The sequence below is a fragment of the Sipha flava genome, unplaced genomic scaffold (genome assembly GCF_003268045.1).
Source record: "Sipha flava isolate LNK unplaced genomic scaffold, YSA_version1 48_pilon_pilon, whole genome shotgun sequence".
Lineage (NCBI taxonomy): Eukaryota > Metazoa > Arthropoda > Insecta > Hemiptera > Aphididae > Sipha > Sipha flava.
Window position 1 is genome coordinate 554501 of NW_020273306.1, and position 124674 is coordinate 679174.

The 124674-nt window shown below is 30.9% G+C and overlaps 6 protein-coding genes and 1 pseudogene across 6 annotated transcripts; 1 reads left to right on the forward strand and 6 right to left on the reverse strand.

Moving 5' to 3' along the window:
* Positions 1–3039: 3039 nt before the first annotated feature.
* On the reverse strand, positions 3040–3447 carry LOC112690118. The gene has a single exon (XM_025564043.1). It carries the CDS (start codon positions 3415–3417, stop codon positions 3043–3045), a length of 375 nt encoding a protein of 124 aa, XP_025419828.1. The 5' UTR covers positions 3418–3447; the 3' UTR covers positions 3040–3042.
* Positions 3448–3628: 181 nt separating this feature from the next.
* On the reverse strand, positions 3629–6628 carry LOC112690005. The gene is made up of 4 exons (XM_025563898.1): positions 6207–6628; positions 4653–5280; positions 4101–4355; positions 3629–3935 (listed from the first exon to the last, which is right to left on the reverse strand). Exons 1-4 carry the CDS (start codon positions 6442–6444, stop codon positions 3629–3631), a joined length of 1428 nt encoding a protein of 475 aa, XP_025419683.1. The 5' UTR covers positions 6445–6628.
* Positions 6629–10438: 3810 nt separating this feature from the next.
* On the reverse strand, positions 10439–10827 carry LOC112690006 (the record flags this gene model as incomplete). The annotated part of the gene is made up of 1 exon (XM_025563899.1): positions 10439–10827. A coding segment is annotated over exon 1 (363 nt), but the record flags the coding sequence as incomplete, so codon positions are not given.
* Positions 10828–38521: 27694 nt separating this feature from the next.
* LOC112690099 lies at positions 38522–39681 on the reverse strand (annotated as a pseudogene).
* A 6500-nt stretch (positions 39682–46181) lies between these two features.
* LOC112690042 (low-density lipoprotein receptor-related protein 2) lies at positions 46182–109209 on the forward strand. The gene is made up of 47 exons (XM_025563937.1): positions 46182–46819; positions 86538–86684; positions 87473–87604; positions 89144–89404; positions 89481–89732; positions 89817–89933; positions 90180–91115; positions 91230–91367; positions 91458–91667; positions 91764–91959; positions 92060–92313; positions 92410–92853; positions 92939–93198; positions 93279–93492; positions 94019–94295; positions 94382–94559; positions 94639–94822; positions 94914–95116; positions 95190–95374; positions 95438–95738; positions 95798–96029; positions 96105–96310; positions 96376–96635; positions 96719–96890; positions 96975–97200; positions 97265–97489; positions 97565–98085; positions 98165–98602; positions 98666–98973; positions 99112–99767; positions 99928–100109; positions 101449–101896; positions 102372–102993; positions 103207–103786; positions 103906–104197; positions 104272–104596; positions 104667–104956; positions 105053–105808; positions 105885–106145; positions 106212–106346; positions 106444–106965; positions 107028–107291; positions 107357–107509; positions 107789–107944; positions 108048–108297; positions 108377–108488; positions 108551–109209. Exons 1-47 carry the CDS (start codon positions 46690–46692, stop codon positions 108851–108853), a joined length of 13914 nt encoding a protein of 4637 aa, XP_025419722.1. The 5' UTR covers positions 46182–46689; the 3' UTR covers positions 108854–109209.
* On the reverse strand, positions 50937–51831 carry LOC112690044. The gene is made up of 2 exons (XM_025563939.1): positions 51361–51831; positions 50937–51282 (listed from the first exon to the last, which is right to left on the reverse strand). Exons 1-2 carry the CDS (start codon positions 51576–51578, stop codon positions 50994–50996), a joined length of 507 nt encoding a protein of 168 aa, XP_025419724.1. The 5' UTR covers positions 51579–51831; the 3' UTR covers positions 50937–50993.
* LOC112690043 (clavesin-1-like) lies at positions 109013–121234 on the reverse strand. Its single transcript, XM_025563938.1, has 8 exons — positions 120965–121234; positions 112609–112896; positions 112038–112197; positions 111819–111979; positions 111635–111729; positions 111438–111554; positions 111266–111359; positions 109013–109645 (listed from the first exon to the last, which is right to left on the reverse strand). Exons 2-8 carry the CDS (start codon positions 112781–112783, stop codon positions 109491–109493), a joined length of 957 nt encoding a protein of 318 aa, XP_025419723.1. The 5' UTR covers positions 112784–112896; positions 120965–121234; the 3' UTR covers positions 109013–109490.
* Positions 121235–124674: the final 3440 nt, after the last annotated feature.

A 124674-nucleotide genomic window follows, 5' to 3' on the forward strand; every position in this document is an offset into this window, starting at 1 on the left:
TGTTTTACTAAACGAAAAAAAATGACAAACTTAGATTGACGTTAAATGACTTTTTGATAAATATTTGCGTATTTAACTATACCGTTGTGATCGCACATATACTTATTGTTTTTTAATGCTAGGGACTGCATAATATAAAATTAAATTTCAAAAAAGTTATTTTATTATCATATACTAATAAGTTATTTGTCAAAATCAGTGGCGTAACCAGCTGGTGGGCCCGGGCTTACCTACTTTTTAAAATAAATTTCATGAACACGTATGTCATAAGTTTTTATTCATACTGTGAAATTTTATTTTAAAATTAAATTTGTACACGTAATACACGGGTATTCAGTGGCGTAGTTGAGAATGTTTCATGGGGGGGGGGGATGAAAATAAATCTGTATGGCAAACTTGTGGGGGCAATGCTTGTGAAATTCAGTATCACAATTTAGTCTGATATTTTTTAATACAATGATAATATCTTCAGCAAGGCTTACTGCTTCTCTTAAATCAAGTTTTTCTTTTTGTAGCAATTTACACAAAGGTAATCCAAAAAAAAAACCAATTGGAAAAATATTTTTTATAAAATAAAATAAATTATATTTATTAATTACTATTTAGTTGTATAACTTGTAAGGATACAAGAAATTCTGAATCAATAGTTTTTAATAGTATATTAACTTACGTTGCAGTGGAATCATTCCAATTTTCTGTACCTATGATTCAACTACGAATGCAAATAGTTCATTGAAATCTGTTACCGCATCATAATACTGCACCCATCGTGTAGCACACAATCTTTTTAAAGTTTTAACCTTAGGATCCTCATTACTATTTTCAATGTTGGTTAAAAGAAAATTTTGACAATTTGGTGTATTAAAGAAAACAAACTTTTACGGATAAGTATTTATAACCGGATTTTTTTTTTTTAGTTTCGTAATAATTTAAAAGTTTGTATTCGTGCTATTTGTAGGTTTAAGACAATATATAAATACAGCTCATGAAGGGGGGATCTATCTCCCATATACCCCCCGTAATTACTCCTCCCTGCGGGTATTTATATATTAAAATTATTTATATTTTTACTTATTTATTATATTTTTAACACCGATAGAAGTACATCGCGTTTTTATCTACTATTTTTATATTGCATTATTGTATGGTAATCATTAACTGACGGAAATAAGAGATGTGCATCGTCGTTGCGTACTTTATACCTTTATTACTGACTCTATTGTTCTAGTCTCGCACTGTCGCGTGCCGTTTGTACTTAGTACGTGATTTTTAATTTTGTGTTCTTATTTATCTATAATTAAATCGCGAATTTTTATGTAAAAACATATTTTAATGGATGTATGCACAATCACGGGAGAAAGAAATGTCAACGTATCATAGTACAAAGAATCTGAATACACAATTTTACTTCATATATAAGTGTATATTCAAAAGTGGCAAGTTAATGAAAATAATTAACTCGAGTTAAGTTAAGAGAACACAAGATCGATAAGTTAAAAGTTAACAGTTCACAATTCATAAATTTAACTCGATAAGTTAAAAGGAAAAAATATTAACTTAACTTAGTTTAAAAAAAGGTAATCTACTTTTTTTAATTAGTTTATAGATTACTTAAAAAGTGACTGTATTCTTTAAAAAGATCTAATTTCTTAAATTATAATGAACAATTTGAATTTTTTTATCATAACATACAACAGTGACGCCGAAGTGTTTGAAAAATACATTGACATTGTACATCAAGGGGATACTCACTACCGTATTTATTTATCTTTATAGTTAAAATTCTCTATAGATAATATTTCTACGGTCAATACCCAAAGGTGGGTCCTCAACCTACAAAATCTAATATAACATCTGATGTACAGTGTATGCGACCATTTTACTTTACACAATTATTTAATTTTTATATTAATATTTATATATAAACGAAAAATTTCAAAATTTTTTAAATTGATAGATAAGATACATCAACTGTGAAAAGTTAAGTTATTTCAATTAAACTAGTTAAGTTAATAAGTTAAACAAAAAATTAACTTTTTAACTTAACTTTAATTTTTTAACTAATTAATGCCCACCTTTTTTGTATATTCTGATGTTTAGAAAATATATGTATGTGTCAGGGTTTATTCTAAAGCGCAGTTGGGCTTATTTTGCGTATTTGGAAAAGGTAGATGCACACTTGATAATAAACTTTTGTGTAATTGATTTTTAATTCAATGTTGTTTAGTGTTATTTTATACATTACATTATGATTTATAAACAAAGTAAAAAGGAAATTCATTAAAAAATATTAAAAAAAAATACTTTGAACACGAATGTAAATTGTTTTATATCTTTTAAATACATTACATTTTAAATTACTTCACATGGAAGCTACACATTTTATCATTTTCAACTATAATTTGAGATCATAGTTCTATTTTGATAGGCTTATTTAAACAAAATGCGTACCTAGTTGATAAAAATCCTTAGAATAATTCCTGGTATGTGTTAATTATTTCCATGAATTAAAAATTATGTTCATTTCAACTGCCGCAATAAGACAGGCGTATCCGAGTTGTGTCCCAGATAATTTCTATGATAAAGATAACATTGTGAAACTAATTGGGTAGGATTATAAAAACAATAACATACAAGTTTGATTCGATTAAAAAACCATAACATACTAAATTATTAGTTATTATTATTAGTTCGGTTCGACCACTCCAACAATAAAACCTGTAACTTACAAGTACTGATACCAGTGCCGCAACTAGAATTTTTGAGCCCTAGGACAAAAGATTATTTAGGGGCCACTATCTAGCATCACTGCACCAGGGTTAAAATAGTGAACACATTTATTGGAGTCAGATAAAATTCAACAAACAAACATAATCTTTATTAAAAAGTATTTCATACATGTAAAACATACTTTTTAGTAAAGAACAACACTTTTTAATATCCATCATATTAATTTATTATAAATAAAAACACATGAACAAATAAGTTCATTATAATAGAATAAAGTTATACAATTTATAAAAATAATATGATGTTAATATTTTAAACAAATTTCATCTTTCTTGCTTTCAAATTAGAGAAATCTTTAATTAATTTGTCTGTTTTTAATTCTGAAGTCCGCTTTTGTTCTATATTGAGTATAGCAATGTTTGAAAGTCGATTTTGGCTACAAGAATTTCTTAAATAATTTTTTATAATTTTTAATTTCGAGAATGACCTTTCAGCCGTTGCTACTGTAACTGGCAGTGTTAAAAATATTGTACAAGCTACTAAGATTTCCGAGTAACTTGTTGCTATATCATTGGTAAGTATAAAATTGGCCATTTCATTTATAGTTTTTAAATTTTTATTTTTTATTAATTCTTTTAATGATAAAATCTGACCAGTAAAATTAGAACTAATGTCATCTTTATACATTTGAATAAAATCATATGACTCCTTTACAATATTATCTTCTCTTAAACATAAGAGATTATTTGGATTAAGAAAATCAAATGTAGTACATACATTGTCCATTGCTTTAAAACGAATATTAAGTTGCATTAAAACAGTATCTATAATAGGATAAAATACTTTAATTTTAAAGTTTTCTGTTGTTATAGTTAACCACCTATCTCCATCGACTTCATCAAAATGTTTTTTTTGCATATATCTGACGAGGTTCAGTATATGTAACAGGTAAGCTCCATCTCAAACACAATGACTTGGCATTATTTACTATAACTTCATAATTATTTCTCAATTCATTTATTAAATAATAAACATCTTTTAATCTGTCTCGTGCATTTTGTAGATTCATATCTCGTTGTAACATTTTTGAAACACCATGAAGTGGTCGTAATATGTTTTCCCAAACACTCAACATCAACACAAATTGAAAAGATTCCATTTTTTTTTGTAAAGATTGAGCTTCACTTCGTTCGTCAGACTTCTTACTGATTAAACTTATGTTAATCAATGACTTAAGTACATCAATATATCGTTGTTTAAGAGCTGAGACTGATTCGTGTCTGGCTTCCCACCGAGTTGGACATATTTTTTTCAATACTTTCTTTCTAATTTTGCAAGCAAAGTCTTCACTGAAAGCTAACGTGGCTCACCGAGGAGCGCTAGAACTAAAAAAGTTAAAAATAGCTTGAACAGTGGCAAAGAAATGATTTGCTACTTGAGTGCTTTTGGCTGCATCAGAAATCACCAAATTCAAATTATGTGCGCAGCAATGAACAAATGGTGCATTTGGTGCCACTGACATGATACGTTTTTGGACTCCACTATTACTGCCACTCATAACAGATGCACCATCGTATCCTTGTCCACGACAGTTTTTCACGTTTAGATCATAAGATTCCAAAATACTAAACAACAGATTTTCATAGTCAGCAGCACCATGTTTTTTTAATTCAAAAAAACCTAAAAAAGATTCTTTTATTTCAATAGATTTTTTATGGTAATCAATCACTACATAACGTAATACAACACTTAATTGATCTTTTTTTTTAATGTCTAAAGTAGAATCCATTATAATAGAAAACAATTTTGAATCTTTTATTTCTTTACATAATAAACGGCGAAGTTCAACAGCTAATAAATCTATAATTTCGTTTTGAATTTTCCAACTTAAATATTTTGTTTTTAGACTCTTATTATTTAACAATTCATATAAAATTGGATCAAATTCAGACATCAGTTTGACAGTTCTTATAAAATTACCTTCACTATAGGATTTATTTTTTCCACTACCTTCGTTTCCCCTGAGTGCTGTATTACCTTCAGTCAAGTACAAAATTATTTTGATTATTCGGGTTAGTACATTTTTCCAAAAATCTGCTTCTTTGGAAATTTGTTCTTCCGTATGTCTATTTATAGTTTTATTCTCTGACCAATGAAGTCGAACACTACTGGCATAAATATGTGTTTGGGATTTTTCATGATCATTAATTTTGTCATTCATGTGATGCCAGTCATTTATCCCTACAATCCAATTGTTTTTGAATCCTTTTTGGTTTCTGTTTGCAAACAACCAACACGTCTCACAATACACACGGTTTAATAAAATAGAATAACAAAGCCATAATCGAGGAATTTGTAAACCTGATTTTGTTGTCATATTGTAATAACTGGCTGAAAATTTTCTTAAAACTCCACTACCATCTGGTGAGTAAGGAAAGTTAATAATAGGTCTGCATGGACCATAACTCACTATACTGTATTTCATATCACTGCTTATAATATCTTCAAAATGTCCACGGTCAGTAGGATATTCAGTTGAAAAATCTAATCCTAAAAAATTATTAGTTTATTTATCATATTCTGAGGATAGTGGATTTGTATCTAAATGCATATTTTTATAAGTGTAGGGGAGGCCCGGAACAATTGTAACATTTTTCATAAAATTGCTTATATCTGCAAGAATTTTAAGTATTTTTTATTTATTTTACTTTTAATATTTAAAACAAGTTGTTACCTTTATAAATATGTAAGTATTAAACCCAAAATTTTTAAAGTTTTTACATAAATGAAGAATAAAAAAAAAAAAGTTGTTACAATTGTACCCCGAAGAGGGACAATTGTAACAGAGCTAGGGACAAATGTAACATATTTATATTTTTACTTTTTTATTATTATAAAACTATTATAATTACCTTTAAATAATATGAAATATATCTTTGGTAACATTATGGTTTAGTAACATAATTGTTGACTTTTTTTATAGCTCTTATAGCATAACTAGGTATATATAACAAACATGAAAATGACTTTTTTTAATTTAAAATTTAAATAAAAACATAACATAATATCATTAAATAAAATGAAATATAACATTATAACTTAGTTTACATAATGGTTTAAAACATAATTGTTGACTTTTTTATAGCTTTTATAACATAACTAGGTAGGTAGGCACAGACCTATACCTAAACCTAATATAAAATGTTACAATTGTATCCAGATAAACTGTTACATTTGTACTCAATCAATATTTGTCTAAATACTTAATTCTTAAAAAAATTACTGATAATTAAATACAATATAATTATTGAATATATTAAATAAAATTATAAATAAATAATATATAAATATTTTGAGAATATTAAAAATAGTATTAACTATCTCATGGTGACCATCAATAATTATGTATTTCTTACTAACCTATGATATAAATTTCTATATTAATTATAGTTTATTAAATACAGCCATACAATTACCTTGGGTTGACGTTGACTCAAGTTGGTAAGAACTATCTTCGAATTCTACAGATTTCGAGTTTGAAATAACAGTTTCAGAAACTGGAGATTGAATAAATGACAAAATACTTCTATTCCCTTTAATAGATTTTTCTTTCTGTTTCAACATTTTTCTTGCTCCACCGGACAATCTAATTTTTTTCATCGGTTGTTGAGAAGATTCCATTATTATTATTATTAATGTACAAGTGTACAACATACAATAATAGTGAAGAACAGAAGTCAAACTAGTCACTAAGTAAATAACTAATAACTAATAAGTTATATAGGTAATCGCACAGTCGCACCTCGCAATGCTCGCTGTACGCAAATGCCAAAGAAAGAACGCGATGATTTTGTTTAATACTATTCCGAGTGTTCCTACAATGCTAGCCACACTTGCAGTCGTCATATTATTCATTTATAGTATTTATACACCGTATGTCGTATGAATAGTTCTTATATAGTTATATAGGATTATCAGCGCGTGGCGTACTGGCGTGTCACAGTCAAAACAAACAAATCGCTAGATAGTCCGTCGTGGTGACGTAAATAGCGGGATTCCCGTTAAAATTCCAACAAACGATAATAATAAATCAATGCCGGACTATAATAATTTTCAGTCATCAATATTTTGATAATTACTGTAATAGTGTAATAGAACAAACATTTTTAAAATTAATTTTATCTTATACAGTATACATAGTTGTCACAAATTCTCACAATTCAGTAGGTATTGCTGGGTATATAAAAATTAAAAATTGTGAAAATTATAAATAGGGGCCACAAAATAGGAATGGAGGCCGTTCCCCGGGGCATTGCCCCGGCTGCCCGGGTGGATGTTGCGGCACTGACTGATACACTTGATAATCTTAAAAAAAATAACATTATTAACATTATTATTAGAATTAGGATTTATATGTATTTGCATGATTTTTTCCTCTAATCCAAATTGATTGGCTTTCGGTATGCCCACGATTTGGTTTATTGCCGATTACTAGAACCATTTTTTGTTCTATATTTTTGCATATTTTGAACATAATATATATAATTGTATATTTATAGATTTTTGAAAATCTTGTTAATTTTGTTAATTTTTAAACTTAAATTTTCAAATATTTATAATATTGTTAATTTTAAATGGTATTTATTTAATGAACGTTTATTTTTCGAATCGCAAATATAGTATTTATAGGTTAGGTCAAACAACCGATATAATTATCCATACATTATTTAACGACGTAATTAATAGAGGTCTGCACGAGCTAAAAATATTAAGTTTGGTCCAGTACGGATTTTCCGTTGACGTATAAGGCTTGTTTCACAGCTGCCCGTATCGTCCGATAATTACATTATTTATTATAAATTATATTTATATTATATATAATTAATATAATTATTTATATTGAAAGTCATACGCGCCGAACTGACGAGGGCGCGTATGGGTTTATGCGATCGGCGCATATGAGCTTAAAAAATGTTAGTTGAAAAACGCCACGTATGAACATTCGGTTGTGAAATGGGCTTAATGCCTTAAAAGTATTTTTCAAAACCCGACTAGGTTTTAATGAATATTTTATAACTAAAATTTAATTTGTATACAAGTTTTTTACATTCTGAAAAAAACTGGCTCGGACCGTAATAGATTTAAAAATTTAAAAACCCGGTCCGGGGTCCGTGTTTCGTTTAAAAAAAGCATAGCTCGGCCTGGATTTAAATATTTTAAGGGCCTGACCCATATATGTATCTAGTACTTATATTGTAAGACATTACAAAAGTATTTCATTTCATTAGTACTATTTATAAACTATATTAGTATAAAGTAATATGTAATATAATAATTATAAGTTATGATAAATAGTAATTCTAGAAATAATAAAAATTTGTTTTTGCATATTTTGGTAAATAAAATGCATATTATATAATTTTTTATTGCATATAAATCCTATCTCTAACTATCATATATTTATAAATATATTGTCAGTATTCTCTTATCAACATATATCCAATATATTAGATTTTTTAATCATTTATTTTATTTATTTACCATATACCAGTGTTCTAATTTTTAAATAATAATTATATACTATATAATATATATATATTTTCTGTGTTCTAATGTATAGATCACTAACAGTCCTCACTTTGTAAAAATAAGAAGGAAAATGTTTCTTTTTGTATGGACCCCTACTAGAATAGTACTTGTAAAATCGTGGTATCCAATTAGTGTACTACCTGAAAAACACTAGGACCTAACTAGTGTAATACCTGAAAAACACTGGGACCTTACTAGATGAATTAAGGGTCTTGAGGACCTCACTAGTAAATATCGGATAAGGCGTCTCCCGAATAATTAATAACATTTGGTTGCTACCTCGGACGTCTAGCACGGTCAGCTAAACTAGACTGGTGACTGTCATGTGCCATGTGGCAAATTTTCAGTAAGTCTGCTTCAACGGCATGGTTTTCATGAAAACGACTAAGGTTAGGTTAGTACTAATAAAGTATTAATCAATTATTACTCGTAGTTTCTGTACTAAAAACTATTACATTATCATTCAAAGCATAGTAATAATATCAAAGCATGAATATTATTTTATTTTAACAAAAGATTGTTACCTATTTGATTTATAATCGGGATTCAAATTAATTAAATTGATTCATTTAAATAAAAATATAGATAGACATAAATATAAATTGTAAATCCACGCTCTACTTATAATATAATATTGCAGACTTTTACAGCCAGTAGTTTTTGAAAAATTAAACGTTTTTCAGTTCCACTGGGTCTTTTAAAAACCATTGCTGAAATTATTTCCAATCATGATAAACTAACAGAAATCATAAATATCTAATTTTTGGTTCAAACACGAGTAGACCAACATCAGATAAAAATAAGTTAAACTTAAATCAACAGTTAAATATTAGCATTATTGATATTAAATCAACTTGTGACGAAACCAGTGGCGTACATAGTGATGGAGCCCCCTAGGCCCAGGCCCATAGTGAAATTTCAGATTCAATTAAAACATATAATGCATATTGCTAAATTATATAATTATATATTTATACGATACCATGGCCCGTACCTACTATTATTGTTGTTGTTCTATGAAAGTATGTTGTTTTCGAGGTATAAAATTAACGTTACTGACTGATACCATGGTTCTCCAGAAATATATTTTAAAATTAGTTTGTTTATTCCATATTTTGATGAGTTATCTATGTCATTAACTAACAGTTTAACAAACATAAAATAGTTCTTTTAAGTCTTCATCATATTGAACCATTTTATATGATTAATTCTAACTATATTGATGTATCAGATGCAATTACTTTTTACCAAATTGATTTTAAAGATAGCTATGGAGAAGTAAATGGAAACTTTTTTGTTCATTTGACAGCATTTCAAAAAAATGCTATGAAGCTTTAAAAAAATGTAACAAAGATGAATATTCAACAAAATATGTTCTGTTGAAAATATTATATACCATACCTGTTACTATTGCATTTATTGAAAGTTGTTGAAAGGAGTTTTTCAACACTAGGTCGACATAAAACATTTTTGAGATATCACTAAGGCAACGTTAGATTTTCAGGCCTTTGCGTTGATGACGATTCATCGTAACATACCCCTTAATGTTAAAGAAAAATTTAATATTTTAATTTAAAAAAATAGAAAAATGAATTTTACATAATATTAAGTCAAAAACATTTTAAGTCACACTTTCGGAGAAAAATGCTTAATTTATTATGTATCTTATTTAATAATAAATATATATTAATAAATTTAAATTTATATATTTGTATCATTTATGTCATAATTAAAACCACCCGTTCCCTAAAAAATTTCTAGTTGTAGCTATAGTGGGGGTAAATTGATGAAAATAATTCCTATATGCACCACAGGACGAAAACTATACAACCGTCATTAGTAGGGTTCGGGACTTGTTGCATATAAATTGTAGGAAATATGCATGCACATATGCACTAAAAATAACTAAAATATGCGTAAAAATATGCAACTAAAATTTTTTTTATTAACAATTAAAAAAAAGTAATTTATTAAATTTTTAATGTAGACAATTCTTTAATTTAGTTTATTTTACTGTGTATGGTTGGTTTAATTTTCTTCGTCTTCTCCTACAGCGAAAAGGAAAAACTTTAGTATTTTATATAATATTTAAATTATTTTTAAATATAAAAATAATTAATTGTTTATCTGTAAAGTTTGACTGTACAATAAGACATTTTCTGATATTATCAAATTTAAATGTACGGCGATTGTTGGTTAGCATATTTTTATAAATCGAAAACGACCGTTCCACATCCACTGATGTAATCGGGGCATATTTAAAATATACCAAGTCATTTAATGTTAAATCTTCAGGTAAACCCTCAAAACTTTCCTGGTCTCCAGATAAAATATTTGAAATTTTAACCATTAATATGTATCCCTCATTTTTCTCCAACACAGTTTCTACTTTTGTTTTAACCGTTTTTCCTTGAGCTCCACCTATTTGAGTTAATTTTATTTTTGCGTCCCTCACTATCGAAATAGAACTGGCAAGTGTCATGTTTTGTTCTTCAAGACTCTTTATTGCGTTTGGTAAAAATGAAAAGTTGGATTTTATAAATACAAGTTGAGTTTGAATATGTTTTTTTTTCGATGTATTTTTGTGCTGTCTTTATTGATATTGCATCATCTTTGTTCAATGAGTTTACCATCGACTTTATAATTTCAAAATGTTCGCAATAATAAAGAGCAGCTTGAATCCACACTCCCCCCTCCTCGTTAATACTGGTTCAGGTGGCAGTGATAATAATGGAGCAATATCTTTGAAAATTTAAACGTGAGATGGAGCTTTTATAAAGATTTTTTTTACGCTAGCAATAATTTTATCGACTTCAGGATTTAGAATACGAACGGTTTCAGCCTCTCTGTGTAATCCGTGAGCAAGACATGTGGTATGTATCATTTTCGAATACAATGTTTTTATTTATTTTGCAGACTTAATCATATATAGGGCAGCGTCAGACAAGAATAACAGAATATCGTCATGTTTAACACCGTCAGGCCATAAAATATTCATTGACTTATCGAACAATTTAAAAATTGTTGAATGATTTACTTTTTTTAGCTCTTCCACGTTTAACAAAAATATTTGACCAGGCCCATTTTCTTCGAGTGTACCGATAATAACGTTAGCTACAAATCTACCAGTTACATCTGTGGTTTCGTCGATGCTTACCCAAATTTTTTTTCCATCAACATACATTCTAATTTTATTAATTGTTTGATTGAAAACATCGTCGACGTAACCTTTTCGCAAAGTTGACTCAAATGGAATGTCTTTTCCCGTGTATTTAGACAAAAATTCTCTGAATTTAGGATTGTTTAATTTATTTAAAGGAATATTACCGGAGAGCAAGGTATTACACAAATCGTGGTTAAAAGAACTTTTTTTTAGAAGTCATAGCAATAAAAACTAGTTGTTGTGATTTATTTTTCATCTGATCTTGCTTACGTTTTACAGCTGATTTATGTTTTTCGGTCTTCAAATGTTGAGTAACCAAATATCGTCTATCTGTATTTATTTTTGTTTCACAAAATTTACAAAACAAAATTTTACCATCACTTGAAAAAACATTTTCCCCAAACTCGGATATATATTGTTTAATACGCGAATTGTTCATTATTTTCAGCATTTTTAAAATAATTACGAGAACTATAAAATAACTACAAGAGAATAACAACGTATAAAAGCCACGGAGCACGAAAACAAACTGAAATACTGAATGGTGAATACGTATTTTCCTTTACTTACTCAAAACGATTTACGATTTAACAATAGTATACACAGAAACAATTTTTTAGGTATTTCCCTAAATGCCACGTCCAGATAATGTTGTTATTATCTCATATTTATAAATAAACTGAGCTATACTCCAAAACAATATAAAGTATAGGTATATCCTTAGTTGTCGTGTTTTGTGATGCGAATTATGCGAAGATTTGTTCTATGAATAGGTATATTAACCGACGCATAACAAATAAACAAATAATATTCATCTTTAAAATAAATTTGAAACAAAACTGCGTAAATATGCTATAAAAAAAAATGTAATTGCCAAAATTTGTCAAATATGCATTTTGCCTAGAAAACAGCAAGTTTTTATACCTTTGGTCTATTTAAGTAGGTCGTTTTTTTATTTTCCCGGTAGAAATTTCTGACTCAATCCGACCCTGCAAGTATCCATGGTTATATATATATATGTATATATTCAATTCAGATGAATGCCATGTTATGTTTTTATTTTTGTCAGTTCCTTTCCATTTTACGACCCAAATGGAAAATATTTTCTAATTATTGTTGGATATTCTGATTGAAAAAATATAAGTAATATGGATAAAAAACACGAAAATAGTACACTATATAAGACCTCGCTTGCTAAATATGTTGTAGGGCATTTAATCAAAAAACAGGCTTAATTTCGAATTAAATAAATCAACAAGTTGAGGAGCAAGTTATCAAAAATAGAACTATTTAATTAAGTGAAATACGATGTGTTTTATTTTGTACACGACAGCTATCTGACTGCGTGAACTTTAAAAAATAAATTCTTCAGAATATAAAAGTGAAAATTATGATATAAATTTGTGGCCACGTTAAAACGCAAAAAATAAATACTTTATAGAACTAATAAAATTACTCTCCATTGAAAATTAAAATTTTAATGACCATTTTAAATTATAACCAAAAAACAGCTTATACACATCGCCTGATACACAAAATTATACAAAAAGCTACATCGAATTTCGTATTACAATTGATATTAAGAAGTTTATCTTGAGTCAAATGGCGGTTTTGATAAAACATCAAAGGGGGGGGGGGGCTATTTTCAACATTGAAATAAAATAGTTTTCAAAACACAAGTATATTATATTTAAAAAAAAAATATACATATTTTACTGATGTTTTAAAAGTTCTTAATACAGCTTAAAGTTATAAAAAAAACAAAAAGCTATTTAGGCAAAGGGTTTGGTCTTACAGTTCACCAAGTTTCCTAACCTAACAAATAATTATTTGTTTAAACGAAATTTTAAATATCATTATTTATTTATCACTTAACTTGCAATCAACTACTCTAGATATAAAACAATGTACATTGTTAGTTGATACAACAAAGCAACACATTTTGGAACTAAGTAATGATGAGAAGTTTTTTGATCTAAATAAACAATCAGTGGTTATTGTCCGAAATTCTATAATACCTACGCCATAAAGTGAGCATTTTCATTGTCAAATCACGGAAAAATTCAATTACTATAACGGATTATTATATAACTACAACTATCGATAAAAAAGAGTTAATTCATCTGAAGAAATAAAAACAGAATAGAAAATAATGTTTTTATATTTTAGACGTAATATTTTCCGGAATGAACGCGTTATAATAAAAATGATATATTTTATGTGTATATAAAAACAATGAACACAACTTTAGAAGCTTTAGACCAAACGTCAATAATAATATGCCTAGGTAAATATGTAAATCTTTTAAAATAATAACTCACGAGTTAAATAATCATTGTATCACATTTATTGTAATTTTTTGACCCTAGAAACGTATGCAATTCAAGAATATATTTATGGAATTATTATAATAACTATGATATAATTATAATTATTTTAAAATTTTAAAAATAAACAGTGTATATTATAGTAATTTGGCTGTGATTTTTTTTTTTTGAGATGATTTCATTTCAACGATTAACGGTAAAAAATAATCTATTCGAACGGATTTTGTTTTGTTATAAATAGTAATGCATAGTTACGTGTAATAATGCATAAATATAATGCTAATTTGTATAATTATAGAATATTCCATTAAATTCCTTCACTCAAATTTAACTATTACATTCCACAATGAGTATAAATAAACGCTGTTCGATGATTGTAACTCGATCGTAAGTATGAAAATACATTTACTTACGTGAGGCGTCCACATAATAATAATATTGAGTTTATATTGTAAAATCTGTAATGGATAATACGATTTAGAAACCACGTTTAATATAACCTATTATTTCGTATAAAAGGATCGGTGTGAACTCGTTAAAAGATTATTTATTTTCTCGACGGCGTTTAATGATCTCAAAAAGATTAAATATATAATAATCGAATACAATGTTTTAATTTAATATACACAAAACTGCGGAGGTTATGTATAGTTTTAATACCAGGGTCGGTTTTTTATTTGCATACACGGATTTTTATAATACGGACACATGTTTATGATTACGACCATTTATGTGTATTAATTCGAAAAACAAGTCGATCCAGGTCATCGTCGTAAAAACGACGAGTGCACTTCGATGGCGTTCTCTTTTTGTTAAGTTGACAACAGTATGGGTCTTTTGAAATTGGAATTAAACATTAGTTAACTGACATAGGCGTGTACTATTGTAGCAGTCTTAAAAGCATATCTATTGTTAAGTCAATATTACATTCAAGTTTTTTGCTACACGCGATTCCGGCGAAACGTTCACTCAATGAACCTGTATAGTGTGTTCACTATATACGTTTAAATAACTTGTGGGTAGAACAATTACTTGTGAACTTGACCTTAAAACATACATAATATGAATACAAGAATAAATATAACTATATATATACGTGTGTGTGTAATGTACATATTATAATGTATAGGTTTATGAACTCGGTGAAAAAGATTATTTATAGTGTTTCCGTCCAATATGTGTAGAATTTAAAAAACTATACGATTTTGCACAAAAATATAATTTAAATTATTATTATTATAGATACTCGTATTTAATTTCGCCGGACGGTTATTGTTTATTTTTACATAGACTGGAGTGTTGATTTGTTTTAAATCACTTAAAAAAAAAAAGAAAAAAATCAATAAATATAGTTGTGGAATTCATATTTGATAAATTACATTGTTACACGCTTACGCCATTAAAATGATATTAAACAATGACAACTAAAATGTAGGTATTTCATGTACGATAATTTGTTTTATTTCTTCAAGAAGAAATTCCTACTGCATTTTTGAGAACATTAATTAATATTTTGTTCAAATTCTAAATATGATTGTATCTTCTATGACAAGTAAAAGTAAAATAAGTTTTCAAATAAGTACTGTATTCGTTTGTATCCATGTTATATTATGTTACTATGATTTAAAAACATAAAATTATTAAAATCAAATCAAAATTATTATCTTTAAAAGTTCAGATTTATAGTCAGTGCTGTAAAAACCGGATGTACAGAGTGTGCATTGCATGCAGGCCCCGGGCCTCGTACCATATTACGGGGCCTCAAAATGTCAAATGTTCAAAAATGTACAATGATAAGGGGTCTCAAGTTTTTTATTTGCACACAGGCCTCGAATAATTCAGTTACAGTACTGTTGTTAGGTAGTATAATAATTTTATTTTGTCACATTGCATTGCGCGAAATATTTTAACGTTTCTAAGACAATTGAAAAATAAAATGGTCGAATTATTAATACAAAATAGTTATCACTCAACCAAAAGTATGGATAATATACATCTATGCTGAAAATCTAAAATTATTGTATAATCTAAAGTGTTCAAAATTATAATGATAATTATATTACTTCTTGTTACGATGTATCTATTCAACTAATATGGCTTTATATTTTTTGCGTATAAAAATATGTAGAAGCAATGACGCTAGGATATTTAAAAAATGATGGTTAAAATCATCTTAGTTTAGAATCTATAGGTATATATCACCCGCCCACCCAATGGACCATTAACCAATACTTAATGAATAGATAATAAGATAGAAAAAAAAGAAAGGTGTATTCAATAAATCAAATATTTATTTCGAAAATATAAGTACCTACTTACGTAGACGACTAGGTTCTCTAATCACGATTGTAAAAAAATAAATAGTTACTTATAAACCGAATTAAATACTAATGATAATAACAAAACTAACCTAACATTTTAGAAAAATAATTTTGAATAGAAACAATCGGCAATGGTGAAATATTAATTATTTTTTTATTCATCCAGGATGGTTGATTTGATGATCGAATATTCATAGTCTTTTAACAGCGCAAAATTATTTCTCAACAACGTAAATAGCGTTTAACAGTGCCTTAGAATAAACTGGTATGAATAGCAGTTAAAACTAGGTTTTACCAACTGGCTTTAGTAAAACTCGAATTTTGGACTTTTATCGATTGATCTCAGTAAACTTTAATACTTATAAACAAAATTATACGGAAAGATTTTGTGGTTACTTTGTAGTTCAGATTATCGCAAACGAGATATGAGATCTTAAGATATACAATCATTTTGGATAAAAGCACAAAAGAATAAAGTAAATTATTTATTACAGGACTATAAATATTAAACAATGACCTGCATCGATAATACATAATAACAACGAAAATGATAATAATAATGATACATTTTATAAAAAGATGTTTGTAATATTGATGATTACAAGCATTTTACAATAGATAATGATGCAGCAGTAGTCGTTTTATGATTGTTGAATCTTGTGTAATAATGGTTTGCTAATAAAATGGTTTGTAAAATTCGATTTTACAAAAAGTTTTGTGAGGTGAAAATTCCAGAATTCGATTGTAGTAAAATTTATATCCGTACATTATAAGTTGTAATATTAGAAGCAGTGGACGAACACGATTTCCTTTGTGTAGGCTGGTCTCAACTTTTTATGCGAAATAAATGTTCACTATGCGAAAAACAATTTTCGAGTTCAGTAATACCCTAGAAAATAAAATAGGCATCGGAATGCAGTTTCAAGGCTCTTCTTAAGCTAGGTCTATACACGGCGAATGTTGCCAAGATGATAATACTAAAATTATTAACAATATTTGCCACAAAATTCGTTATATCTAACTTCCTGTTTAACCACTATCGTCAAAAACAATGGAAATAAAATAGTAAATGGTTTTATAGATAGAGTGAAATAAAATAAAAAAATCATCATTCGATGACGAATTCCACGGCGGCATCGTATAGTCAGCTCAATTTGAACCGAATGATTTTCATTTTAAGCGAAATCCGTTGCGAAATTCACCCATCGATATTTGCAACGAATTTTGCCATGTATAGCCCCAGCCTTAGTGGTTAATTATTAATTAGATGTATTTGCTTAACAAAATGTATGACGAACCGATGTAAAAATCGATCAAACCAAGTATTGTGTAACTCACAGTTGTGTTAGTTACTTTAATAAAGCTATCTCTAATAACGACTGAAATAGTCTTCAAATTCCATCAATCAATTATTAAACTGTTAAAGAATGAGTATGAAGATTTTGTGTTACGGCTATTTCTATTTTTTATTTTATAAGCATTTTTCATTTGCTTAATATGTACTCAAAACACTAATAAATTGAATGAAGTAAAGACTACTAGAATTTTATTTTTAATAATTTTATGTTGATTCCGAATTCCCAAAATATTGTGTAACGAAAAATTATAAACAACTGAATTTTTGCCAAATATTTATTCTGTCATAGTATTTCCATAAAAACAATGTACATTAATATTATTATATGAATACAAATATCAAAATTATAAATAATATGCTCGATTAAATAGAAATATGTAAGCATTAATATGCCAAATAGGCAAAAAACTTCTAAATACAGCAGAAGCCGCTTATTAGGAACACGGATAATTCATGCAATCGCGTTATTGAAACAAAATGGCTAGAGATGGATCGGCTGTATATTAAAACATTGTAAATCAATTGCATTAATGAAACAACACATTGGTCTTAAAGGAAATTTTCACATTAATTGTAGTTTTGTTTAGAATTTCAACTAAATTTTGAGATATCTTATTTTAAAATGTCATACTATAATAACTTAATATGGTTTTTCGTGAGGTAGTGCTCTAATTGGAGGGGGGTGCGCAGGAGGACGGAGCTCTTCTACTATTTTATTTTTTTTTGCGTACCCCAATTATATTTTTTCACCGGAACGGGGAGACGTCACGTTCATCTTAATTGATGTCCAAAATAAAATTTATGTGAATTTCAATTTACGTCAATTTGAAAACGAATTTTACGATTTATAAAATCAAAACTATTTTTATAATTAAAGATTATATGGTGGTTATGATAAGGGAAAACGTCATTTCTGGAAAAATATAAATAGCAATGTCTGTGAATTTGGTGTATTATACTTTATACATTGTACGGTTTGTTATTAATATTGTCGATCGACAATGTAGTCATTTCGTAAAAAAAATAAATGCCCGCATCATGACCTTAGACTAATCTTCTAAAAGGCCGTGGTCTGCACTAAAGAGTAAAAATAGATAAAAACAAAAACCAAATATATGATTATATCATTCGATTCACGAAACTGCTTGATCGCCTACAATTATGTGAATTATTATTTTATTTTTTTATTCTATTGTAACATGTAGGATGTTGGTGTTGCTATAAAAATATATTATATTTGAAATTTAAATATTTGTTTAGCTGAAAAATGGTATTCAAAATATATATAAGATTGATGGAGGGTGTAAGGGACGAGCCCTCCACGGGTCTGTGTTAAATAATTGCGCACGTGGAACGCAGTTTTCAAATCGTTGGACTGAGCTCCTCTACTTAATTTTTCCCAATTCAAGCATTGCCGTAAGGTGAACAGGAATACTTTAGTCATAATACCAGGTATGTACACAAAAAATAAGTTTGGAAGGGATTTTAGGTTACACATATTCAAAATTATATAATTTATATAAGTACCACTTTTCCCATATGAAAACATATTTAATAATTTTTCTGTATATCGGGATGGGTTTGAACCTCTAAAACCTCTTTGTATACGCACCTGCACAGTACATAATATGAATAATACCGAGTTTATTAATGGACGCAATGCACGATAAGTATTTATAAATGTATTGCGTTCTGTATTGTAATTTACAATTTGGAAAACTGGAGTCCAAAGACAGTGAGTTCGGTGTTGGTGAGTTGTGGCTCGTGTTTATGAAACAGACGTACGAGTTACGGCCCGGGTTTATAAAGCAGACGTACGAGTTGCGGCCATATTTTATTTATCACTTCATATCAGCCTATCAGTGTTACTTAGAAGACACCACGAGGAGGTTGGCTGAGTCGTCTCCCAAAAATTTGTTTTTTTATTTTTTGTTATTATTTATGTAAAAATGGCAAAATGTATGGTAATTTATGGTAAAATTAATTTTTTTAGATTATTGGTTGGACAAAAACTTAAAACTTAATGATTTAACGAAATCAAACTGCTCTATTTCTTTTTATGCTAGCTTTTTCATCTGTTGTCTTATAAATGCTTCTTTTTCATATACTTTCTTCGTTTTTATTCCATTGCTTCTACATTTGATATACGTTTCTGATTGAATTTCTACTAACACATCAATAAAATTATAGATATTAGGATGACTAGAGTAGAACGATGAATTTGGAGGACACATGACGTCCGGGATATATAGTTTTCCAAAACATAGTCGGTAAATTGTACAACCAGATCATCTTTAGCGGGTAGTGTTGCTAAAAGTTCATCCATGAAACAATCAATGACGTTGTCAGAATCCAAAAATGGCAAACCAAAAAAAAATTTGAAATAAAAACTTTCATCTGTATTGTGTTATACATTTTCGTGAGTCCTAAAATTTGAATTTTCTTTCACCAACTTCGCCATAAGTGAAATCGACATCCTCTTATTTTTGCATTAGGGAAGACTTTTGGTACAGCACTGTGGATAGCTTGTTCAAAATCTATAACAACTTCAGTAGGAGAGCACGTTAAACCAATGGACATGAAATGGCGAATTAACCCCGGGCCGCAATTAACTTAGTGATAAAATATGATCGGGCTACAATTCATCGGTCCAACAATCCAACACGTTAATGACATGTCGGACCGCATCTCACCTATAGCCAATGAGTCAACCCGCACCCGACGACGACATCTGTGTACTGACGTCGTCGATTACGAAACCGGTCCGGCTTCTATCTTGGGGATTTTCCCTAGATCCCGGATGACCGAGAAAGAGGTCGTTATCGGTGATAGTGCCCATGACAGGTTAACAATATTATTTGTTGAGTTTTTTTTTAATATATTTATGGATTTTTTTAATAGTATTTAAATTAAAATTATTTCTATATACTATATCATAGATAGTATTGAGCTCGTCTTAACAATTATGTTTATTTAATGGAAGCTTTCAAGCCATTAAAATATTGAATTAAAAAATTATATTTTTTGAGAATAAGGATGATTGGAATTATTTATTTATTTTTATTGTAGAACTGGCCCAAGCACAGATAATTAAAATATAACATAACGATACATTAAAACAGTAGTATATATATATGAAAAACATTATTATAATTCAATTTAAAAATGGATCGATTACGGGAATAGTCAGAGGTGTAAATTGGAACGTAAAAAGTATAAGGTGAACGTGACTGAAAACTAGGAACTTTGAAATTAATTTGACTTAATAATTCAAAACAATTAATTGAGCCATTAATAATTTTTTTTAAAAAAGTTTTATTAGCATAATACGTAATTTAACTAAATAACAAATAAAACTAATTTGTTTAGTATTGGCTCATAATCGTATGGTAAATGGTAAATTTTGAGTATCTAGGCAGCAAAACTAAGAATTATGTGGTATTATACTATCAGTTTGTGTAAGTTTCCTGTAAATACTAAATTAAATTAATTTTATTTACTATGGAAACTGTATGATCTAAGATATTAAATATATTATTTATTTGTATTTCGAGTGTACATTTAATGTTTTTATTTGTTTTGTTTAAGTAGTAAACTAAATGTTCTGCTTGTCCATTTTGTCCAGTTTGTCTCAACTTGTATCTACTGTGCTCGTTATAAACTTTCACTTAATTACTATTTTAAATTCATTAAGAAATATTCTAATATTTCATCTGTAAATTAAAAAAACTTCTGTTTTTTCAACCTTTGTTTTTAACAACCCAATGAGATTATCTACTATTAAAATTTTTTATCAGATTGTACGTGGTTTAATGAATACATTATCTGATCTTAAAAGTGCTATCCCTATATTCCACTTCTATGACGTTATTATCTTTACTGAAACTTGATTAGCATTTGAAATTCTAAGTACGGATCTCTTTGGCTCTTTAACTAGAAATGATATAGAAATAATAAGTATGCCCACAAAAAATTTAAGCGTGCTAGGTCTACTTCAGACTGTTTAATATTTTTCGAGTTATGAGCCAAATGTAAACAACGTTCTATTTTTGATGACTATACTACATCAAGCAAACATAATATTAACTATCATTTTCTCCTTCCAGGTTCTAAAGTTATACTAAGAATCTTAAGCAATTTTCCCAAATAACTTCAGCCGTCCACTTTAAAAATGTCTCCTTCAATTATCACATTGAGTCTGCAATAGTTTTGTTGCTTATTCTGTTTGGAAAATTTGTTATGTGACGACAGTTTTCAGAGTAGGTTACCTTTCTGATGTTAGTCAATTTACATAATTTCTCAATTAGCAAAACTTTTTAAGTATTTTGTATACTTTTAAATTAAATAAAAGCTTAAATCACATAATTATAAATGAATAGCATAGTTTCAGACCTGACAAGTCTACGGTCACTAGCAGTGTTGCTTTTACATCTTACCTACGTGATATTATTGAAAAAGTCATTCATTGAAATATTTTTGGGTCAAGTTGGATTAAAGTCATTTTGGATTTAAAAAAAAAAAATCTCTGACACTGCTGACCATGGCTTTCTTATCGGTGAGTTAGACTTGCTAGGTATAGATGGTCTACTTCTCCTATGGTTGCGTTTTTACCTCTTCAATAGTCATAAATTCGAAAATTTTAATAATTTTAAATCGTTCGTAGCTAATATATCTTATGATGTCCTTTAAGGAGGTCCTATCTGTCCTCTACTTTTTGTCTGGTTCTTTAACTCAATCAGTCTATTGATCTCCAAAGCTAAATTCCTCTTTTTTATTGATTATATCAAAATTTACTTATATTTCTTACTATCAGACTCCACAACACTAGATGGCCAAATTCGTAGAGTGGGTCCAGCGTCTTAGTCTGAGCTTGAACCTAGCCAAATGTCATATTATGACATTTTCTAGATGCCATAACCCAAAACTCTATTCTTATCATATTAATACCATCTGGAGCGTGTTTTCATTATTGAAGATCTTGGTATACATTACACTTCCTCATTTGATTTTAACCACCATATTGTTACCATCTGCAAAGCACGAAAGTTCTGGGTTTCATAAAGTGTAATATTAAAATGTTTAGCTCTAAAAATTATTTACATACATTTTACTTATCTCTTATGCACCTAATTTTAGAATACGGTATGTCAATTTGGCACCTATATTTAGCAAAAGACCAGTTAAGTCATGAAAGAGTCCACAATAGATTTCTTTTATATGTCTTTTTCTTACTCAGAGTTTATCATATTCAGCATGACTAATCAAACGTACTTATATCGCTAAATATCCTCACGCTCTCTTCCCGTCGAATCGATGCTGATCTTCGTTTTATTCAAGGTCTACTTAATAGACAAATAAATGCTTCTGAACTAATTTCATCTCTTAATATTCATGTTTCAATCTATCCATCGAGGCATCACACACTTTTTCATATTCCTATTCACTGCATTTCTTATGGGCACACAGTTATCTTTTACACCGTATGCTTCGTAATGCTAATGCCATTTAGTACATTCTGAGTCTATTTATTTTACTACTATCTGTGTTATATTAATTACAACTTATGTCTATATTTCATTTTTGCATCTTGCTGGTAATAATTCTAATTTTGTAAAACTGTCAAATCATTTATTTTAAGTACTTGTACTTAACTTGTATTGTTATTACATATATTAATTTATGTACTTTCAAATTAACTCTTATGTAAATTACCATTTGACGTTGATAAAACAAAATAAAATAAAAAGCCATCTGCTAATGCTTTGATCTATATTTAAATCTAAACTTTCAATCCATACAAAACTAATTTAATATAAATCCCTATTAAGGCATCTCTGGGTTTATGGTATGCAAATCTAGGGCTGCACCAAACCATTCCAAACCCAAACTATTCAACCTTTTTAATCAATATCTTTTTAAGTTATAGCTAATAATATATAGTTTAAATAATAGCTTAAGCTAAATTATAGCTTCCGCATCATCGTATACAACAAATACAGTACTACACAAAGATTTAAAAATAGACTCAATTGGTCAAACAGCTAATAATAGTAATAATATACCAAATTTCATACAAAACTTCAATAAGTACCATAAAAAACCACTCTTTTTACACTTATTCTCATACACACTACCAGAAAAACTTCCATATCATCTCAAATGACATTGGTATCAAAACCTTCTTAACTAATAAATTAATTATCATCTGAAGGGTTCTATATATATATATATATTCTTCTTCATCAAGTCACTCTGCTACTGAAAATATTTATTTTTGTACAAAGTCTTTATAATTACTTATTGTATTTATTTTTTCAAATACAGATTGTAAGTTTTCTTGAAATAAAAAAAATAAAAATACAAAAAAATGAAAATGCTTAGTACGATCTTCCATTTCATTAGGGCCGAGCCGATCTTTGAAAAATATCTTTAAGGCTTTAGGCCCGTTTTACAGCCGAACGTTCATACGTGGTGTTTTTCAACTTACCGTGTTTAAGTTCATACACCGATAGCAAAAACCTATACACGCCCTAGCAGTGGTTAAAGTGGGGAAAATGTTGTGGGGGACGATATTAATCAAAAATTGAGGAGTGTTCCCCTTCCTAATTTTAAATCTTACCTACCTTTTTTAGGAAACCCATAAGGTCTAAGCCTCTTTTGTTACACATATATGTTCATACATTTTTATTTTCATAGGGAGTAAAAACAAATTTCCCCCCAAAGAAAAATAATTCTATACATATGCCTGCTCAAAATAAAATAAATTGAAATACATAGTAGGTAATGTTTAAAAAACTTAACTTAAACTTAACAAAACTAAAAAGAAACAATTATAAACCATGCTAGTTGTTGGTCAACGTAGACTGTAACAAATACGTACATTGCACATAAGGTGTATACCGTCTATATTATAAGATAGTGCCTATCCTCTATTATAATTTAATGTTTATACTATTTATAGTTACTCTATTCTGTTTATATTTATTCTAAATAATAGTCGATATCACTATCATTTAATTTTAGAGCTATGGGCAATAACCGCTTAGGGATCATCTATAATTAGACACAGCGTCAATTAAATTAACCCATTGTGTACATTATCTACCATTTTTTCTTATCGTTATACCTAAATACTATTTCTCCGAAATTTTTTCCACTTGTTCAAATAAACGAAGAAAATAAATTTCACGTAATATTGTAATATTATAATAAGTATTGTATAATCAATATTGTATTTTAGTGACCAATGCCGTTAAGCGTTCACCCAGAATTTTGGCGACTTAAATTAAAGAGGACGCATATACTTACCTTAAATAAGAAAGGGGACTCCGTCCCCCTCCGTACCCCCCAATTTAACCACTGCGCCCTAGTCAGTTCGGCGCGTATTAACTTAAATAATGTAATTCAAAAACGTGGCGGACGATACGCGTGACTGTGTAACAGATCTTATACGAACCGGGCCTAAAATTTTTGATCCGTGCAGACCTTTAATAAGTACGTCGTTAAATAATGTATGGATAATTATATGGGCGTTTGACCAAGATAAGATTATACATATATGTAGTTTATTTACGGCGATTCGAAGAATAAACGTTCGTTAAATAAATACCATTTAAAATTAACAATATTATAAAAACTTGAAAATTTAAGTTTAAAAATTAACTAAATTATCAAGATTCTCAAAAATCTATACTTATGCAAATAATATTCCTATAATATTTTTTAAATATTAACAAAAATTTGCAATAAAAAATAATTGTTCCATTTAATCGACAATAAGTAAAGACATACAGATAACCAATCAATTTGAACTGAGGAAAAAAACGTGCAAATGCATATAAATCCTAGTCCTAATTATACAATTCAATTAATTTTAGGTTGACTTAGTCCCCATCAAGGGCCCCTATTTGCAACAGTGGGAGCCAATCCGTTATAGACTAGATGAGTTTATTATATTAATAAAAATGTTCATAAATCTGATGAATGGCTCTTTATATAAAACTTCTTTTTTGCACAACATTGCCATGACGATGTTATCTACGACTTTTTTTTAATAATTTTTTTCTGCATCTACTTTTGCTGTTCAATTGCCTCATTTGAAATGAGTAGTAGGAAAATTAAAATGTAAATTTTAGCGTACTTGTTTATTATCAGTGAGGTTTTTATTCGTATACGGAAATATTTATACAATCTTATATACGATTGTTGCATACTAGTTAAATAAATAACTTGAAATAATGCATTGATTTTGACTATTACGAATAAAAAACAAAAAATAATTACATCCCACAGCAAGTGTTCTGACTAAAACCTAAATGAGTTCTTAAGTCATATTTAACTGTTGGGTGCATTTATTATGTAGGTACATAATATATATACCTATAAGGTTTAGTGTTTTTTTCCTCTCCTCGGTTCTAACCGGTTACGCCAAGATAAGTGTAATCAATCAAAAATTCAATTCTAGATTTGGGATCTATTCCATTTCATGTAATGATTTAAAAAATTATTATTATTATTATTTTGTAAATGTTTTACTGAACCGTATATATATAGTTGTATCAGATACATTTCATTATATTATCTTGTGTTTAATCAACTTATCATACATTTTCAGCTGGTCAGTTGTATAATTTAGCAATTTTGCAAAAGTAGGTTGCTCTGTTTTTTTTTTTTTTATAAAAGTATAAGGATGATCTTTATCATAAGCACTATGCTTATATCAAATATTAATAGTTTACAATCTATGTTTGTACACCTATGTTAGTTACCTTCGAACTTACCTTCGAATCTTGTGTTGTACATGTATACTTAATAAAAAAATTGATAACACTGGTAGATACGTTAAATTAATAAAAAATTTCCATTTAATGGAAAAAGGATAAAGAGGCATATTTTTTCAGAGGTAACATAGTATGTAATACTTACTATTTGACATTTGTAACAAATTGTTTTGAATACGACGATGTTATGTACTTTATTTTATGAAAATTATACATATCAAATGTTCTTATACGCAGTATTTCTCGAATTGAAGAAACACCGTTTGAAAATCACTGTCCTTTTATGAGTAAAAGTAAAACTTTTTATATTTTATATATTTTTCTTATTTTGTATTAAAGCTGTATAAAACAAATAATAATGTGGTATATTTTTGAAACCCTGTTTTGATTATGAAAATAAAATAATTAGAGAGTATCGAGTGACTGATAAATATTGCAGTTAAGAACCACTCGGTCAACCATCTGGGGTCTTAGCATCGAAATGATGTCCTATTATATTTCAAAAAGTAAGCATTGATGTTGCTCTTCTTGACCAAAACACGGTCAAAACTATAAGCCAATGGCCATTATAGTGGTCGAGGCTTAGATCAATAGAAAACAGAAAAAAAAAAGTTTGTAAAAGTTGCTATGTATATTGTGAGCTATATAATTTGTTAACTGAAATATTCGACAGCGGGTTTGAAAACGTATTTCCTTTTTCAGCTTTCACGTGTAATTAGTTAATGGAATGAACATTTGTCTGCCCCTTTTATAAAATCTATTGATTAAGATTCCTGTAACATAATAGTAGCATGTGACATATTATCTGTTTTTTTACAATCTGCTGCATTATTTTGTTGGCGCCAGAAGGTGTTCAAGGTATTTAGATATAATAACACCTGACTTGATCATTCATTGCGACGAATTCCGTTGTAGGTTGATCGTTGATGTTATTTCTTCAAACCGTCTGTACTAGCGGTTTCCAAACTGGGCATAATTACCCCTCAAGAGGTAACAAGATTTTTTGAGCGAAATTACGAGAGTAATTTTAATATTACTTTATGTCCTATACATAAATTATTATAATAATTATTATTATTTTATTACCTTCAAATAATATTCATAGTGTTCTCTCGATTATTCGCGCTGTTCAGCTGAACGAATTATGTGCATACAGGTATGTATAAACAAAAAATATTAATATGTTATGTTTTTTTACAAAATACATACGTATATACATCATTACGGTTTCATGAATCAGTCTAATGGGGTTGTAATAACAGATAACTCGATGATGGGAGTTTTTAACAACCATGGCACATGCGTGGGGAAGGCTATATGCTAATATTTAACCCGATTTATGGGTAATAGCATTGGCGTAACTGGGAAAAAATCTAGGGGGGCAATATAATACATTTATTCTGACCAAAACCACTCAGACATCCCTCCCCTCACCAGTTAAAACATATTTTTATTGTATGTATTTTATACATTATATCTAATTGTTTGATTTTACATGAGTCTTTTAATTCATTTTATGGTTTAGATAAACATAAATTGTAGGTAACATGTACTAGGTACCAATATTGTTAAATAATATCCATAAGAGTTCATTAATAAAAGGTGCTATTTTTACTGTTGGATTATCTGGGGGGAGGGGGGTTAAATTATAACTATCTCTCAAAAAATTGTACTTGCCCCCCCCCCCCTTGCACCCCACAATTACGCCACTGGATAATAGTCTCAAAAAGATTGGGAGCCGCTGATCTATACAGTGCTCACATATCACTGTTTACGTATTAGCACGATAGCAACGTGACAATGTTAAGAATAGTTTAGTATAAATTCATAAAACGCGTTTTCAATATTTCGGTTTTTTGTAAATTTTTATTTTTCGTCGCGAGTTAAAATTATACAAACAGTATACCCCGCAGTGTACGGAGGTAAAAGTGATGTCGTTAAAAGTGTCTGGATTCACGCACACGCGCGTGCGCGCTCCACCGCGGTCTTGGTTTTTTACTATTCTACCATCAGCTGGTCGTAGTGCTGACCTAGAAATCAAAAACGGTATACGGCGTTTTCCCGTCGAACGGGTTTACACCGGCGGCAGCGGTCATGTCGGCCTAAATGTCGTTCCCCACTACGGTCGAATTTTCGTATAATATCATTCTTGCCGCAGGTGCACGCGAACACGAAAAAACCGAAAACATAGCACTAAACAGGGAACACCGAAAACCAAAGCATATGCAACTCGTCGTATAGCGAGTACAACTCGGCGCGCATACTGGTCGTAGGTCGGCGATCGGTGAGAAATAAAAATTAGAAAAAAATTTGCTCGTAGAACAGTGGCTCATGACGTGCGCGCGAGCTAGTACTTGTGCCTATAAGGTCGTTCACCTTTCACCCTGAACGGGCACGATGTTGACCCAGTCAGATTCCCCCCCCCTTCTCCACGCGACGGTGTAGACTTCTCTTCCTTTACGCTGCGTTATAGCACACCATAGCGGCCGTACACACGTCAATCGACCGTAAATCGAAATCAAAGTAGTAGTGCATTACTATTACTATCGTATTTTCTCCTCCCCGACCCATGTTCGTCACTCGTACTTTTACTCCGTACGCCAATGTTTGACGCTCATGGGCTGTTTACTGTTCTGTATGTTCATAGTTATTTTCACATCTTCATTTTTCGAATAGTATACACTAAACTTTTATACTTGTTATTGCATCGTTAAAATACAGTAATGTTAATTAACTGTTTGTGTACGATCTATTATATATTTATTGTTCAAATAGATTTCAAATCGTATATCCAAATGTTTCTCTTGTTTCGCACGTAGAAGTTTCTAAGGTTGATGTTATATTTATTTAGTAACATTATCGCATTGCCCAACAAATCACAAAATTCAAGCCAAACACATCTTTCACGTTCAATCCTTCACGTGATTCGTCAAATAATTTTCGAATTTCCGAAACCGGAATAAAATATATATTTTGATTCCATTATATAACACGACGTACGGATACGTTGTGTGACCTTTACATTCGCATATAACGCGTGATTCGTATAGTATAATCGTTAAATACGTGCGTTGGCGTAGATAATGTTTTTCGTAGAAGGAATCCCTACTCGGGACGAGGAAATTTTTAATAAATTATGTAATATGAGTTGAAGAATGTTTTCTTTTCTATGGAATTGGGCTAAGCTCTTTTCTTCCAATACGACTACGAACGCGTACATATAGTATCACCATGAATCTACAATAACACTATAGGGCAGCCGATAGATAATACTAACGCGTAGTGGTTAGAACCTTCGGGCTGTTAAAAAAAAGAAGTGTTCAGAGCCGGATTCAGAAATGTTGAGGTTTAAGGCAAGATGTTAATATTATTTATACTGTCCCCAATAAATATCCTCCAAAAATGTTTTGTATATTTCGCAGACATACGAATTAAGTTCAAGAATTAATTGCAGTAGACAAATTTTGGAAATAGATTTATACTGCGGATCGCAGTAAAACAGTATTACATTATTATAGGGTCTCGAGAATTATGTTCATGAGCCAAGTTTTCGTAAGTGTTTTTTCGTTTATTTTTACCAATCATATAATTTTAATGTCGAATTTTCTTGATCGTAATTGATTATATGAAGCTATTATACGAAAAAATAGTATATGATAAACTCTTTCCTGATTGTTCTTTTTTTTTTAAAGTTTTAGAGGCTGTATAGATAAGTTGTATCTCACGTGGTTAATTGGAAATATGCCACTGGCTGTAATTTATGTACCGTTGTGCCTCGTTTAATGCAATCGTTATAAACAATTTCAATTTAGGATAAAGCAAAAACGAGTACATGTATTATAATAATCTTTTGTACAAGGCTGGGCTAGTTATTGATATTTTTAAACACATTGAAGTGCCTATTTTTTAAAATAAAATTTACATTTAAGATAATTCACACGTTAATCATGTGAGTTAAGTTTGAAATCGAACTCACAAATATTATTAACTTAGCTCCAATGAATAAGTAAATTTAAAAGAAGCATCATTATACAATTCTTCGTAATTATATAATATTTTTTTATATATTTTATAGATTTTTATATTCTATGACAATTGTAATTTACGAAAATACTTATCCGGCAATAAAAATTCAAAACTAACTTAGTTGGAAACATTGATGAAAATAAATTAACTTAACTTTTAACTTAATAACTCGTAATCGCCTACCCTAGCTCTTTTATAATCATGATGATAACACAGTGCTCGTGCACTTCGCCTTGCCGGTTAGGTTTAAGCAAAAGGACTGAGAGACTAGTACGTGGTTATTATCGAACGCTCAAAATCTACATAAAATTATGACCGTAGATATAAACCATGTACCTACATAATTATTATAATAATGATAATAATAATACAATTATCTATCGCGAACGATGGAGTGCGGGCATTACAGCGGCACGTCTGCGACTTGAATGCTAATATATCATTTTCCGGCGTGTTTTTGCGTGGGAATTTTACTTTTTTCGCTTATCGGACTTGTAAGTATAGTATGAACGTTTTGAACTAATTTTTGTCTATGTCGCCGCTGCGTTACTAATTTTTGATTCACGAATATAAAAACACCTACCAGTGTTTTTTCCTTGATATTTTTTTCGATCGCAATCGAAGATTACCAGTATTTCGTCGACATTTTCTCATCGGAATCTTTATTCTTGACAAATAATCACGCTTTTAAAACTTACTCCACTCTTAGGTCTTATATTATAGGACTCGTATAATATTAAATATAAATATAATATGAATGTGCGTTTTGTTTTCAGCTCACTTTTATTATATATTATTACTTTTGCAATAACTCGTTTTTTAACTAGAAAACGAGACACTTCCTAAAACGGATAGGTGCTGGGGAAAATGGAAAACATAAATTCGGCACGTTTAATTGAAAACAATTAAACCCGATTTGATCGAACGCGTGTCGTTAAAAATTACTGAAATATCAAAAGGATAATTATTTTTTTTTTTTAACGAATAATCGAGTTATATTATGATAAATTATTAGAGTTGAATGGTACCTTTACCCGCAGACAGTAAATATTATGTAGTTTCAATACACATATTGTGTTCATCGATCAAACATTATTATGCGTATTTAGAAATTATCTATAATTTAGGAGGTGGTAAATAAATAAATATTTTATTGAAATAAAAAAAGTATTAAGTGTAGAAATATTTTCTATTGGATGAATGTGAAAAATCGAAATGCTTTTTTGTCGGTTTTTAATTTCTTTTAATACCATGTATTTATACGAATTTAACTAAATTGATATAGAAATTAGGGTCTTAAACAAAGTTTTGTCGAGAAGTAAATTATATTGCTAACTGACGCGTTGAAAAAAAACAAAAATGTTATATTTTAATCATATCACAAAAGCATACCTATTCGACTTCTAATTACTAATAAAATAATCAAAGTACTCGTGTTTTTTAATAAAGATAGAAATTACAGTATTTGAATTAATATTGACAATAGTGTTGTGTACAATGTTTCTTCCGTTCCAAGACAATACCTATGAATAATATGTAATTATATGCATTTGTTTTACTTATAAATTAGTTAAACACCTACATATATGAGATGATTAGCCGTTCATTCTTTATTTCGATTTCTAACCTAATCCATCCGCCCATAAATGTACATAAATTCGAATAAACAGATAATGTTTGTGTGATAATAATAAATACTTTGAATTTAAAAATCAGGCGTTTAAAAGGTTGAAGAAAAAAATGTTTACAGTCATAACATTATTTTAAACTACTAATATGATAGAAGTTAATTTGTCAACAAAAGAAAAAAGTGGGTTTTTGCTTTTATTATCTGAATCATATAATAATTTGTATACAGTTGGAATAGTATTCGTTCAGAAGAGGTAAGTTTATTTTTCTTCAGATTATCAATGAAATATAATTAAACCATACACGTGTCTGTATAAATGAATAGGATTTTCGAATTCGCGAGTAAATAACATATAAAATACCGTATTACATACATATCGAGTATAATCGAACAATCGAGTCGATGTTATTTCAGATAGAATTATAGGGAATTTTAACGGATTTACCTTTTATTTTCCAGGTACATTATGTCTAAGGGATGGATGTCCGGGGATGGCGCCGGCTAAGGCTGAAGACGACAATGCGAACATACTGCACACAAGAACTGCACTTGGCCAAATCAAACGCCGTCGCTCCTACCACGGTATACCTAATCGCACCTTGGTTACAAGAGTGTGTGTTAACAGCAGGTACGTTGTGAGTTTCCTAATGGTATTATATGGCAGTGGCGGCGGCAGCGGTGGCAGCCATCGCCGTGGGTGTGGGTTCGATGTGCCGTTATGCTTTTATCCCGCCGTGACTGTGCACACTAACAGTGGCGGCAGAGGCATAATAATAATAATTGTCTGCCCGGTGAGTCGGAGCCATGTCTCGCCTTGTCGTCGTCGTCCATATCGACTATATCGTAACCTATATTGAACCGTTTTTAGCATTATAATTATAATAATAGTAATATTTATAATAATAATAACAATAATAATAATAATAATAATAATAATAATAATAATAATAATAATATAATGTGATGAACGTTGATGATCAGCGAACGTCGTCGTCGTGTTTATAACCAAGCTCATTACAAATATATGCGTCTCATGAGACCTACTCGTCGCGCCGGTTCTTATTCTGCGATGTTTATTATTTCCTCGGTTTTCGAGTAGGTACGTTAACGCGAAAAAGAATTCGATCCATGTTGCATTAAATTAATACTATCGCACTAGGAAATTATCAGATTAGTGTCTTGATGGTAGTTCATAACACTGCGAAAGTTGTTTCGTTTGCGAGTGTTAAAAATAAAAGAAAAGTCAAGTAAAATATTATTTAATTGAGTCTCTGATTCAGGCCCTCGACATTACTTTGTGCAGTAAAAGATTTAAAAAAGTTGTACATGGAGAGATTATTATTATATACTTATCGTCTCAATCACAACAACACTGCAGACAGCCAACGAGTATTTAATTGTTAGCAACTGCATCCTAACCATGCATGGGCTTCCTGTAATTAAAGTGAACATTAGGTACATTGTATCAATAATAAATAGATAAATAATAATTTTCCAGGTGATTATTTGAATACATTTGAAATTCAAATATATAATGTTCGGGTACATAAAACGTGACTGGAATCCACATTACACCACACTTCAGGGTATATAAATTTGAAAATCGTATCGGGGTATGACATTTTTTGGTAGACAATATTTCAGTACCTACATTGAAATACGACGAGCGTCTGTCAGTTGTAAACCGCAGTTGAGATACTATATAGGTGTCAAGATCCTAAAAGTTGTATATCGTTCGGCTATTTCTATACGGGTCGGCTGTGGTGGTTCAATTTCTCGTCATTCCCAAACTTGCGCAACAATTGCGCATTACTCGTAGTCTTTAACGAGTTTGTAAGACTGCACGTCAACTCTAAATTGTGGTTCAATTCCTTTTATTTTCTATAGTTGTTTCCTCTCTTGTTGTCTCTCACGCGTTTTACTTCACAATATTGTGTCCAGCAGCGTCATTGTGGACGGGGTTCAGGGTGTACCTTGGTTCCTCTATTTTTTTCTATGTCTTATTTGCTAGGCTTAAAATTTACAATTTAACTGACGGGTGAAAATTAAAAAGTATTATTTATTATGAACATTATTATGCATATAAAATATAATTGTATAATATATAATTATCTATGAAGAGATACACATCATAAATATTTATTATTTTTTAGATGTGTATTATTGTTGCTATAAAAACCTTGATGACTACTTAGTAAATTTTACAATAGAAAAAACTCAAAACACAATTATTACACATAATATTGACAGGTGAATAAAATATTTATTTAATGTTATATTATTATTAAAAGCTATCTCTATTTTTTAAAATATAACATGGTACATAAAATTACTGTGAATCATCAGTATTTTCAATATTTATAAAAGTATCATATACAATTAATTTTAAAATTATAAATGCAAATTATATTAAGGTGAATTGCTTAGATATTGTTATTTTTATAATATATCCACTTTGAGATTTAATTATAAAGAACTACACAGAAAATATTATAATTATTTATATAGATTTTCATTGCAAACCATCATAATAATGATGGTTATATCCATTTCATATTACCTACTTATCTGACATAGGTAAACTTACGTTTTTCTGAAGAGAACCAAGATTTGTTCAACATTTTCCAGATATTTGATTATAACAATCATAAGTTTTTAAATGTAGAATTTTATGCTTGATATTTTTTTTAAATCACTACAAATATTTTAAAGTTAATGTACTAAAACTTCCATTTGAATTTACTTCTGAATAATCCTTACTTCGATAAAAAAAATATTCTTCAACCGGATTTAAATTCAATTATTGATACATTTAAATAACTACCAGCAGTATTTTCAGATACAATCGTGATATTTTAAATTATTTCTTTGTAACTCTTCCAGTTAGTACTGCGTTTAATGAAAAGTTTTACTTGTCACATAAAAAAGTAAAATCTTATTTTAGATCCTTAATGGGTAACGAATGATTAAGTGATTTAATGGTCTTAGCAGTAGAAAAATAAGATGCTAACTAAACAGACTTAGACAAAGCAGTAGATAGATTTTCTTAACTAGAAAATAGAAAATATAAGCTAGAATAGCATAATTAATCAAAAATAAATGTACATCGTCTACAATATTGTATTATTATAATGCTTTAATTAGGAAAATACATATATTTAAATTGTATTTAGAATAAATTGCACTAGTTAAATGTAGGTACCTAATAAATATTTTTATAAATCAAAAGGCAAAAGATATTGTGAATTAACAATTTGAATTCATATAAATATTGTTTAATAACCCTTCAACAGCTCCAGCCAATATACCTAAACGTCTTACATACAAAAGATATAAGCATTTACTATTACAATGAAAAAGTGGCTTGATGATGAAAAAAATTAGCTTGCATAAATGTTGGCACCTCTATTAAAAAACTCAAATGGCGCCGCTGATTGCGTCATTTAAGTGCATATCTGAAAACATAACATGTGATGGGAAACGTGTTAAAGAAAAAAATTACGCATGTAATGCATGTATATTAAAATTCCGTGAGAAGGAATGCTCAAACAATGAAAAACGGTTTTTCAAATCTATCCATGTGATGGGTATTTCACTTTATTTTTTTTAATGTTTTAAAAATATTTTTTCACTTAGTAAATCTGTGTTTTATTTTTGCCTGTTAGATTGAAATTTATTTTTATAGAATGTCGGTATTAACTATCATCATTGACTGACGTGTATTTTATTTGGAACAATTGTAAAAATAATTTAAAGTTATTGTTTGGCCAGGTATATATTATAGTAGACAATCTTGTATTATTATACAGAGGATACCTTTCGATATTTCTAATGATAATTGTTATAATTATTTTTTATTTAATGTTATACGGAGGAAACTCAGTTTACAAAAAAAAAAAAAACCAATCATAGCAGCAAAACGTATGTATGTTACTCATCAGCATACTAAATTAAAACAGAATGTTAAATAATAAATATATAATAATAAAATACAACAAAAAACATACAAATATAATCCACATATTAGTATAATAATTTATTAAATATATTCATAACCTTATCAATAGAACATAATATAGAATTTAGAGACATTAACTAGTATATTCAAGTACTTAATAATCAAAAGTAATCTAGAATTTAATATGAATATTAAAGACAATGTTTATAAATTTAACGCTGATATTAAATCATTTATTAAACAACATAATAAAACTAAGCTAATATTATTTCCAGCCATTATTGAAATATTAGTTAGAGAAAAAATGAATAATTGGCTTTAACATTTTTAATAAAAAATGATTCTTTATTTCTTGAGTTTTTATAATTTGTTTTAAAATTTATTTTTTCTAGTAATTAATGTACCTTATTATGTAATAATTTATATGGGAATAATATATTAAAGTAATTTCTTCTAGTTTTTAGAGTTGAAATATTGAAAAAAACGTAAGAAAACGCTATCATAAGACGAATGAGGTCTCTAAACATTACATTTGTAAGAAATGAAAAGTAGAAAAGAGTTTTTTATTGTTATCAATTGTTGTGTAAGTGTAATACTATTAGGAGACCAAATAAAGGAAACATACTCTAGGTTTAAACGTACTAAAGTATTATAAAGCATGTGCGTTATTAAATTCTCAACAGCTACGGTTTAAAAAAACTAATTTTGATATTGATTTATTTCTTATTTTATCAATATGATAATTAAAATTTAATTTCACGTCGAGATAAACGCCTAAATCATTAATAATAAATACATGTTGGATGACGGAACTTAATAAAGTTTAGTTCATAGTATATTAGTTTTTTTATAAGAAAATAAAATTACAGCACATTTATTGATATTTAGTTGCATACCATTGTGAATGCACCATTCGTGAAAACAATTTAAATCAGATGCTAAAAGCGTTTTGTCTGATATATAATTAATTGTTTTGAAAATGTTTGTATCATCGGCAAACAGTAGTAAATTTGAACTTTTTATTGCTAAGAATACATCATTTATAAAAATAAAAATTATAGTTCTTGATAGATGATCGTTTTGAAGGACACCGGAACTAACTGAAATTGGATTAGAGTATGAGTTGCCAAAATTTACTATTTGAAATCTATTTTATTTTTTAAATAATTAAACCAAGATAGTAGAGGGTTATTTACACCATATTTTTTAGTTTATCAATCAGTACGGAATGGCTTATTTTTTCGAGGGGTTTTTCAAAGTCTGTATACACCACTTCGGATTGAACGTTAGTAGAAAAGGAATCAAAAATGTGTTGTTTGAAAATCCTTAAGTTAGCCACAGTTGATCAATCAGATCTGAAGTTATGTTGTTAATTAATAAGTAGAATATTTAATAAAGGAGTAAATTTATTGTAAATTATCTTACTAAATATTCTTGGAATAATAGAAATTTTACATATTAGACGGTAGTTAGAAATAGATGAATTATCACCTTTTTTTTATAAATAGAAGAAATATGAACTATTTTCCAAGGAAAAAAAATGTAGCTAATTCTAGGGATTTTTTTAACAGAATGTGTAGAAGGTAAGTTAATTTGAATCGATAGTTATGTAAAAAATTTCGGAGAAATATTATCCGGGCCACATTTTAAGTATCAAGTTCTTGAAAAATATTGGAAAGGGTAATATTAATGTTACAAAGAGAAATAGATGGATTAAATGATTTGATATTTGTAGGAGTATTAGGGAGAAGTTGAGAGTATGACCCTAAAAAATATCTTGCAAATAAATCGATCATATTGACCATATTTTGACTATTATCAATTTGAACATTATCAGGATGCATTATATTTTATATTTAGAAAGGTGTTATTTGGTTTTTTGTCATTGAACAATTTCCAAAAAAGCTTAGGATTATATTTTATAGACTTTTGAATATTAAATAAATAATGTGAATAATTATTGGCTTTTAATAATTTATATTGAGTTCTTAAAGTAGTGAATTTTAAATAATCGGTAGTTGAATGAGTTTGTTCGTAGTTAGAGTGTGCTATTTTTTTTAAGAAATATGAGATGTTTTAAATTATTACTTAACTATGATGAAAAATATTATTTATAATTAAGATGTATAGGGGTAATTTTTTTATTCAAATAAAATATTGTGCGAATAGAAAAATTCAATATTAGTATCTATCAAATAATTTCATTCACTGTATACTTCCAAGGGCATTTATTATATTTGAACAGTCTGCTTAACCCAATTGTATTTAATTTTATTATTTAATATAGTATACTCAATACAACATTTAATTGAAAAATATATTTTTATTTATTTGTATTTAGAACTTTCAGCAAATACTATTATAGTTCGACAATTACATTAAATACAGAAACAGATATAATATCAATGCAAGTAATAATAGAGTGTAGATGGTGACATAAAATAACTAATTAATATTAAAATAATAATAATAATAATAATAAACATGTATAGATAATGTATATAGAATTTAGTATAGGTATCTTAATAGCAATATACGATTAGATAGTCCCGTAAATTATAATGTTAGGGTAAAATAATAAATATAAGTTACGTTAAATGATAACAGTATTAGATAATTTATTTATGAATTTGTTTGCTTATAAGATATGGAAATAATAAAAGAGTTAATTATAGAAGTTAAATCAGAGAGAAATGTCGTTAAAATGGATTCCAAATTAGAATTATGTAGGATGATGTTGGGTTGGGTACTAGAGGTTGCAGAAGCATAGAATGAAATTTAATTGTTAGGAATATTAGGGAGGGGCTTGGAGGTTTTGTTATTGGAATAAGGGAAGTTGTTGTGAGATAATATGGGTTTAGTTTTTTGACGTTTTTTGATGATGGATCGATAAACTCGGCATCCTTTGAAGTTGGCTGTGTGTGCCTCAGAATAGAGCGCGCATTTGGCTGGAGTACTTCGGTCTTTTGAGCAATCCTCGGTTTGATGGTATTCGTTGCATTTGAGGCATTTAAATTCATGGTGACAATAATTATATGTATGTCCGTAGCCTTGACAATTATAACATTGTGGTTCACCCACGACGAAAATGATGGGGTTTCTCAATTTAGACTATAGTGTTAAGTAGCGAAGTGATATTAAAAATATCATTATTGTTATCATGACGATTTAAATCAACAAAAATTAGTAGCAGACCGCGTTTATTTTTATTTTTGACATTAATGATTTGTTTCACGGTATGTTCTTCTCTCGACAATGCGTTGGAAATTTCCATACACAATGTGAAATGGTGGAGATTTTTTATTACGACTCTGAATGAGCGATAAATGCTAGGTTGATACGTATGAAAATAAGCTCCAGTATCCCTAAGATGGTTTATAATAGTGTTGTAATTTTTTGCGCCCTTGGCGTGTACAATAAGAAATGAGGTGGTTGACTTACAGGTAAAAGCGTTTGGGCGGGTTATTCTTATTAGTTCCTTTGTGAAGGCGGAAAAATTAGTGAAGTTAAAGATGTAAATCGGTGGGGCTGACGTTTTATTTATTGAGGATTGGCGGCTCGTTGTCTTGATTTGCAGGAGCTGGTTTTTCGTTAGGAGCTGACGAACTAGTGGATGTATTGAATACACTGTCACTGGGATCATCGGAATCTAAGACGGCAAATCGATTAGGTATAACGAATATTTTTGATATTTTATTTACGTCAACTTTTGGTGAAGTTGACGACTTAGATAAATTACGTTTGTTAGAACAAGGCGTACGAGGCGGACCGCCATCGATGTTATGTATTGTGTCTACCATATTAGAGAGATAATTAAATCATATTGAACGTGAAAACGCGATAACGGAGCTCATAAGGCAAAATATGTACGTGCATGTTGAGCAGAACTGAAAATTTATTTTTAATGGTAGATGAGATTATCGATATTAACGATTGAAAAATTATTTAATGTTACAGATAATGATTTATAATTTGATATTATACTTGTAAAATCCAACAATACACCATTTTAATTTAAAATATTATGGTGTTGAACAAGATTTAAATTATATAAATAATCGAAAAAAAAAAAGAATTTACAATAGAAAAATGTAAAGTAAGTTAAAATTACCCAATAATACTATATTTTAATTGGGGCACTTGTGAAATATAATTAATAGAATCTAAGTAATTTGACGTAATTGTAACGTATTTAATCACTGTAGGTATTTATTATTTGCTGATGACTTAAAGTTATACATGCAAATTGAATCACCCAATGATTTATATAAATTGCAGTCTGATTTAAATATTTTTTTTTTTATGGTCAATATCAAACGGGTTGCAAATCAATGAAATTAAATGCCTTCAAATTACATTTACAAGATCTAAATTTCACGTTTTTTATCAGTATGTAATTAATGGTTTTAACCTCATGGCTGTTAATCACGTCAAAGATTTGGGGATTTTATTATCTAGGTGATTTAATCTTTTCCAAGCATGTTACATATACTTGTAATAAAGCTTTACGAGCACAAGGATTTTTAAAAAGTAATTTTAATGAATTTCAAAATATTGCATGTTCAAAAATTTTATATATTTCTCTCATACGATCTATTTTGGAATATGGTTCAATTGTTTGGTCTCCATATACGGCCTGTGATATTAAAAAGATTGAATCCATACAACATCGCTTTTTAAATATGGTATCTTAAAAAAAAAATAATATTTTCAAACATGAAGATTTACTCAATAGTTTAAACATACACACTCTATTATGCAGAAGAAAATGTTTAGATGTCTACTGGATGTATAATTTATTAAATAACAAAATTGACTGTCTCAAAATTTTAAGTTTAATAAATGTTCCTCAAGTTTCTCTTCGTTCTCATCTGCTGTTTTACTAAACCACATGTACACAGAACTTAAGTAGATACTCACCTGTTAATTGCATGCTTAACTTATGTAATTCAATAAAAACTTTGATTTCTTTCATGATTCTCCATTTTTATTAAGATCGATATATAGTAACATCTTTAATTATTAAAATTATATATATTTATGTTTAAAATTAAGCTTATTACTTATTTGTACTTAATCAAAATTTACTATTTACTTTTATATTAATTTCATAATGAATTATGTTAATCATGTTATATATCAACTATGTAACCCATATTTTATGTGTAAAACTTGATATTTGTTATTTGTTATTCTGTATTCTATACCGTTTGCCTTTTAGGCGTAATCGTCTTTATGATGATAATAAATAAAATAAAAAATAAAATAAAATAAAAGTATTTAGTAAATTTATCAATCGACGAATTATTGGATATGTATACAGACTTAAAATTAGATTATTTCGATTAAATTTAATTAAAATAAACAAAATTTCTAGCTTATTATTTGATATAACGATAATTTTTGACTAATAAAGTAGACTAATATTCTTATTTCGGTCACATTTTTATGTGTGGTAATTATTGAAGCTGATCCTTGGTGTTAACATTATCGGACAGCCATATTGTAGTAAACACAAAAAAATCAAAGGTTGAACAAGGTATATATTTGTTTAAATGATAAATTTTCATATTTAAGCCTCGTACGTTTTGGTAATAGAGTGAATATGTAAATTATGTGATTTTTATTCACGTTATTTGGATTAATAATAGTGGAATTATCTTTTATGTGATAATATTCTTTTCATATCGTTTTCGTCGATTTTCAAACTCTTTGCGTAAATTAGATATAAATTTGCGTTGTTTTTCAGTATGATATGATTACATTTTAATGTTTGACCATAATGATGTAGAACGTAGATTAGATTGAGCATGAAGAATATAAAAAGTATGATTTACCTCTGGAAAAGTAACTTTTAAAGGTTGATCTTTGTTAGTAGATTTTCCTAGTGAAATTTCACAGTTATATAATTTAAATTTAATTCATAAAGAATTATTTTAATTTTATTCGCATCTGAGTTTGTATTTGATATATTTGTTTGTGTTTGATACTACCACAGGCAAATGAAGTACTAAAATATTTTTTGCGCGAGATTGACGGTCGAAAAGTTCATCAATAATATTAAGTTCAGAATTCATTGATTAACATTTATTTAACGTTTTGAAATTATCTTCAAGTACTGTAATTTAATTTCAGAATATCAGTAACTTTGAAATTGAAGCAATTATAAAGAGAAAACATTTAACCATTACATAACCGAGAATCGTGGTTTATAGCACACCTGTATATAGCAATTATTGAGAGGAAGAATCATCGTTGTAATACGATATTGTAAAATCAAATTTCTCACAGTTATTCTTGCTACATTTACAAAAACCTAAATTATTTTTTTAAATTCATAACAGTTTAACATAAAAAATTAAAGTCAGTACGAAATATAAAATAGTTTCATATTATAATGATTTATTATCATAAAATTCATCATAAAATATAAAATTGTATATTTTTAAGTGTGTGATTTTTATTTCCTGTAACTTATTACTACAAAGTTTTGAATAATGATTTAATAGTATTTTTAGTACTTATTAACTATAAATGTATTGATTATTATAATTTTACGTTTATTGTTGTTAGCGAATAAAAATAAAAACGTAGAATAAAAAATTAAAATTACATTTTTAATATAATATTATGAATATAACGAACAACAATATAGTTATGGTGTGCATGAAAGTATTGTCTTAATTTTTTAACAGTAACATTTTTTATAAGTTACAAATTTTTCAAACGAAAAAAATATTAAAAACAACAATTTTGTTTTGATGATTACGGAAAAGTATTATTCATGCAATTATACGAGTACTTAAATAAATATTAAATACAGTTATAGTATAACTAATTTAATTATTGTTGTTTATAAATTACAAATTTTTTGTTGTCTATAAATATCATTTTTTTAAGAGTTGCAACGTAGGGTTTTTAAATGATAATTATTTATTACTCATCAAGAGAATTCATAACTTAATAATTGTAGTCTCTTTGAATACAAATATTATGCAGTAGTGAATATACATTTATCCATATAAAAAAATTAATTTTACATTATTAATTACTAGGGAACGGATTTATATGTAAATGCATATTTTTATTAAAACGAGATATTTAAGATTCGATAAGAAATGTTTATGATTTAAATCATTCCTATTAAAATTATGATACTTTTATTTTACATATTTTTACATATTTTGGTATAATTACATATTTTTACATATTTCACTAATTTTTAAATATTTTTAAACATATTTTCATAATTTCATCATTCATACGTCTTCTTCGTACGAAAATACAAGAAATTATTTCAAAATTAGTTCCAGAAACTTTTATCGCTATTGGAAAAGCTCAAAATACTATGCAAAATGAAACATTGAAAATAATTTAATTTTTATTAAAAATAATTTAACAAAATTATAGTAAACGATAGTATGCAGATTGTTGAATTAGCAATTAAAACTCCTAAGCGGACCAATAGATGTCGTAAAAAAGAAAATTCATGCTGTTACAGAAAAAAATTCCAGGCAATATTGATTTTAAAACAATTAATGACATAATGAATGGCAGACAACCTTTTAAAAATTTGAAATTATCGCCTTCTGATAGTATGCACTTGAAATATGCTTTTAATACATTGGTTGATATGAAACGATAATTTAGCTGTTTTAAAAATATTTTGATACCTAATAGGCGACATTTAACATTTGATAATTTACAAGATATTGTAATAATTCAATGCAACAAATCTTTTTGATAATTTAATAATAATAATCACTTTTTTTTAAATTTTTTTTCCCCACATATTTGGATGTTTTTAGCACATATTCTATAAATTATACTTACATATATTTGTACATATTTTTGTATTTTTATTACATATAAATCCGTTCCCTATTAATTACTATCGGTATGGACCATTGGAAATATCTAAAAAACTAATTTAATAATGTACTCAAACTTAATAAAATTAATAAATTTATTAATGTGTTTTATTTATACTTTATGGGCTATTTTAATAAATTAATATTTGTCTTTTGAATTTTTAACTTTATGATTGTTTAAAACAAATCTTTTGAAATACCAAGTTCCAAAAATAGTTGTTATAACCAAATTTCTTAATAAGGTATGTTAAATTTTTGAAGAACTAACTTTTGTAAAGAATAGGCACTAGGGTGGGTGAACCATTAACAAAAAACAAAACTATTGTCTTTCGTACTATCAAACTATAACCAATTAAAATATTTTGAAAAACAAACTCTAATCGCTAGGATTAATATTTATAGAACCAAATTAATATTATCGTACAATTGAAATTTGGTAAATAGGTTTTTGATATTTAAATCACATATTTTATCAAATAGTTACAAAATACAACGTGTATAAAAACATTAATTTTATGTGAAAAATAATATTCATTTTTTGTATTTAAATGTTTAATTCCAGTAAAGAGGATAATCATTTTTCTGTAGTTTTTTTTATAAATTTCAGAAAAATTATGAATATAAGACATTGTAAAGGTGTGAGTGATATGACAGTTTCAGTTTCAGTTTTCTTAATCGTATTAGAAGTGAAACACCAAATATAATTTATTATTAAATGGAAATTTTAATTTATACAGAATTGACTTTATTAATTAATAATCAAATTAAGGATGTTTCTCAATATCTGTAAAACCTATTAATAGTCTATAAAAATATTTTCTAAAACCTTTAAAATATATTATATTTCATAGCCAAAGCAGCTATTTTTTCCGATTAACGTTCCAAAATAATATATTATCATATTATATTATATATATATATATATATTATATTACATGCATTTTATATTGTAGTTATTAATGTATCTTTAAATATAAATAATTATTTTAGAAAATAATATTAAAATACTAATAATAGTTCCATACATTTGATTAAATTATTTGTAGGTTAGAAGATTAACTGTTTAATTAATACTTAATGATGTAAGACGATTTTTATATGTCTAGGTACTATAAATGTATGGAAAATTAATTGGTAAATTATTTTTTCGATTTACAATTCAGAACTTCTGATGATAATTTTATTAACTTATTAACTTAAGATTATTAATTAAACATATTTTATATGTTAGTGCTTAGAGGATTTTTGGAAAAAAATCGATTGGTAGGATAGATATTCTTTGTTTTACAAACTTAAAAATATGTTTTACTCCACACAATCAAAACTCACGCATAATGAGTCATATGATTTAATTGATACACTAGATACAACATTTAAGAGTGAAAAATTTTTAAGTGGAATCCACCGAAAATGCAAAATTTGTGTGTAGCGCATTCTACACGCATTCTGACACGACATGATGCGCAAGCAATCAGTAGCGTTTCGGTTACCCTTGCGTTGATTTATCGATCAAACGCGACATCGGTTCGACCTTCTATTAATGTTTGGTCGTCGACATTCAGATTGAATCGCTCGTGGCGCGTTTATACTGTATATTGCTTTTGTGCTCTTGTACAGGTCTACCTATTCAGTCTTCCAATACTATGGGAAGATTTATAATAACATTCGCAGAAATAGAAAAATGTACTTAATGTTCTGTTTACTATCGAAAACAGAATCTATATTATATTATTATATCATAATGAGCCCAATATTTTAAAATTATCATATTTTAAAAAATGACAAAAAATAAAACTGATGACAAACTGTAAATTTCGGAGAAATATACATTTTACATAATAATAGAAAAGTAAAACGGCAATGTGTACGCATAAACGCACACAATCGTACGGACATTAATCGCGTACCTAACCTAACCTTAGGACTCTTTAATATAATGTTGATTTAATTTACAATAAAAATATTATGTAATCGTATAGTTCTGTTGAAGTTAATTCAAAATGTCCCCGTTTTCCTAGATAACCCTGTGTAAACCAAGGCGTTCGGTTGACTCTATACGCGGTCGACGGTCGCGCGTAACCATGCAATAGGCATCTGCAGTATTATACGAGGAAACCCGTAAATCGGACGAGTAATTCGTTCAACACGAACCGTGGTCGTGTTCTACCTGACGAGATCCTACGACCGCGGTGCGAACCATTTACCGTCGGATACAATCCGGTTGGAACGTCATCGTCACTGTGGTCTCGGGCCGAAGTATAGCCCGTGCGTGCGTGCACGCGTCAGTGCTAGTGTGTGCTAGTGCGTGCCTGTTGGTGTGTACCTGTATGCGTGCATGTTCGTGTGAGCGTGCGCGCGCGAACGCGTGTGTGTGCGTGTACGGGGGAGGGAGCGGCGGCGGTGGCTCATTCCAGAGGCGGCAAACGCAGTCAACAAGTAGGTAGTGCCACGACGTGACCGGTAGTAGTGACTTGTACGCGCGCGCGCGACGTCGACGTGTTTGGTATCCGTTATAAGAATCGTTGTGCGAATCGCCCCTCGTACGGCGTTTAGTGGCGGTGTGTGTCCTGCTCGACGGACGAACAACAATATAATCGTTTTAAATAATAATCGCTGCAAGTCGCGTGTACGACCGTCAAAACGAGTCGTATTGTAGAATATTTTTAGTAAGATTCAGTCAGTTGTTCGTTTGTTTTGTTCCCCCTTCTCCTTCTCTGTTGTTAATTGTTTCTTCTTTACAACTCCGATCGTCAAGACTTCTCTCCCCGTCCCCTCCCAAAGCGGGAACTCGCTCTTTTTTTTCCGATTTTCACGCGTGTGCGCGTGTGTCTCCGACGTGCGGCGGTCGAAAGCAATTAAAACGTTTGGTGGTGCGCGCCATTATTTTGTGATGTTCTGAAGCGACCGCGCCGCAAATCGTTAACGCGCGCGCGGGCGATGATGATCCGACGAACGTCAGGTACGCCGCCGACGGCCGTGACGGCGACGTTTTTGCGCTCGTCGCACGTCCTGGCCGTCGCCGCTGTACTACTTCTACTGGCAGCCGTGGGATTCGGCCGAGATGCTGGTGAGTGCTTGCAATTATTATTATAACGTTTTTGTCTTCGTGATTTTCATCCTGGACGGCGACCGTACACTCGTATCCGTTACGTACCTTTAACCTAGTGTTTACATGATAGGTTAAGAATCAACCGAGATTCAAAAAACGATAAACATATATATATATATATATATATATAATAGCCTGTGTGTGTGTAGTGAAGAGGGAATAGAGTGAAAATCTTTTCGAAGGTTTTGATGTGAGATAGAAAACTTCCAAACGACTAGATGCCGCGCTAAGGCCAACGATAAAGTCACTTATTTTGTTCCACCTATATCCTTTATAAATATTTTTAATACACAAACGCGCTTACGCCGCAACCGTGTATTATCAACGGCTAACACCGGAGGGATTTTATCTGATACAATTACATTAATCAACCGACAGCGGGCATACTCTCGAGACTGGGTTTTTATTTTTTTATTATGTCACCGCTGTGATGATGTCAACCGTTGTTACGATTACCGGGTCGACAACAATTTGAATACATCTCGACAACAACAACAACAATAATAATAATAATAATAATAGTAATATGTTTTACTCCGGGATCTTGCCTTGATATAACTATTAGATTCGATTGCTTTTATAGTCATCCTTTGCCGGAGATTTACTTCGCGGTGATTGTATAGTTGGTCCGCGGGTAAGTAGATAGCGGTCAATTAGAATGTGATCTTACAAATAATTAGTACTTTTTAATTTCCAGTATTCGACCTGGCGAATAATTAAACATTTTTACCCTATGGGAAAATTTAAGTGAATCTCGAAATCCGTCAGGAATTTCAATTTTTAAAAATATTGAACTACTTACTCGCTATTTGCTCATGATTATTTTTTTTTGTGTTTTTGTAATAATAGTAAGAGGTAGTATTATAAAATGACAAAATACATTTTTAAAATATTATATAATGTATTATTTTTAAAAAACTTAAGCACCCTTAATGTATTTGTTTACGAAATGCCAGTTATATTTATATTAACTAGTCTAGTTTCTTCGCTATTTTAATATAATTGTGATAAGTTTTTCGTATATTGCAGTGGTTCATCCTATTTGATTATTAAAGTTCTATATTGGTACCTATCTTAAGTTCACCTATATTTCTTATTAGCCAAAAAACTCGTCGGAGGGCTTCACATAATATTTTAAAAATCTACATCACAACAATTTGGAGTTGAAAACAAATTGCTTAGTATACTCGTATCTGTACAATTTTACTATTTTAATAATGTTGCCTTAACGTTTTTATCACGATTCATTGCTTTCTTCATTATTATTACTTTGGTTTTGAATTTATTACTAAATAATTACCTCGATAGTTACCTATGTCAGTAATCTATGTCAATGTACTGATTGAACTAATTCATTGAAACTTTCGATCATGAAAGAAGGACTCTAGTTGATTGTGTGTACATTACTCGTAAAATACGGTTGAGGACCTGTCAGGAAAATCTTGGGTATCCAGTTTTTTTTTTTTATATTTTTAGCACAGTTTCAACTATGAAGTTATTAGCTTACGACAAAACAAATATTAGTTACATACAAATGGATACAATGGTTTTCTTAGATTAAGTTATGCATATCACTAAGTTTTAGATATGTGATGACTTTTTTGATGTTTTCTTTGATTAGGCTTAAGGTCTTTAAAGAGGTTGTCAGACATTTATAGGCTTTTTCTAATTGCCTTATGGTTTTGGCAGTACACAAGGAGGTGCTTGACTGTAAGAGGTTTGTCATAGGTTTGGCAAAGTGTTAGATCTTCTCCTCGCATAAGATGACCATGGGACATCAGGTTTATTCGAGTCTTTTTTGTTCATTCATATATTTTTCACCAAGGATGTTACTGAATTCGAAAATACTTTAGTTTCCTTTTTTATTTAAGAATACATCCACGTTAAGATTAACTATACTTTATATTTAAAATATTTTACTAATTGTATCTATTTATATTGTTATTTTATAAAGGAAACTATGAGTTAAAATTATGTTAATCGTGAATATGACACAGATTACTATGAAAACATTCGTCATTTAATAATAATGTTTCAATAAAAAGTACCATCAATAGATTTTTTTTCTGGCATGAAAACCAATTATGTTAATTTAAAAGCCGTAAGCATAATAAATATTAAAAAAGTTAAATATTATGATTTACGAAAACATATATTATCACGTTCACGTATCTATAGAATATTGAACGAAGTGTAACTCGCGAATAAATAACTATAAAATAACACTAGTAATTAATGTTTATGAATTAATATATTATATTTATCTAACATTTATTTTTTGCAGTTACATTTTATTGTACTTGCTGTTAAAACCTCAAACATACACATACGTGATTGTATGTCGATATGAATGATAATGGGTCAACTAATTAGCTTCCTAAATTTTATAGTAGCCTCTAGTGATAACAAGAACTAGAAAAATGCACATGATGATATTTTTTATAAAAAAAATACGTACAAACACTTTTTATATAGATTGGTTGTAAAAATAATAATAAAAGCAATTGTTTAAATGACTGAAAACAATTATTTTTACTAGTTCACTTTCTCACGTGCAAATAATATTGTACAATTATTTTTAAGTAAATAATCTCGGACTATATTATTTACTATTATAATATTATACCGTTATTAGGTTTTCTGCTGTATAACATACCATTTTGCAAATACCTAATTTAGTTATTTACTTTTTTTTATCGTTATTTTATTATTTAATATTTTACAATAGAATAAAAATTAAATAATGAATTTTGTTTTAATTGTTCACTTTTTTGCTAGTTTTTCTTTTGTTATCTTTTTTATGCTATATAATTCGCTTATTGATACAATCGACTAAAAAACGGCGCTCTATAGACAGTAAATATCTTGTATTTTATTTTCATAGTTTGTTCAGAATCTGTTTTCGTTTTAAAAAATTAAATAAATATTAAATAAAGACGACTTGGTAATTTAATGTTAAACTTAATTTACTTAATAATGATAATAATCATAACGGTATACTTACGAACAGTATATATATCGTCAAAACATCTCGTCAATATTTTTGGCGTGTGCTTTACCCTTGTATACCCACTAAAACTAAGCTACTATTAGAATTAAAAACCGAAATTTACATGCAAATTTCTGATTGATCGTAAATATTATATTTAAGTAAAAAAAGTAATTGAAATCGTGAACTACGAAATTCACACATACGAGCATAAGTCCGCTAGGATAAAGTTCAACAACGCATAAACAGTAAATACTAAATAATCGATACTGACAGATGTTTGACGAAAAATCGTTTTGGTTCAATATTGTTTTAATGTAGTGAAAAATAACTGTATAAATAAATAATAAACATGATACATCAATTGTTTTCGTGCGATCTTGTCAAAACTTTTACCCTGGCTATGTATAGTATATTTATATACTTAAGAAAGTTTTCAGTTTTGAGGGGAACTAGAAAATTTTCGAAGGGTCAAGCCCCAGAAGCATCTTCCAATCTCGACCTATACGCATAGTCCGGTATTAAACTAATCATGTAATACATATTTTTTATTGTGCTGGTCTGCCTCGAAGGACTTTTCTACTGCGGTCATCGTAGAACCGGATGAAAACTCGATTCTATAATAATAAAAGATTTACGAGTTTTTATTTGAGTGCATACTATGAAACTTATGAGGAGGTATAACTATAGGGAGAGGAGGAAAAATCGGCTGCGACACGATTGAGCATAAAACACCTTTTTTGCGACACGATTGAGCATAAATTGTCGGCGTATCAAAGGAAATTGAAATACAAAAGAAAACCAACACGATTGAGCATAAAAAACTCTGCAACGTTGCCATTTTCAATTTTGAACTGTATCGTATAAAAACATTTATTTAAATAATTATAATAAATCAAAATATAACATGACAAAAAAATATCATGTTTTCATAGTCAATATTTAATATGCATGAAAATACTTATGATAGTAGTATAAATAGCTGTCACAGTATATAGATATTTTTGTTAATAATAAAATAATAATAATAGTTATGACTTATGACTTATCAAAATAATAAAATCAAAATATTTATAAATAGTTGTCACATTCATATTATAATACAGTATAATATACCTAGCTAGATTTTTTGATAATAATAAATTAAATTGATACACCTTGGTATCTGCTTCCAATTTGACTTAAATAAATTAATAAAGATTCCGTATTCTTACGATTTAAAAACTGGCTGTAGGCTTGAATATTCAATTCATTTTTTTTTATTTCTTTTGCGGATTGTAATTTTCCAGGCTTGTGTCGAATTGAATTGATCTTAGTCGATGTTTCCGCTTGTGTTTCGATCAATACCCTAACGACTGTATGAACATGGGGGTGAGGTGAATAAAACTGTGAATTGTACGTGCGATGAAAGCTTTCAGCTGCATTGGTCGTTCTAAAAAAAATTAAATAAAACAATACAAATTAGTAAAAAAAGTTTTTATAATAAGTTTTAAAAAATATTGTTAAAAACCTTGGGTTTAGCGAAGGAGTTTCCGCCCAAATATTTGGAGGAAACTGGCAGTGATCTTCAATATAGTTGTGTATAATGTAATCAGAAAATATGAAACCGTCATCATTTGGACAAATTGATATTAACTCGTGAAATGCATCAACTACTTCTTCTGGGGAAATAAACGCCAAACCAAAAAACATTTTCAACCATTTCCCTAGTTCATTACTGTTGTCCATGTATGCTATTCTGAGTGAAGGTTCGCCAACAATCTACAAACAAATTATTATATTTTAGTAAAAAAGCACTATATTATATAACTGTTTCTTACTTTTTTCCACCATGATTGTCCTAAATGAAATCTACATCCAATTATTTTAATATTTCCAAACACGTCTGTAATTGCCTGATGAGCTCCAATTTCAAAATCAACATGAAATGTGTTAATTTGCAAACTTTTTTCGCATAATTTCAAACATAAATTATTTAAAAATTGCCACATTTTAATATAAGTAGACCTAGTTTTATTTGGTAAAAAAAAGTAAACAAGTGGTAAGTAGTATCCATTTTTATATCCATGTATTGTGTACAATTGAATAAAATATTTTGGAGCATAATTAAATGTGCCATCGCCAAAATACTCAGTACAATTATTTGTCATAAATTGTAGATTTTGTTCTGTAGTTAAACATACAAAATTATCATCAGTCGGCATGTAAATGAATTGTTGACCCTTATATTTAAAACATTCTTCATTTTTTAAGTCACTTAATTGATGAATTGTTTCATCCAAAGAAGTTGGTAATTTAGGATAGGTCTGCTTCCGTTTATCATACATTGCTTTCCGTACATTTCTTACATTTTGATTGTTTAAATTTGATGTTGGAGAAGAATTTAAAAGTTCGGTGCGAATAATTTTAAGTGGCCGTGTGTAAATTGATTCTTCAGCTTTTCTTTTGCAATTTTCTCTTAAAACTTGCGTTTCTATTTTCTCAATAGAATTTTTATCGTGATTATGTTGTCCAGCAGTTTCAATCACTTTACGTTTATCGAAACCCGAGAACATTATTGCCGAACATTTATTATTAGTACACCTCCATCTCAAAAGATTGTCTTTTTTTCGCTCTCCAATTAATTTATACTTGTATAAATTAACTAGGGCCAATTCTTTGCCTCTTTCCGATAAAATAATTGTTATATCCATATTTTAAAAAAATAGAAAAACGCACTAAGTATACACGCACTATACACTACACAGGTGATCGAACACTGATATTATTTCTATAATAATTTTGGATTTGTATCTTAATTATCTTATATTTTCCCCCGATGCTAAATGTTTAAAACGTCGTTTTGCTCCGGAACTAATTTATTAATCGATAACATTGTCGATAAAATTTATAAAGCCGATAAAGCTCACGGCTCGCGTCAGATATCATAATAATTGGTGTAATAATACGAGAAAATAATAAATTACAAAATTTTGGCAACGTGAATGTGGCAACGTCGCATAAAATATTCTATGCTCAATCGTGTTGCTAAAAAGGTCTATGCTCAATCGTTTTATGCTCAATCGTGCTTTACCGGAAAAATCATCTGGTTTCCGTGTGTGCGCACCGCGTGAAAGAGACGTGGTCGTTGCGTTCGCTGGACCTTAGTATAATGCCGCTGCACAGGTATATTGTGGCTTCTTTTCTCCTTCCGACGGTAAGATGCATTTTACTTTTTATTTATCTCTCACGTATCTCTCGTCTGTATTTCTTGATCTTTTGACGAGTATAGTGAATTTAAATGACGTTTAAAAAACCGGTCACTACCTAACCGTTACATGAGTGCCAGTGTACTGGCTAAAATTACTGGTTCAGATGCGAATAGTGCATTGGCAATAATAATAAATTAAAAAAAATCAATATAATAATTTTACGAGGAGAACGATAGAATTATTATTCCAGGTTGAACAGCACGCGGGACTCCTTATTACTCGAGTATAGATAACTTGATAGTTTTTACCTATGTTTTTATTTTTTAGCGAATTCCTATTATATAAATTAGTATGTGTGAAATCTACTATGTATGAAAAGTCGTTATGCACAATAAGTAATAATACTATGCAGGACGTAGGTCACGTAAACACCAATAGCTATAATCATCCTGTTATAAAAATACAAAAATTAACGCTTTTAATAATAATTACTCAATTCTTTAATCTCATAATGTTGTATTAAATTCCAAACAATTAAATAATTAATCAGTTAAAAGTTTTGAGATTTAGGAATTAAGTAGTTTTTATCTATTAAATATATCATGGCATCAATGTAGTAAAACTTGTAATTTATCGTTTTTATTAATTAATGTGTATTATGTACAGTTATGTTTTGAAAAACAACAACATTTTAACTGTGGATAATTTGAAACAAAAAGAACTTAAATTACTGATTTGGGTTAGTTTGGCTTAGGAATGACCCGGGTGTGGATTAATGATTTCGTTTTTTTGTGCGTTTCAGACGAATTAGTTTACAAACATTGACAAGCATAGTTGTAGAAAGTCAGTGCCGGTTTGTAAAAACGAATAAGAAACGTAATATGGTTATTTAGAAATAAAAAATAAAACACAGGGCTGTTAATAAAAACCTTTAATCAATATATCTATGGTCGATGAAATTGTATTTTGAAACGGGTTCCACTGGGAACAACCGGTTTTTTGCTTACCCATAATATACATTCGGCGTATAAGTTTGTTTAGCTAGGTTTTATTACGCACGCGCGTGTATGTTTGCCTATATATATGTGTGTGTATGTGTGTGTATGTATTATTACCAGGATTAAAGCGCATATTTCGGTATAGTATAAAACAATCGTATACGTTTTTTACTGTACAAAAATAAAATCCCTTATAAACAAAAATATATTTATAATTTAAACTAACAATAAAAAAAGGAAAAATAAATTATAAATAGACAATTGTGGTGATATTAATTTATTATTAGTAATTATCATTATCTTATCATGAATGTCACTATAGTAAATTAATTTTACTTAAGATATTTATAACACTTTTAATATTTTTGACAACATTTAAATTTTACTTTAGAATATAAATATAATAATGTATTATATTCTGTACCTGTAGCAATATTTTATTATTTTCTATTTAGATATTTATCTTTTCGAAATAATGAGAAAAGATAATTGCAAACAAAAAGATTTTTTAATTTACGTAACATCATTTTTAATTACCTAATATATTTTTACTAAGTATAAAAATTAAAAATGTAACTAAAAATCTGAACTAGGAAATATTTTTAATTTTTTTAATAATGAATTTCAAAAAGATAACATTTACATTTTAGTTATTTTGTATGTTTTATACGTTTAATATGTAGGTTAATATATGTGTTACGTATAAAAAGTCTTATACGCATTTATTACTAACCCTTATAAGGATGAGGTTCACCGGCTGTTTTTTCTTATTTTCATGTACCTAATGTTGATTTCATACAAAATTGTATTTTGTTTTATATATTTAATGCGAACAAATAACTACATCAATAGCATAACGCTCCTATATAGGGAGTAGACGATTGGTCACTTATATCTATGTATACACGTATTGACGTACACCACTACTTATTTGACAATTGTGACAAGATTTTTGGATTTTTTTAAAATTTTATTTTTTTATTTCAGTCCTTTATGGTTTCTGGTAATAATTTTATCTAAACAATGAAGGGCGTTGGTTACCTGGGATGGGCTCTTGCTCCGTTGCCACACTGATACAATGTATGTTATGTATTTATAAGGACAATTTTCCCCTTTCTGATGACTTTACGGATTACATAACATTTCTTCGAGGAAACCCACATTATATAGGTAAACATGTTTTTATTGTATCGAGTTATTATTGTGAATTAAGGAAGGGGCATGTCTAGACATTTTTTGGAGGCTCAATATTTTTACTACCTCGTATTTTAAATGTATTTATTTCATAAGATATTAATTTTGGTAATAATTAATTTTATAGTACTATATAGATAAACAATAGATTACATAAATAACTCTGGTAAATGTTTATAATATTAAACTTAAATTGAATAAAAATATTAAGCAATACTTTTTTCTATATTCATTAAAAATTCCAGGGGGGATGAACAACCAAATTCCTCCTAGGCACGCTCCTGCACTTAGGTATTGGGATGTTGATAGTTATAATTGCTCTTCGGCTATTACGTAATAAACATCGCATCATTATTATGTGCGATAAGAGAATTTATTTACTGTTTCTTGGTTCTACTCGTATAATGTACTGACTAATGGTAATTTCAAAAGTAGAACATGTGACGTTCAAACAAAAAAATAAAAAATCGTTTATTATTACCTGTCACGTTCTTTGCTCTGTGTACATTTGACGTACGGCAAAAAATAATCTTTTACTTACTGAAATCGGTTTCAAACATACTTAATATAATTATCACATTTTAAATAACGTTCTATAATTTTTGTTTTTCGTTCAATATAATATTTTTCTTAGGTTTTTTACGGTCACTATTAAAATTGAATATATTAGTACGTCTAGAAATAACGGAGTTGTGTTCATATTTTACCTAGTTTACTTACCTGGTACGTACTTATAGGTATTTATAAATTAGAACACAATACTTTGTAAGTGTTCACTCAGGTGTTCCCGTTAAAGGGTTTAACTATGAAAACAATTTCGTTATTATATGTAATTACTGTAATTCATACACGGTCATTGTTTTATTTAGTGGGAAAATAAAGAATGTAACTTATAGTTTCGTCGTGGTGCAACGATAACTGCTTCTGCAGGCTACAACCGTGGTGATGGCACATTATTATTTTGTTAAACGTGAAATATGTGTAAATCCATGACCATGAGAGATCAGTATTATATCATGTACAGCATTATTACACATACACACAACTTATGTAAGATACTAAGATTATTAATAATACATGATAGTAAAACGGAAAATCAACATTTTTCACAGCGTGTTCCGTTTTAGTATATCTCAAAAGTTTATAATATAATACATAATATTTCGCAATTTCATTATCATTATTAGTACAGTTACAAATACCAACGGGTCGGTTACACATCGTATATTATATCGGTTTCGACCGAGTAAAATGATTTACGTGTAACTATTTGCTATTGGTACATTATAAAAAATTAATTTTTATCATTATATCTTTGGTAAAAACTTAGGTGCATGCGTTTGTAAATATAATGTAAGTGTTGTACAACGGTACATGCGCGTTTCTATGTAAATCGACCGTAGGAAAGCCCCGTAGAAATCTCTTCCTCGTACTACGAAGTACGAGTAACTATTGTTTCACTCCGTGTTTAGGTGTGCGCACCTTTGTTGATAAATACGCGTTTGTTGACGTGGCGGTTTCTTAGCGACTATACTAACTACAAATTCAGCTGATCGATCCTGACATATCCTCCCTCCCCATTCTCAAATTGAACAATGCGTAAACGATGCGACGGTTATTATAAAAATAATACCTACGCTTTCTTCATCGTTGTCGCTCCGTGTACATAACACTGTACATATTTAGGTATCTATGCATAATATACTCTCGAATTACAGCAATGACAACATTAGTTAGTATAAACTATGTACGGAGATAACTGAAACGCAATTATGTGAAGTACGCTAACTTCCAATATCATAATATATATATACATATGTATCTTGTGATCAGCATAAACAATTGGATAAAAAATATTCATCGCACATCCGGGTTACGATTTTAGGAAACACGCACACACTGCATCAAGAATACATTACATGCATAAATATTATGAATTTTCGCAAATATTTTTCATTTGTGAAATCGTATAACACATATGTGTACATTTTTTCTTTTCTCACACATTTTTTTTTTTTACGTAGGGGCTTAAAATCAAGACTAAATCGATTAGCCTAATTTGATTCGATTTCTAAACAGAAAAAAAAAATTAATCCGTCATCGCTTTTCGGGATCACAATTGTTAAACCAATTCGATTGATTATTATATTTATTCCTGTTCATTTATGTGAACTCCAATAATTTGATGTAGTATTGATTAATATTTTATAATATTTTTCCTTTGGCTTTGAATTATAGTGTAGAAATCTTCTCGAGAGAACATAAATAATATCTGATAATATATTTTAGTAATTTGAATATTTCAAGGTGACTTTTCTCTGATCGTTTTGATAATAGGGTTGTCCATTTATGCGTTTTTGCGTCTTAACGATCGATTTTGATAATATTGTGAATTTGAACATTGTGCTGGAGTTGATTAAAATAACGTAAAGGATTGTTTTCTATCGACGACGTAAAACATTTTCATATCATAGAGATGAATCGTGGTCACCTTCGAGGTATCATGTTACTTGTTGTGAATACATAAATGACATGGAAAAGTGCAGTCACGGTCAATGAAAATATAGTTGGTGCGCAAGAGTAGAAAAGAAGGGAAATAAATACCTGTATAGTATATAATACATCCCATTAATTAATATCCTTATCCCAATGTGTATACTTATATAATTATATAATATGGTTATAAATATGAATGCATGTCATAAATATTTTTCAAGTATAATGCATATACGAGGAATAACGTTGTGTCAACTGGTCGACTAATTAATTATCTATTTATTACGGCGTGGAATACAAATTAAAACCGATTTAATAGTTTGTATTATTAGTGTATAAACTTAATGTATTCATATTATTTCCAATCAAATCTAAAAAAAAATATAATATTTTTTTTTAGTAAAAATGCTTTGGTACTGTTGATAAATTTCAAACGAGTGTTAAAGGCAAAAAAATAACAATGAAGTAGATATATAATTAGATATAAAAATAATGAATTAGTATTTTAAGAAGGAACTTATTCAATGTGGATGCCAAAATAATTATTTTACTTTCAAGTACGTGCTGATGATTTAGTTAATGTTTTAAATTATTCATTTAAAATTTAAGGAAGTACATAGCAATATTATGCACATGATTATAATTTTTTTTTATTGTACCTAGGAATTTAAGATTTCATAGAGGCTCAAATTATTTAAACTTATATTTTGGATAAATTATAAAGAAATGACTGCCACTATTATAGACCATAATAGTCTGCTTGCGAAAAAATAAAAATATTTTATTTGCAAGCTTAATACTGAATTTAAAATTACCAACATTTTTATGTGAATTATTTATTTTTAATGGTTTTGATAATCCGTTCTGTGGGATTATTTATTGTGTATAATTATTTTATTATAATAATATAGTGAAAAATACTTCATTCAGGTTAAATGTTCATCTTTTATATTTTATTGTCAAATTATTATTTCAATGGATATGAAATTTAACTCGCTATTCAAATTGAAACTTGCTTATTGAATATCGGTTTCATATATTAATGAGAATCACATACCGACTTAAATTTCTCGTTTTATTTATCGTTTAAAAGTGTATCTAGAAATGAGCCGAGTGTGTAGTATTGTGATAAACAGATCTCGCTCGATTCTCGGTTCAAACACGAAAAAAAAAAGATATCTAGAAATTGTCATTGGACATGAATATTAATCAAAAGCGTACGTTTCGTTAAAAAAAATATTTTTCTCGAATACATATTTAATATTTAAAGTCCACAACTGCGGTCTTACATTTAACCACTAAATGTAAGAAAATAAAATGGCGATTAGCAAAAACGAACGAGAATATCGTATTAAGATGTTTAATTTCAAATAATAATGACATCAAATTATAATTTCATCCTGTTAGCAGTCCAGTTACTGAATACAAGTAGCACCTATTATACCTATATATAAATTTTGTTTGTAGATCGTTGCAATGGTTAAAAAAAAATGTAAAAAAATAAATAAATGTTCATTTAATATTCGAGCCGAATTGTGTAAATTAATAATTATAAATCCTAGAAGCACGTGATTACTCGTTAACTTTTATTTTCCGACTATAGCAAACCATTGTAATAAAGTGATGTTAACCTGAGTGGTGCTGTTATTGAAAAATGACACTCGGACATTTATTTATTTTTTACGCCATAGACAACGTATATGTGAGAATAATCGACCAATGACATACTTACGGTGGCGTCGGGTTTACAAAACAATTCAATTTTACCATTCGAAAAGTGAAGTATACATGCGAGAAGAGAAGTCTGCAAGTGTGTCACGTGGACACTTTATAAATTATACGTATTATTGTGTACTAGGTATACCTACGTAGGATATATAGTATAGAGTATGGTCCGAAATTTGCTTGTAAAGAATATTTGTTACTTTATCAGTATAAACATAATTATAGAAGATTAGAAAAAAAAAATGGAAAAGAAAATAGTTAATGAGACTTACTTTATACACTCAGAAGATTACAATGTGAACAGCAATTAGGTTTTTTTCATAGTTTTATTCGACATCCGAGTGAATGCTGTAGTGGCCGAAAATAATTTAAAATTTATCCTAACTATACTTATTCAATTTTTTTGCTATTATAATCATCAACAGGGTGGATAGATGTATAGATAATATAGTGTTTTTACTATTTTGTTTTTGAAACCATTTTACAATCGGATATCCGGTCGTTCAGTGTATTCGTGCGTCCGATGTATGTCAGTAGCGACCGTGAAAATCGGACTTGTCCTCCAACGCGTAGGCCCTCTAAGTAGGGGTGACCCAGTTATTGACCATGAAGAGATCACCAAAGTTTGGTTCTAAAATTAATTATAAATTCAGTGTAGTAATATGATGTATATTTATAATTGATATTATTACTTTATTTATAATATACATATATATTATATATTTGTAAATATGTTCGCCCAGTAAAATGTTCAACCAATAACTTTGATTAATAATATTATATTTTCATATTTATTGATGATATAATATTTTTTAAAAGTGTCTAACCTACTTAACATATTTCAAATTTCATACTAATTATGAATTATGATCTATAACATCAAAACTGTCGGTGTTAGTTTTTTTTTAAAAAATTTCAATTTTAATGTACATTTTAAAATTGTCTTGTCTTGCTTGATTTGTCAAAAATGTTCAATACTTATTTTTATATATTAGGTATAATAATAAATACAATTTTGAAAAATTATAAAAATAGTGTTGTACACATTATAATATTGAATTAGCAGGGCCAGATCTAGGGGGGGGGGTCGGAGTAAACCGAGGCACTTGTCCTGGAAATCAAGATCGGAAGACGCTAATTTATCAAATAATAAGTGGATGTATTAACTATTTTTATTTATTATATAATGAGTATTATTATACAAATTACAATTTTTATTTGACTTTAACTATAGATATTTTCATTTTTCATATAGATTATTTTTGTGTATTAACATTAAACATTTTTTTTTTATTCCTATTTATGGGAGTAATTTTTTTTTTTTTTAGAAAACAAGAGAGCAACTGGTATATATATATATATATATATATAAAAGGGACATAATAGAGTGGAGCTGAATTATGAGAGGGTGCTAATCTTATATTTTATCCTGGGTAAAAAATATTCTATATTTGGCCTTGCTAATGAGTAATGACAGAAATATGAAGACAAACCAATTTTTCTTAGAACGTAAAAATCTGTTGTTAAATCAAATTGTACCTGTATTATACTATATGTGTACATTTAAGTATTAAAACTTATTAAAATGAGAAGACAGATTATGAAAAGAAAAAGAAAATATTGTGTATTGAAATTATATGTAATTGCAATTAAGCATTTCGATATCCAAAGATTTGTTCCTCTTTATGTTTTACTTGCTTTCGTTTAGAGGTTTTTAATACTCATATAGTAATATGCCTACTTTTGTGTTTCATCGTTTATTTTTATTTTCTCATTACTATATTTAGTTTATAATGATAGTGGGTAATTAATTTAAGTTATTAATTAAATATAATACATTTTTTTTAATTATAATATTAATTAAAAACTCATCAATAAGTTTAGGGATATAGACATTATTTTTATAATATTTTTTACTTAATTATATTTTCTAATTATTCAAGAGTAAAACTGAATATTTATGAATTATATTTAAAAAGAGTGCAGTTAAACATTTTTATTTCCGTAAAAATTATTTTATTTTGTAATAAAACAATCCAATTATCAACAAATATATATATTTTTAAATTATATTCGTTTCTGTACTTAATATTTAAATTAATATATAGATTCATTATACCTGAATAATATGAAACTTTATTATTTACCATTATTAACAAGTCTCTAACTTATATATTAATAAATTTATTTAATTAATGAATAAATAAATTTATATATATATATATATATATATATAAGTACCTATATAAAAATGATTATTTCCCTTCGTAATTTTATTCTCAGAATGTGTAAATAGCTTTGTTCTTAAAGAACAATTACTATGTTAGTTGTTTTTTTTATTCTTATGATTTTGTGAAGGTGTTCAGTGAAAAATTACTTTGAATAGTTAATAGTAATGCATATTATTTTCAAACATCAAAATGCTAAATATTTTTAAATGCTAACGTATTTTTGTAAATTCATTTATTGGGTAAGTGTACCAAAACCACAAGTATTACGAAATTCAATTTGTTTTTGGTTATTACTTGTGTGATTGGATGTGCGATATGTCGTCATAAATAATTGTATATATTTATACAAATAAAAATTACACAAAGTTTTAAGTGGTAGTTAATAAAATATATATATATATATATAAGTTTATAGGCACTCAATACCTGATAATTTGAACTTATAATGATATACTTTGTCCATAAAGTTTGTGGTGTATAATATTATATGAAATTGCTAACGAATTAAATAAAACAATAATAAAATAATAATTATCGTCTAACCTTAAACCATGGATCGTAATTAAGATATTATGTGTACTCTATGTCGGCATTACGTAGCTATTATTTTTAATACGAAAAGGGAATATTGATTAACTATTGTTATCCTTCTACATACTATCATTAATCACGTATATTGGTTAATGGCACGTAATACAAATCAGGTATAAATTACATTGTAAAATTTTGTGAACCCTATATCTACAGTACCTGGATAAGTTTAAGAAGACCTGCTGGAAAAAAATATATAAATGATTAGTAGATATGTTCTTATAGCATTATTTTGCGTGCTAACTATGATTATTGAGTTTATATTTTTTTTTAATCAAAAAACATGAAATTAAATCTCAAATAACAAAGGAATTATATTTCAAATAATCTGCAATAAACTTAAAACGTTTCTTGCGCACTGAAATATTTTTATTTGTACTTTATTATTATGACTAATTTTTTAAAAGATATATTTGCATTGTTTGCATTTTTATTAGGTGTAGTCTCTCAAGATTACTTGTACTGTGAATTTTTACAGTGATTGGACTGAAAACGAACGAGTTTAGTTTATTTTTTATTTTTTTCATTAGTGACGTAATAACTTACCATTATCAGCTCGTTTTGCGGAAAAAATAATTGTTTAAAAAAAAAAAAAAAAAAATAGGGTGTACTGACGCATTTTGAAAGTCATTATTTTGTTTAAAAATAGTTTTTTTTAACATCGTGTATTTTTTGTTACAAAATGTTTCTTTTCAATTTTAAAATAACAAACTGTGAGCATCATTGATTTGATCACACAAATTATACTTATTCCACGTAGCGTACTTGCTTTTTAAATTTACTTAAATCTAGTAAGATCTTCAATTTCAAATTAATTCTTTCTTCCCAATCACATACAGTAATCTTATCGAATATTTTTCTTTTCTACTAGGCTGGCTTTTTAATTTAACGTTTCGTTTAATTGTAACAATTATGTTCTTAGTTTAGTTGTTATACTCGTGATTATTTATTTATTATTATTATCATTATTATTTTTTTTTTTTTTTGTTATAATGATAATAACTTTTGATACTAATTTTTATTCAAAGACTAAATAAAAAAAATAAAATATTATACTATATTATGTATGTGCTAGTATGGCCGAAGACGAAAAAATCTCAGTTTAATGATTGCGGCTCGAGAAGTTAAACGCACGAGAAAGTAACAATAATTAATACGATAGTGTTAATTATTATAATGCTCCCTTGATGTACAAATGAGTTGTATACTTGTAGGTATTCGCTTGTCCCCGACTATTTGTCCCTTTTTAATTGAACTATATTATAATAATAATATATTAATATGATAAAAAAATTGAATTCCCCGCCGGGGAATCGTTTCCAATTAATCACATTCATATACACATGCACACATGCACACAAACATACACACACACACACACACACACACACACACACACACACATGATAAAATAATGACTAATTAGTCAGGTTGGTGAACCCCTTTCGGTTAGTGTGAATCGTCAAGGTCGGAACTGCGGGGTATACGCATCACATACTTTTGTATAAGGTATGTAATATGTATTCGTATTATAATGTGACACGTGTGCGTATATTATATATGCGTTGAAGATGCAATTCGATGGTTCTTTTGTGCGATTATTATTATTTTATAAAATAATATGACTATACGGTTATTATAATACGCTAAATTGTGCATATATACTAGTATGTACATTATACGTGTAGATGACGTAGAAGACACGAGCGCACTTGGCAAGACCTTGTCGTGGACAGCCGTCGTAGTTGATTATGACTAAAAAGAATGCGCCCAAGCAATATTATTTAAACACGTATAATAATAACATATAATACTTACCTATATATTAGATGTAGTGTGTGTTTGAAAAAGAAAAGATGAAAAAAAGATGAGCGTATAAAATAATATTGTACGATAAAGTATAAAAAACAGTGAAATCTTAGTAAATCAAAAAATTTTATAAACAGCGAAAAGAAAAATATTTCCTCAGAATTTTTAAAGCTGTAATTTATATAAGGTTTATTTAATATTTTACAATTATTCTCGTGAAATTATTTTTCCTCCCCTGGGACTCCCAGTTCTACGACAAATTTTGCTGTACGTGTACTCATAATATTAATTATTACGATATTTTTATACGTATTATTCGTACGTCAGCAAGTCCCAACATATATTACTATTTAGATCATTGGATGAGATCTGATTTTATAATATTGTTACCTCAACACTTTTTTCCACGTCGTTCTTACACTATTATTTTTATTTCCTCTTCCCCACAAACTTTTCGAGATTTTCTGTTACCAAGAATCGATTGTTACGGTTAGGTATGCTGTTTTCTGGTGGCCGTTTGCCAGAAAAATATGTTCGAAATGCAAAGAGATTTAACAATAAATAAATTCAAAAGCGAAAATACCATTAAAGCCCGTAATCGAATTAATCGAATGATATCCGTCATCGTACTATGTGTTTGGAAACAAATTGCTATAAAACCGGCGGCAAATTCTTTGAGGAAAATCATTGATGTATCTTTGACTTAACGAGTTGGCCACGTGCCTTGTTCTAGCCGTTTTTCAATGTAAATGGGTTTTTTATAAACGGTGAATGATGTCAAATATGTGATTCGTGCAACATGTAAATCATCGATGTATTTCACGATTTAAAACAAAGGGTCGACAGCAAGTAACCTGCGTATTCGATTCATAAACAGGCCCATTCGTACATGTTATACAAAAATGTACCCATTAATAGCCTGATGAATTTTTAGTTTCAGGCTACATTTAATATTTTCGTTAATATTTTTTTTTTAACATTTATTCGTTGTATCCATGTGCTTGTACGATTTTCATGTCTACCAATTAAAGGTTGTTATACTTTTTCCTGATTAATTAATATTCTATATAATTTTGATAAATGTACACTGCTATAGTTTTGCGTTGGCTAATAGTTCATGGGCATGAGCATTCGATTAAAATCTACACGTATATATCATCGTATATTTTTTAGTGTAAAATAATAATTTTTTTAAAATGTCACAATATCTCTTGTACACAATTCATATGTGTGTATGCGGTAATGGTAGAAAAAGCAACTAACCCATTGTAAATAAATGGAAAATAATTCGGCTGAAATTGCATTTCGCGAGTTGCTATAATGTGCGTATTTTACAAATTCGAAAAATCGAAGTCTTTAATTAGATTATACTAATCGACACGGTCGAGTAGTATTTTATACTGTCATCGTCGTCAAACGTCTCGCGTATGTAGTATTTCTCCAGTATTTTTGTCCAAATTATTCGTACCATATATTGTTATTATTATTATTATAGTATTTCGTCAATTACTGTACACTTGTGCTGTGCATATGTGTATATATAACATAATTTAACATTATAATGGACTCAGCTTTTTTTTTTGTGACAATAATAATCGTATTAATAATACAACGCTGCGACCTATAAATGTTAATAACCGCTGGACCGGTGTGTGTTTGTATGTATGTGTGTGTGTGTGTGTGTGTGTGTGTGTGTACGCTCGTGCGCGCGTTCGCGTACATGTGTATCACTTAACTCTATAAAAAGAAGTGTCTAAACTAATTCTTCCGGCCAATTTGGTGGTCATCGCTCGTGTACGCGCTCTCGCCCGACTTTACAATGTATTAATAATAATCCATTCGTACTTAATATACGACCGTTGTCGCCCTCCGGTGGCTGGATAAAAATACACCTCATTGACCACGTTCACCGCTGAGGTTGTTATTATAATATTCTTCTCAAGATAATCAGTGCCCGCGTTGGCTTTTTTCGAAACCCTTGACTTCATCTGCAATTATCTTTTATACTCGATGTATGACTCACCAATATAGCACGCTTCCAATGTGAAATGTTTCCGCAAGAAACGGTAATCGCAGTGTGAACGTCTCTCGTCTGGCGATCAAAATTCTTTTGGGCTCCTGTATCATTTTAATAATTATAATAATTGAATAACGCCATACTCTAAACGTACTCACATACTCGTATACGCGCAGGCGAAACCTACTTTTCGTTAGTACGTAAAGTTTTTCAAGGCTGCAACGGGTTTATTTTTCACCCTCATCTTTGTCGTCTTTGACTTTTAACGGCTGCTGATCTGCAACGATCGAAAAATGCGCTATGACACGCTCCGAAATATAATGTTTGCATGTCATCAAAATGAAGGATTTTCGAATCGGATTATGGGTTTTATAAGAATTCGTCTTGAAAAACGGGAAAGTATTATTATTACAACGTTTTACGTGTATATTTATATGTATTGCGTATAATGTGATAAATATATTTACATGTACATAATATACCTCTGTATATTAGATACATTAGAGGTTTTTTGTTTTAGATATTATATAATAAAAATATTTGTATAAACGTAGAGGTGTAACCTCTTGTATCACGCTGTTCATGTTAATTATCCGTTAATGCTGCGTATCGTTCGCGCTGATTTTGCTTCTCGAACTGGATGGGCGAAATCATAACTATTGTAACTATTATCACATTTTCACACATAAAACGCAATGAAAACTGATTTTATTACAGTATAGTTATGTGAAAACATTTTAAATACTAAGTATGTGTAAGTGCATGTAATTTTATCGGTACGAAGTAACAAGTAAGTCCTACATAGAGTTTCGAACGCGGAACGGAACATATACGGACTTGGCAGACTACGAAAATGTTTAGTTAACTATACACTATTAATTAAAATTGCCCACTTGATGTTTCGAGAAGTCAATTGTCAATATTCGGCCGTTGTTGTCAATTACCCAATTTGAAGATTTTGAACTCAATGATATATTAAATCAATTACAATAATGTCTGGTAATAAATAGGTACTAATTACAGATATTAACAGTTATTCAAAAAATGGACATAATTTGCTTGTACCTATTTTGAATGAATTTAAATATAGTAGTATATATATATTTAGATGTAAAAATAATATAAAAGGTTTTTTTTATATATAATTAATACCAAACGGTTTTAATTACAGTCTTGAAAAAAGTTATTTAAAAATAATTTGTATGGATGGTATAATAAATGTATGAATCACAAAATAAAAATAAATTATAAGTACAATTAAGTACGGAATTATTGGTAGTTATTTAATATTGACATTATTTTTAAGGGTGCATTTTTTGCAAAATTGTTTCGGCCAAGTAGAATGTAAATAAAAAAAAATCTTTATTTCGGATATTACCAAAGATGCGAATGTTGAGTCGTTTCAGTACATGAGAGACGATGATTTTTCCATCAACTAATGCCTGAATAAAACGGCAACTAGAAATAATGAGAAGTTTAGATAGTAGCAAATTATTTTGGTTACTGATTTTCGTGTGATTTTGTAGAATATTTATATTTATAATAATTATAATATTGCAATTTTGAACATTAGACCGAATAGTCATGAATTATAATGAAATTTTATAGCTCAACAACAAAAATATTCTTGCAATACGACTGGAATACAATGATAACTTAGACACACTAGTAAAAAATAATCGCTACTAGTAATATAATATTTCACTATAGTTATTGAAAACTAATAATATATTATTTTGTATTTGTTCGACCAAATTTAAAACTATTACAAAATAATACGTAATTATATAAAATATCATTATTATTATTAACTTTCTTTTTACCCATAGCATGCATATACGTATTTCTTTCTGAAAAATTCCATCGTATTTTCTCTCATTTTTACACCGAGTATCGTTAAATCATCCGATAACTGAAAAATATTTAAAACTTAATTAGATCAGAATATATTTTTTTAATATATATTTAAATAGTTAACATATGTAAATAAAAGCTTAGCCTAGTGGTTTGTTATAAATGTAATGTACATTATAAATATAATAATACTCCATCCTAAGTATTTAATTGTTTATTCTTTTCTATATTTACTAATTATTATTTTATTGTATTTTATATTTTTCATTAATTTCACATCTTTATAATATTATGCTATTGTCATTTATAATTTATTATTATTTGTCATTAATGTAATTTATTAATATTTTTGTAATAATTATTTTGGTTAAATTACGATCATTAGTGATATATTAATGAACGAGTTTACATTTTAATCAACAGTCGCAATATTTGAACCAAGTCAGTAATGTGCGTTTCATATTATCTGTGATCATTTTTGTGATCATTTTGCGTGTATATGTGCTTGTTTGTGTATGTAACGAACTTACAAAAATCAGTAACATGCAGATATAATGCTAAAAGGGCAATTGTCCATTAGGTCTCGTGGATTTTTGAGGGTTATATTTCGAATGACCGACTAGCCAGTTACAGGTGACTATCGGTCTAAATTGTATATGCGCTTAGTTACAAACGGTTTTTATATATATACGCGAAACTTAGTAATAATTATATAATAAATTACAACAATGAGGATAATAATAATAATAATAATAATAATAATAATAATAATAATAATAATAATAATAACTGATTGCTTACGAGGAGCGGAATGTACAATATCGATGAAAGTGGCTCTCTAACTAGGGTATTATTATTTTAGTTATAGGACAAGCTTTCTTTATTCTTACATGATACTCTCGTGTGTATGTATCAGGATAAGAAAATTATCAGTATATATGGCAAGGAACGACGTACATTTTGCCAGGACGATTGACAATTTACTGCGTCTTACTTGCAGCATGACCAATGATGGACCAAGGACGCGCTGTTATCGATCCGCGCATACAATATAATATAAAATAATATAGTTATATATCATATACACGGGTATGTAAAACAGCTGTATATAGACACACAGTAGTAAAGCCAGCACACGTGTGCGCCCACTAACTCGACGTTTTTGATTACTTTTTTATTGATTTACAAATGTTTTATTTTTTCCTACTACTCCTTATTATTACTAATTTTTTCTTCTCACCGTAAAAGTGACTTATTATGACAAAGCGCTTTTAGGACATTTCCAAGTATCATTTTGCCTCATTGTATACAACCTATATCGTGTTTATCATATCACAAAAATGTTTGTTCCCATACTCATCATTGTTGTATCTCCGTAGGTGAATACGATACTACAAGTGCAGCTGTAACACATTATTATCATTGATTTTTTAGTAAATTTATTCTATAATCAATGGTATAATACTATACGCATTTCCAGTGCAATTTTCCGAAAAATGTTATTATTATGGTGATTACGACATTCACTACAGCAACGCTTATCGGCATATCGTATTTATATTTCTGTCCGGCAAGGTCAACCACCAGAAATACGCCGCATCATACTCGTCATCTCTACACCCCCTGTCGCCACTTTATGGACTCAGTCGTTTGCATTACACAACCCCGTGGATCGGTGACGTGTGAGATTTAATTATTATGTGTGTGGTGTGTGTGTGTGTGTGTGTGTGTGTGTGTGTGTGTGTGTGTGTTGTGTATGTGTGTATGTGTGTATGTGTTTATGTGTGTATAACAATAACATATTTTTTACACTATAACGTCATGGAGTGTAATCATATTACACGTGTAAGCATGTGTGTACGTATACACCGAGATGGCTGATGGGGACGCGCGTCATGTGCATATACATGTACTATAGGTATAGCCTGCGGCGATGGTTTGTTTACTTTGCGAGCACGAGTCCTTGACTCTGTATTGAAAGACCAACTAGTGGTGGTCGCCACCGATTTCAATCGACACGAGAGATCAGCTATTGTGTCGCTGTGACGGGCGCATAGTAAAAACGTAGTTCACCGACACAATAAAAAATCACCGTTTCGGTCGCGTACTACCTATAGTATATATACAGTACACTGGTCGTAATGACTAAAAGTCACTCGCTATGATATTATCGTCTAGTGTTGTGTACGATATATAATTACAGTATATACGAGTTAATACGAACAGGATACGAAATTCATGTGTGACCATGGTTCTTTTAAGGTTTTTGGCTCACGTAAGCGTTCTTCTACAACTACGTACCGTATATTAGCTCTATGAGCTTTTAACGAGTCGTAAAAGTTCGATATGTGTCCTTAGCGGTAAACCATTTTGGCACGTACTGGATTATCGTAGGGATTACCAGACCCGAGATAGCATGTCGCTCTGCGTCCATGATCCCGTATCAAAGACCGCTGGTTTCATGCCTCCGAAGGTCGATTTGGTCAGGCCGAGGGTTTCCTCCCTTGGTCCGTTTTTGGTTACGGATAATTTCCGGTGTAACTTCAATCGATAAAGCAGATAGGTCCCTAGCAGACTCGTCACTACCTGCACCACGTTATGTTCACGAGGACTATTCAACCTCCACAATTGTGCGTCGCATCCGCGAGCAGCCATCACTGGGAATTTTCGCCTAGACAAGCATTCGTATCGTGTGTGAACAGTTTCATTCTTTACGCGTATACCGCCACCAAACGGGTCTAAACATTACATATCGACGGTGTTTTGTTAAAAGAGCGTATACCAGCAATTCTTAACCTATGATCCGCGACTCTCTTGGGGTCCGCTATACTCATGTTGGGGGTCCGCGGCAGCCTTAACACATAACATACGTCAATACATGACATGAGTCAGTTAATAAAAAAATTTTATATTATTATTTTTTCTTTTCATATATTTTTTATTATATAATAGTTAGATATTATATCTATATGATGTTCAAGAACTTGTGTCTCAAGTATAATACCAACTATTGCATTAAGTAAATACAATTTAAATTTTAAGAATATTAAAAAAAAAAAAAAAAATGAATACTAAAATAAGTAAATATAAATTAACTGAAAAATTAAGTGTTATAAAAATAAATATAAATATGTCTGCTAATGTAATTTATTACGAGTATATAAAATAATTATTAGAATTTTGGTTTGAATAACATGAGATGTTTTGTAAAAAAAAATGTATTTGAAAAAAAAATTGGTAAGGGGGTCCGCAATTTCTAAAAATCTTTTATCAGGGGTCACTGATCTATAAAAGATTAAGAACCGCTGGCGTTTACTATTATAAATAGAAAAATATGTTTTTTATATCAAAATGTCCAACAATTAGAAAATTAAAAAGTAAAGTTTAAGGAACGCCCTAATTATAAAACAACCTTGATACTTAGTACCGTAGCGACCAAATATTGCGTCTTTAAGTATTTTTAGTTTAAAAATATTTTAATTATTAGATATTATGATCAATAATTGCTTCAATTAATATAGAGAACGTTGAAGTTTTTGTAAATACAATATACATCATTGACCTTAGTAATTTTTAACATAAAATGCAAAAATTTCATTTTCAGGTTCTTCCAGAAGTTTCACTCAGGACGTAGGTACCACCTCTCACCCCACCCTTGATATTAAAAAGATACTAGTAAATTAAAATATTGAAAAATGTAAATGCGCAATTACGCGGACATATATTTCTTCCACGATCTGCTATAGTTTCTCAAAAATTAATCATCCTCCCTCAGTACTGTCGTGCAATTCATAATATAATGGGTAACTGGAGGTAACATACACTCGTTATCTGCAAGTATCCACTGAAACGGGTGACTAATATATGAATACGCATAAGAGTGTATGCCGAAATCGTACAATGGAAAACAATTACAGTGCATTTATGCGGATACAACTGTAGTGCAGTGTTGCACAATAATTTATTTTCACTGAAAAACCATATTGATGTTTATACGCACCGAGTAGTGATGTTTTGCGCAACGTTACATCATACTCGCCAAACGTTTTACACAAATCGTTTGAATGTAATTATCGTTGTTTACCCGTCCGGTATTTTTGCACAGAACGGTACGGTCGTTCGGAACAGACTTGGTCTCGCGTGACGAACGTGTGCATCGCATATCAAAGTACCGTTTGTAGCAGATTCACGTGATGAGGAACAGTGGTAGAATAAGTGGGGATATCGCGACCACTACTTATACGGTTGCGCAGCCGTACAGTATATAAAATGACTATGGATATTGTACCTATATACGTATCCGATTCTAATATATACATTTATATATATATATATATTTATGTAAACGTAATATTTAACTCACCGTCGGCGGCACCGGGAAAGTCCGTAAAAAATAGTTTATGAAAACGGTGGTTTTTCATGGGCGTTTTTTGCGCCTTTTAACGCGCGCTCACTACATGCCTATTATTTAAAATTAGAAATCTCCAAGTGCGTTCAATTATTTTTTAGTTTTGACTGCAGTGCGCGCGGTTCCCATGCACACGCAGAGATTTTTACACGAGTTACTTCTGCAAGAAAAACAGAAAGAGAGAGAGAACCGTATCACGGCAAATTATCCTGTTCTTTTCACCGCGGTAAACTGGGAGCGAAACACACGCGTGCGCTCAAAACCAATATAATCGACGCGTGTGTTTATGATTGCGTCACTCTGTATCAATCGAATCCGATCGGTCGGGGGAAAGTGCGTGATAGATTTTAGTACGTGCAATTTTTTTCCTGTTCCTAAAGGGAGAAAAGCATCGCACGATCAGCATAATGATCGTGGGCCGAAGGCGCGTTATATGTTTGTGGTTTTTTATACGCAATGCATGTGTGTGTGTGTGTGTGTGTGTGTGCAGACCCACAAATACTGAACCGTATAACCTGCGTGTAAATGGTTCCACGGAATATGGATAAACGTGATGTTCCAGTTTTCATACATCATATTACACGACGTGAACTAGATAAGGTATTTGATAGACTATTCGCATAAGAAAACATGGGAGCAGATTTGGTTTTTTTTTTCGGCGATTGTGTTTCAAGCGAATAATATGCAAATTGTAAGAATAAACGTATGCGTTTGTTCTGCATGTCATAAAATAACTCGATTTACGCATTATCATTGATTATATTATATTAATATATATATATATATATATATATATATATATATATATATATATCGATGCGTACGAATCGTACGATAAAATATAATATATTACGAAACCTGTGTAAAATTAACTCTAATCAAGCCGGAAACCTGTTTATAATGGAAATGGTATCTAGTAATGTCACAATTTATATCATTGTACTGAATAATCCGGAAACCTGTCTATAACGGAATATTTATTATGTCCCATGCGATTTCGTTACGAACAGTTTTTACTATAAAATTAAAACATTTGTATGTGTTAGTTAGCAGAGTGTATGCATAAATAGACCGTAGACATTTATATTGCATTCGTTCGCTCTCGGAGTCTTATAGTATTCGATTGCATTTTGTCTGGTCGACGATTTACTGGCGTTAAAGTCACTACAGTATATTATTATTATTAAATTATTATATTATTAGTTGATTTCGCGGAGTGGCAAATACTACTAATTAAAAACTGAATTTACTAGGTCGTGGAGATATGGATCTTCTGCTCGTTCTAATCGCCACCACAGTTGCATTGTTTCTCCAGTGGAGTAACTGACTTGTTTTCAGAGCAATTGTACTTGTCAAGTTTAAATTCTACACCAACTTATTCGCACGTGTATAATATGTATAAGTAATGTACACTACGCACGTATGCCAAAACGATAGGGCCAGAAACATTAAATTTTCTGTACTTCACATAACATTTACAAACATTTTTTATAACCTGTAACGTGATATGTATTTAAAGAAGATCCTATACTTTCTAAAATTGTATTTAAATGTGTATAACAGAAGCAGTGTACATTTTTCTGTATTTAATGCAAACAAAATCTAAGTTTGAGAAACTTTTTTTGTAACTCTGGCGAATAATATTTTATTACACACTTACAAATTCGTTGTATGCTCAATTTTATGCTATGCAGTTCAACCCTCCCTCCGAGATACTGTGTGATGATTTCGTCTATTAAGGTGAGTTTTACCGTTACACCCGGATATTTGGCTTCCATGTTGTAGAAACCTCTATGCATATACGTATTCGATCGCAATGCATATAAACACGTATTGTGTGTTTGCGTGGGATGACTAGCAAAGAAAACGTCATGCAGTCATCGTCACGTGTTTTATACGTATATTTCGTGTACTTTGCAATCTTATCGTGCTCGCACACTTCGCTGCGTATCGATGTATCGTAATTTGTTCCCATTTACGGCGGTCGTATTTCACGATTTTACATTATATATTATTAAGTATGGCATAATGGTGCGTAATAAGTTTTCGATAATGAATATGTATACGGTGAGATATTTGGACTGATGGTTTTGTTGTTTTCGAACTTTCCACCGTGCACACGTACGTCTTCGTGTGCTCGTATTAACGGACGGATTAAAACTTGCCGGGTTCGTGTACAATACGCACGTATTAATGGTCCAATAATATGATAAATATAAATACACATAAGGATCTAGAGGCATTATACGTTACTGTTTATGTGTTGTGAAATGCGCGAGTTTATGATATATGTATAGTGACCAAATAGTTTTCAACCAAGTGTGTGTGTGTGTGTGTGTGTGTGCATGTGCGTGTGCGTGTGTATACCTATATATACCATTATGTATACCTACTCAGCACAGCGTTGTGTACCTCCGAAGACCCCCTCCACGTTTGCTCTCCCTGCCAGGCACAAAACCAGTTAGAGGTCGGCTCCAAACAGATGGGTGTGACCCGGGGAACCGGGTGAACGAACTCCAAACTCGGCGGGTTGGATGCAGGTCATGTTTGCTACAAGAAAAGAAACCAAAAGTACGGAAAATCAATAATCCCAATTTAACACGAACGCGAAAACATTAATGTAGTATAATTAGGACGACATTGTGGTCGGATCAAAATAATATTGTCGGTGCAATGAGACGGAACGAATCGAAAAAATTAACTCATATTCAACCGTTTCGTAGAAAATGTTTTTTTGGTATATCATGTGTAGCAATGCGCTGTCCTTTATTAATCTCTGACGCGCTCACCTGTTCTGTTTTTAACGTGTGCGTGTATGTTTCCTGTAATTACCGTGTTTGGTGGCCCTTCAATATTAATGAGTTGTAAATGCAATCTCCTTCGGCTACGAATGTTTTTTCGGTTTGTTTATCGACATTCAAATACGCCGTCCACATTCCGATGCACGCTAGATTTTACTAACGATTGTATTATTATTTTTATACATATTCGTATTATTCGTATCGTTATTATCGTATCAAACTGAATGGACGAAATTCACGACCAACATAGTTCATGGTGGCCCACATACGATGCACCAGATTCGCCGCCGGCTAATGCTATATATATATATTTCAGATCAACACGAAATGGAATCACGTAGTTATTTGATAAAAAAAAAACAAAGCTGTCAAGTATTCATTATTAATTAATTAAAAGACAAAACCCCTTTTTTTTTTTGATAAATTATTCAAAATTTTAATTTTAAACCGAGAATGTTTGAAAACCTTTATACCTTCAAGATTTTAAGTTTTCTATAATAATTTAAAATTGTTATGTACGGTCTACTAAATTAAGATATTAAAGCGATCTTTTTTTTTCTACTTCAATATATTTATATACTATAGTACACATTATTTTAATCAAACGTGTTGCATACTCAATTAGCCCAAAAAATATTTGCCACGCATATTTAAAATTATATTTTGTTGGGCTTATAAAACATATAGTTGTCATGAAATAATGTAATAATACATCAAAAAATTGTTTGATGGCTGGACCTTTTTGCACTTTGATCATTCTGCATGAGTATATCGTCATATATATATATATATATATGAAAATATAACATCGTTAAAAATAAATTTATATGACTACATATATTATCGTCATAAACGCGAAAAAGTGAAATGTTGAGAAATTTTGATTTTGCGTTCTATTATGACTATAATTTGACTATGATCTAACTTGAAAAAATATAAAATGATCATTTTTAAAGCCCTATGATCGTTTTACCACACGTTTTACCAAACAACCACATTACTCTGCATCTCAGTGAGAGATTTTTGGAAAATCTAGCACTACCGTCAAATGTTTTTATAATATACTTTTGTATTTCACGTCCATTAGTACGTTACAGTCGAGCGTATGAATTAAGCCTTAATGTCTTATAATGTTTAGCTAATGCGTTTTCGAGAATGGCGTGAAATCGGTGACATTGATATTTCGAAATAAAATATCATTATATCATAGATTAAATACATATAATAACAGCTATTAGATTGTTGGTGTTGGTATATATAGTAAGCGCATCAACATGTGTGTAAAATTAAGTATAATGAACAATTATTATGTTTTCTATATTTCCTCAAAAAAAATTAGAAAAATAAAACACATTTTTCCGGTCATGTGGTCGTTATTGTGTTTCTTTCAACTATAATACGAGTATAAAAACCTTATTTACTTAAACATTGATTGTTTAGTGTCGATGGTGTGTCATGTTTGTTCGCAAAAATTATCATTTGAAGTTGGTTTGTTGAGTAATGTGTAACACGATAGTTAGTATTATTATAAGTGCAGGTTAGGTTTTTTTTTCTAACTCCATGAAGTAACGTTCAGAAAATCCATATTCAGGTTATATAGATTAGGTGCAAAAAAATGCTTGTTATTATATATGATATTATGTTCTTATATTACTAATTATTTCTTCGATCGATCAATAGTAAGAATACATTTTATGTTATATTTTTTTTCCTTCGTACTTTGGCACAATATGTGTTTATTAAGTTTTCTCTTTAACTAAGTCTGTGAAAACCATTCTGGACGATTTTTTTTTGTTGATATTTTTATATTTTTCCATCGTAATTGTATTATAAACAAGAATTTTCTTAGAATAACCTATATTATATATGTATGCGTGTATGCATGTATCTAACTACATGTACTTGTGGACTGGGAAAAATTGTGAATCGGTACATTGTTGTGGTGAATTTGCTTTCACTCCGGATGACACCGAAGAGAGGTGAACGTTGTTCATTCTTTTTTTTTTCTTTTATTATTGTAAAACCGCGACGGCGACGGCCAGGTCGGGGGTACAGAATGTTCGCCGTTCATCACGATTGTTGCGTGTCTGAGTGAGAGAGAGTGATAGTGAGTGCGAGTTTGTATGTATATATATGTATGTATGCAAAAATGAAGAATCATTTTGATAGGTATTTTCAACAAAGAGCATGTGTGGAGGAGGAGTTGGGGTCGACGAAGAGAAAGAGGAAAGGAGGAAAACAATTTTTACTAAGATATGCAAGATGTAGAAGATACGAGTAGGTATATATCTGTACTCAGTGATTGATTAATTGTATCTTATTGTTTAAGACTTATTGTGCGTGCACATGTGATTTTGGCTATGTTATGTCGTGTTGTTATATGATGAATTCGATCATATACATAAACGCAAGTATAATTTAAAGTCGATTTCTTTAGTGAAACAATATATGGTAGGTAGGAATATAATGAAAATTATCTAATTCTACCATCACTCTTCGGTAATTTTAGTTATTATTGATTAATTATGATATTGCTTTTTGATAGGAATTGTTAATATTTTTATATATTTTTAGTTTCTAAAATTCTTATAATTTTTATAAGTACCAATTTTTATGAAACTGAAGTGAATTAAAACGATTTATAATATAAATTAGCTTCTTAAACACTTGGTAATTTCTTACTGGATATTTGTTTATTCGAAACACGTAAGGAATTTCTGTACTTGTGTATTACATTTTATATATTACATATTTTTAACGGGTTTTTCAAAATTTAATCTAAAAAATATCGTATTGTATTATTATTATTTTTTTTTAAATCTGATAAAATAGTCCATTTTGATTTTTCAGAATCTATATTTCTAAAAATATAGCGGAGTCTTATTATTTTTAACTTTTGTATCTCCTATCTATAATTTAATTTGTACTTAAGTATATTCATCGTTAAATTGCTGAAATACTTCATACAGTAGCTACTACTCACTGGTCGCTGACCGTGGATTTTCTAATAAACAAATATGTATTATTCATCAAATAAAATCTCACTGTTTATAGAGTACAAGGTAATCAGGGTAAACATTTATTATACATTTAGCCTGTTTTCCAAATGGAAATAAATTTAAAGTTACCCTTTAGTCTGACAAGGTTACGTGACACGTAGATAAGTACTCGTAAAATAGTTTTTATATTATAACAGTTTTGATAAAGATTGAATAAAAAATATTCAGCTGTACTATCATACTAAGTAGTATATTTAAGTATAAGTAGTATGGGTTAGCATTCATAAATTATGACCACATTGAATACTTGTACACAAAATAACGATAGGACACTGTCATTACGGTTGTTGTTTAATCATGATATCATATTTTCTGATTTTATGTTTTTAAATAATTTAGTTTTTTTTTATATTTATGTTATATACATAGAGAGTCTTATATTGTATAGTTATATAAAGTTATTTTGTTTACAGAATAAAATATTATGTTTCACATTCTAATATTTAAACAGAAATAAGTAAAAATTGTACATATGAGCGTAGTGATTTTCATATTAAAAAAATACATCAAAAAACATACGAGTATTCTTTTAAATTAAACTATATTTTAATAATGTGTATTTACCAACGTATGATATTATTTCTTATCTAGGTAGAATTCATCATGACGTACATTTTATGCATTTATAACCTTAAAACACATTTATTATATAGCTACCTATTTGTATACTATAGAAGGTCAAACTGGTTTTTACATAAATCCAACCTAATACAATATGTTCAATTATAAAAAAAAAATATGAAAGGCTACGGGGAAAAACGATAATAGTCAATATTCATAAACCTGCTTAGTATTTCAGTTTTAAAGTTTCAGAATCCCAAAAACTAAGAGGTAAAGCACGAAATAATTCAAAAAATGTATTGTTTATATAAAGTTTATAAAAAAAAAAAAATTAATTTGCCTTTAAAAATAAATGATAAGATGGTATAATTATTAGAATTTTTTTTTTTGACTCATTGTTTTTCCCCATAGTTCATATATATATATATATATCTACATACATAGTGTGTTGATTTTTGTTAATAATACTATAAACATTTATTCTGTAAAAACAACAACATTCATTTCATTTGACATAAAAATGTTTTTTTTAAAATTATGTACTATGTACATTTACTTACACAAATATCGAAAAAAAATCTACCCTTATAGCCATTAGATAATACATAGTAAAGTTTAAACAATACATATATAATCATATATGTATTGTTTAAACTCTACTCCTGAAGCTGTTCATAATTTTTTTATATTCCACATTTATGTGACGTTATTATTTTACTTAACAATAATCTCCCATCAGTTTTTTTAATGTACCTAATATAATTGGTATTTAATTTTTATATTTTAACAAGCTATTATATTTCCCAGCGATAAACTATAACTAGACAAGTGCTCAATGTATATAATTTATTATTATACCGTGTGCAATACATTTATATTATTTACACATCATAATAAATTATTAAAATAAATTTATTCGTATTCAGTAGATGATTTCCAGTATCTAAAATATAGATACGTTAAATTCAAGAGACTACACAATAATACTGTACTACTGGTTATTACTATTACTACCAGATACTATACCTACGTATAGTCCTCATTAAATTCGCTTACTGATGGTGTGTGTGTGTGTGTGTGTGTGTGTGTTTACAACAATCTCAGCGTTTGTGTATGGTTTGGCAAGATGTGACCTTTCATCAGATCGAAGTAGATTTCTACATACATTATTAAATATATATTTCTCTTAATGAATTCGTATAATAATATGACCATTGCTCGCCGCCTGCTATGGCACCATCTAGTGCAATAATCGGTACGACTGGTTTGTATTCAAAAGCACAACTCATTTGCCCATACATAATTTAGGTTTAAATAATAAAGGTACAACGTTTTCACACACTTAACTTTTTACTATTCGTTTGATCATAACAGCACATTTTCCTTATTATTTCAATATGGGCCTAAAACTATCGGTTTTTTTGCACAGGCGTGATTAAAAATGTTTAGATGTGTTTTTTTCTTCTAAATAAATATATAACTATACTACTCATAAGTATTTTTTGTAGTCTGTCTTTTTTATTTTTGATATTATATACTTCTAAATAAGTTAATAATATATACTATTCTAATTTTGAATGGTGGAATAAGTCCGATTTTCTTTATATAATTTAAACTTTCAATAGTTTTATTTTTATATTTATTCCAAGTATTTTCCAATTGTACCTCCTTATTAACTGTTTCTTTTATTTTAAATTTTATGATTGTATTGTTTATTAAATTAATTTTTAAATCAGTTTGACTCTGAATTTCAATAATCATGTTAATTACTTGATGTATGTGTCGATGAAGAGTGTTATAATGTTTGTCAACTTTCTGTACCATTGGTAGTCTTAGGATTATTGATAGTTTCACATGACCATAATATCAGAGGAAAATTGTTGTTTGATGTAATGTAATTGTCTAAAATATAATCGGAAAATATAGAAGTAGTAATAGATTTTGTACTAGGTGGTATCACAAAATTTATTTGAAATATTTATAGGGGGTAAATAACTTAATCCAAAATAAAACATTTCATTCATTTGCTAATTTCAGAATCATTATTTATAAGTACTCGATCAACGAGTTTTTAATTTTTAGTTTAACGACGGGTTTTGTTGTGCGTAAACGACTCGTACATTCACAGGTAAAAAATTTTGAATGCGAGCAAATGAATTGCATCGAAAAGAATCGCTTGCTTTTGATGATGAGAGTGCGATATGTTCGTGTATATATATTGCTGCCAATCTAATAGTGCAAAAGGCTATATACATTTCAAGCAGACTTACTGGTTAAAAATTATTGCTACTGGTCGACTTTATGACGTGACGTTCATAGTACAACGCGGATATGATGCGTTTTTGTTTCTGCGTACCTGTCATTTATCTACGCATACTATACATTGGTAAAATTAATGTTTGTGCGGTCTTTTTGATCACACCAATGACTTTTCTGGGGAAGAAAGGAGGAGATACAAGTTTTATAATGTTCTTAGGTTATTTTATCGTATTTTTTACGGCTTGATACATACATTTTTGATTAAAAACAATTCAAGAGAATGAAGCGACATCATCTCTTGGTGGAAGATCTACGTTGTTATTATAAATTATAATAATATTATGATTATAGTGTTAAATAGTATTAATAGTTTATTATACTATAATTGTATAATCTTATTATAACTATCGATGGAGATGATATGAATTACACGTGGAATGTGATCGTTGTTATTACGAACGTATATAAGCGAACGTTTTAATACCGTCATGGATAGAACTTTCGGCGCACGAGCTGCGTGGGCGCACGTGATGTGTGCGAGTTAATTCGCAAACGACCTGATTTTAAAGCGCGCGCGCACTCTCGTAAAATACGGGCCAATAACACAATGCGGTAATAATTATAAAATAATATACACTCATGAGACAAAATATTTTTTTTATTGAAGTCCAATTAGCGTAGAAAAAGAAAAAAGAAAAAAGGCACATTCCCCTAATATCTTCATACAATATGACGAATGCAGGTGTTTAGGCGCATAATAAACACACACACGTTTGGGCTAGCGGTGAGTAGTGGTTTGCTTCGTATAAAAAAAATATAAATATAAAATATTAAATAGTATACTATATATAAGCTTAGAATAATTGCGTTCATAATAGTCGGCACGACAGTGCCCTAATCATTCCTATAGATTCATAAAGTCTCGTCGCACTTTTAGCAAAAATCGCCTCGAGTTGTCTGTATAATAATATTATATTTAAATGATACATTACGATATCAGAATATTATTTTATTCAAAAACACAACTCGATAGGCGTATGCGCGCCAATAGTAATAATAATAATAATAATAATAAATTATAACCATATAAATAACATACAGACGTATTGCGACCTAGTTCTCGTCGTGTCGTTTCTTATGGTTAACGCAATGGTTATGATAATAATAATAATAATAGCATATACATATACATATACATATTGATGAATACGCGACTCATCTCGGATGCGCGCGCGAACGGTAAAACCTACCATCAGCGTCCGCAGACGACTTATACAATAACGTGGGATCGCGAGTTGTAATAACTGCATGCATTTTTCGACTTAATTACACGATATAAGAGTAAGCGTACGTATAACACTGACCATCGACGGTATTTGTACATGCAATTCATTATATTTGTAAAAAATAATATAGACAAAACTACATTTGTCATCGCCGTTCCTCTGGCTGTTAAGTATTCACCATTATTAAGCGCAGTGAGCGATTTTTATATTCAACGATTCGAAAAACATTTCGTGCGCATCCCTTCGGCAATACACCAAATTGTTGATGATCACCTTTTTCTCGAACAAATGAAACGTATAATGTTCAAAATAGTCTTTCGAATAACTGTGAATAACCTAGTCATGGAAAAAGTTTTGTCCTTAACATCTGTAATCGTACATTGGTTTGTTTTAACAGGAAAAATATTCATTGAAATCAAAAGGGAAACCCATAAACTGTCTTCAACAGTTCTTTATTTTGTAAATCGTCAATTTTTAAATTACGAATGTTATTTCCAATATAATACACCCTTATTGTATAGTATTGTATAGTTATTGGACATACTATATATAAACAGAAGGAATTCTATAACTACGTTGCACCGAATTAGTAACATTTTGCTAACTAAAGGTAGTTTTGATAAATTAGCTTGTTTAACCGATACATTTCGATTAGAAGAATTTATTTCGTTATTGCCCATGACAATTATTCGGTAAGAATTTAGACAGTTTTTAATTTTCTTACATTCAGAAATAGGAATATTAATTTATATTATTAATGAGATTTCATACTTTTCATATTGCGAGGAATTCTTCAAGCCTTAACTTAACTAAAAGATGAAAGTCCACGGAAAATAAAAAACGGGCATGAAATCTGAATTATCCAAATTTAAATCTTTAGTTCTTAACCGGATTTGCCGTAGTTTCTGGATTATCCCGGATATATGAATTTGCTTTTTATACAATTTATACATATTTTTAATTTTTAGTAAAATAAATAATTTTATTGTAACAACATATTAATATTAAGTTTTATGAATTTCAGTATTCTTATAATGATTTAAACAATTTTTAAAAATTATTATTAGTTAACAAAATAACAATTATTATATTGTTAAATTTTTTCTATACCTCTATGACTTACGGTGATAGCATGAATGAACCTAATTAACTAATTTTAACTTCATTACCTTTGAATGGTTACTGAATAAACTTTTGAAATTAAGATGAGTTAAATTTATATTACAATACAATATAGGAATGATAGAATAATAATTGTTATCGATTTATTTACACGGACAAGTTTTCTTACAATTATTAAATAAAATGTGAGTCATCGAATAGCAAAATTAAATAATCCGGATAATCCATGAAATTCGGATTTCCTAAATGAATCCGGATAGGCCAATCATTAAAATTAATAGACTCGTAAAATAAAAACTTTTATGTCTTCAAATGAAATAGCTAATATATATTTAATTTGGTTTTAAATTATCGAGAACAACTGCACTTAAGTGTTACTTTTTTTTTAATCGATCTAAATTACTTCGGTTACTGTTCTGTTTAGTTTCACTTTTTTTTTTTTAAAAAAAAAACTTTATTATTGTATCTTTGTATTACAAATATTACTGTTAAACATGGTTAATTGAAATCTAAATTTGTATTGAAATTGAGTTGTTATTACAATTAGAGTGAGGTTTTTAATAGTGTTAAAAGTACGATTGATGTTGTGCTTATATTTTTGAAATCTAATACTACATGATACATAATAAGTTATGTGATTATTAGAGCTCAAAAATGCATGCATTTGAATGTTTTTACTGAGTACATTAAAAAGTTGCTGAATGAGCTACAAATTTGAATCAATACCTAACGAGTTCAAAAATTAAATTTTAGTTTACATATTTTTATTTAGTTTGAGGTTTTTTACATAAATATACATATTTTAAAATAAAATTGGGTTTCACATGTGTTATTATTATTATTTTTTTTTATTAATATTTCATGAAAATTTTAGACTTTGAAGAATATTTCAAAACATATATGTTAAGAACATGTTTTTATAAAAACGTCGCCAATATAAAATATAAACCTGTTTAAAATTATACGTCGCACTTTAATAATTTAATGTTAAATAATTTATATCAACATAGCATTTTAAAACAATAAAAAAAAGCGTTTAATATGCTTGATGCTGATGATGCCGTGGCAATTGATTAAGTAAAAAGAATTATATGTGATAAAAATGTTCAATCAAATTTAATTTTTATTCACACAAACTATGGTTTCTTATCATCAGCCATTACCCGCTTAGAAACTTAAGGAATACTTAAAGCTGAAGCAATTCAAATTGTAGATATTGTCATAAAGAAATTAAAGTTCCAATGTTTAAAAAATCATGTCCAGTGCCGAATTACCCATTACGCAGAGTAGGTGCTCGTACCCATTTAAAGGGCCCTGTGAAAATGAAAAACTATTTTTTTTTAATTCAATAATACCTGTATTATATTTACGAATTTACGGGACAAATGTCATTATGAAATGTAATATATAATACATCGTAGGTGTTATATGTAGTAATAATAATAAAATTATTTTGAAAAAAATTGAAACAATGTAATAATCGAGTAATTTTTCTTGCAAATAAAAGAATTTAATAAACACGATTTTATTCATTAGCAATAGTTAGTTATATTTAAAGCTGTTTATTTTAACTGTTGGATAGTAATATTAAAGATATATGTAAAAAATAATTTTGTAGAGTCCAAAATTTTAATCGCCTAGGGACCCACAAATGTTTAATCAGGCACTGATCATGCCAGAAGAACAAACAACAACAGATAGCTTTAGAGAAGAACTTAATATGAATGACTTCATATATTTTAAGTATATGCCAATTTCTTATGTTGATGTAGAATGGGAGCTATTCGCTTTATAAAAATATGTTGGCTGATAATCGCCATTCATTTGTAATAGAAAACCTATCGAAATCTCCAGTTTTAAATTGTAATTCTTGAAGTAAATGCAACATATATCTTATTAATTAAACTGTGCATATTTGTCTCCATCTTATAATTATTATTTTTATCAAAAATGAAAAAACTTAACGTAAAATTTAAAAACAGTTAAGTGCATATTTAGCGTATATTTTAATTATTTTAAGCGCATATTTCGAGAGTTTTTAGTGCATGAATTTTGGGCCCTAGTGATTATTATATCATGCTATAATTATTTTATTGGGTTATAAAAATTATTACATATTATTTTCGATGTTTCGACTTTATTTATTACTTAAGTCGGACACACTATTTGCTGTATTGCTTAAAATAAATTGTCTTTAACTAGCTGAGCTAGGGAGTTACATTTATGTATACCGTTTGGTGTGAACGATATAAATGGAATCTTTTACACATTACCGCAAGGTTGATTTCATCCAAAATTTTAACGTGTAGTGGCTACCGATTGTAATACATTTTTAATTCTATGATGAAATTATATTTATACCTATATATTTGATAAGTATTGTAAACAAAGAACATATTCGTAGTATTTATTTGTGTCACATAATATAAAAAATACATGGTATAGTATAGTTTGAATCCGGTTTAATCGGTCTATGGATATTTTAAAATGTCGGTGGTTCGACTTTGTTTAATACTTATTCGCCGTTCGTGGGATGACTTGTAGACGTATAATATACCTACATTACCTATATATATTTATGTGTGTGTGTGTGCCTGTAAGCCTATGTTGCCTCCAAATTGTGGATGTATGTGTCGTACGTTTACTGTAAACTCGGGACCGTCTAGTCAGGTGTGTGCTTGAGTGTTTTCGTTACTGTTATGCGAACGATAATACCCTGCGGATTTGGGTAGGCAATAGCAGCGGCGAGTACGTATCGTTTATGCCTATTTAAACACACACACACGCACACGTTTTACAAACAATATTGTTGTCAGAACGTGTGTGCGCGTCCGTCCGACGACGATGAACGTCGACGCGGCCAGCGAGAGGTGTGCTCTGAACAAAACACAATGGTCTCCCGTTGTGTGTGTGTGTGTGTGTGTGTGTGTGTGTGTGTGTGTGTGTGTGTGCAGTGTTATTATATTCCGTTGTTTGCCATCCAGGAGTGCCCAAAGTGGTATCTGCAAAATTATGAAATACAAAGGAAACGAAAAATTGTTTTAATATAATTTTTAATTTTTAATTTTTATTCGTTTGCTTTCAGTCGCAGAAACAACGACCTACACCCCAGTATCGACGATATGTGGAGTCGGCATGTTCCGGTGTTCAGACGGAAAATGCATACCGTCCGAATTATTGTGCAACATGCAAAAGGATTGCGACCGAGGGGAGGACGAGTTTCAGAGTTGTCGTAAGTCTACACACACACGATAATCAACTTACTTTTTTCGTACATTCAAATCCTTATTAGCAGATAACTGAAAAATATTTAAAATACTTGAAAGTGTTTTCGAATATCCATTAAGAGCAAAAGATACAAATAAATATTTTATAAAAATTATTTTATGCTTCGTACAAATTTTCATAAAGAAGTATATTTTTAAATTGATACTTTGAATTTTTGGATGTAACTAAATATATATGTAATTATAGATGTAAATCTAATAATCTACCCTCGTACACCACTAGTACTATTTCTTTGCTTACGATATTATAATTTTGCTTCATCCCGTGCAGTGAAGTGTCAAAGATGATTGTTTTAGAATGTTTCCATAGGAGGATATTAGGTTATCATTGTATTACATTTTTTCAATGGTCATTATGATTATATATATATACTATGGGTAAAAGGTATGGAATTTTATATCACATTTACGATTTATCTTCTTTATTGTTATGGTTTATAAATACTCAAAATGAAAGGGAAAATATCGAACAATATCAACAAAAAATAAAATATAAAACTATTTTAGTTTTAGTAGTGACATTTAATAAAATATTTACTTATCTAAAAGAATGTTAATAAGAAAAAAAACATTTCTTAGTTTATATCTAAACTATATACTAAAAATATTGTTTATTATTATTTAGAAGTTTTGAAAATTATATGAGTGCTACTGTACTAAGCTTATTAGCTGAGCACGTCATAGGTTTTTATGTCTTGGTGATAAATTTCACTTCGTTTATTCGATGTTTTAGCTCCACCTGAATGTGAACCCACGTTATTGCCGTGCCGTCAATACCATTGGAACAAAACGTACTGTTACCCGCCACATTACCGGTGTGACGTTACCGTGGATTGTGTCGACGGTTCTGACGAAGCCGATTGCAGTAAGTACATATTATTTAGTGTACAACAAGAAAATACGTGACAATACAGCGATATTAGAAGACAATTTTTCACGTTTGTAAATTAACATGAATGACCCCTGTACGATGTGTTTGGCGGCTTATAGGTGTGCGCACGAGGGGTGCCGGATATGCCTGAGAACTCCTCTCTCCCCAGAAATGTTGTAAATGAAGACCTAAAATTTAAGTCTAAGAGTAAAAGATCTGTATTTGAACTGATGTAGCTCAAATTAAATGTAATTTATTTTAAAATATTTGGTGAAAAATGAATTATGTTTCATAATAGAAAAATTAAAACTAAATTTTCTAAATTTTCGTGCAAAAACTAATTGTGATAATATAATAGCTACAATTTACTATAAAAATGAAAATCATTAATTATTGAAGTTATCTGAGAAAAGTATACTAGATTTAAGGAAAATATATTCATTAATAATACTATATATTAATACTAATATACCACAATATTAAATAAAAAATGAAATTCATATTTATTTTATTATTTATATATTATAATTTATTAAATATACCTATACATTTTATTGAGATAAGGCTCAAAAGTATTGTAGGCACCCTCTGAAATACAGGTTTGTGCATGCCTATGATTTAGCATCATCGTATTAGACGGCATTCTTTACGATCTGAACAATGTAAACTAACCTAATTAACTGTAGTATTTCCAAATATTGTTATCTACGCGTATTATCGTGTATGGTCAGTAGTAATTTTACTTGATTTAATATAGTTATTGTTTGGGTAAATGGTATTGAACATCATCATTCTCTCTAAGACGGATAAAACTCGATATTTTGAACATTTTTCACGCTCCGTAGCGCGTGGATCGATAATGCGAGACAAGAACTTTTAAAATACGCCCAAAGAATATTCTCTATGAATAGAAAAGGAAAAAAAATACGCCTTAAATCTGATTATTAAGACGACAACGAAGTGTGGCGTGACGCGATTTTTATTTTGTAAATCACAGAAGTAGAAAAACAAAAAATTAATTCCGTTGTATGCGCGATGTTACAGCTGATCAGTGGTGTATCCAGAATTTTTTTTTGGGGGGGGTTATAAAAAATTGAACATTAAATTTTTTTTGAATTTTGTGTGTTTTTATTATAATCAATAAACAATATACATACACTAAACATTTTCGGGGGGGGGGGGGGGTTATAACCCCTAACCCTCCCCTGGATACGCCACTGCAGCTGATATAATCATTTCATCGCATAAGTTCACATCCGATTCCGCTCGTCTAATCTCGGCGGCATAAACAATTTTGCAGTTAGAAAAACTGAATATAGTGAATAGCAAGACCGGTCAATCGTCGTTATGTAACATATTATTTTAACCTTATGTGTCGAAATGCATACAAATAATATCTTTTCATGCGTCTCGTAATAACATCGTTAGATCACGATTTTTGCGTTGCACCCATGACTTGGTCACCGTCGTGATTTATTTACATATAAACTGTATGGTAATATGTTGAATTTTATGATATTTTACTGTTTACAGCGTACCGAAAATGTCAGACTGAAGACTTCCGGTGTGAGGTGAACGGTCCCGCCAGTGGTCCATGTCTGCCCAAGTCTAAACGATGTGACGGTTACTACGACTGCCGCAATCATAAGGACGAGGAGAACTGTGGCCCGGCTATCAACATGTCTTGTCCGCTAGACAAATTCCGTTGTCTAAACGGGCAGAAGTGCATCGACCCGAAACTAAAATGCGACCATCAGAACAATTGCGGTGACAATAGTGACGAAGAAAACTGCAGTAAGTTAATGCGACATAAATTTCCCCCTTCGTTGTCCATGTTTGTCACTAACTAATATAATTTTCATCTCCTAAGACTTTGCTGCTTGTCATGTGGGCCAATTCCGGTGCGGCAACGGACTTTGTATCCCGCTAAACTATCAGTGCGACGGGTACGCGGACTGCCACGATGGCAGCGATGAATTAAATTGCACTACTATGGCATGTCCGGGAAAATATCTGTGTCCGCAAGGTGGACCGAACAAACGGCCTAAGTGCATAAACAAGTCGCAACTATGCGACGGACATAAAGATTGTGAAGACAACGCAGACGAAGAGGCCGCGTGCTGTAAGTGTTATTAATTTAAAATCGTTATGTGTACGCGTAATGTTGGTTACACATTTGTTTAATTTTTTTTTTCTCGTCTTACAGCGACGTTAAGTTGTCCAGCGTTGGGTTGCGAGTACAAGTGCCAGGCGTCGCCCACCGGAGGCACGTGTTATTGCCCCGAGGGTAGAAAAATTGGCAACGATTCGAAAACGTGTATAGGTTAGTATCCGAGTGTTGATTTATTATTTTCGCTCGGAATGTAAAATACGTTGTAATGATTTATAAGGCTGGGTACTTTTTTGTTGTTTTAAGTTATAAGCTTTGTTAGGAGAGCTGTACTTTACTATCTAAAATTTAAACTCTATATGTGCCTATGCCGTAGTGTTGTGTACGTCCTCGCGACATCATATCGTAATACACGCAGTCGTATTCTCGTGACATTATCATTGTGTGTTCTCATTTCAGATCGTGACGAGTGTACCGAATGGGGATTCTGTGAACAATTATGCAAGAACACGGAAGGGTCGTATATGTGCAGTTGTTATCCCGGATACGATCTGGTGGACAAGAAGAAATGCGTGGCCAATAATCGGACTCAATCGTTCCAGGTGTACTTCGCTCAGGACAAGAATATCATGAAAATGGACTCCAAGTACCAAAACCAAATGGTGGTAGCCAACGCGACGTCCGCCAGCGGCATGGACTACCATTATGCATTCAACACGTTGTTCTGGTCGGACGTGAAGATGAAGAAGATCAAGTCCATGCAGCTGTCCGACGTGAAAAAGTTCATCCGCGATGGAAATGCGATGCCGGCTGAGATTACGTTGCCCGGTATGTGGGAGCCCATATCCATCGCTATCGACTGGATCGGCAACAAGCTGTACGTGGTGGACGGCGTGGGACAGAAGATCGACGTGTTTGAGCTGTACGGCCGGTGGCACGCTATCGCGCTCAGTAGTAACCTTACCAACCCTTCGGATATAGCGCTGGACCCGACGCAAGGGTACATGTTTATCGCCGACGGCAATCAACTGATCCGCGCCAACATGGACGGCAGCGACACCAAGGCGATCGTCACCGACGCCGTGTACAAGGCTTCCGGGGTAGCGGTAGATATTCTCGAGAAACGACTGTACTGGTGCGATTCGCTGTTGGACTACATCGAGACCGTGGACTACGATGGCAGCAACAGGCATCTGATACTGAGAGGGCCTCAGGTACCGTCACCGTCGCGGCTCGCGGTATTCGAGAACCGGGTGTACTGGTCGGACGGTACCAAACAGGGTTTACTGAGCGTCAACAAGTACGATCCGACCACCGTCTCGTCGGTGTACAAGAACCGCGACATCAAGGACCCGAAGTCTGTGAAGATCGTCCATTCGTTGGTCCAAAGAGAAGGTAAGCGCAACGTTTGTATACGCGCACGTATAGCTTATAACCGAAGACTTGCGTTAGTATACCTACGTCATTATATCCAGTTTCGTTGACGTAACGATCGGTGTTTGTTTCTAGTACCGTCGCCTTGCAGCAAGAACAACGCTGGCTGTTTGCACATGTGTATCGTGACCAGAGGTAGTGATGGCTTGTTGGCCTACAGATGCGCCTGTAATATGGGTTACCAACTTGCCCAAGATATGCATAGTTGTGTTTGTAAGTATCACTACAATTTATATTTTAACATTACGTGTAGGAGGTGTTCCGTTTGTTTTGCCTTTTAATTTCGATGTTTTATTTTTTAAGTGATCGATGAGTTTCTTTTGTACTCGCAACAAAGATTTATCAAAGGTAAAGTTTTGAACAAAGTTTCGCAAGGATTCAGTGATGCCATACTGCCTGTATCGTCAAGGAGAGCTAGATTTGTAGGTCTAGATTTCGACGCTCGTGATAATTACATATATTATTCAGACGTTCTTCAAGATGTTATCTATAGAATACATAGAAATGGGACAGGTAAATTATTGTAGTCAATTGTAAACGACTTTATCGTATACAATTCATATAAAAATAACAAAATAAATAATCAATTTAATAATATATTATATGCAGGTAGAGAAATCGTCTTGGCATCGCAAAATGAAGGTGTAGAAGGTCTTGCTGTCGACTGGGTAGCCAAGAACCTATACTACATCGATAGCAGAAAAGGAACGTTAAACGTGTTGAGTACCCGTAACGTGACTAATAAAAGAGTATTGTTAAAAAATATGAAAAGACCCCGAGCGATTGTAGTACATCCCAACAAAGGGTACGTATAAAATTACTATAATTACTAAATTGTTGTACGTAACGTAACACGTAGATAACCCCAGACAATATTTTAACTATGTATTGTTTTTTTTTTTCAGGTATATATTTTTTTCCGAATGGGATAGACCTGCAAACATTAGCCGTGCGTACACTGATGGTTCTAATTTGATCGTGTTTCGAAATATCACATTGGGATGGCCGAACGGTCTAGCTGTTGATTTCATGTCCGATCGACTTTATTGGTGTGATGCGCTGTTAGATCATGTACAGCATTCAAATCTTGACGGCACGGACGTGAAAACCATCAATTCCACATTGATCAGACATCCGTTTTCCATTGTCACACATTACGGTACGATTTATTTACAACAGAAAAATAATGTTCTGTTGTTGGTACTCGCAGTTTTACATAATATCACTCAATTGTATTCCTCAATTTATATTCTAGATTGGATGTACATCACCGATTGGCGACTAGACGCCATCATTAAGATACACAAGTTAACCGGCGTGGTATCCAACATCGAAGTACGAGAACCACAAAACAATCGTTTGTATGGCGTGAAAATATACAGCGAACACGAACAACTTTTAGATAACAGCCATCCGTGTTCAAATGTCGCCAACTACGGAGGATGTCAAAAGCTGTGTTTCGCGATCCCTTCAAACTCCTCGATAACGCTTAAAGCCCAATGCGGATGTCCGTATGGAGAAAAAATTGCGATGGACGGTAAAACGTGCGTAGCAGATCCGAATGCCGAGCCTCCAGTTACGGCTTGTCCGAATACATGGGACTTTACGTGCAACAACATGCGGTGCATACCCAAAGCGTGGGTGTGCGATGGCGACGATGACTGTCTGGACAATTCCGACGAAGAACAAAACTGCACTAGTTAGTATAGAAAAATGTTCTGTGTAACACAAAATAAATTTAATTAATTTTCAACAGAGTGCATTAATAATTATTATTTTTACAGAGCCGACTTGTGCTCCCGGCGAATGGCAATGCGGTTCCGGCCGTTGTGTACCGGGCACGTTCAGATGTGATGGTGAAAATGATTGTGGTGATTATAGCGACGAGACGGGATGCACGAACGTCACGTGTTCTTCGACGCAATTTTTATGCGATAACAACCGCTGTGTACCGTCCACGTGGAAATGCGATTCGGAAAATGATTGCGGCGATGGTTCTGACGAAGGCGATTTTTGCGCCGAAAAAACTTGTGCATATTTCCAGGTAAATTTCGAATGCCGCATCAAAAAGAGTTGCTGGATAAAACGTTTACACAGACTGTTATGTGTATTTTCATATTTTAGTTCACTTGTCCTCGGTCCGGTCATTGTATTCCTCAAACGTGGGTGTGCGATGGCGATAATGACTGTTTCGATAACCAAGACGAAGAAGGTTGTCCGCCGATCACGTGTTCACCAACTCAGTTCAAATGTGCTGATCTTAGACAATGTATACAAGAAACGTACAAATGTGATGGCATATTGGATTGCAATGATGGCAGTGATGAACTGGGTTGTCGTAAGTGTTAAAACTTTTAGTCGTATAAATAAAAATCAAATCGAGCATTAGTTACTATCAAGAATTTCATATTAAAGAGGCGATAAAATACGTGTGAAAAATGAACAAATATTTTAATAAAGTAGATGAAAAGTTATAAAAATTATTTTTTATATAAATTTAAATATTCATGTGATGATGATATTGTCAAGTTATCCTATATGGTGGTACATAATAGTGAAATAAATAGGTTTTTTATCGGTTTATGAAACCAGCACAGTATAAATATGAGTATAAAATGAATAGAAACTCAATCAAAATTAGTAAAAAAATTGCATAGTTAAATAAAAAAAATTGTGAGTTTATAGTTATTATAGGTTTAAAGTCAAATATAACACAGTTAACTTGTATAAATCAAAAAAAAATTGAATTTATTTTGAATTTTTATTTTAACAGATTATGATAACCGTTCAAAAGTCATATCAGATGTTTACATATAATTAAATTATATTATAATAAAAATTTATTTTTATAATGTTTGTTATAGCTACACTAGCTCCTAATCAATGTGACACAGAAAAGCAATTCCGTTGTGAAAAATCTGGAATTTGTATACCAAAAACATGGTATTGCGATGGAACAGCTGATTGCGATGATGATTCTGATGAACCAAAAACGTGTGGACAAGTTTCATGTCAGTCGAACTATTTTAAATGCAATAATTCGCAGTGTATTTTCAAAGCATATATTTGTGATGGAAGAGACGATTGTGGTGATGGTTCTGATGAAGATTATAGACTTGCTTGTGGAGCACCACCATTCAAGTATGTTTATTTTAATTTTTCTACATGATCGAAACCAAATTTGAATAAGTAACGAAATTTAATATTTTTTTTTTTTTTTTTTTTAGGTGTATGTCAGGTGAATGGCAGTGTCCAAATGCGACAAATCGTTGTATAAATATAACAAATGTTTGTGATGGAATACCTCATTGTCCAAATGGTGCCGATGAAGGACCGAATTGTGACTTACCAGAATGTGATAAGGAAGGTTCTTTCTGTTCAAACGGATGTAAACAAACGCCAGTAGTAAGTTAGTTTAGATTGCATAGCTAATAAAATGTTTTATTCACTTTTAGTCTATATTAAAACAAAAAATGAATTTTAGGGACCATTATGCACATGTCCCCATGGTGAAGTTCTGAACACTACATATGAATGTATGGACCTAAACGAGTGTGACCCACCTGGTCTTTGTTCGCAGCACTGTACAAATACCAAAGGAAGTTATTTCTGTTCCTGTGCTTCAGGATATATTCTGGAGTCTGATAAGCACACTTGTAAAGCTTTAAGTAAGATAATACAATGTTTAAATATTTTAAAATATCATATATTGTCACCTTATACTCATATTAATTGATACCTTGTGTTTTTTTTTGTCAGACCATAGTGCCGCATTTCTAATTATATCCAATCGGCATTCCATATTGGTAGCTGATCTCAAAGAACAAGGTCTTGAACGGGTCCCTATTATAGTGGAAAATGTAGTTGCAACAGCGTCAAACATGCATACAGGCACGATATTCTGGTCAGACATGAAACTTAAAAAAATATCCAGGCTGGATAAAAGCAGTGAACCTAGAGATGTAAGTAGATATATAAAATTAATATCGTATTAACAGTAATTATTGTTAACGAATGTGTACAAAATTGTTATAGATTATCACATCTGGATTAGATTTAGTGGAAGGTTTAGCCTATGATTGGATTGGAGGACATATTTATTGGTTAGATTCTCGGTTGAATACGGTTGAAGTAGCTAATGAAAATGGAACGAATCGTATTATTCTGCTAAAAGAAAATATTACTCAACCGAGAGGAATGATGTTAGATCCAAGTCCTGGGTATGATTTTGACTCATCTTACAACTAACCGAATAATATTAAGCAACATTTAAAATTGTATAGAGCACGATGGTTGTTTTGGACTGATTGGGGAGAGAATCCAAGAATTGAACGTGTTGGTATGGACGGTACTAACCGTTCTGTTATAATCAGTTCTAAGATCTATTGGCCTAATGGTTTAACATTGGATATTGTCAATCAACGTGTATACTTTGCTGACTCTAAACTTGACTTCATTGACTTCTGTTATTATAACGGTACAGGTCGTCAGCAAGTCATCGCTGGAAGTCACTATTTACTTCATCCACATTCTTTAACTTTGTTCGAAGACACACTTTACTGGACTGATAGACAGTTAAATAGGGTAACATTTATTGTTAAGGTGGTGTTAACTATCTCTTTTATATATATTTTTTATTTTAGGTATTATCCGCTCATAAATTTAAGGGGAAAAATCAAACAGTGGTTTCCCATTTAATTTCACAACCATTGAGTATTCATGTACATCATCCGTCCTTACAACCAATCACACCAAATCCTTGTGAAAATACCACTTGTGAGCAACTTTGTTTATTATCACCTTCTTCGCCTACAGGATTCACCTGTAAATGTAAACCAGGATACAAAGTTTCTAGTACTGGCCAGTGCCTTGAAAGTAATTAATGATACAAAAATATGTTGATTTTCGAAATAGTCTTCAGTGCCTAATAATATTATCTATTTTGTGTAGACGAGTCTCCGTTTTTATTAGTTATGAGAGGTTACCAAATTATTGACGTAAGTCTTACACCAGGAGATAAAACTACTGGACACATTGTTCCTATTGTTGGTATTGAAGGAGGAACACAAGTAGATTACGACACAGAAACAAAATCTTTATACTGGGTCGAAGGATTGAAAGTGAATGAAGAAGATGAAAGTATCAACAGCGTTAATGTAAATACTATTAGCAGTTTTTAATATTATGCAAATTTATTAAATTTATTTTTGTGATGATATAGTGTACGTTAATGATGTCTCCCTATCATGGAGGAAACAAATCATCTTTATTAGGTGATCTTACTGGTTTCGTTGGAGCCCCATATGTTATCGCTTTTGACTGGAATGGTCGAAATTTGTATATTGGAAATCGGGAATCTTCTAGCTTAGAGGTAGTTAAAGTCGATGGTAATAATAAATACAGAATGGTGCTGTTATCGAATAATGGAAAAGATGTATCAGTAGCAACACCGATTGGGATTGTTTTAGATCCTAGTGAAGGGTAAGTTTTCCTTTGTAAATTATTAAATTTATATTTTATACTAATTTTTATCATTCAATAATTAAATTAATATATTATTGTAGAAAACTTTACTGGGCTGATCAAGGAGGATATGGAGTACCTCCTAAGATAGGTAAAATTAACATGGATGGATCTAATCCTCAAGTGTTAATACATGATGGTTATACACCTGAAGCAATTGCTATCGACTTAGAACAAAAAAATATTTATTATAGCACACAATATCCTAGCAGCGTAAATAATTTTTTGATTATTCTATTTTATTAATACCGCAAAAAAAAAAAAATTATTTTCTAAGTATTTTTATTTTTATTTTAGATAAAAATGATGAGTGTGAGTGGTATGAACCATCGAACATTAATGGGAGAACATCAAAGTATTGCTTTCCCAAAATCAATGGGCATTTACGATCGGTATTTGTACTTCATCGATTCCAGATATGATCATCTTGTAAGAGTAAATGCTGATGATGGATCTGGAATGGAAAAAATATTAGAAAACGATGCAGATCTTAAATCATTAACAGTGTTTTCAAAGAAAACTAGTAAGTTTCAAAAAAGTTTTAATGTTTAAAAAAAAGTAAATTTAAAATAACTCAATTTTTTTAGATGAATATCATCCGTGTGCTGTTACTAAAAATGGGGGTTGTCAACAGTTTTGTATTCCCAGTGAAAACGGTAATAGAGTTTGTGCTTGTTCTGTGGGATATAAAAAAGAACTAGATATTAAATGTACACCACACACATCATTTGCGGTAGTTTCTCAAGTTGATTTAGTCAGAGGATATAGTCTTACCGACACGCTTGATGCAATTGTTCCTATATCAGGACCAGGTAAACTATTTTAATATTTATTTCAATTATTTCAATTTAAAGATATATTCATTAATTTAATTTAAAAATCTGCAGGACATCATATTTTACACGTTGATGTTCACGTGGCTCAAAACTGGATATATTGGGTAGAATTTAATCGTGGTATATGGAATGGCATTTATAGAATACGACCCAATGGTACTGAACTTCAACACATAATCAAAGACGGTATTGGTTCCAATGGTATTCGTGGTCTGACTATCGATTGGATTGCGGGCAATATGTATTTCACAAATGTATTTCCACATGAAAATTACGTTGAAGTTTGTTGGTTGGATGGTTCTATGCGTAAAGTCCTAGTCAAAACAACTACTGACGCACCAAAAGAATTGGCGGTTAATCCAATCAAACGATTGTTGTATTGGATCGACTACGGTCAGTATCCTAAAATAGGAAAAGCTTACTTAGACGGATCTAATTGGATGCCGATTGTGACAACTGGAATTAGTCAACCTAGAGATTTAACTGTTGATATGGTTACACATGATGTATATTGGGTAGATGCAAGATTAGATTTAATCCAAAAAATATCTTCTAGTGGTGGAGAAAGACAGGTAAACAGTGAATATTTTGATTCAAAAAATATTATTTTAAAAAACGTTGAGGTTTTTAAATAATTGTTTGCTTTCTCAGGTTGTACGAAGAAATATACCAAATCCAATGGGTATTGCTATACATTTGAGTGATATGTATTGGGTCGATAGAAATCTAAAAACTGTATATAAGGCTTCCAAATTGCCAGGAAATATATCCATGCCTATTCCAATCAGAACAGGGCTACCCAGATTACGTGATATAGCAATATTCGATGTAAATACACAACCTCCGGATGATTCTAATTCATGTTCTCGATTCGGCAACGGAGGATGTGATCAACTATGTTTCTCATTCCCACCTTCTTATTCGTTGAATAAATTTTTGTTCCGTTGTGATTGTGCTACTGGAGTTATAGCAGCGGGAACGGGTACTAAATGTGACACGGTGTCTGAATACTTGGTATTTGCTACGAGAACTGAAATTCGATCAGCAAGTTTAGACCCCCAATCAACCACACTGCCTTTCAAGCCAGTTGTATGTATATAAAATAATTAGTACGCTATGATGAACATAATATAATTTATAATATTTTTCCAGGGTAATTTGTCAAATGTGGTTGGTTTAGATTTCGATTATTCAGATAATAAATTATTCTTCACTCAAATTCGACCAATGTCCCAGATAGCATCAGTGTCGAGTAATTCGCCTAGCAATAGCCAAATAAAAACAATTTTAGGACGTCGAATCAACCCAGAAGGAATCTCGTATGATTGGACACAAAAGAAAATCTATTGGACAGATTCATCGAATAATTCCATATATGCAATGAATTTAGACGGCACCGAAGTGGTGATGATTGCTAGAGTTGAAAGACCTCGAGCAATTGTTGTCGATCCATGTAATGGGTTAGTAGACTCATTGTTTTGTTTTCTATTATTAATTTTATTTTTAGAGTTTTAAATTTTAATTAATTATTGCACAACTACTAAAATATTTTATTTCCAGTTGTTAAATACTATTTTTATGATGTTTATTTAATTTAGAACCTTATATTTTACCGACTGGGGAAGATTTGGTACAGCTGGCAAGATTTTCAGAACTACAATGGCAGGGTCTTTGAAAAAAGCAATCATCGATAAGGATTTGTCTCAACCAAGTGGTTTGACGATTGATTTCGATGATCAAATGTTGTATTGGTCTGACGCCGTGAGAGAAAAGATTGAAAGATCTACGCTCGATGGATCTAATCGAGAAGTACTAATAACAGCTACCATATATCCGTTTGCACTGACTGTCCATGGAAGTTATATATATTGGACGGATCTTCAGCTGAGAGGTGTTTATAGAGCTGATAAACATACTGGTGGTAATATGATAGAAATTGTCAAGAGATTAGACGATTCTCCCAGGGATATAGCAATTTATTCTAAAGACCGACAAAAATGTTCCATAAATCCATGTTCAATTAGCAATGGAGGATGCGCACAAAGTTGCCACCCTGGACCCAATGCTACAGCTGAATGTAAATGTGATGACAATTCGAAACTTGTAAATGAAGGTCGTATGTGTGTTAGTAAGAATATCACATGTGAAAATAACAAATTCCACTGTCGCAATGGAAAGTGTATATCACGCATGTGGTCATGTGATGGTGATGATGATTGCGGTGACAACAGTGACGAAGATGTAAATTACTGTGGTATGTATTTTATTTTTAATATTATTAATGGTTTTCTAAGAAAATTCGAGTATTAACTTTATTAACAATAGTAACAAAACTACGAGAAATAAAATATAAATATAAAAATACTATATAATTAAATTTGAACTTCTAACTGTATGTTTTGTTATTTATATAGCTTATCATTCGTGTAGTACTAATGAGTTCAGATGTGCCAACGGTCGGTGTATATTTAAAACTTGGAAATGTGATCATGAAAATGATTGTAAAGACGGATCTGATGAAGTTGGATGTGTTTATCCACCATGCGCAGATGGAGAATTTACTTGTGCTAATTTCAGATGTATTGCCATGTCACAAGTAAGTTGATACTTATTTGTTTTTTCAAAGACCAATTGTTTATAGTTTAATATAAAAAATAAATTAAAATATTTGTCTATAATATTATATATAATCATGTTCATTATAATAGTTTATTTTGATACTTAAAAATATGTTTTTTACTGATTATATTTTATCTAATCTAAATATAACTCAAACTAATAATTAATGAGCGCCGAATTTTAATAACTCGATTTAATTATGGTGATATTAACCTTGAAAATGGATATAGCGTATAAAATACAGTAAATATCTAAACAATTAAAGATATCAATAAATGATAAACAAAAATACAGTTGCCCATTATAATTTTAATTGAGTTGAGACATATTATATATGAGAATATTATACCTTCATGCTCATGATTACTTATCATGTGTATGGTTTATTTATACTTTAAAGTAATAATGATATACATTGACTGACAAATTCTTATTTATTGTGCAGATAGTAATTTGATAGTTAGTAAATTGTTAAAGTATTGGTTTCTGCGATAATCCACTTTTTTTCAATAATATCTTTTTTACTCCAATATAGTTTACAAACATATAATCTAGTTAAAATTTCTAAATAATTAAACATGTGCTCTATAATTACTATTTGTCCTAAAAATAAAAAAAATCCTGTTATTTAATTATTTATGCATAGAAATTTCAATATCATGATGCTAAAAAAAAATAAATATATATTAATAATTCAATACATTTGAAAATAAATTTTAAAAACAAATGAATATGTTTTTTTTTTTTTTAGTAACACTTAATACCCAACATGAATCTCAACTTAACTTTATTATGAAGTAATATTATTATAAAATAAAAATGTAGTTGAGTTACAGTGACTATTAACGTAATCATTTTGTCGCGTAAAATCATGATTGGTGACATACAACTTTACACATAGATATAACATTTTTAATTTTAAGAGGTCTTAAATATTTTTTATGGTCACCTATGCATTTTTGTTTTGTTTTTAATTTTACCATGACCACATGTTATAATATCTATTGTAACTTGAATTTTAACTTTCAATCGATGCAACAATTTGTATTCTCATTATTAATGAAATATCATTCGAGAAACCGGGTTCATCAATAAGGGCTTTGAATGATACATCCATACAGCACCTGTTGATATGATTTAACATTATGAACTTGAAATAAAAAGTGAACATTTGTAAAATTGATCGTAGCGAACGAATCGTTCATCATCATTCATTAGCTAAATAATAATATTCAGCAATTGTTAAATTTTGTTTTTAAGCATCGTGTATATTTTAACTATCCTAATTGTTTTCGTATAAAAAAATTTAACATTAGGTATGTAATGGCGTAAACGACTGCAAAGATAACTCAACTTCAGACGAGACTCACGACCGGTGTCCGAAAAACATCACATGTCCGGCGAACCATTTGAAGTGTGAAAAGACGAACATATGCGTGGAACCGTATTGGCTGTGCGACGGCGACAACGACTGCGGGGACAATAGTGACGAGGATTCGGTGCACTGTTCTCAGAGAACGTGTCCATCCAACAGCTTCCGGTGCCCGAACCACAGATGCATACCCGCCACATGGTATTGTGACGGAGACGACGACTGCGGTGATGGATCGGACGAGCCGCCGGAGTACTGCAAGTCGGAAGGCCGTACATGTTTCGGCGATCTCTTCACCTGCGACAACGGCAACTGCATACCGAGGATTTATATTTGCGATGGTGATAACGATTGTTTGGACAATTCCGACGAAGACGCGAGACACCAGTGCAGTAAGTCTAAAATAATGCAATTAATATTTTTAATATAGTGTTATCTTAAGGTCACTACAAAATAATTTTCCAACAAAACGATTGTTTTTGTTTTAGTCCGTTGAAATAGCATTATTGTGTACTATATTTTGTGTCAGTATTTCTTGTCGCTTTCCATATTTTTCTCTGTTCTCGCATTTCGGATGAAAAATTTAAGCCTGTCTAGTGTCTACGAAATGTCGACCTATTCGATGAAAGGAACGTAGTGTATGTAACAAATAACGGAAGTTCAGTAAATGATACTACTGTACCGTTTACTGTACGTATTGTTTCGAGTTCGATTCAATGGCGTATGGTATTATTTGAACGACAATAGGAGGATGTAATATTTCCACTTTCGAAATTTCCATTTTTCTAACATTTCTGTTCCGCGGTACCATCATTTTTATGGGTAGTAGTTTTGCATCAAACCTTAAAAATATTTTTATTTGCCTAGATAACCGGAAGTGCGACGAATCGACCGAGTTCACGTGCCTGGCGAACAAGGCGTGGAACCGAGCGCAGTGCATACCGAAAAAATGGCTGTGTGACGGCGACCCAGATTGCGTGGACGGAGCGGACGAGAACGCGACTGCGCTCAACTGCTCCACCGTGGCGAACTGCAGTGCGGACCAATTCACGTGCGGCAACGGACGGTGTATTAACAAAGGATGGGTGTGCGACCATGACAATGATTGCGGTGACGGCACGGACGAGGGCAAGGATTGCCATTCGCAGTACAAGACGTGCTCGCCGCGCGAGTTCGCGTGCCAAAACTTCAAATGCATCCGGAGCACGTACCGGTGCGACAACGAGGATGACTGCGGCGACAACTCGGACGAGTACAACTGTCCCGGGAAGAACATCACGACATGTGGCTCCGATCAATTCCGGTGCAACAGTGGTCAGTGCATCAACTCGACGTTGGTGTGCAACAAGGTATCGGACTGCTCGGACGACAGCGACGAACCTGCGCATTGCAACGTGGACGAGTGCGCCCGAGTGGAACTTAACCAGTGCGCTCACAAGTGCATAGACACACCCACCTCGTTCACCTGCGAGTGCAACGAAGGATACAAGTAAGTGGTCATACCTGTTTCTCCTTAGGTCTCGGAGAACATCGTTCTCCCCTTATTAATCCTTCACATTTCACCCCTTATTACTCCTTTACATTTCACCCCTGCTCTATTGCGAGCCATGGGCCTCTTATCCCCTGGGTACACATCTATAATATGCACATCTGTTCTGGAACTATTCGCTAAAATTCTAACTTCAGTGTTTGTTTTCTGCAGGTTGATGGAGGATGGAAAAGCTTGCGAAGATATAAACGAATGTATGGAAGTGGCCGGAGCGTGTTCGCAGTACTGTTTGAACACTCCCGGATCCTTTTATTGCAAGTGCGATGAGACCTATTACGATCGCACGTCCGACGAGCGCACGTGTAAACGTCGCGATAAAATCAAACCGTGGTTAGTTTTCACCAATAAGTATTACGTGCGAAACATGTCCCTAGACGCGTCCGAGTATTCGCTCAACCATCAAGATTTGCTTAACGTGGTCGCGTTGGATTTCGATTTTGCGGAAGAAAAGTTGTATTTCTGCGACGTTAGCGCCAAGACAATCTACAGGACAAAAGTGGGGAGTACCGAACGAGAAAAGATTATTCGACACGACAGTCACGGTCTCGAAGGCATTGCTGTGGATTGGGTGGGTCGAAAACTTTATTGGCTGGATCGACACAGTAAGCACTTGGAAGTCGCCGAGCTGAACGGTACCAATAGAAGAACTCTTAAGGCCGGTATTCAAGATCCACGAGCAATAGCCGTGCATCCGGGCACTGGTTACTTATATTTCACCAGTTGGCATCTTCAGGTATACTAAAAAAACTGTTAAATTTCTTAGTCGTTTGAACTTGTATAATATTTTGCATTATATAATCAAATAATTGTCTTTTTAATACATTTGTTTATTTTTAAATATTAACTTCATAGGCCTACATCGGAAAAATTGGTATGGATGGAAGCAACTTTACTCAAATATTAACACACGAGAACGACATCGCTTGGCCAAATGCTCTGACTATTGATTACTTTACTGAACGTATTTATTGGGCCGACGCTCATTTGGATTACATAGCTTCTGCTGATTTAGAAGGTAAATTCAAGCATATCGTATTGTCAGGAGACCGCGTACCGCATGTATTTGCACTTACGCTATTCGACGATGAATTATTTTGGACTGATTGGAATTTGAAAGCAATAGTGAAATCGAATAAATTTACAGGTAAATTATAATACTCGATAATCGTAATTTACCGATTAAAATAATTTATACCATTGATATAATTCGTTTTTCAGGACAAAATTACAAAGTATTAAGGAATACAACACATCGTCCATATGATTTAAATATTTACCATCCTTTACGGCAAATACCGTTTGCAAATCCATGTGGCGATGATAACGGTGGCTGTTCTCATTTGTGTCTCTTACGGCCTGTTCCCGGAGTAGACTCAGCTCCAGACGGCTACTCGGATACTAAAAGTCCAGTATCCTTTACTTGTGCTTGCCCCAATCAATTTTATATGGACCCACGTGACAATAAGACTTGTATAGCAAATTGTACTGTAGGACAGCACGAATGCAAAGAAAATGATCAAAAATGTATTCCTTGGTTTTGGAAGTGTGTAGAAAATAGCTTTTCATCCATGAAGTAATAAAAGTAAAAATATTATTTAAATTAACTATTTTAGATGTGACGGCGAAAGAGACTGTGCCGATGGAACGGATGAGCAACAATGTGCCACGAGATATTGCCGTGGTGGAGCTTTTCAATGTGAAAATCGCAACTGTACACCATCAGCTACTATTTGTGATGGCGTTGATGATTGTGGAGATGGTTCAGACGAGAAAAACTGTACGCTACCGTGCCCAGATATAGAGTTTAAATGTCGTTCGAATGGTCGGTGTATTTTAGATTCGTGGAAATGCGATGGTGAGCCCGACTGTAAAGATGGAAGTGATGAAGATCCAACAATGTGCCGTAAGATTTTGAAAAAATAAATATTATAAGTTTAATATACTTAATATACTTAATGTGTTCATGTATTGATATTTAATTTTACTTTTAATATTTTAGATAACAGACCATGTGATTCGAAAACCGAATTCTCTTGTAAGAATGGTCGCTGTATACCAAAACTTTGGGTCTGTGATTTTGATAACGATTGTGGTGACGACTCAGATGAACCCGCTTACATGTGTCGACAGCGGAACTGTACAACTGGTTGGCAAAGATGTCCAGGAAGAACCAATTATCGGTGTATACCTAAATGGTTATTCTGTGATGGTAAAGACGATTGCCGTGACGGTTCGGACGAGTTGCCTGAAAATTGTCCAAAATGTCAACCTGCAGAATCTAAATGCAAGAACAATAGATGTATACCAAAAAGATGGCTGTGTGATTTTGAAAACGATTGTGGGGACAATTCAGATGAGTCTGAAGAGCTATGCAAAGGAGTATACCGACAGTGTTCGGAATCTGAATTCCAATGTTCTAATGGAAAATGCATTCCGGGCCAGTGGAGATGTGATCACGATGACGACTGTGGAGACAATTCGGACGAACTCAACTGTGGAGGATTCCAATGTAAAAATGGTACTTTCCAATGCAAGAGTGGTCATTGCATCGCATCGTATTTCCGTTGCGATGGCGACAGGGACTGCAGAGACTTCAGTGACGAAGTTGGCTGTCCTCCGAGATATCCTGAAGGTCGGTACTGCCCCAAATCTAAATTTGAATGCAAAACTACCAAGTTATGTGTATTCAATTCTGAAATTTGTGATGGCGAAGACGATTGTGGTGATGGGTCCGACGAAGCACCAGAACTTTGCTGTAAGTTGAATGGAATTATTTTTGTTTTAAATACTCTTGTTTGTAATTATCATTCTAAAAATAATTATTTTCACAGCTAACATGAGTTGTACCCTTGACAATCGTTTTTCTTGTGACAACAAACACTGTATTCCAATGTATCAACGTTGTGATGGTGTTGACAACTGTGGAGATGGTTCTGACGAAAATGATCTAAGTGTTTGCGGTATGATGCATAATATCAGACAATGCGATCATTACACTGAATTTACTTGTGCTAATCGTGAATGTGTAAACAAATCAAAACTGTGTAATCTTCAATATGACTGCGAAGATCTATCCGATGAAAAAGGATGCCGTAAGGAAATATTTCAGGATTATAAATTGGTTTGTTTTTAACACATGTTATATCGTTTCATTATAGATTACTTTGGTACATGTTTGGAGTCTAATAAAGGAGGTTGTGAACATTACTGCTTAAATGTAACATCAGGTAAAGGTTTTAGCTGTGCTTGCTATGCTGGGTACAAGATCGGTGAGGATAGTAAAAAATGTGAAGGTAAGTTAAATTATGTGTACAAAATCTTGTACTAGTAATTATACAAATTACATATTAAACTCAATCTAATACTTCATAATATTTTATAATTTTGTAGATTTGGACGAATGTGCACTAGGACTTCATCATTGTTCTCAAGACTGTTTGAATATAAACGGATCATACGCTTGCTCTTGTCGAGAGGGTTTCATTTTGAGTGACTTGTTTAGTGGGGTTTGCAAAGCTATGGATCCAAAACTTACTATAGTTTACACGAATGGTCCCGAGTTACGTGGATACGAAATGAATGAAAGAAGACATATGTCAATTTTGAGCAACGAAAAACGGATACAAGCTATTGACTTTGATCCAAAGTCTGAGATAATTTATTGGGCCGATTCGTATGATCAATCAATCAAACGTTCTTATATGGTGGATGCTCAAAAAGGACAGGTTAAAGTAGGATATCCGCAAGACTTGGATATCAAAGGACCATTTAAACCTGTAGCTGTCGCTATAGATTGGATGGGTGATAATATTTATTGGGCTGAGATTGATCAATCGAAAGAAGACAAACCGGCGGGTCGAATAATGGTAGCTAAACAAGATGGAAGATACAAAAGAACGATAATTAGTAGCGGTGTGTATGCATTTTATACGAATTGTTGTTTTATAACTAAATATATTTTTTTTTTATTCTAGGACTGGATATTCCTTCATCCTTAGTTTTAGATCCCGAAATGGGTAAAATGTTCTGGGCAGATGTCGGAGAAAACCCAAAAATTGAAATGTCTTGGATGGACGGTTCCAGGCGAGCACCATTGGTCACTACTAGATTGCACTTCCCAACAGGATTAACAGTTGACACAGCTATGGACCATGCATTATATTGGGTGGACACTAAACTTAACGTTATCGAATCCATTAAGTATGACCAAAAGAACAGAGTGGTTGTGATTCGTGGAGGTCAGTACCAATTAAATGTAAAATAGTGTATAAATTTTGTTTTAACTCTGTGTGTAATATTATAGACCGTTTGCACCATCCTATATCATTGGATCTATTTGAAAACCAACTGTATTGGTTATCAAGAGAAACTGGCGAATTAATAAAACAAGATAAATTCGGTCGTGGCGTCCCGGTTACTATCGCTAAGGACTTAGTAAATCCAGCTGGTGTCAAAGGTTAGTTGAACGTGATCGAGTTTTTCTCCTCGGCAGTTCCACACATGTACAAATAGAAACTTACTGAGAACAAATCTGATAAATTTATGACTATTTTGGGTTTGCGCGTCTATGTAATAACTGTTGACCAATCATTCGTAGGTTTCAATTCTTCATAACTTGTTTTATCATAATTTAATTCTCGGTACATTTCTTATGATGGACACAATAGAATGCTTTGAGTTTTATTGAAATTACTATTTTTTCCTGATTAACAAAATTTATTTTTATTTGTTTTAGTTTACCATCGACAGAGATACAACTATACGACACTAAATAAGTGCCAATCTGCTGGATGTTCACATCTATGTCTGTTGGTACCTGGAGGTGTATATTGTGCATGCCCAGATCATACGCATGTTCAGCAAGGTGCCAGTGAAAAGATATGTGACGCAGGTAATTAACTATGAATGTATAAATATTACACGGTTTTTATGTTTTTATCCACCTGGCAATGTCATTTGGCAAAAAATTAACGGTGGTATTTTTTCTATTACAGCCGAAGAACCACCGAAATCAGCGCCACAAATTTGTCCCTGTCAAAATGGAGGTATTTGCGTTGAAGAAGCTGATGGGGCTGAGCTCAGTTGCTTATGTCAACCTGATTTTAGCGGTCACGTTTGTGATATCACGTCGAAACGAATCAGAAGAATGGGCATCTTTAGTTCTATGCTTATAATTCCATTGACTGGATTATTATTACTCTTGGTCGCTGGTGCAATTTTCGTTTTTATTCGCAAAAGACCATTGTAATTATTGTTTAATAATTTAATTATTTAATTAATATGATAGTTTTTATTGATTGATTTTTTTTCTATTTAATCACAGTGGTAAAGGAGCCGTGCTTGGTAGCTTGACGAATTCGCAAAGCGTTTCGTTTAGACAAGGAACCAACGTAGAATTCGGCCCCAATGCGTTTAACAACGGACCAGGACAAGGGGTAAATAATTAAGCGAAACGTTAATCTATTATTCAGTGATAACAGTCTATTAATGTTTACAGGAACCATTGGACGTTGAGTACAACATGACAGACATAAGCGGAAAGAATCGTGACTTCAGCAATCCCATGTACGATGCTCTTGGAAATATGGAATCAGATGCCGGCAACGGTATATACGAAGTGCCTTTGGATGTTACCAAGACTAAGGGTTTAGTCCAAGAACCCGCGTCCGCCATTCTCGCGCCGTCCAGCATTATACAAAAAGCCTCGCCGCAGATACAAAGGAGGCACAGAGAACTCGAGCCGGCCACAACGGACACGGGCAAAGACACACAGATGTTGGTCGAAGAAACTGACGACTGAGAATATGTTATAATTAGAACGCAATACAATTTTCCCTTCCCTCAAAGAAGAATATACCTGGTGCGTGTAATAATTTATTAAATTTGAACCCTCTCCTCCCATCTGAAAAATAATACGAGAGTTTTTAAACAAAATAGCATTTTAATAAGTTTATATTAATTTTTTTTTTGTAAAATATTTTCATGTTTGCCAGTATGTAACATCGTATTTGTTTTACTTTTAGTTTTTGTCTTACTGGTAGCGACTGACCAATACCATGGTGTAAGTGTATAAAAAAACATAAGCATTATTTTGTTTACACCATGACCAAAACGCGTTAATCGTTTGAACTTGTGATATCGATTATATATCATACTTTAAAGCATAATATTTTTGTTAAGTGTATTATAATATTTAAATTACTATATATTTTTGTTTATGTACATTTTTTTAATTACTGCTAGTGACAACATGTGTAATTTAACGGCAAACATAAGACAATAAAATTTTATGCAATTTGTTGAAACCATATTGTTCTTTATTAAAAAAAAAAAAAAAAAATAAAAAATAAACATTACAAAACAAATAAAATCTATATGAATGATGGTAATGGATACAATAATATTATTTTAACAATATAATAATTAATTTAACTCAATCAATCAACTTCTAATTTTCTAAAAGACCCAGTTAGTTCTTTTTGCATGTCATCAAATTCACTGATTATCTTCCCTTTGCCATTTACGTTGATTTTCATGTCATCTAAAGCTAATAGCATTTCACGTTTAGCACGGAGTTTCTTTTTTAATTCAGCTGTAAAAATAAAAAATAAAAATCTTCGTAATCATTGTGTTATAATATTCTTATGTGGAAGGTATGAATCAAATGTTTAAATGGTTTCAACAAAACGGTTTTTGAAACCTAGCGGGGTTTTACTTAACATCATAGATAATGAGTGATATAAAATACAATCCAAGTTCTTTATTCTATGAAGTAGACGCCTACACTCGTATATGTTCTGTCTTTCTTATAAACGTACTACAGTAAATTCGCGTTTGCGCCCCGAGGGATGTGGACAGTAGCGCCCGAAACATAAGGTACTGCATGTCGATTTATACCCCATATTCGTCCATTTCGCATACAAAGTTACTATTTAATATTATGGTTGTTCAAACTTATAACTCCCGAAACCAAATTTCTACTGAAGTAGAATTTAAAGCTACGAAGAATTAAAAATTCATAGTTCTTAGTAGTATATGTTATTTTAAAATCCATTTAAATTTAATTTTAAGTGTAATACTGCAAAATAAATAGTAGATACTATATAGCTTCTTCGCAAGGTTCACAGAGAGAATTGTCATGAACCACAATTAAGATAAAATGGATTGATATTCGATAATACCGATAAGGATGTAACATAAATAATTAAAAATAGTTAAATTGGTAAATAATACTATACAAATATCCAATAATTCAATTTGGCAACGTTGTCCGCTTTTTATTAATATTATTTCGGGCTATAAAAAGGGTGTGATTGGCGCAAGTGGGCTCCACCATTCGCATTCATTAGTTCAAATGTTATGTTATTGGCTAATATATCAGAGTAAACCTTCAATTAACTGTAATTGTAAATTATTTTTAAACATAAACGAAAGAACATTATTTGAGTTTAGTTGGTCGGTTATTTACGATATTTTAATTTTTAAGAAAGTTAAGACTATTTGAAATATTTCAATTAAAAATAAGAAGTTAGTTTGAAAATTAATAATCGAACAACAAAACAACTTCACTCTATGTTTAAATTCGGTTAGTTTAATAATATTGAAGATAAAACAACACAACATTTAAACTGATGAACCCATATTCGCGATGTTAGATTACGTTCATAAGACATATGCTGGTGTGACGTCCGGTTTATACCAAGTTTGCTGACAAAATAAAAATATCATGACCTATCATGTTAAATGGAATACTTTTATGTAATAACATATCTCCGATCAAAGTCTAACATGACTAAAAGTTTTTATCATCAGAATACGACATTGATTGTTGAAAGAATTATTAACATAAACGTCATGTACCAATATACTGTAAATATATTGCAAATAACCAAAAAGGTTAATATGATTAATAAATTATGATAATAAAGTAATAATAATAGTTATGATTAAGTTTGTGATAGTGTATTAATGCTCGAGTATTGTTGCAAAACTTTTTTAAAATTATAATTTCAAAAACTTTTTTTCATCATTATGGAGTAGTTCAAAATTAATTCTAAAAAATCAAGACTTGCTTGAGCGGATAAATTATATTCATAGGATTAATAGAAAACGAGTGAACAAGGAGTATATAAATGCAATTTAATAATCTAAAAACGGATGTCAGCATACCGGGAAATAACCGTTAATTTATTCAACAACATCTATAACAAACCTATCATCGTGTCCAGCGGTATTTCGCCTCCGTATTCCTTTGGGAGATATTTCGGGTCGATGAATTTCTGTATGTCTTTTTGACCAGTGAAGAACTGAAACAATTGAATAATATGACAGTAAGTTAATAGATTGGTGGCGCGAAAAGCGATAAGGATGAAAGTATGCATTACTTTTACTCTGCTCTTGAGCTTGGTGTTCAAAAATGATACTGTGGCTGTGAAGAATTTATCAGCGAAATTCGGAACGTTTATGAAGTAAGTTGATTTATGTCTCATCGGGGTCGAACTCTGAAAGAAAAACGAAAACCTGCAGTGCGCAAAGCTTACTTATTTTTCACTGGGGCACTCGTAATCGACACTAGACTTACTTGCAAACATCGGATGATACGTTTTATGTCGGAAAAGGACCACAGCGTCATGTGTCCCATCAGTAAGCCGGACTCGTCGTTCACATAACTGTAACCTGTTCGCGGAGACATAAAAAAAAAAAAATCGATGGGTCAAAACAAGACCAAAGTGCCGAAGCGAAAACCTCTCAACGTTGTGCATTACCTTTGATCTGGTTTTCGGGATCGTCCATCAGACTCTCACCGATCAGTGCGTGCACGCGTGCCATGTCCGCTGACGTGTACTTGTACGGGTCGAATCGGCCGGCGCACGAGAACATCACGCATCTGCCAAACTCGTCTCGGCCGGGCAACGGGACCAGGTACCTAAACACGCATCGCGGTTATAACCACTGCTTATGGTGACCAAAATCACCCGACTTACCCGCTGTCTAGTATGTCGGATATGACCGGGTCGTCGACGTCTAGTTTGGAGAACCATTGCGGATACAGTTGTCTGATTACCAAGTATCGTTCCAGCATGTCTTGCGCCATTGGGACGCTGAATTTTTTTGTTCTCAAAAATCGCAAAAGGAAAGGTGCATCTGTATAAGAGATATTTAACTGATTAACTTATTTTTAAGTTGCATCAGGACGTAAGTATGTTTGATATTTTTGATCGATTTCAATATCACATACCAATGATAATAATATCATCATTGGACGTTTTGAAAGTGCACCAGTCAAACGTTTAGCAAGATATAAGTACTGTGAAATAGTTTTAGCGCCGTACGGCGTTAGAACGTTTTCCGACAAAAGATTGCATAACCTACTGAGCGAAGAAAAGTATACGATAACATTCAACATGTCAACGCGTACGAGACATTTTAATTCACGACAAACTATTATATCTGACTTCTCGAAATTTCTCATTTCACTCGAGTAAAATTACATCGTGGTACATGCCATTTTGTTGATAGGAGGGTGAAGGGTCGTAGGCGTGCGATGGCTGTTACCTGTACGGCAGTTTACGATGTCCGGGTGTTTCCTGATCCAGTTTCTCATGGCTCGTAGCGAGTGCGTCCTGATTATATCATCCTCGCGCAGCTCCTGTTTGGCAACCAGCCGCAGATCGTCGGCCAGCGGACATTCTTCCACGGTGTTCTCGTCACTGTCGTAGCCCACGCCCATCGCGATCACCAGTAGTGGCACTACAGCAGCTTGGTAGAAGGCTCTGAGTAGTCGGCTCCGGGGACGGCTGGTTGAGACTGCCGATACAAGTTGGCCGACTCGTCCGGTAATCACTGTGACATACGATCCGTTGTAATATTCGTCGTTACACAATGTGTTATAACAATAGTACGCATAATGCGAAAATATCGAAAAGCGATAGGGTGCGATGGATAAAATGCAATGTTTTGTAGGCATTGTTACGCAGACGAGTGGAACAGGATGTGCAGGACGGGTAAGATTTGTACAAGATTTAGTAGTTGCCCGAGAACGCAGAAAACTCCGATCGTGACCGCATCACGACCAAGTCGGGTAAGGATAAATATAATTCTTTACACCTACAGCGAACGACGCTCCTCTATGATTGGTGGTTTTCAATCCCCCGATAATAGAGTCTGTCAACAGAGGTAATTTCTACTAAAAAGCGTATAAAATGTGCATAGTATATGAATATAAAATACAACGATATTGTTGATTTTGGCACGTGACTCATATCGTTATGAACTGGCTTAAATGTAAAACGTATATGACTACGTGCGGCTCCTACCTGTAGAACCGGACGCACTTTTACAGTTTTAAACGTACCGAACATTCTCACTTCACCCTTCCGCCGTAATCGGCAACGAAACCGAACGGGAACGACTAGTCGACCCACGTAATCGACTTGGGTTCATATTAATACTATTATATATTTACAGCTTGCTACACCTATGAACGCCAGCTGTCGTTTACTTCCTGATCCGGAAGGATTACCCTACGATTGCACAACACACTTGTACGACTGGTTACCATATAATAATTTTATTTACATTTTTTTTTTTCGAAACGATAAAACGCGACCACCGATTGATTCTCGACGTAACCATTTCCCAAGTGTGATGTGAAATAATTTCGTGTGGACGTAAATCGATAAAGCGTGTTCATGGAATAATTTATTTATTCAAAGAATGCCAAAAAATACAAAGGAAAACATGAAATTCTAAGACGTAATAAATCATTAATAATTCAAAATTATTTGATTGAAATAAAACCTCCGCTATCCATATTTACAACCGTGCTTTAGAAATTAGATTATTCGTGCATGTATTACGATGTCGTTATTTGAAGTCAAATTCATTATTCGAATTATGATTGTATATACATTATAATGTAATAATAGTTGAGTTCGTTATGAAAGTAACATTTGCCAGAAACAATTTAGAGTTATTAGAACTATGAACTAAAAATAGAGATATATAGGTATATATATTTTGTTATACGTTTCGAATTCAAAACGCGTTCTATAGAAAATATGCGACAGAATTTAAGATGAGCGCAACAGCCTTCAAGGTCTTCATGTGCATGTGGTTTTTTATAAATTCTACGACTGTCGTGATTAGCCCTTCATTCGTTCATTTTGTAGAACAATATGTAGTTTAAAGGACTCCCATGGTCGTTTATATTAAATCTCTTAATATGTAAATAAACGACCGAAACGTTCACGCTCGACATCCGCGGTATATCTACTCTGCGGTAGAGTATTTTTAGTGAGTAAATAATACACTTAATCGAATCCGAATATAAGGCCTAGTAATTTATATTCTTTTTTACAGTTAAAAGTATTGACCGAAAGCGGAAAATCTCAGACGGTTTTTTTTTTTTTTTTTGAAAGTGAAAAACGGAAAACCACGAACATTAGTTACACACAATGTGTAGTACATTATTATTACATATTGTTACATCAGTGCAAATACTTTCACCAGCCTGACGATAATAATAATTCATTCTTCCGATTGCGGCGTACAAGAGTGAAAAAAATTAAAAATTAAAAAGCAACGAAAACGAACGCGAAGTGCCAGCATAAAATATTATGACCGTAAATTGTTGGTTTTCGTTTGATTATCCATGTTTTTGAGAAATCCGTTTCTCTACCGCGGTGGTTCCTAACCTATTAAGATTATTTGTACATCGGGTTAAATATTAGCTAATAACCCTACAAAAAAAGTGCATGTGCCAGGATTAATGTACAGCCATCATCAGGTTATCGTTCATTGCAGTTCCATTAGACAGATTCATTAAACGGTTATAATTTCTAAACATACGTATTTCGTAAAAAAACATTATATTTTAATTTACATATGTACATGGAGTGTTTAGTAGACAATCGCCAATAATCGATATAACAAATATTATAATAACAAATACATAATATTAATCAAAGGTAATAAATAGGGAACGGATTTTAATTTAGTATAAAATTAAAAATATTTAAATATATATTTGTTTATTACTTAATAAATATTTATTTATAAATGTATAATATTTAGATATTTAAATTGAAAATAACATAGAATTATTAAATAATTAATTAAAAAATATAAAAAAATTAAAAATCTATTCTGAATCATCATAGTCTTCATGTGGGAAACAGTTAGAAACAACATATAGCTTGAAATTTTCAAATGTAAAGTGGCGGCGGTTCGGTCTTAACATTGCTTTGTAACGGCTGAATGACCTCTCCACATCAACGGATGTGACAGGTGCATATTTCATACACATTATTTCTTTTGGAGTGTATTCAATTTCTGAATAATTGTTATTTGAAGTTTTGTTTAATAGTATGTATCTTATTGACATTACAGTATTAAAACCTGTGTTTTTTTCCAATACATTTTTTAATTTTGAATTGGTCAAAACTCCAATTTCTCCAGGAACCCGTTCTAATTGCTTTATGGCCTTATCAACTATTTCTAAGCTCTCCGTTAGTGGCATTTTAGAAGTTTCTAATTTTGAAATAGTATCAACCAAAAATCCAAAATTAGTCGAAATAAATGCTAAATTGTTTTGCAAATTTTTACTGTCTATGAGCTCAACAGTTTTTTTTATTGCCATTGCAGCTTCGGGATCTAAATTTACGACTACGTTTCTAATCTTTTCAAAGTTATTTGAATAATATAATACAGCTGATAACCACGTACCCCATCGAGTTATAATAGGTTCGGAAGGTAGAATTAAATCCGGGTACAAATCTTTAAATGTTTGTATACGACTTGGCGCTTTTAAAAATATTTTTTTTACGTTGGAAATCAACGAATCAACTTCTGAAAATTGAAATCTAATTGTTTCAGCTATACGATGAAAACCATGTACTAGACAAGTTAAATGTATTATTCTTGGATAAAATGTGTCCAACACTTTTCCCGCCTTACACATATACGGCGCGGCGTCCGTTAAAAGTAAAAGTACATTATTGTGTATTACACCATTCGGCCACAAAACACCCATTGCATTATTAAATAATTGACATATAGTTTTGTGGTTGCATTTATCTAATTCTTCACAGCACAATAAAAATGGTTTAGATGGTTCAGTGCTCAATTTTCCTACAATAACATTTGCGATATATCGAACGTCGGCGTCTGTTGTTTCATCTACTCTAACCCAAATAGGGCCATCTCCAATGATATTTTGAATTTTCGAAATAGTTTCTTCATACACCCCACTAACATAATTTTTTCTAAGTGTACTCTCCTCGGGAATTTTATGACCAGTATATTTTTCCATAAAATTTTTAAATGCAACATTTTTCAATTTAAAAAGAGGAATGTCTGAACGTATTAGTGCACGATACAAATCATCATTAAAAACTGACTTACTATTGGTAGATGCGGATGATGTAGAAATACAATTTTGTTGAAATATAAGCTTTCTGTCTTTATTGCCTCTATGTTTACTGGTATTGATGCGCTGAATAACTTGACCACGTTGGTCGATAGATACTGATTTATCACAAGACTGACAGTATAAAACTTGTCCATCACTCCTACAAGTTTCATTCGGAAATTCTTCCAAATAAATACTAATTTTTGACCTTTTTGTGCGAGCTACTTTGGGCATATTTAAATAGTTAACAATATTATATTATACAAACTACACACACGGACTCAATACAAAAATAACGTGATCGAATAACGCTCATACGAATACTGATCGAAAAGTGAACGCATATACTCATATACTGAAATTACTACCTACTACTTAAATAACTAGATAAGATATCGAATCGTTGTCGTTTGATGTCAAAGGTGTACAGTACAGAAACCTAATCGTATCGCAAAATACTAAAATAAAAATGGAAATTCTTCAATAATACAGAATACGTATATTTATTTGTAAAATAATTAAAAAATACACGGAAATTCTACAATATTACATAGTTTATGTATTTATTATTTAAAAAATTTAATTATTCTAAAATATTTAAAAATATTTAAAATAAAATTAGCATCAGATTACTTGAAATTAAATGAAACGTATACATATATCAAAAACTTTCCGATGCTATTATTACATAAAAATATTTATTTAAATTAAAATCCGTTCCCTAGTAATAAATTAATGATAATTGTTATAATAATAGGTATAAGATACATAAAATAAAAATGTGTGTTATCTGTGTTACCCCTTGAGGAGTAATTACCCTCAAGTTGAAAACCGTTGTTCTACCATGATCTTCCTTGATAGCGGAAAAGGTATTCCGAGGACGTGACGTTGGAGACTTAAACGTCGTCGCTGATGGCATATGATGTGCATGGACAGTGAGAAGTTAAAAATAAAATAAAATTATAACGTCAAAATAAAACGAAAGCGACGGTGAACTCGGTGAGATTGCATAACGGCAAACCGGTTTTAACCATGCTGGAGCGGGCGTGTACCTACTGAGAACGCACACCGAAAACGTACTCGGTCGCCGTATATACGTGTGATGTAACGCGCCCACAGTTAGAGTGAAAAATTCAATTTTTATTCTAAATGAAACCGACCGGCGCACGCATGCGCATTCATGAGATAAACAAAAAAATGCATAATTCCGCTGGAACACGTATCGTGTGTGCACCGGGTGTGTTATAAACATTGCTTATACACACATAACTTGTACAATAGAATATTCAGCGCCGTCGGTTTTGTTGAAACTATAGGCGATGGTTTCCTGGATCGGGCGTATTATAGACCACGCACGTACACAACCGAGTGCGTCAGGGGATTCGATGAAAACGGGTTTGTTCGAATAACCGGAGTGGTCAACTGTTCAAATAATGCTTTGGGAATTCCGAACCCTCCGTAGGAAATGCAAAAAAGCTTCACTGCGCTCATTGCCATAATAATTTCGAGAAGTGGAATATAATTGAATTTAAGATTTATTCCGAATCGCTCACCATGGATTGGTGAACATAAAATTCTGTCGTAATAAAAATGATCGTTTCTAATCGAATTATCGCAATGCTTTCGATGAAATTATGGGTTGAAGAAACGATACATATTGGTAGTATAAGTTACACACACGGATCGAATATATATTGAATGACCATTAACTTGTTGTTTCACAATATCTTCAGTTACAGTGTACGTGTGTCTCAACAACAAGAATATAATTATTTTCGTCGACGCAGTAGGAAATAATAATTAAACGAATTCAAATAATGGTCTAAATTGGCAATTGCGCTTTCCCCGCCGAACAATAAAACTCCGACTCCAGGCACACGTGGGCCAAGCCCCGAGATGCATTGTAATATTATTATTTATTATGATAGTAATTATGGCTTGCGCTCGTTATCAATCTACAACGTATGCAGTAAGTATCAGTGTGGGCTTGCATTCGAGTGGAAAGCGTCACGTGAGGCATTTAAATAAAAATAATATTTCATTATCACTTGATAATAATGTTTAACATAATCTCGTTCTTCTTGAGACATTCTTGAGATAGAGAGAGCGAAATGTAACGATCGCGCAGCGACCGATGATAATAAAAAGTAACAAAACACCATTAAGTATCCCTTATCACGTCATGTGCAATAAATAATAGGTTAGATAAATAATTGGTAATATGATTATAAGAAATTAATTTAGCACGAGATAAAAATCGTCAAAGTCACATAGATTTTGCAATATTTGCGTCTAGTGACTCGGTCTTAAGTGTACGCAAAACATAATCGCGCATAACTTTTATTTCTATATATTATATATTTATATCCTAATCTATATCAAATTTTACTAAGATTTTTTCGCATACCGATTATGGATCAGTCGCGAACCAATAATATTACAAGAAATAATTTTAAGTTTGCCTTATCGCTATAATCAATAATATATTGAAATACTAATTCGATCAAATAAACCCGAGCCTAAGTAGTTAGGGAGAACGACGAGGGAGAAGAAGAAGAATTCGATCAAATGTCCATCTTATCATGCGGTTTTCCATGTACCACCAGTTGTTTTTTAGCGTACCAACAGCTGAGAATCTCTGGCCTAAAAGAATCCCTCCCCCTCCCAATCCCAGTATACTACTTGCGATTCACGAGCGTGTGCCTCTAAACGAACGGTCGCAGCTTTTGATCCAAACCCAATCGGGTGGAAACGTCGTGGAATGATTTCCATAGTCGTCGATCGGGCTCGCAGCTCCTACGACAGTCGAAATCGCCCGTCGATTCGAACATAATCTGCTTTTTATACCCGAACAACCTTGTGACCGTTTCCATATCTTTTCCCCTCGCACTATTTATCGTGTTTGCGCGCGCGTGAAAGAGAATTTATTTTTATGGTCCAAGTACACGAAATAGACGACGGCCTCCACCTCGTTTCGGAAATCGCACTTTTCTACACAAGCATTATTATATCGCCCACGTCGACCTATATATTTCTATCACGACGAAGTTAACGGCCCGATACACACTTGCGTTATTTTAACGCAGCGGCGCCGTAGAATTCAATGCACACGTGGCGTGGAATGACGCGAACGGTATATATTTCGACTTTAGCGACTTTAGGATTCACTATGCGATGGGTCTGTGACCAGTGGCGTAGCTAGGTAGAAAAGGTGCAGTAAAAAAAATTGAGCCCCTCTCTAATATTAATTTGATATAAAAATACAAAATATACAGGTCATATTGTTCTTTCAAATGTGAATACTTACTATGAAACGATAAACGATAATAATTAACAAATAATTAATAATTATACAAAATAAAAAGGAAATCCAGTTTAATACTAAAAAAAAAAATTGCATATTGCGTGAATTATTACTATTCTTAAATACTCGATCGTAACTAGAATTTATTTTGAATAAATAATTGCCACGTACTATTTAATTTTAATATTTAATAATTACTATTCTAAATATTCCATAATTAATGTTTTCACAATATTCTACATTTACTGTTATTATTTTCATGCTTGTTCTTTATTAAATTATGTACATTCTTTTCCCTGAAAGTTTTTCATTAAACTACCACGTATAATTTATGTATTATATTTATCAATATTTTCAATTATTTGAAGGAAGTATAGTCTCAGAATTGTCCAAGAATTCCAAGGCCTTTTGTGCTCCAGGGCCCCGGGACACTGCCCCACATTGCCCTATGGTAGCTACGCCACTGCCTGTAACAATGGAGATTTATAAAGGAAAACGACAAATTTTTACTTACCTTTGTCTACGAAAACTAAGTTTTAAAGAAGAAAAATAATAAAAGACAATATTGGGTACACCCGTTTATGGGACTAAGACTCACGAAAGGAATATTTTACACATCGTTTAAAAATTTTTATCAAGACTCCCTTATTTTTTTTTTATTCCTTTCGCGGTAAGTCTCAGTAGCTACATTCCATAGTTCAGCATAGTTTTTTACTGCACCAATCGACGATTCAATATCGATTTCATCACCGTTTCCTGCCATGATTCGGTTAGAAGATGGGTAAGTTTAAATGGCTAACGGAAATTAACGCAAACATGCAGTGTCCATTACAAAACAAAGTACCTACCGAGAGAAACCGCATGTGCGTGCGCGATGCTGCTGCGGCGCGATAACGACTTGCGTGAAAAGTTGCACGCAAGACGGACACGCGTCGTCTCACCGTTGCCGCAACAATGTGTGGAGTAGACGATTAAACTGTGAGTATTGTGTTAAATTAACATGAGTATGCAACGGGTTTAAGTCGACGTAAATTCGAAGGACGCGGATATTGGTCAGTAAACCACACACAATCGAGAAGCTATTACGAATGAGCAACAGACGCGTTTACTGTACATCGTCAAAGTAAAAATCGTAAAAAAAAATAAAGCTTTTAATAAAAATAAATAAATATATAATTGCCTTTTGATTTATTTACCTGGACGTGACGGTATAGTGACGGTGATTCCGAACTGGACGGCTGCTGGTTTAGAAGTATCGTCGAAGAGACGCGCGACCGACCTGGAAAGGATTATCTCCCTTTCTCCTTCCTTCCGACGACGGCTGCACGCGTTCCCTTCCTAAAATGCACGACACCGTATGCTCCGACTTCTAAGATGCGGTACACGTTGTCCCACACTATTACCGATACTCGTGTTTTTACTACAACTGCGCTATTAATGTTAAATAAAAGTATTACCTCTATGTTACATTCGTTGCAGAAAGCTTCTGTGGACGAAATTCAATGAGTGAGTGGTACTATGTTGTATTTATATTAATACATAGGTGCCGTATATATATATATTGTATGTCACCACCGAAGATTTTTAAACATCTGAAGGAACTGGCCAAGGCCGACGATGGCTATTGTCTATGTAAAACATATTTGTTAATACATCACAACTTACATATTATAAACAGTTAATAAATTATATTAATGTACTTGTAGTATTATAATACGTATAAATTATACATATTTTATTATATATATATATATATAATAAATATATTTATATTTTCATTATACATATCGACATGATTCAATAATTATATATATACAGTTTTCAACTTGATAAAATTGAAGAAGGGGTCTGTATTTACTTTAAAAAAAAAGAGCGTCCCCAAAACTTATTAAGTGTTATAACTATAACATAGTAATAGTAAGGGGACGTTAAAATTTCTGAAAATTAGTTGGGGTACCCCGTCCCCTTGCGTCACCCCACAAGTTGAGCACTGTATATATTTGTGTATTGATATAAGTATTAAATGTGTATGTGTAGTTTTGAATCGTCTAACGTTTAGGAACTAAATAAAAAACAAATATTGTTAACTTTTAAATAATAAAACGTTCAACGTGCCACATTTATTTTTACACCATGAAACATGTCGTTACTCTAAGTATTATTTGTTGAGTTATATGCATAATTGTAAATGAGCACACGCACACATACAATAGAAACGCTTGATGACTATTTGTATGTACCTATATATTGCCATATTTGGATGTAGTATTTACATTTTTAATCTAATAAGTTTATTCAGTTACTTTAATTTTCAGTAATATTTTTTTCATTTGACAAATTTACTTTCGTGCTTAATACAAGATTATGAGACAGAACACATTACTATGCAAACTTGGAAACATTTTTGAACAAGTTTATATGGTAACTTCAAGTTTTACACAAAAACAGCGGTAGTTATATTATATAATACAGTTTTTTTTTTTTTTATCAAAAGAATTAGTTTTAAGAAAAAAAGACTTTAGAGGTTTAGTAAAACTAATCTAGAACAATAATCTCCCGTTACACGTAAATTATGCATCTCGACGAAGTAATACACTAAAATCTAATGAATAGAGTACTATAACGGGACCAACGCAGGACTATAATATTGTTGTTGACAGTCAAATACGTATTATTATATTTAGTAAAACGGATTTGTATGTAATCACTCCACCCATTACTCAATCTAAATTAAATAATTCATATACACACAAAAAATTTGATATTATAACTACAGATGATTTAAAAGCTTTCATAAAACTAAAAAATGGTTCATCTCCTGGGTTTGACGAAATTTCATCTGATATTTTGAAAAAACTTAATAAAATATTGTGTAAGCCTTTATGACACATTTTCAATTTATGTATATCTCAAAATCAAATACCTCAGGTTTTCAAAGTTTTCATAATCACACCAACTCTTAAATAAGGTCCCACAACATCGTACATTAACTTTCGACCAACCTCTATAATTTCAAATATAGCAAAATCATTCGAAAAAGTAATAATATAAAAGAAGTTAATGAACTAATTGGAAACGAATAATATTCTCTTTAAAAATTAATTTGATTTTAAACCGGGGAAAGGTCCAATGTTGTAAGACAATTTAAATATCTAGGTATCGAAATATGCTATGATATTAAGTGGAAAAATCAAATCCTAATGGTCTGTAATAAACTGAAAAAATCGATTTATTTTAATGTTTACAAAACATTTACGATATTCTACCTATTAAGAATAATAGATTAACTTATTAAGCATTTATTGAATCTCAAATCACACACGGTATAAAAATATGAGGTGAAACCTATAATAATATTCTTAATCAACTACAAACTTGTCAAAAAAATACTATAAATATCCAACTGAGACTTTGTTTATAGAGTATAACATTTTGAATATTAAAAAAATATATTTTAAAATAAGTAGTTTGTAAATTTAAAAAAAAAAATTATCGTATCCTTTGAGCCATAATGTTAATACTAAGTATGTACTAAACAAACACTTTTAACTCTGGTCAAAGAAAAAAAAAACTGCTTGTCGAGATGTTTTCAATATTGTTGGGATTAAATTTGCATATTTATTTACTACTAAATAAATATGCAATTACCACTACTAAAAAGAAAATTTCACACTATCTAATATATGAATACGACGCTAGTAATAAGCGTGATTTATGTATTCACGTATCTATATCATATATAATTTGTATCCCATTTTATTTTTTTTGTCTTTAAATATTGTATATTGTATTATTTAAATTAGTTGTGTAAAATTTATGTATGAAATATATATTAAGATAAAGATAATCCTCGACTTCCATCCAAGTTATTTCATTGAAGCCTAGTAATCTGTGAAAAGATTTTTAGTAAAAATTAAAACAAAAAAATTAAAAATTAAAACCTCTGAGGTACATGTTAACCATAGTTAATTTTTAGCTTCTAGAAAGCCTTTGAATTTTCTTTTGTGATTATACAACTCTGACATGATGTGTTCCTGTGTGCTACCGTTATTATTATTATTACGCTAATGCTAGTTCAACAGGGTAAATTTCGGTAGGTTCGCAACGTATTATACGAATAGGAACATTTGGACGTAGAAACATAAATTATATGACACAATACATAGTGCCTACATGATATAATATAATACTATTTTTATTTTTTCGACGGCCAAATGTCCTAGATCGTATGTTGTACAAACTTGCCCGACCATATCATATTTACGAGTTACGTTCCAGATAAATCAGCTGATAAAAAGTTAGAAAAATCGCATCTATAGAATTATTATCATAATATAATAAATTTATAAGAAATAGCTTATGAATTTTATGTTATATTTTATACCAGTGTAGGTAAAACATTGTGATTCCTGTTGGTTTTACGGCTTTTTGGTGTATATTAATATTTGTAACGGAATCGAAACAGACGAGTAATAGAAACCCACGTTATGTAAACACTATATAGCGCACCGTTAGGTATATGCATTATAATGATAATACTCGAAAAAATAAATACGTGTGTCATCTGTGAACTGCGATGAAGTTACGTGTGCCATTATTGATGTGAAATTAAAAAAATAGCACGCCGATATGAAGTAACACACAGAATAGCTGCTGCGATATTCATACGAAGCCATCAATAGTTGGGCGTTCGATGTTTATACAAAAAACAAGACATCTGTACAATACGGTTACGTTTATTATAATATTATGATTATTATTGCGCATCTGATTTATTGTCTTAGCGTTTATTAGTCTCTCGAGAAGTATATACGCATGTATATTGGTATTCCATAATAATAATACATACACATACACATACACACACACACACACACACACACACACACACACACACACACACACA

Excerpts from the sequence above, each read along its gene's own strand:
- LOC112690118 (XM_025564043.1), bottom strand. The coding sequence starts at position 3,417 with ATGTATAAAGATGACATTAGTTCTAATTTTACTGGTCAGATTTTATCA.
- LOC112690005 (XM_025563898.1), bottom strand. The coding sequence starts at position 6,444 with ATGTTGTACACTTGTACATTAATAATAATAATAATGGAATCTTCTCAA. Across the intron at positions 5,281-6,206 it reads TGAGTCAACGTCAACCCAAG|GATTAGATTTTTCAACTGAA; the intron begins GTAATTGTATGG and ends ATAATTTTTTAG. Across the intron at positions 4,356-4,652 it reads GATCCAATTTTATATGAATT|TATTTTGGAATCTTATGATC; the intron begins GTTAAATAATAA and ends TCTGTTGTTTAG.
- LOC112690042 (XM_025563937.1), top strand. The coding sequence starts at position 46,690 with ATGATGATCCGACGAACGTCAGGTACGCCGCCGACGGCCGTGACGGCG. Across the intron at positions 98,603-98,665 it reads CACTGCCTTTCAAGCCAGTT|GGTAATTTGTCAAATGTGGT; the intron begins GTATGTATATAA and ends ATATTTTTCCAG. Across the intron at positions 100,110-101,448 it reads GATGTATTGCCATGTCACAA|GTATGTAATGGCGTAAACGA; the intron begins GTAAGTTGATAC and ends ATTTAACATTAG.
- LOC112690044 (XM_025563939.1), bottom strand. The coding sequence starts at position 51,578 with ATGGACAACAGTAATGAACTAGGGAAATGGTTGAAAATGTTTTTTGGT. Across the intron at positions 51,283-51,360 it reads ACTCCTTCGCTAAACCCAAG|AACGACCAATGCAGCTGAAA; the intron begins GTTTTTAACAAT and ends AATTTTTTTTAG.
- LOC112690043 (XM_025563938.1), bottom strand. The coding sequence starts at position 112,783 with ATGGGCGTGGGCTACGACAGTGACGAGAACACCGTGGAAGAATGTCCG. Across the intron at positions 111,360-111,437 it reads AGCTCAAGAGCAGAGTAAAA|TTCTTCACTGGTCAAAAAGA; the intron begins GTAATGCATACT and ends CAATTGTTTCAG. Across the intron at positions 109,646-111,265 it reads ACCGCTGGACACGATGATAG|CTGAATTAAAAAAGAAACTC; the intron begins GTTTGTTATAGA and ends TTATTTTTACAG.